Raw genomic sequence first — 144,179 nt, 5'->3', positions numbered from 1 at the left:
ACGTCCTAACCTTCAGCTAGTATACTAACTCTACCTCCTAACCTTCAGCTAGTATACTAGCTCTACTGCTCTACCTCCTCACCTTCAGCTAGTTTACTAACTCTGCTGCTCTACCTCCTCACCTTCAGCTAGTATACTAACTCTACCTCCTAACCTTCAGCTAGTATACTAACTCTACGTCCTAACCTTCAGCTAGTATACTAACTCTACCTCCTAACCTTCAGCTAGTATACTTGCTCTACCTCCTAACCTTCAGCTAGTATACTAGCTCTACCTCCTAACCTTCAGCTAGAATACAAACTCTACCTCCTAACCTTCAGCTAGTATACTAACTCTACCTCCTAACCTTCAGCTAGTATACTAACTCTACCTCCTAACCTTCAGCTAGTATACTAACTCTACCTCCTAACCTTCAGCTAGTATACTTGCTCTACCTCCTAAACTTCAGCTAGTATACTATCTCTACCTCCTAACCTTCAGCTAGTATACTAGCTCTACTGCTCTACCTCCTCACCTTCAGTTAGTATACTAGCTCTACCTCCTAACCTTCAGCTAGAATACAAACTCTACCTCCTAACCTTCAGCTAGAATACAAACTCTACCTCCTAACCTTCAGCTAGTATACTAACTCTACCTCCTAAACTTCAGCTAGTATACTAACTCTACCTCCTAACCTTCAGCTAGTATACTAACTCTACCTCCTAACCTTCAGCTAGTATGCTAGCTCTACCTCCTAACCTTCAGTTAGTATACTAGCTCTACTGCTCTACCTCCTCACCTTCAGCTAGTATTACAACTCTACCTCCTAACCTTCAGTTAGTATACTAACTCTATGTCCTAACCTTCAGCTAGTATACTAACTCTACCTCCTAACCTTCAGCTAGTATACTAGCTCTACTGCTCTACCTCCCCACCTTCAGCTAGTATACTAACTCTGCTGCTCTACCTCCTAACCTTCAGCTAGTATACAAACTCTACCTCCTAACCTTCAGCTAGTATACTAGCTCTACCTCCTAACCTTCAGCAAGTATACTAGCTCTACCTCCTAACCTTCAGCTAGTATACTAGCTCTACTGCTCTACCTCCTCACCTTCAGTTAGTATACTAGCTCTACCTCCTAATCTTCAGCTAGTATACTAACTCTACCTCCTAACCTTCAGCTAGTATACAAACTCTACCTCCTAACCTTCAGCTAGTATACTAGCTCTACCTCCTAACCTTCAGCTAGTATACTAACTCTACCTCCTAACCTTCAGCTAGTATACTAACTCTACCTCCTAACCTTCAGCTAGTATACTAACTCTACCTCCTAACCTTCAGCTAGTATACTAGCTCTAACTCCTAATCTTCAGCTAGTATACTAACTCTACCTCCTAACCTTCAGCTAGTATACTAGCTCTACCTCCTAACCTTCAGCTAGTATACTAGCTCTACTGCTCTGCTTCCTAACCTTCAGCTAGTATACTAACTCTACCTCTTAACCTTCAGCTAGTATACTAACTCAACCTCCTAACCTTCAGCTATTATACTAACTCTACCTCCTAACCTTCAGTTAGTATGCTAACTCTACCTCCTAAGCTTCAGCTAGTATACTAACTCTACCTCCTAACCTGCAGCTAGTATACAAACTCTACCTCCTAACCTTCAGCTAGTATACTAGCTCTACCTCCTAACCTTCAGCAAGTATACTAGCTCTACCTCCTAACCTTCAGCTAGTATACTAGCTCTACTGCTCTACCTCCTCACCTTCAGTTAGTATACTAGCTCTACCTCCTGATCTTCAGCTAGTATACTAACTCTACCTCCTAACCTTCAGCTAGTATACAAACTCTACCTCCTAACCTTCAGCTAGTATACTAGCTCTACCTCCCTAACCTTCAGCTAGTATACTAACTCTACCTCCTAACCTTCAGCTAGTATACTAGCTCTACTGCTCTACCTCCTCACCTTCAGTTAGTATACTAGCTCTACCTCCTAACCTTCAGCTAGTATACTAACTCTACCTCCTAACCTTCAGCTAGTATACTAGCTCTACCTCCTAACCTTCAGCTAGAATACAAACTCTACCTCCTAACCTTCAGTTAGTATACTTGCTCTACCTCCTAACCTTCAGCTAGTATACTAGTTCTACTGCTCTACCTCCTCACCTTCAGTTAGTATACTAAGCTCTACCTCCTAACCTTCAGCTAGTATACTAGCTCTACCTCCTAACCTTCAGCTAGAATACAAACTCTACCTCCTAACCTTCAGCTAGTATACTAACTCTACCTCCTAACCTTCAGCTAGTATACTAGCTCTTCTGCTCTACCTCCTCACCTTCAGTTAGTATACTAGCTCTACCTCCTAACCTTCAGCTAGTATACTAGCTCTACCTCCTAACCTTCAGCTAGAATACAAACTCTACCTCCTAACCTTCAGCTAGTATACTAACTCTACCTCCTAACCTTCAGCTAGTATACTAACTCTACCTCCTAACCTTCAGCTAGTATACCTGCTCTACCTCCTAACCTTCAGCTAGTATACTATCTCTACCTCCTAACCTTCAGCTAGTATACTAGCTCTACTGCTCTACCTCCTCACCTTCAGTTAGTATACTAGCTCTACCTCCTAACCTTCAGCTAGAATACAAACTCTACCTCCTAACCTTCAGCTAGAATACAAACTCTACCTCCTAACCTTCAGCTAGTATACTAACTCTACCTCCTAAACTTCAGCTAGTATACTAACTCTACCTCCTAACCTTCAGCTAGTATACTAACTCTACCTCCTAACCTTCAGCTAGTATGCTAGCTCTACCTCCTAACCTTCAGTTAGTATACTAGCTCTACTGCTCTACCTCCTCACCTTCAGCTAGTATTACAACTCTACCTCCTAACCTTCAGTTAGTATACTAACTCTATGTCCTAACCTTCAGCTAGTATACTAACTCTACCTCCTAACCTTCAGCTAGTATACTAACTCTGCTGCTCTACCTCCTAACCTTCAGCTAGTATACTAACTCTACCTCCTCACCTTCAGCTAGTATACTAACTCTACCTCCTAACCTTCAGCTAGTATACTAACTCTACCTCCTAACCTTCAGCTAGTATACTTGCTCTACCTCCTAACCTTCAGCTAGTATACTAACTCTACCTCCTAACCTTCAGCTAGTATACTAGCTCTACTGCTCTACCTCCTCACCTTCAGTTAGTATACTAGCTCTACCTCCTAACCTTCAGTTAGTATACTAACTCTACGTCCTAACCTTCAGCTAGTATACTAACTCTACCTCCTAACCTTCAGCTAGTATACTAGCTCTACCTACCTCCTAACCTTCAGCTAGTATACTAGCTCTGCTGCTCTACCTCCTCACCTTCAGCTAGTATACTAACTCTACCTCCTAACCTTCAGCTAGTATACTAACTCTACCTCCTAACCTTCAGCTAGTATACTAACTCTACCTCCTAACCTTCAGCTAGTATACTTGCTCTACCTCCTAACCTTCAGCTAGTATACTAGCTCTACCTCCTAACCTTCAGCTAGAATACAAACTCTACCTCCTAACCTTCAGCTAGTATACTAACTCTACCTCCTAACCTTCAGCTAGTATACTAACTCTACCTCCTAACCTTCAGCTAGTATACTAACTCTACCTCCTAACCTTCAGCTAGTATACTTGCTCTACCTCCTAACCTTCAGCTAGTATACTAACTCTACCTCCTAACCTTCAGCTAGTATACTAGCTCTACTGCTCTACCTCCTCACCTTCAGTTAGTATACTAGCTCTACCTCCTAACCTTCAGCTAGAATACAAACTCTACCTCTAACCTTCAGCTAGAATACAAACTCTACCTCCTAACCTTCAGCTAGTATACTAACTCTACCTCCTAAACTTCAGCTAGTATACTAACTCTACCTCCTAACCTTCAGCTAGTATACTAACTCTACCTCCTAACCTTCAGCTAGTATGCTAGCTCTACCTCCTAACCTTCAGTTAGTATACTAGCTCTACTGCTCTACCTCCTCACCTTCAGCTAGTATACAACTCTACCTCCTAACCTTCAGTTAGTATACTAACTCTATGTCCTAACCTTCAGCTAGTATACTAACTCTACCTCCTAACCTTCAGCTAGTATACTAGCTCTACTGCTCTACCTCCTAACCTTCAGCTAGTAACTTAGCTCTACTGCTCTACCTCCTAACTTCTTCAGCTAGCTCTATACTAGTACTACTAACTCTACCTCCTAACCTTCAGCTAGTATACTAACTCTACCTCCTAACCTTCAGCTAGTATACTAGCTCTACCTCCTCACCTTCAGCTAGTAGCTCTACTAACCTTCAGTTAGTATCTAACTCCTCCTAACCTTCAGCTAGTATACTAACTCTACCTCCTAACCTTCAGCTAGTATACTAGCTCTACTGCTCTAACCTTCAGTTAGTATACTAGCTCTACCTCCTAACCTTCAGCTAGTATACTAGGTCTCTGCTCTACCTCCTAACCTTCAGCTAGTATACTCTACCTCTACCTCTAGAATAATAACTCTACCCTAACCTTCAGCTAGTATACTAACTCTACCTCCTAACCTTCAGCTAGTATACTAGGTCTACTGCTCTACTAACCTTCAGCTGTTATACTAACTACCTCCTAACCTTCAGCTAGTATACTAGCTCTACCTCTAACCTTCAGCTAGAATACAAACTCTACCTCTAACCTTCAGCTAGTATACTAACTCTACCTCCTAACCTTCAGTTAGTATACTAACTCTACCTCCTAAACTTCAGCTAGTATACTAACTCTACCTCCTAACCTTCAGCTAGTATACTAACTCTACCTCCTAACCTTCAGCTAGTATACTAGCTCTACCTCCTAACCTTCAGCTAGTATATACTACTGCTCTACCTCCTAACCTTCAGCTAGTATACTACCTCCTAACCTTCACTCTACCTCCTAACCTTCAGCTAGTATACTAACTCTACCTCCTAACCTTCAGCTAGTATACTACTCTCCTAACCTTCAGCTAGTATATTGCTCTACCTCCTAACCTTCAGCTAGTATACTAACTCTACCTCCTAACCTTCAGCTAGTATACTAGCTCTACTGCTCTACCTCCTCACCTTCAGTTAGTATACTAGCTCTACCTCTAACCTTCAGCTAGAATACAAACTCTACCTCCTAACCTTCAGCTAGTATACTAACTCTACCTCCTAACCTTCAGCTAGTATACTAACTCTACCTCCTAACCTTCAGCTAGTATACTAACTCTACCTCCTAACCTTCAGCTAGTATGCTAGCTCTACCTCCTAACCTTCAGTTAGTATACTAGCTCTACTGCTCTACCTCCTCACCTTCAGCTAGTATTACAACTCTACCTCCTAACCTTCAGTTAGTATACTAACTCTATGTCCTAACCTTCAGCTAGTATACTACTACTGCTCTACCTCCTCACTTCAGCTAGTTTACTAACCTTCAGCTAGTATACTAACTCTACTGCTCTACCTCCTCACCTTCAGCTAGTATACTAACTCTACCTCCTAACCTTCAGCTAGTATACTAACTCTACCTCCTAACCTTCAGCTAGTATACTAACTCTACCTCCTAACCTTCAGCTAGTATACTTAGTATACTAGCTCTACTGCTCTACCTCCTCACCTTCAGTTAGTATACAGCTCTACCTCCTAACCTTCAGCTAGTATACTAGCTCTACCTCCTAACCTTCAGCTAGAATACAAACTCTACCTCCTAACCTTCAGCTAGTATAGGTCTACTGCTCTACCTCCTAACCTTCAGCTGGTATACTCAGCTAAGTAGAATACTAACTCTACCTCCTAACCTTCAGCTAGTATACTAGCTCTACTTCAGCTAGAATACAAACTCTACCTCCTAACCTTCAGCTAGTATACTAGCTCTACCTCCTAACCTTCAGTTAGTATACTAGCTCTACTGCTCTACCTCCTCACCTTCAGCTAGTATTACAACTCTACCTCCTCACCTTCAGCTAGTTTACTAACTCTACCTCCTAACCTTCAGCTAGTATACTAACTCTACCTCCTAACCTTCAGCTAGTATACTAACTCTACCTCCTAACCTTCAGCTGCTATACCTCCTAACCTTCCGCTAGATTACTAACTCTACCTCCTAACCTTCAGCTAGAATACTAACTCTACCTCCTAACCTTCAGCTAGTATACTAACTCTACCTCCTAACCTTCAGCTAGTATACTAACTCTGTCCTAACCTTCAGCTAGTATACTAACTCTCCTAACCTTCAGCTAGTATACTAGCTCTACTGCTCTACCTCCTCACCTTCAGCTAGCTCTACCTCCTAACCTTCAGCTAGTATACTAGCTCTACCTCCTAACCTTCAGCTATTATACTAACTCTACCTCCTAACCTTCAGCTAGTATACTAGCTCTACTGCTCTACCTCCTCACCTTCAGTTAGTATACTAGCTCTACCTCTAACATTCAGCTAGTATATAGGTCTAGCTCTACCTCCTAACCTTCAGCTAGTATACTAACTCTACCTCCTAACCTTCAGCTAGTATAACCTCAGCTACCTTCAGTTAGTATACTAGCTCTACTGCTCTACCTCCTAACCTTCAGCTAGTATTACAACACTACCTCTAACCTTCAGTTAGTATACTAACTCTGCCTCCTAACCTTCAGCTAGTATACTAGCTCTACTGCTCTACCTCTCACCTTCCTAACCTTCAGTTAGTATACTAACTCTACCTCCTAACCTTCAGCTATTATACTAACTCTACCTCCTAACCTTCAGCTAGTATACTACTAGCTCTACCTCCTAACCTTCAGTTAGTATACTAGCTCTACCTCCTAACCTTCAGCTAGTATACTAGGTCTAACTCTACCTCCTAACCTTCAGCTACCTCCTAACCTTGCTAACTCTACCTCCTAACCTTCAGCTAGTATACTAACTCTACCTCCTAACCTTCAGCTAGTATACTAGGTCTACTGCTCTACCTCCTAACCTTCAGCTGTTATACTAACAATACCTCCTAACCTTCAGCTAGTATACTAGCTCTACCTCTAACCTTCAGCTAGAATACAAACTCTACCTCCTAACCTTCAGCTAGTATACTAACTCTACCTCCTAACCTTCAGTTAGTATACTAACTCTACCTCCTAAACTTCAGCTAGTATACTAACTCTACCTCCTAACCTTCAGCTAGTATACTAACTCTACCTCCTAACCTTCAGCTAGTATACTAGCTCTACCTCCTAACCTTCAGTTAGTATACTAGCTCTACTGCTCTACCTCCTAACCTTCAGCTAGTATACTAACTCTACCTCCTAACCTTCAGCTAGTATACTAACTCTAGCTAGTATACTAACTCTACCTCCTAACCTTCAGCTAGTATACTAACTCTAACCTTCAGCTAACTCTTCACCTTCAGCTAGTATACTAGCTCTACTGCTCTACCTCCTCACCTTCAGTTAGTATACTAGCTCTACCTCCTAACCTTCAGCTAGAATACTAACTCTACCTCCTAACCTTCAGCTAGTATACTAACTCTACCTCCTAACCTTCAGCTAGTATACTAACTCTACCTCCTAACCTTCAGCTAGTATACTAACTCTACCTCTAACCTTCTACCTACCTCCTAACCTTCAGTTAGTATACTAGCTCTACCTCCTAACATTCAGCTAGTATACTAGGTCTACTGCTCTACCTCCTAACCTTCAGCTAGTATACTAACTCTACCTCCTAACCTTCAGCTAGTATGCTAGCTCTACCTCCTAACCTTCAGTTAGTATACTAGCTCTACTGCTCTACCTCCTCACCTTCAGCTAGTATACTAACCTTCTACTAACTCTATGTCCTAACCTTCAGCTAGTATACTAGCTCTACTGCTCTACCTCCTCACCTTCAGCTAGTATATTAGCTCTACCTCCTAACCTTCAGTTAGTATACTAACTCTACGTCCTAACCTTCAGCTATTATACTAACTCTACCTCCTAACCTTCAGCTAGTATACTAGCTCTACTGCTCTACTTCCTCACCTTCAGTTAGTATACTAGCTCTACCTAACATTCAGCTAGTATACTAGGTCTACTGCTCTACCTCCTAACCTTCAGCTAGTATACTAACTCTACCTCCTAACCTTCAGCTAGAATAATAACTCTACCTCCTAACCTTCAGCTAGTATACTAACTCTACCTCCTAACCTTCAGCTAGTATACTAGGTCTACTGCTCTACCTCCTAACCTTCAGCTGTTATACTAACAATACCTCCTAACCTTCAGCTAGTATACTAGCTCTACCTCCTAACCTTCAGCTAGAATACAAACTCTACCTCCTAACCTTCAGCTAGTATACTAACTCTACCTCCTAACCTTCAGTTAGTATACTAACTCTACCTCCTAAACTTCAGCTAGTATACTAACTCTACCTCCTAACCTTCCGCTAGTATACTAACTCTACCTCCTAACCTTCAGCTAGTATGCTAGCTCTACCTCCTAACCTTCAGTTAGTATACTAGCTCTACTGCTCTACCTCCTCACCTTCAGCTAGTATTACAACTCTACCTCCTAACCTTCAGCTAGAATACAAACTCTACCTCCTAACCTTCAGCTAGTATACTAACTCTACCTCCTAATCTTCAGCTAGTATACTAACTCTACCTCCTAACCTTCAGCTAGTATACTTGCTCTACCTCCTAACCTTCAGCTAGTATACTATCTCTACCTCCTAACCTTCAGCTAGTATACTAGCTCTACTGCTCTACCTCCTCACCTTCAGTTAGTATACTAGCTCTACCTCCTAACCTTCAGCTAGAATACAAACTCTACCTCCTAACCTTCAGCTAGTATACTAACTCTACCTCCTAAACTTCAGCTAGTATACTAACTCTACCTCCTAACCTTCAGCTAGTATACTAACTCTACCTCCTAACCTTCAGCTAGTATGCTAGCTCTACCTCCTAACCTTCAGTTAGTATACTAGCTCTACTGCTCTACCTCCTCACCTTCAGCTAGTATTACAACTCTACCTCCTAACCTTCAGTTAGTATACTAACTCTATGTCCTAAACTTCAGCTAGTATACTAGCTCTACTGCTCTACCTCCTCACCAGCAGTTTACTAACCCTTCAGCTAGTTTACTAACTCTGCTGCTCTACCTCCTCACCTTCAGCTAGTATACTAACTCTACCTCCTAACCTTCAGCTAGTATACTAACTCTACCTCCTAACCTTCAGCTAGTATACTAACTCTACCTCCTAACCTTCAGCTAGTATACTTGCTCTACCTCCTAACCTTCAGCTAGTATACTAGCTCTACTGCTCTACCTCCTCACCTTCAGTTAGTATACTAGCTCTACCTCCTAACCTTCAGCTAGTATACTAGCTCTACCTCCTAACCTTCAGCTAGAATACAAACTCTACCTCCTAACCTTCAGCTAGTATACTAGGTCTACTGCTCTACCTCCTAACCTTCAGCTGGTATACTAACAATACCTCCTAACCTTCCGCTAGAATACTAAACCTCCTAACCTTCAGCTAGTATACTAGCTCTACCTCCTAACCTTCAGCTAGAATACAAACTCTACCTCCTAACCTTCAGCTAGTATGCTAGCTCTACCTCCTAACCTTCAGTTAGTATACTAGCTCTACTGCTCACCTCCTCACCTTCAGCTAGTATTACAACTCTACCTCCTAACCTTCAGCTAGTTTACTAACTGCTCTCCTCCTAACCTTCAGCTAGTATACTAACTCTACCTCCTAATCTTCAGCTAGTATACTAACTCTACCTCCTAACCTTCAGCTAGTATACTTACTCTACCTCCTAACATTCAGCTAGTATACTAACTCTACCTCCTAACCTTCAGCTAGTATACTTGCTCTACCTCCTAACCTTCAGCTAGTATACTAGCTCTACTGCTCTACCTCCTAACCTTCAGTTAGTATACTAGCTCTACCTCCTAACCTTCAGCTAGTATACTAGCTCTACCTCCTAACATTCAGCTAGGATACTAACTCTACCTCCTAACCTTCAGCTAGTATACTAGCTCTACTGCTCTACCTCCTCACCTTCAGTTAGTATACTAGCTCTACCTCCTAACCTTCAGCTAGAATACAAACTCTACCTCCTAACCTTCAGCTAGTATACTAACTCTACCTCCTAACCTTCAGCTAGTATACTAACTCTACCTCCTAACCTTCAGCTAGTATACTAACTCTACCTCCTAACCTTCAGCTAGTATGCTAGCTCTACCTCCTAACCTTCAGTTAGTATACTAGCTCTACTGCTCTACCTCCTCACCTTCAGCTAGTATTACAACTCTACCTCCTAACCTTCAGTTAGTATACTAACTCTATGTCCTAACCTTCAGCTAGTATACTAGCTCTACTGCTCTACCTCCTCACCAGCTAGTAGTTTACTAACTCTGCTGCTCTACCTCCTCACCTTCAGCTAGTATACTAACTCTACCTCCTAACCTTCAGCTAGTATACTAACTCTACCTCCTAACCTTCAGCTAGTATACTAACTCTACCTCCTAACCTTCAGCTAGTATACTTGCTCTACCTCCTAACCTTCAGCTAGTATACTAGCTCTACTGCTCTACCTCCTCACCTTCAGTTAGTATACTAGCTCTACCTCCTAACCTTCAGCTAGTATACTAGCTCTACCTCCTAACCTTCAGCTAGAATACAAACTCTACCTCCTAACCTTCAGCTAGTATACTAGGTCTACTGCTCTACCTCCTCACCTTCAGTTAGTATACTAACAATACCTCCTAACCTTCAGCTAGAATACTAACTCTACCTCCTAACCTTCAGCTAGTATACTAGCTCTACCTCCTAACCTTCAGCTAGAATACAAACTCTAGTAACCTTCAGCTAGTATGCTAGCTCTACCTCCTAACCTTCAGTTAGTATACTAGCTCTACTGCTCTACCTCCTCACCTTCAGCTAGTATACAACTCTACCTCCTCACCTTCAGCTAGTTTACTAACTCTGCTGCTCTACCTCCTAACCTTCAGCTAGTATACTAACTCTACCTCCTCATCTTCAGCTAGTATACTAACTCTACCTCCTAACCTTCAGCTAGTATACTTACTCTACTAACATTCAGCTACTAACTCTACCTCCTAACCTTCAGCTAGTATACTTGCTCTACCTCCTAACCTTCAGCTAGTATACTAGCTCTACCTCTACCTCCTCACCTTCAGTTAGTATACTAGCTCTACCTCCTAACCTTCAGCTAGTATACTAGCTCTACCTCCTAACCTTCAGCTAGAATACAAACTCTACCTCCTAACCTTCAGCTAGTATACTAACTCTACCTCCTAACCTTCAGCTAGTATACTAACTCTACCTCCTAACCTTCAGCTAGTATACTAACTCTACCTCCTAACCTTCAGCTAGTATGCTAGCTCTACCTCCTAACCTTCAGTTAGTATACTAGCTCTACTGCTCTACCTCCTAACCTTCAGCTAGTATACAACTCTACCTCCTAACCTTCAGCTAGTATACTAACTCTATGTCCTAACCTTCAGCTAGTATACTAGCTCTACTGCTCTACCCTCACCAGCCTAACCTTCAGCTAGTTTACTAACTCTGCTGCTCTACCTCCTCACCTTCAGCTAGTATACTAACTCTACCTCCTAACCTTCAGCTAGTATACTAACTCTACCTCCTAACCTTCAGCTAGTATACTAACTCTCTCCTAACCTTCAGCTAGTATACTTGCTCTACCTCCTAACCTTCAGCTAGTATACTAGCTCTACTGCTCTACCTCCTCACCTTCAGTTAGTATACTAGCTCTACCTCCTAACCTTCAGCTAGTATACTAGCTCTACCTCCTAACCTTCAGCTAGAATACAAACTCTACCTCCTAACCTTCAGCTAGTATACTAGGTCTACTGCTCTACCTCCTAACCTTCAGCTGGTATACTAACAATACCTCCTAACCTTCAGCTAGAATACTAACTCTACCTCCTAACCTTCAGCTAGTATACTAGCTCTACCTCCTAACCTTCAGCTAGAATACAAACTCTACCGCCTAACCTTCAGCTAGTATGCTAGCTCTACCTCCTAACCTTCAGTTAGTATACTAGCTCTACTGCTCTACCTCCTCACCTTCAGCTAGTATTACAACTCTACCTCCTCACCTTCAGCTAGTTTACTTGCTCTACCTCCTAACCTTCAGCTAGTATACTAACTCTACCTCCTAACCTTCAGCTAGTATACTAACTCTACCTCCTAACCTTCAGCTAGTATACTTACTCTACCTCCTAACATTCAGCTAGTATACTAACTCTACCTCCTAACCTTCAGCTAGTATACTGCTCTACCTCCTAACCTTCAGCTAGTATACTAGCTCTACTGCTCTACCTCCTCACCTTCAGTTAGTATACTAGCTCTACCTCCTAACCTTCAGCTAGTATACTAGCTCTACCTCCTAACCTTCAGCTAGAATACAAACTCTACCTCCTAACCTTCAGCTAGTATACTAACTCTACCTCCTAACCTTCAGCTAGAATACAAACTCTACCTCCTAACCTTCAGCTAGTATACTAACTCTACCTCCTAACCTTCAGTTAGTATACTAACTCTACCTCCTAAACTTCAGCTAGTATACTAACTCTACCTCCTAACCTTCTGCTCGTATACTAACTCTACCTCCTAACCTTCAGCTAGTATACTAGCTCTACCTCCTAACCTTCAGTTAGTATACTAGCTCTACTGCTCTACCTCCTCACCTTCAGCTAGTATTACAACACTACCTCCTAACCTTCAGTTAGTATACTAACTCTATGTCCTAACCTTCAGCTAGTATACTAACTCTACCTCCTAACCTTCAGCTAGTGTACTAGCTCTACTGCTCTACCTCCTCACCTTCAGCTAGTATATTAGCTCTACCTCCTAACCTTCAGTTAGTATACTAACTCTACGTCCTAACCTTCAGCTATTATACTAACTCTACCTCCTAACCTTCAGCTAGTATACTAGCTCTACTGCTCTACTTCCTCACCTTCAGTTAGTATACTAGCTCTACCTCCTAACATTCAGCTAGTATACTAGGTCTACTGCTCTACCTCCTAACCTTCAGCTGGTATACTAACTCTACCTCCTAACCTTCCGCTAGAATAATAACTCTACCTCCTAACCTTCAGCTAGTATACTAACTCTACCTCCTAACCTTCAGCTAGTATACTAGGTCTACTGCTCTACCTCCTAACCTTCAGCTGTTATACTAACAATACCTCCTAACCTTCCGCTAGATTACTAACTCTACCTCCTAACCTTCAGCTAGAATACAAACTCTACCTCCTAACCTTCAGCTAGTATACTAACTCTACCTCTAACCTTCAGTTAGTATACTAACTCTACCTCCTAACCTTCAGTTAGTATACTAACTCTATGTCCTAACCTTCAGCTAGTATACTAACTCTACCTCCTAACCTTCAGCTAGTATACTAGCTCTACTGCTCTACCTCCTCACCTTCAGCTAGTATATTAGCTCTACCTCCTAACCTTCAGTTAGTATACTAACTCTACGTCCTAACCTTCAGCTATTATACTAACTCTACCTCCTAACCTTCAGCTAGTATACTAGCTCTACTGCTCTACCTCCTCACCTTCAGTTAGTATACTAGCTCTACCTCCTAACATTCAGCTAGTATACTAACTCTACCTCCTAACCTTCAGCTGGTATACTAACTCTACCTCCTAACCTTCCGCTAGACTAATAACTCTACCTCCTAACATTCAGCTAGTATACTAGGTCTACTGCTCTACCTCCTAACCTTCAGCTGGTATACTAACTCTACCTCCTAACCTTCCGCTAGAATAATAACTCTACCTCCTAACCTTCAGCTAGTATACTAACTCTACCTCCTAACCTTCAGCTAGTATACTAGGTCTACTGCTCTACCTCCTAATCTTCAGCTGGTATACTAACAATACCTCCTAACCTTCCGCTAGAATACTAACTCTACCTCCTTACCTTCAGCTAGTATACTAGCTCTACCTCCTAACCTTCAGCTAGAATACAAACTCTACCTCCTAACCTTCAGCTAGTATACTAACTCTACCTCCTAAACTTCAGCTATTATACTAACTCTACCTCCTAACCTTCAGCTAGTATACTAACTCTACCTCCTAACCTTCAGCTAGTATACTTGCTCTACCTCCTAACCTTCAGCTAGTATACTATCTCTACCTCCTAACCTTCAGCTAGTATACTAGCTCTACTGCTCTACCTCCTCACCTTCAGTTAGTATACTAGCTCTACCTCCTAACCTTCAGCTAGCATACTACCTCTACCTCCGAACCTTCAGCTAGTATACTAGCTCTACCTCCTAACCTTCAGCTAGAATACAAACTCTACCTCCTAACCTTCAGCTAGTATACTAACTCTACCTCCTAACCTTCAGCTAGTATACTAGCTCTACCTCCTAACCTTCAGCTAGAATACAAACTCTACCTCCTAACCTTCAGCTAGTATACTAACTCTACCTCCTAACCTTCAGTTAGTATACTAACTCTACCTCCTAAACTTCAGCTAGTACACTAACTCTACCTCCTAACCTTCCGCTAGTATACTAACTCTACCTCCTAACCTTCAGCTAGTATGCTAGCTCTACCTCCTAACCTTCAGTTAGTATACTAGCTCTACTGCTCTACCTCCTCACCTTCAGCTAGTATTACAACTCTACCTCCTAACCTTCAGTTAGTATACTAACTCTATGTCCTAACCTTCAGCTAGTATACTAACTCTACCTCCTAACCTTCAGCTAGTATACTAGCTCTACTGCTCTACCTCCTCACCTTCAGCTAGTATATTAGCTCTACCTCCTAACCTTCAGTTAGTATACTAACTCTACGTCCTAACCTTCAGCTATTATACTAACTCTACCTCCTAACCTTCAGCTAGTATACTAGCTCTACTGCTCTACCTCCTCACCTTCAGTTAGTATACTAGCTCTACCTCCTAACATTCAGCTAGTATACTAGGTCTACTGCTCTACCTCCTAACCTTCAGCTGGTATACTAACTCTACCTCCTAACCTTCCGCTAGACTAATAACTCTACCTCCTAACCTTCAGCTAGTATACTAGCTCTACTGCTCTACCTCCTCACCTTCAGTTAGTATACTAGCTCTACCTCCTAACATTCAGCTAGTATACTAGGTCTACTGCTCTACCTCCTAACCTTCAGCTGGTATACTAACTCTACCTCCTAACCTTCCGCTAGACTAATAACTCTACCTCCTAACCTTCAGCTAGTATACTAACTCTACCTCCTAACCTTCAGCTAGTATACTAGGTCTACTGCTCTACCTCCTAACCTTCAGCTGGTATACTAACAATACCTCCTAACCTTCAGCTAGAATACTAACTCTACCTCCTTACCTTCAGCTAGTATACTAGCTCTACCTCCTAACCTTCAGCTAGAATACAAACTCTACCTCCTAACCTTCAGCTAGTATACTAACTCTACCTCCTAAACTTCAGCTAGTATACTAACTCTACCTCCTAACCTTCAGCTAGTATACTAACTCTACCTCCTAACCTTCAGCTAGTATACTATCTCTACCTCCTAACCTTCAGCTAGTATACTAGCTCTACTGCTCTACCTCCTCACCTTCAGTTAGTATACTAGCTCTACCTCCTAACCTTCAGCTAGAATAAAAACTCTACCTCCTAACCTTCAGCTAGAATATACTCTACCTCCTAACCTTCAGCTAGCATACCTCCTAACCTCCAGCTAGTATACTAGCTCTACCTCCTAACCTTCAGCTAGAATACAAACTCTACCTCCTAACCTTCAGCTAGTATACTAACAATACCTCCTAACCTTCCGCTAGAATACTAACTCTACCTCCTAACCTTCAGCTGGTATACTAACAATACCTCCTAACCTTCCGCTAGAATACTAACTCTACCTCCTAACCTTCAGCTAGTATACTAGCTCTACCTCCTAACCTTCAGCTAGAATACAAACTCTACCGCCTAACCTTCAGCTAGTATGCTAGCTCTACCTCCTAACCTTCAGTTAGTATACTAGCTCTACTGCTCTACCTCCTCACCTTCAGCTAGTATTACAACTCTACCTCCTCACCTTCAGCTAGTTTACTAACTCTGCTGCTCTACCTCCTAACCTTCAGCTAGTATACTAACTCTACCTCCTAACCTTCAGCTAGTATACTAGGTCTACTGCTCTACCTCCTAACCTTCAGCTGTTATACTAACAATACCTCCTAACCTTCAGCTAGATACTAACTCTACCTCCTAACCTTCAGCTAGAATACTAACTCTACCTCCTAACCTTCAGTTAGTATACTAACTCTACCTCCTAACCTTCAGCTAGTATACTAACTCTATGTCCTAACCTTCAGCTAGTATACTAACTCTACCTCCTAACCTTCAGCTAGTATACTAGCTCTACTGCTCTACCTCCTCACCTTCAGCTAGTATATTAGCTCTACCTCCTAACCTTCAGTTAGTATACTAACTCTACGTCCTAACCTTCAGCTATTATACTAACTCTACCTCCTAACCTTCAGCTAGTATACTAGCTCTACTGCTCTACCTCCTCACCTTCAGTTAGTATACTAGCTCTACCTCCTAACATTCAGCTAGTATACTAGGTCTACTGCTCTACCTCCTAACCTTCAGCTGGTATACTAACTCTACCTCCTAACCTTCAGCTAGTATGCTAGCTCTACCTCCTAACCTTCAGTTAGTATACTAGCTCTACTGCTCTACCTCCTCACCTTCAGCTAGTATTACAACACTACCTCCTAACCTTCAGTTAGCTCTAACTCTATGTCCTAACCTTCAGCTAGTATACTAGCTCTACTGCTCTACCTCCTCACCTTCAGCTAGTATATTAGCTCTACCTCCTAACCTTCAGTTAGTATACTAACTCTACGTCCTAACCTTCAGCTATTATACTAACTCTACCTCCTAACCTTCAGCTAGTATACTAGCTCTACTGCTCTACTTCCTCACCTTCAGTTAGTATACTAGCTCTACCTCCTAACATTCAGCTAGTATACTAGGTCTACTGCTCTACCTCCTAACCTTCAGCTGGTATACTAACTCTACCTCCTAACCTTCCGCTAGAATAATAACTCTACCTCCTAACCTTCAGCTAGTATACTAACTCTACCTCCTAACCTTCAGCTAGTATACTAGGTCTACTGCTCTACCTCCTAACCTTCAGCTGTTATACTAACAATACCTCCTAACCTTCAGCTAGTATACTAGCTCTACCTCCTAACCTTCAGCTAGAATACAAACTCTACCTCCTAACCTTCAGCTAGTATACTAACTCTACCTCCTAACCTTCAGTTAGTATACTAACTCTACCTCCTAAACTTCAGCTAGTATACTAACTCTACCTCCTAACCTTCCGCTAGTATACTAACTCTACCTCCTAACCTTCAGCTAGTATGCTAGCTCTACCTCCTAACCTTCAGTTAGTATACTAGCTCTACTGCTCTACCTCCTCACCTTCAGCTAGTATTACAACTCTACCTCCTAACCTTCAGCTAGAATACAAACTCTACCTCCTCAACTTCAGCTAGTATACTAACTCTACCTCCTAACCTTCAGCTAGTATACTAACTCTACCTCCTAACCTTCAGCTAGTATACTTGCTCTACCTCCTAACCTTCAGCTAGTATACTATCTCTACCTCCTAACCTTCAGCTAGTATACTAGCTCTACTGCTCTACCTCCTCACCTTCAGTTAGTATACTAGCTCTACCTCCTAACCTTCAGCTAGAATACAAACTCTACCTCCTAACCTTCAGCTAGTATACTAACTCTACCTCCTAAACTTCAGCTAGTATACTAACTCTACCTCCTAACCTTCAGCTAGTATACTAACTCTACCTCCTAACCTTCAGCTAGTATGCTAGCTCTACCTCCTAACCTTCAGTTAGTATACTAGCTCTACTGCTCTACCTCCTCACCTTCAGCTAGTATTACAACTCTACCTCCTAACCTTCAGTTAGTATACTAACTCTATGTCCTAAACTTCAGCTAGTATACTAGCTCTACTGCTCTACCTCCTCACCAGCTAGTTTACTAACCCTTCAGCTAGTTTACTAACTCTGCTGCTCTACCTCCTCACCTTCAGCTAGTATACTAACTCTACCTCCTAACCTTCAGCTAGTATACTAACTCTACCTCCTAACCTTCAGCTAGTATACTAACTCTACCTCCTAACCTTCAGCTAGTATACTTGCTCTACCTCCTAACCTTCAGCTAGTATACTAGCTCTACTGCTCTACCTCCTCACCTTCAGTTAGTATACTAGCTCTACCTCCTAACCTTCAGCTAGTATACTAGCTCTACCTCCTAACCTTCAGCTAGAATACAAACTCTACCTCCTAACCTTCAGCTAGTATACTAGGTCTACTGCTCTACCTCCTAACCTTCAGCTGGTATACTAACAATACCTCCTAACCTTCCGCTAGAATACTAACTCTACCTCCTAACCTTCAGCTAGTATACTAGCTCTACCTCCTAACCTTCAGCTAGAATACAAACTCTACCGCCTAACCTTCAGCTAGTATGCTAGCTCTACCTCCTAACCTTCAGTTAGTATACTAGCTCTACTGCTCTACCTCCTCACCTTCAGCTAGTATTACAACTCTACCTCCTCACCTTCAGCTAGTTTACTAACTCTGCTGCTCTACCTCCTAACCTTCAGCTAGTATACTAACTCTACCTCCTCATCTTCAGCTAGTATACTAACTCTACCTCCTAACCTTCAGCTAGTATACTTACTCTACCTCCTAACATTCAGCTAGTATACTAACTCTACCTCCTAACCTTCAGCTAGTATACTTGCTCTACCTCCTAACCTTCAGCTAGTATACTAGCTCTACTGCTCTACCTCCTCACCTTCAGTTAGTATACTAGCTCTACCTCCTAACCTTCAGCTAGTATACTAGCTCTACCTCCTAACATTCAGCTAGGATACTAACTCTACCTCCTAACCTTCAGCTAGTATACTAGCTCTACTGCTCTACCTCCTCACCTTCAGTTAGTATACTAGCTCTACCTCCTAACCTTCAGCTAGTATACTAGCTCTACCTCCTAACCTTCAGCTAGAATACAAACTCTACCTCCTAACCTTCAGCTAGTATACTAGGTCTACTGCTCTACCTCCTAACCTTCAGCTGGTATAGTAACAATTCCGCTAGAATACTAACTCTACCTCCTAACCTTCAGCTAGTATACTAGCTCTACCTCCTAACCTTCAGCTAGAATACAAACTCTACCTCCTAACCTTCAGCTAGTATGCTAGCTCTACCTCCTAACCTTCAGTTAGTATACTAGCTCTACTGCTCTACCTCCTCACCTTCAGCTAGTATTACAACTCTACCTCCTCACCTTCAGCTAGTTTACTAACTCTGCTGCTCTACCTCCTAACCTTCAGCTAGTATACTAACTCTACCTCCTAACCTTCAGCTAGTATACTAGGTCTACTGCTCTACCTCCTAACCTTCAGCTGTTATACTAACAATACCTCCTAACCTTCCGCTAGATTACTAACTCTACCTCCTAACCTTCAGCTAGAATACTAACTCTACCTCCTAACCTTCAGTTAGTATACTAACTCTACCTCCTAACCTTCAGTTAGTATACTAACTCTATGTCCTAACCTTCAGCTAGTATACTAACTCTACCTCCTAACCTTCAGCTAGTATACTAGCTCTACTGCTCTACCTCCTCACCTTCAGCTAGTATATTAGCTCTACCTCCTAACCTTCAGTTAGTATACTAACTCTACGTCCTAACCTTCAGCTATTATACTAACTCTACCTCCTAACCTTCAGCTAGTATACTAGCTCTACTGCTCTACCTCCTCACCTTCAGTTAGTATACTAGCTCTACCTCCTAACATTCAGCTAGTATACTAGGTCTACTGCTCTACCTCCTAACCTTCAGCTGGTATACTAACTCTACCTCCTAACCTTCAGCTAGTATGCTAGCTCTACTAACTTCAGTTAGTATACTAGCTCTACTGCTCTAACCTTCAGCTATTACTACCTCCTAACCTCTACTCTATGTCCTAACCTTCAGCTAGTATACTAGCTCTACTGCTCTACCTCCTCACCTTCAGTTAGTATACTAGCTCTACCTCCTAACATTCAGCTAGTATACTAGGTCTACTGCTCTACCTCCTCAACTTCAGCTAGTATACGAACTCTACCTCCTAACCTTCAGCTAGTATACTAACTCTACCTCCTCACCTTCAGCTAGTATACTAACTCTACCTCCTAACCTTCAGCTAGTATACTAGGTCTACTGCTCTACCTCCTAACCTTCAGCTGTTATACTAACAATACCTCCTAACCTTCAGCTAGTATACTAGCTCTACCTCCTAACCTTCAGCTAGAATACAAACTCTACCTCCTAACCTTCAGCTAGTATACTAACTCTACCTCCTAACCTTCAGTTAGTATACTAACTCTACCTCCTAAACTTCAGCTAGTATACTAACTCTACCTCCTAACCTTCCGCTAGTATACTAACTCTACCTCCTAACCTTCAGCTAGTATGCTAGCTCTACCTCCTAACCTTCAGTTAGTATACTAGCTCTACTGCTCTACCTCCTCACCTTCAGCTAGTATTACAACTCTACCTCCTAACCTTCAGCTAGAATACAAACTCTACCTCCTCAACTTCAGCTAGTATACTAACTCTACCTCCTAACCTTCAGCTAGTATACTAACTCTACCTCCTAACCTTCAGCTAGTATACTTGCTCTACCTCCTAACCTTCAGCTAGTATACTATCTCTACCTCCTAACCTTCAGCTAGTATACTAGCTCTACTGCTCTACCTCCTCACCTTCAGTTAGTATACTAGCTCTACCTCCTAACCTTCAGCTAGAATACAAACTCTACCTCCTAACCTTCAGCTAGTATACTAACTCTACCTCCTAAACTTCAGCTAGTATACTAACTCTACCTCCTAACCTTCAGCTAGTATACTAACTCTACCTCCTAACCTTCAGCTAGTATGCTAGCTCTACCTCCTAACCTTCAGTTAGTATACTAGCTCTACTGCTCTACCTCCTCACCTTCAGCTAGTATTACAACTCTACCTCCTAACCTTCAGTTAGTATACTAACTCTATGTCCTAAACTTCAGCTAGTATACTAGCTCTACTGCTCTACCTCCTCACCAGCTAGTTTACTAACCCTTCAGCTAGTTTACTAACTCTGCTGCTCTACCTCCTCACCTTCAGCTAGTATACTAACTCTACCTCCTAACCTTCAGCTAGTATACTAACTCTACCTCCTAACCTTCAGCTAGTATACTAACTCTACCTCCTAACCTTCAGCTAGTATACTTGCTCTACCTCCTAACCTTCAGCTAGTATACTAGCTCTACTGCTCTACCTCCTCACCTTCAGTTAGTATACTAGCTCTACCTCCTAACCTTCAGCTAGTATACTAGCTCTACCTCCTAACCTTCAGCTAGAATACAAACTCTACCTCCTAACCTTCAGCTAGTATACTAGGTCTACTGCTCTACCTCCTAACCTTCAGCTGGTATACTAACAATACCTCCTAACCTTCCGCTAGAATACTAACTCTACCTCCTAACCTTCAGCTAGTATACTAGCTCTACCTCCTAACCTTCAGCTAGAATACAAACTCTACCGCCTAACCTTCAGCTAGTATGCTAGCTCTACCTCCTAACCTTCAGTTAGTATACTAGCTCTACTGCTCTACCTCCTCACCTTCAGCTAGTATTACAACTCTACCTCCTCACCTTCAGCTAGTTTACTAACTCTGCTGCTCTACCTCCTAACCTTCAGCTAGTATACTAACTCTACCTCCTCATCTTCAGCTAGTATACTAACTCTACCTCCTAACCTTCAGCTAGTATACTTACTCTACCTCCTAACATTCAGCTAGTATACTAACTCTACCTCCTAACCTTCAGCTAGTATACTTGCTCTACCTCCTAACCTTCAGCTAGTATACTAGCTCTACTGCTCTACCTCCTCACCTTCAGTTAGTATACTAGCTCTACCTCCTAACCTTCAGCTAGTATACTAGCTCTACCTCCTAACATTCAGCTAGGATACTAACTCTACCTCCTAACCTTCAGCTAGTATACTAGCTCTACTGCTCTACCTCCTCACCTTCAGTTAGTATACTAGCTCTACCTCCTAACCTTCAGCTAGTATACTAGCTCTACCTCCTAACCTTCAGCTAGAATACAAACTCTACCTCCTAACCTTCAGCTAGTATACTAGGTCTACTGCTCTACCTCCTAACCTTCAGCTGGTATACTAACAATACCTCCTAACCTTCCGCTAGAATACTAACTCTACCTCCTAACCTTCAGCTAGTATACTAGCTCTACCTCCTAACCTTCAGCTAGAATACAAACTCTACCGCCTAACCTTCAGCTAGTATGCTAGCTCTACCTCCTAACCTTCAGTTAGTATACTAGCTCTACTGCTCTACCTCCTCACCTTCAGCTAGTATTACAACTCTACCTCCTCACCTTCAGCTAGTTTACTAACTCTGCTGCTCTACCTCCTAACCTTCAGCTAGTATACTAACTCTACCTCCTAACCTTCAGCTAGTATACTAGGTCTACTGCTCTACCTCCTAACCTTCAGCTGTTATACTAACAATACCTCCTAACCTTCCGCTAGATTACTAACTCTACCTCCTAACCTTCAGCTAGAATACTAACTCTACCTCCTAACCTTCAGTTAGTATACTAACTCTACCTCCTAACCTTCAGTTAGTATACTAACTCTATGTCCTAACCTTCAGCTAGTATACTAACTCTACCTCCTAACCTTCAGCTAGTATACTAGCTCTACTGCTCTACCTCCTCACCTTCAGCTAGTATATTAGCTCTACCTCCTAACCTTCAGTTAGTATACTAACTCTACGTCCTAACCTTCAGCTATTATACTAACTCTACCTCCTAACCTTCAGCTAGTATACTAGCTCTACTGCTCTACCTCCTCACCTTCAGTTAGTATACTAGCTCTACCTCCTAACATTCAGCTAGTATACTAGGTCTACTGCTCTACCTCCTAACCTTCAGCTGGTATACTAACTCTACCTCCTAACCTTCAGCTAGTATGCTAGCTCTACCTCCTAACCTTCAGTTAGTATACTAGCTCTACTGCTCTACCTCCTCACCTTCAGCTAGTATTACAACACTACCTCCTAACCTTCAGTTAGTATACTAACTCTATGTCCTAACCTTCAGCTAGTATACTAGCTCTACTGCTCTACCTCCTCACCTTCAGCTAGTATATTAGCTCTACCTCCTAACCTTCAGTTAGTATACTAACTCTACGTCCTAACCTTCAGCTATTATACTAACTCTACCTCCTAACCTTCAGCTAGTATACTAGCTCTACTGCTCTACTTCCTCACCTTCAGTTAGTATACTAGCTCTACCTCCTAACATTCAGCTAGTATACTAGGTCTACTGCTCTACCTCCTAACCTTCAGCTGGTATACTAACTCTACCTCCTAACCTTCCGCTAGAATAATAACTCTACCTCCTAACCTTCAGCTAGTATACTAACTCTACCTCCTAACCTTCAGCTAGTATACTAGGTCTACTGCTCTACCTCCTAACCTTCAGCTGTTATACTAACAATACCTCCTAACCTTCAGCTAGTATACTAGCTCTACCTCCTAACCTTCAGCTAGAATACAAACTCTACCTCCTAACCTTCAGCTAGTATACTAACTCTACCTCCTAACCTTCAGTTAGTATACTAACTCTACCTCCTAAACTTCAGCTAGTATACTAACTCTACCTCCTAACCTTCAGCTAGTATACTAACTCTACCTCCTAACCTTCAGCTAGTATGCTAGCTCTACCTCCTAACCTTCAGTTAGTATACTAGCTCTACTGCTCTACCTCCTCACCTTCAGCTAGTATTACAACTCTACCTCCTAACCTTCAGCTAGAATACAAACTCTACCTCCTCAACTTCAGCTAGTATACTAACTCTACCTCCTAACCTTCAGCTAGTATACTAACTCTACCTCCTAACCTTCAGCTAGTATACTTGCTCTACCTCCTAACCTTCAGCTAGTATACTATCTCTACCTCCTAACCTTCAGCTAGTATACTAGCTCTACTGCTCTACCTCCTCACCTTCAGTTAGTATACTAGCTCTACCTCCTAACCTTCAGCTAGAATACAAACTCTACCTCCTAACCTTCAGCTAGTATACTAACTCTACCTCCTAAACTTCAGCTAGTATACTAACTCTACCTCCTAACCTTCAGCTAGTATACTAACTCTACCTCCTAACCTTCAGCTAGTATGCTAGCTCTACCTCCTAACCTTCAGTTAGTATACTAGCTCTACTGCTCTACCTCCTCACCTTCAGCTAGTATTACAACTCTACCTCCTAACCTTCAGTTAGTATACTAACTCTATGTCCTAACCTTCAGCTAGTATACTAGCTCTACTGCTCTACCTCCTCACCAGCTAGTTTACTAACCCTTCAGCTAGTTTACTAACTCTGCTGCTCTACCTCCTCACCTTCAGCTAGTATACTAACTCTACCTCCTAACCTTCAGCTAGTATACTAACTCTACCTCCTAACCTTCAGCTAGTATACTAACTCTACCTCCTAACCTTCAGCTAGTATACTTGCTCTACCTCCTAACCTTCAGCTAGTATACTAGCTCTACTGCTCTACCTCCTCACCTTCAGTTAGTATACTAGCTCTACCTCCTAACCTTCAGCTAGTATACTAGCTCTACCTCCTAACCTTCAGCTAGAATACAAACTCTACCTCCTAACCTTCAGCTAGTATACTAGGTCTACTGCTCTACCTCCTAACCTTCAGCTGGTATACTAACAATACCTCCTAACCTTCCGCTAGAATACTAACTCTACCTCCTAACCTTCAGCTAGTATACTAGCTCTACCTCCTAACCTTCAGCTAGAATACAAACTCTACCGCCTAACCTTCAGCTAGTATGCTAGCTCTACCTCCTAACCTTCAGTTAGTATACTAGCTCTACTGCTCTACCTCCTCACCTTCAGCTAGTATTACAACTCTACCTCCTCACCTTCAGCTAGTTTACTAACTCTGCTGCTCTACCTCCTAACCTTCAGCTAGTATACTAACTCTACCTCCTCATCTTCAGCTAGTATACTAACTCTACCTCCTAACCTTCAGCTAGTATACTTACTCTACCTCCTAACATTCAGCTAGTATACTAACTCTACCTCCTAACCTTCAGCTAGTATACTTGCTCTACCTCCTAACCTTCAGCTAGTATACTAGCTCTACTGCTCTACCTCCTCACCTTCAGTTAGTATACTAGCTCTACCTCCTAACCTTCAGCTAGTATACTAGCTCTACCTCCTAACATTCAGCTAGGATACTAACTCTACCTCCTAACCTTCAGCTAGTATACTAGCTCTACTGCTCTACCTCCTCACCTTCAGTTAGTATACTAGCTCTACCTCCTAACCTTCAGCTAGAATACAAACTCTACCTCCTAACCTTCAGCTAGTATACTAACTCTACCTCCTAAACTTCAGCTAGTATACTAACTCTACCTCCTAACCTTCAGCTAGTATACTAACTCTACCTCCTAACCTTCAGCTAGTATGCTAGCTCTACCTCCTAACCTTCAGTTAGTATACTAGCTCTACTGCTCTACCTCCTCACCTTCAGCTAGTATTACAACTCTACCTCCTAACCTTCAGTTAGTATACTAACTCTATGTCCTAACCTTCAGCTAGTATACTAGCTCTACTGCTCTACCTCCTCACCAGCTAGTTTACTAACCCTTCAGCTAGTTTACTAACTCTGCTGCTCTACCTCCTCACCTTCAGCTAGTATACTAACTCTACCTCCTAACCTTCAGCTAGTATACTAACTCTACCTCCTAACCTTCAGCTAGTATACTAACTCTACCTCCTAACCTTCAGCTAGTATACTTGCTCTACCTCCTAACCTTCAGCTAGTATACTAGCTCTACTGCTCTACCTCCTCACCTTCAGTTAGTATACTAGCTCTACCTCCTAACCTTCAGCTAGTATACTAGCTCTACCTCCTAACCTTCAGCTAGAATACAAACTCTACCTCCTAACCTTCAGCTAGTATACTAGGTCTACTGCTCTACCTCCTAACCTTCAGCTGGTATACTAACAATACCTCCTAACCTTCCGCTAGAATACTAACTCTACCTCCTAACCTTCAGCTAGTATACTAGCTCTACCTCCTAACCTTCAGCTAGAATACAAACTCTACCCTAACCTTCAGCTAGTATGCTAGCTCTACCTCCTAACCTTCAGTTAGTATACTAGCTCTACTGCTCTACCTCCTCACCTTCAGCTAGTATTACAACTCTACCTCCTCACCTTCAGCTAGTTTACTAACTCTGCTGCTCTACCTCCTAACCTTCAGCTAGTATACTAACTCTACCTCCTCATCTTCAGCTAGTATACTAACTCTACCTCCTAACCTTCAGCTAGTATACTTACTCTACCTCCTAACATTCAGCTAGTATACTAACTCTACCTCCTAACCTTCAGCTAGTATACTTGCTCTACCTCCTAACCTTCAGCTAGTATACTAGCTCTACTGCTCTACCTCCTCACCTTCAGTTAGTATACTAGCTCTACCTCCTAACCTTCAGCTAGTATACTAGCTCTACCTCCTAACCTTCAGCTAGAATACAAACTCTACCTCCTAACCTTCAGCTAGTATACTAACTCTACCTCCTAACCTTCAGCTAGAATACAAACTCTACCTCCTAACCTTCAGCTAGTATACTAACTCTACCTCCTAACCTTCAGTTAGTATACTAACTCTACCTCCTAAACTTCAGCTAGTATACTAACTCTACCTCCTAACCTTCTGCTAGTATACTAACTCTACCTCCTAACCTTCAGCTAGTATGCTAGCTCTACCTCCTAACCTTCAGTTAGTATACTAGCTCTACTGCTCTACCTCCTCACCTTCAGCTAGTATTACAACTCTACCTCCTAACCTTCAGTTAGTATACTAACTCTATGTCCTAACCTTCAGCTAGTATACTAACTCTACCTCCTAACCTTCAGCTAGTGTACTAGCTCTACTGCTCTACCTCCTCACCTTCAGCTAGTATATTAGCTCTACCTCCTAACCTTCAGTTAGTATACTAACTCTACGTCCTAACCTTCAGCTATTATACTAACTCTACCTCCTAACCTTCAGCTAGTATACTAGCTCTACTGCTCTACTTCCTCACCTTCAGTTAGTATACTAGCTCTACCTCCTAACATTCAGCTAGTATACTAGGTCTACTGCTCTACCTCCTAACCTTCAGCTGGTATACTAACTCTACCTCCTAACCTTCCGCTAGAATAATAACTCTACCTCCTAACCTTCAGCTAGTATACTAACTCTACCTCCTAACCTTCAGCTAGTATACTAGGTCTACTGCTCTACCTCCTAACCTTCAGCTGTTATACTAACAATACCTCCTAACCTTCCGCTAGATTACTAACTCTACCTCCTAACCTTCAGCTAGAATACAAACTCTACCTCCTAACCTTCAGCTAGTATACTAACTCTACCTCCTAACCTTCAGTTAGTATACTAACTCTACCTCCTAACCTTCAGTTAGTATACTAACTCTATGTCCTAACCTTCAGCTAGTATACTAACTCTACCTCCTAACCTTCAGCTAGTATACTAGCTCTACTGCTCTACCTCCTCACCTTCAGCTAGTATATTAGCTCTACCTCCTAACCTTCAGTTAGTATACTAACTCTACGTCCTAACCTTCAGCTATTATACTAACTCTACCTCCTAACCTTCAGCTAGTATACTAGCTCTACTGCTCTACCTCCTCACCTTCAGTTAGTATACTAGCTCTACCTCCTAACATTCAGCTAGTATACTAGGTCTACTGCTCTACCTCCTAACCTTCAGCTGGTATACTAACTCTACCTCCTAACCTTCCGCTAGACTAATAACTCTACCTCCTAACATTCAGCTAGTATACTAGGTCTACTGCTCTACCTCCTAACCTTCAGCTGGTATACTAACTCTACCTCCTAACCTTCCGCTAGAATAATAACTCTACCTCCTAACCTTCAGCTAGTATACTAACTCTACCTCCTAACCTTCAGCTAGTATACTAGGTCTACTGCTCTACCTCCTAATCTTCAGCTGGTATACTAACAATACCTCCTAACCTTCCGCTAGAATACTAACTCTACCTCCTTACCTTCAGCTAGTATACTAGCTCTACCTCCTAACCTTCAGCTAGAATACAAACTCTACCTCCTAACCTTCAGCTAGTATACTAACTCTACCTCCTAACTTCAGCTATTATACTAACTCTACCTCCTAACCTTCAGCTAGTATACTAACTCTACCTCCTAACCTTCAGCTAGTATACTTGCTCTACCTCCTAACCTTCAGCTAGTATACTATCTCTACCTCCTAACCTTCAGCTAGTATACTAGCTCTACTGCTCTACCTCCTCACCTTCAGTTAGTATACTAGCTCTACCTCCTAACCTTCAGCTAGCATACTACCTCTACCTCCGAACCTTCAGCTAGTATACTAGCTCTACCTCCTAACCTTCAGCTAGAATACAAACTCTACCTCCTAACCTTCAGCTAGTATACTAACTCTACCTCCTAACCTTCAGCTAGTATACTAGCTCTACCTCCTAACCTTCAGCTAGAATACAAACTCTACCTCCTAACCTTCAGCTAGTATACTAACTCTACCTCCTAACCTTCAGTTAGTATACTAACTCTACCTCCTAAACTTCAGCTAGTACACTAACTCTACCTCCTAACCTTCCGCTAGTATACTAACTCTACCTCCTAACCTTCAGCTAGTATGCTAGCTCTACCTCCTAACCTTCAGTTAGTATACTAGCTCTACTGCTCTACCTCCTCACCTTCAGCTAGTATTACAACTCTACCTCCTAACCTTCAGTTAGTATACTAACTCTATGTCCTAACCTTCAGCTAGTATACTAACTCTACCTCCTAACCTTCAGCTAGTATACTAGCTCTACTGCTCTACCTCCTCACCTTCAGCTAGTATATTAGCTCTACCTCCTAACCTTCAGTTAGTATACTAACTCTACGTCCTAACCTTCAGCTATTATACTAACTCTACCTCCTAACCTTCAGCTAGTATACTAGCTCTACTGCTCTACCTCCTCGCCTTCAGTTAGTATACTAGCTCTACCTCCTAACATTCAGCTAGTATACTAGGTCTACTGCTCTACCTCCTAACCTTCAGCTGGTATACTAACTCTACCTCCTAACCTTCCGCTAGACTAATAACTCTACCTCCTAACCTTCAGCTAGTATACTAGCTCTACTGCTCTACCTCCTCACCTTCAGTTAGTATACTAGCTCTACCTCTAACATTCAGCTAGTATACTAGGTCTACTGCTCTACCTCCTAACCTTCAGCTGGTATACTAACTCTACCTCCTAACCTTCCGCTAGACTAATAACTCTACCTCCTAACCTTCAGCTAGTATACTAACTCTACCTCCTAACCTTCAGCTAGTATACTAGGTCTACTGCTCTACCTCCTAACCTTCAGCTGGTATACTAACAATACCTCCTAACCTTCCGCTAGAATACTAACTCTACCTCCTTACCTTCAGCTAGTATACTAGCTCTACCTCCTAACCTTCAGCTAGAATACAAACTCTACCTCCTAACCTTCAGCTAGTATACTAACTCTACCTCCTAAACTTCAGCTAGTATACTAACTCTACCTCCTAACCTTCAGCTAGTATACTAACTCTACCTCCTAACCTTCAGCTAGTATACTATCTCTACCTCCTAACCTTCAGCTAGTATACTAGCTCTACTGCTCTACCTCCTCACCTTCAGTTAGTATACTAGCTCTACCTCCTAACCTTCAGCTAGAATACAAAAAACTCTACCTCCTAACCTTCAGCTAGAATACAAACTCTACCTCCTAACCTTCAGCTAGCATACTACCTCTACCTCCCAACCTTCCGCTAGTATACTAGCTCTACCTCCTAACCTTCAGCTAGAATACAAACTCTACCTCCTAACCTTCAGCTAGTATACTAACTCTACCTCCTAAACTTCAGCTAGTATACTAACTCTACCTCCTAACCTTCAGCTAGTATACTAACTCTACCTCCTAACCTTCAGCTAGTATGCTAACTCTACCTCCTAAACTTCAGTTAGTATACTAGCTCTACCTCCTAACCTTCAGCTAGAATACAAACTCTACCTCCTAACCTTCAGCTAGAATACAAACTCTACCTCCTAACCTTCAGTTAGTATACTAGCTCTACTGCTCTACCTCCTCACCTTCAGCTAGTATTACAACTCTACCTCCTCACCTTCAGCTAGTTTACTAACTCTGCTGCTCTACCTCCTAACCTTCAGCTAGTATACTAACTCTACCTCCTCATCTTCAGCTAGTATACTAACTCTACCTCCTAACCTTCAGCTAGTATACTTACTCTACCTCCTAACATTCAGCTAGTATACTAACTCTACCTCCTAACCTTCAGCTAGTATACTTGCTCTACCTCCTAACCTTCAGCTAGTATACTAGCTCTACTGCTCTACCTCCTCACCTTCAGTTAGTATACTAGCTCTACCTCCTAACCTTCAGCTGGTATACTAACTCTACCTCCTAACCTTCCGCTAGACTAATAACTCTACCTCCTAACATTCAGCTAGTATACTAGGTCTACTGCTCTACCTCCTAACCTTCAGCTGGTATACTAACTCTACCTCCTAACCTTCAGCTAGAATAATAACTCTACCTCCTAACCTTCAGCTAGTATACTAACTCTACCTCCTAACCTTCAGCTAGTATACTAGGTCTACTGCTCTACCTCCTAATCTTCAGCTGGTATACTAACAATACCTCCTAACCTTCCGCTAGAATACTAACTCTACCTCCTTACCTTCAGCTAGTATACTAGCTCTACCTCCTAACCTTCAGCTAGAATACAAACTCTACCTCCTAACCTTCAGCTAGTATACTAACTCTACCTCCTAAACTTCAGCTATTATACTAACTCTACCTCCTAACCTTCAGCTAGTATACTAACTCTACCTCCTAACCTTCAGCTAGTATACTTGCTCTACCTCCTAACCTTCAGCTAGTATACTATCTCTACCTCCTAACCTTCAGCTAGTATACTAGCTCTACTGCTCTACCTCCTCACCTTCAGTTAGTATACTAGCTCTACCTCCTAACCTTCAGCTAGCATACTACCTCTACCTCCGAACCTTCAGCTAGTATACTAGCTCTACCTCCTAACCTTCAGCTAGAATACAAACTCTACCTCCTAACCTTCAGCTAGTATACTAACTCTACCTCCTAACCTTCAGCTAGTATACTAGCTCTACCTCCTAACCTTCAGCTAGAATACAAACTCTACCTCCTAACCTTCAGCTAGTATACTAACTCTACCTCCTAACCTTCAGTTAGTATACTAACTCTACCTCCTAAACTTCAGCTAGTACACTAACTCTACCTCCTAACCTTCCGCTAGTATACTAACTCTACCTCCTAACCTTCAGCTAGTATGCTAGCTCTACCTCCTAACCTTCAGTTAGTATACTAGCTCTACTGCTCTACCTCCTCACCTTCAGCTAGTATTACAACTCTACCTCCTAACCTTCAGTTAGTATACTAACTCTATGTCCTAACCTTCAGCTAGTATACTAACTCTACCTCCTAACCTTCAGCTAGTATACTAGCTCTACTGCTCTACCTCCTCACCTTCAGCTAGTATATTAGCTCTACCTCCTAACCTTCAGTTAGTATACTAACTCTACGTCCTAACCTTCAGCTATTATACTAACTCTACCTCCTAACCTTCAGCTAGTATACTAGCTCTACTGCTCTACCTCCTCACCTTCAGTTAGTATACTAGCTCTACCTCCTAACATTCAGCTAGTATACTAGGTCTACTGCTCTACCTCCTAACCTTCAGCTGGTATACTAACTCTACCTCCTAACCTTCCGCTAGACTAATAACTCTACCTCCTAACCTTCAGCTAGTATACTAGCTCTACTGCTCTACCTCCTCACCTTCAGTTAGTATACTAGCTCTACCTCCTAACATTCAGCTAGTATACTAGGTCTACTGCTCTACCTCCTAACCTTCAGCTGGTATACTAACTCTACCTCCTAACCTTCCGCTAGACTAATAACTCTACCTCCTAACCTTCAGCTAGTATACTAACTCTACCTCCTAACCTTCAGCTAGTATACTAGGTCTACTGCTCTACCTCCTAACCTTCAGCTGGTATACTAACAATACCTCCTAACCTTCCGCTAGAATACTAACTCTACCTCCTTACCTTCAGCTAGTATACTAGCTCTACCTCCTAACCTTCAGCTAGAATACAAACTCTACCTCCTAACCTTCAGCTAGTATACTAACTCTACCTCCTAAACTTCAGCTAGTATACTAACTCTACCTCCTAACCTTCAGCTAGTATACTAACTCTACCTCCTAACCTTCAGCTAGTATACTATCTCTACCTCCTAACCTTCAGCTAGTATACTAGCTCTACTGCTCTACCTCCTCACCTTCAGTTAGTATACTAGCTCTACCTCCTAACCTTCAGCTAGAATACAAAAAACTCTACCTCCTAACCTTCAGCTAGAATACAAACTCTACCTCCTAACCTTCAGCTAGCATACTACCTCTACCTCCGAACCTTCCGCTAGTATACTAGCTCTACCTCCTAACCTTCAGCTAGAATACAAACTCTACCTCCTAACCTTCAGCTAGTATACTAACTCTACCTCCTAAACTTCAGCTAGTATACTAACTCTACCTCCTAACCTTCAGCTAGTATACTAACTCTACCTCCTAACCTTCAGCTAGTATGCTAACTCTACCTCCTAAACTTCAGTTAGTATACTAGCTCTACCTCCTAACCTTCAGCTAGAATACAAACTCTACCTCCTAACCTTCAGCTAGAATACAAACTCTACCTCCTAACCTTCAGCTAGCATACTACCTCTACCTCCGAACCTTCAGCTAGTATACTAGCTCGTCCTAACCTTCAGCTAGAATACAAACTCTACCTCCTAACCTTCAGCTAGTATACTAACTCTACCTCCTAAACTTCAGCTAGTATACTAACTCTACCTCCTAACCTTCAGCTAGTATACTAACTCTACCTCCTAACCTTCAGCTAGTATGGTAGCTCTACCTCCTAACCTTCAGTTAGTATACTAGCTCTACTGCTCTACCTCCTCACCTTCAGCTAGTATTACAACTCTACCTCCTAACCTTCAGTTAGTATACTAACTCTATGTCCTAACCTTCAGCTAGTATACTAACTCTACCTCCTAACCTTCAGCTAGTATACTAGCTCTACTGCTCTACCTCCTCACCTTCAGCTAGTATACTATCTCTGCTGCTCTACCTCCTAACCTTCAGCTAGTATACTAACTCTACCTCCTCACCTTCAGCTAGTATACTAACTCTACCTCCTAACCTTCAGCTAGTATACTAACTCTACCTCCTAACCTTCAGCTAGTATACTTGCTCTACCTCCTAACATTCAGCTAGGATACTAACTCTACCTCCTAACCTTCAGCTAGTATACTAGCTCTACTGCTCTACCTCCTCACCTTCAGTTAGTATACTAACTCTACGTCCTAACCTTCAGCTAGTATACTAACTCTACCTCCTAACCTTCAGCTAGTATACTAGCTCTACTGCTCTACCTCCTCACCTTCAGTTAGTATACTAACTCTACGTCCTAACCTTCAGCTAGTATACTAACTCTACCTCCTAACCTTCAGCTAGTATACTAACTCTACCTCCTAACCTTCCGCTAGTATACTAACTCTACCTCCTAACCTTCAGCTAGTATGCTAGCTCTACCTCCTAACCTTCAGTTAGTATACTAGCTCTACTGCTCTACCTCCTCACCTTCAGTTAGTATACTAACTCTACGTCCTAACCTTCAGCTAGTATACTAACTCTACCTCCTAACCTTCAGCTAGTATACTAACTCTATGTCCTAACCTTCAGGTAGTATACTAACTCTACCTCCTAACCTTCAGCTAGTATACTAGCTCTACTGCTCTACCTCCTAACCTTCAGCTAGTATATTAGCTCTACCTCCTAACCTTCAGTTAGTATACTAACTCTACGTCCTAACCTTCAGCTATTATACTAACTCTACCTCCTAACCTTCAGCTAGTATACTAGCTCTACTGCTCTACCTCCTCACCTTCAGTTAGTATACTAGCTCTACCTCCTAACATTCAGCTAGTATACTAGGTCTACTGCTCTACCTCCTAACCTTCAGCTGGTATACTAACTCTACCTCCTAACCTTCCGCTAGACTAATAACTCTACCTCCTAACCTTCAGCTAGTATACTAGCTCTACTGCTCTACCTCCTCACCTTCAGTTAGTATACTAGCTCTACCTCCTAACATTCAGCTAGTATACTAGGTCTACTGCTCTACCTCCTAACCTTCAGCTGGTATACTAACTCTACCTCCTAACCTTCCGCTAGACTAATAACTCTACCTCCTAACCTTCAGCTAGTATACTAACTCTACCTCCTAACCTTCAGCTAGTATACTAGGTCTACTGCTCTACCTCCTAACCTTCAGCTGGTATACTAACAATACCTCCTAACCTTCCGCTAGAATACTAACTCTACCTCCTTACCTTCAGCTAGTATACTAGCTCTACCTCCTAACCTTCAGCTAGAATACAAACTCTACCTCCTAACCTTCAGCTAGTATAATAACTCTACCTCCTAAACTTCAGCTAGTATACTAACTCTACCTCCTAACCTTCAGCTAGTATACTAGCTCTACCTCCTAACCTTCAGCTAGAATACAAACTCTACCTCCTAACCTTCAGCTAGTATGCTAGCTCTACCTCCTAACCTTCAGTTAGTATACTAGCTCTACTGCTCTACCTCCTCACCTTCAGCTAGTATTACAACTCTACCTCCTCACCTTCAGCTAGTATACTAACTCTGCTGCTCTACCTCCTAACCTGCAGCTAGTATACTAACTCTACCTCCTTACCTTCAGCTAGTATACTAACTCTACCTCCTAACCTTCAGCTAGTATACTAACTCTACCTCCTAACCTTCAGCTAGTATACTTGCTCTACCTCCTAACCTTCAGCTAGTATACTAACTCTACCTCCTAACCTTCAGCTAGTATACTAGCTCTACTGCTCTACCTCCTCACCTTCAGTTAGTTTACTAGCTCTACCTCCTAACCTTCAGTTAGTATACTAACTCTACGTCCTAACCTTCAGCTAGTATACTAACTCTACCTCCTAACCTTCAGCTAGTATACTAGCTCTACTGCTCTACCTCCTCACCTTCAGCTAGTTTACTAACTCTGCTGCTCTACCTCCTAACCTTCAGCTAGTATACTAACTCTACCTCCTCATCTTCAGCTAGTATACTAACTCTACCTCCTAACCTTCAGCTAGTATACTTACTCTACCTCCTAACATTCAGCTAGTATACTAACTCTACCTCCTAACCTTCAGCTAGTATACTTGCTCTACCTCCTAACCTTCAGCTAGTATACTAGCTCTACTGCTCTACCTCCTCACCTTCAGTTAGTATACTAGCTCTACCTCCTAACCTTCAGCTAGTATACTAGCTCTACCTCCTAACCTTCAGCTAGAATACAAACTCTACCTCCTAACCTTCAGCTAGTATACTAACTCTACCTCCTAACCTTCAGCTAGAATACAAACTCTACCTCCTAACCTTCAGCTAGTATACTAACTCTACCTCCTAACCTTCAGTTAGTATACTAACTCTACCTCCTAAACTTCAGCTAGTATACTAACTCTACCTCCTAACCTTCTGCTCGTATACTAACTCTACCTCCTAACCTTCAGCTAGTATGCTAGCTCTACCTCCTAACCTTCAGTTAGTATACTAGCTCTACTGCTCTACCTCCTCACCTTCAGCTAGTATTACAACACTACCTCCTAACCTTCAGTTAGTATACTAACTCTATGTCCTAACCTTCAGCTAGTATACTAACTCTACCTCCTAACCTTCAGCTAGTGTACTAGCTCTACTGCTCTACCTCCTCACCTTCAGCTAGTATATTAGCTCTACCTCCTAACCTTCAGTTAGTATACTAACTCTACGTCCTAACCTTCAGCTATTATACTAACTCTACCTCCTAACCTTCAGCTAGTATACTAGCTCTACTGCTCTACTTCCTCACCTTCAGTTAGTATACTAGCTCTACCTCCTAACATTCAGCTAGTATACTAGGTCTACTGCTCTACCTCCTAACCTTCAGCTGGTATACTACTCTACCTCCTAACCTTCCGCTAGAATAATAACTCTACCTCCTAACCTTCAGCTAGTATACTAACTCTACCTCCTAACCTTCAGCTAGTATACTAGGTCTACTGCTCTACCTCCTAACCTTCAGCTGTTATACTAACAATACCTCCTAACCTTCCGCTAGATTACTAACTCTACCTCCTAACCTTCAGCTAGAATACAAACTCTACCTCCTAACCTTCAGCTAGTATACTAACTCTACCTCCTAACCTTCAGTTAGTATACTAACTCTACCTCCTAACCTTCAGTTAGTATACTAACTCTATGTCCTAACCTTCAGCTAGTATACTAACTCTACCTCCTAACCTTCAGCTAGTATACTAGCTCTACTGCTCTACCTCCTCACCTTCAGCTAGTATATTAGCTCTACCTCCTAACCTTCAGTTAGTATACTAACTCTACGTCCTAACCTTCAGCTATTATACTAACTCTACCTCCTAACCTTCAGCTAGTATACTAGCTCTACTGCTCTACCTCCTCACCTTCAGTTAGTATACTAGCTCTACCTCCTAACATTCAGCTAGTATACTAGGTCTACTGCTCTACCTCCTAACCTTCAGCTGGTATACTAACTCTACCTCCTAACCTTCCGCTAGACTAATAACTCTACCTCCTAACATTCAGCTAGTATACTAGGTCTACTGCTCTACCTCCTAATCTTCAGCTGGTATACTAACAATACCTCCTAACCTTCCGCTAGAATACTAACTCTACCTCCTTACCTTCAGCTAGTATACTAGCTCTACCTCCTAACCTTCAGCTAGAATACAAACTCTACCTCCTAACCTTCAGCTAGTATACTAACTCTACCTCCTAAACTTCAGCTATTATACTAACTCTACCTCCTAACCTTCAGCTAGTATACTAACTCTACCTCCTAACCTTCAGCTAGTATACTTGCTCTACCTCCTAACCTTCAGCTAGTATACTATCTCTACCTCCTAACCTTCAGCTAGTATACTAGCTCTACTGCTCTACCTCCTCACCTTCAGTTAGTATACTAGCTCTACCTCCTAACCTTCAGCTAGAATACAAACTCTACCTCCTAACCTTCAGCTAGAATACAAACTCTACCTCCTAACCTTCAGCTAGCATACTACCTCTACCTCCGAACCTTCAGCTAGTATACTAGCTCTACCTCCTAACCTTCAGCTAGAATACAAACTCTACCAACTAACCTTCAGCTAGTATACTAACTCTACCTCCTAACCTTCAGCTAGTATACTAGCTCTACCTCCTAACCTTCAGCTAGAATACAAACTCTACCTCCTAACCTTCAGCTAGTATACTAACTCTACCTCCTAACCTTCAGTTAGTATACTAACTCTACCTCCTAAACTTCAGCTAGTACACTAACTCTACCTCCTAACCTTCCGCTAGTATACTAACTCTACCTCCTAACCTTCAGCTAGTATGCTAGCTCTACCTCCTAACCTTCAGTTAGTATACTAGCTCTACTGCTCTACCTCCTCACCTTCAGCTAGTATTACAACTCTACCTCCTAACCTTCAGTTAGTATACTAACTCTATGTCCTAACCTTCAGCTAGTATACTAACTCTACCTCCTAACCTTCAGCTAGTATACTAGCTCTACTGCTCTACCTCCTCACCTTCAGCTAGTATATTAGCTCTACCTCCTAACCTTCAGTTAGTATACTAACTCTACGTCCTAACCTTCAGCTATTATACTAACTCTACCTCCTAACCTTCAGCTAGTATACTAGCTCTACTGCTCTACCTCCTCGCCTTCAGTTAGTATACTAGCTCTACCTCCTAACATTCAGCTAGTATACTAGGTCTACTGCTCTACCTCCTAACCTTCAGCTGGTATACTAACTCTACCTCCTAACCTTCCGCTAGACTAATAACTCTACCTCCTAACCTTCAGCTAGTATACTAGCTCTACTGCTCTACCTCCTCACCTTCAGTTAGTATACTAGCTCTACCTCCTAACATTCAGCTAGTATACTAGGTCTACTGCTCTACCTCCTAACCTTCAGCTGGTATACTAACTCTACCTCCTAACCTTCCGCTAGACTAATAACTCTACCTCCTAACCTTCAGCTAGTATACTAACTCTACCTCCTAACCTTCAGCTAGTATACTAGGTCTACTGCTCTACCTCCTAACCTTCAGCTGGTATACTAACAATACCTCCTAACCTTCCGCTAGAATACTAACTCTACCTCCTTACCTTCAGCTAGTATACTAGCTCTACCTCCTAACCTTCAGCTAGAATACAAACTCTACCTCCTAACCTTCAGCTAGTATACTAACTCTACCTCCTAAACTTCAGCTAGTATACTAACTCTACCTCCTAACCTTCAGCTAGTATACTAACTCTACCTCCTAACCTTCAGCTAGTATACTATCTCTACCTCCTAACCTTCAGCTAGTATACTAGCTCTACTGCTCTACCTCCTCACCTTCAGTTAGTATACTAGCTCTACCTCCTAACCTTCAGCTAGAATACAAAAAACTCTACCTCCTAACCTTCAGCTAGAATACAAACTCTACCTCCTAACCTTCAGCTAGCATACTACCTCTACCTCCGAACCTTCCGCTAGTATACTAGCTCTACCTCCTAACCTTCAGCTAGAATACAAACTCTACCTCCTAACCTTCAGCTAGTATACTAACTCTACCTCCTAAACTTCAGCTAGTATACTAACTCTACCTCCTAACCTTCAGCTAGTATACTAACTCTACCTCCTAACCTTCAGCTAGTATGCTAACTCTACCTCCTAAACTTCAGTTAGTATACTAGCTCTACCTCCTAACCTTCAGCTAGAATACAAACTCTACCTCCTAACCTTCAGCTAGAATACAAACTCTACCTCCTAACCTTCAGCTAGCATACTACCTCTACCTCCGAACCTTCAGCTAGTATACTAGCTCTACGTCCTAACCTTCAGCTAGAATACAAACTCTACCTCCTAACCTTCAGCTAGTATACTAACTCTACCTCCTAAACTTCAGCTAGTATACTAACTCTACCTCCTAACCTTCAGCTAGTATACTAACTCTACCTCCTAACCTTCAGCTAGTATGGTAGCTCTACCTCCTAACCTTCAGTTAGTATACTAGCTCTACTGCTCTACCTCCTCACCTTCAGCTAGTATTACAACTCTACCTCCTAACCTTCAGTTAGTATACTAACTCTATGTCCTAACCTTCAGCTAGTATACTAACTCTACCTCCTAACCTTCAGCTAGTATACTAGCTCTACTGCTCTACCTCCTCACCTTCAGCTAGTATACTATCTCTGCTGCTCTACCTCCTAACCTTCAGCTAGTATACTAACTCTACCTCCTCACCTTCAGCTAGTATACTAACTCTACCTCCTAACCTTCAGCTAGTATACTAACTCTACCTCCTAACCTTCAGCTAGTATACTTGCTCTACCTCCTAACATTCAGCTAGGATACTAACTCTACCTCCTAACCTTCAGCTAGTATACTAGCTCTACTGCTCTACCTCCTCACCTTCAGTTAGTATACTAACTCTACGTCCTAACCTTCAGCTAGTATACTAACTCTACCTCCTAACCTTCAGCTAGTATACTAGCTCTACTGCTCTACCTCCTCACCTTCAGTTAGTATACTAACTCTACGTCCTAACCTTCAGCTAGTATACTAACTCTACCTCCTAACCTTCAGCTAGTATACTAACTCTACCTCCTAACCTTCCGCTAGTATACTAACTCTACCTCCTAACCTTCAGCTAGTATGCTAGCTCTACCTCCTAACCTTCAGTTAGTATACTAGCTCTACTGCTCTACCTCCTCACCTTCAGCTAGTATTACAACTCTACCTCCTAACCTTCAGTTAGTATACTAGCTCTACTGCTCTACCTCCTCACCTTCAGCTAGTATACTAACTCTACCTCCTAACCTTCAGCTAGTATACTAGCTCTACCTCCTAACCTTCAGCTAGTATACTAACTCTACCTCCTAAACTTCAGCTAGTATACTAGCTCTACTGCTCTACCTCCTCACCTTCAGTTAGTATACTAGCTCTACCTCCTAACCTTCAGTTAGTATACTAACTCTACGTCCTAACCTTCAGCTAGTATACTAACTCTACCTCCTAACATTCAGCTAGTATACTAGCTCTACTGCTCTACCTCCTCACCTTCAGCTAGTATACTAACTCTGCTGCTCTACCTCCTAACCTTCAGCTAGTATACTAACTCTACTGCTCTACCTCCTCACCTTCAGCTAGTATACTAACTCTGCTGCTCTACCTCCTAACCTTCAGCTAGTATACTAGCTCTACTGCTCTACCTCCTCACCTTCAGTTAGTATACTAGCTCTACCTCCTAACCTACAGCTAGTATACTAGCTCTACTGCTCTACCTCCTCACCTTCAGCTAGTATACTAACTCTGCTGCTCTACCTCCTAACCTTCAGCTAGTATACTAGCTCTACTGCTCTACCTCCTCACCTTCAGTTAGTATACTATCTCTACCTCCTAACCTTCAGCTAGTATACTAGCTCTACCTCCTAACCTTCAGCTAGAATACAAACTCTACCTCCGAACCTTCAGCTAGTATGCTAGCTCTACCTCCTAACCTTCAGTTAGTATACTAGCTCTACTGCTATACCTCCTCGCCTTCAGCTAGTATTACAACTCTACCTCCTAACCTTCAGTTAGTATACTAACTCTATGTCGTAACCTTCAGCTAGTATACTAGCTCTACCTCCTAACCTTCAGCTAGTATACTAACTCTGCTGCTCTACCTTCTAACCTTCAGCTATTATACTAACTCTATCTCCTCACCTTCAGCTAGTATACTAACTCTACCTCCTAACCTTCAGCTAGTATACTAGCCCTACTGTTCTACCTCCTCACCTTCAGTTAGTATACTAGCTCTACCTCCTAACCTTCAGCTAGTATACTAGCTCTACCTCCTAACCTTCAGCTAGAATACAAACTCTACCTCTGAACCTTCAGCTAGTTTGCTAGCTCTACCTCCTAACCTTCAGTTAGTATACTAGCTCTACTGCTATTCCTCCTCGCCTTCAGCTAGTATTACAAATCTACCTCCTAACCTTCAGTTAGTATACTAACTCTATGTCGTAACCTTTAGCTAGTATACTAGCTCTACCTCCTAACCTTCAGCTAGTATACTAGCTCTACCTCCTAACCTTCAGCTAGAATACAAACTCTACCCCCTAACCTTCAGCTAGTATACTAACTCTACCTCCTAACCTTCAATTAGTATACTAACTCTACCTCCTAAACTTCAGTTAGTATACTAACTCTACCTCCTAACCTTCAGCTAGTATACTAACTCTGCTGCTCTACCTCCTAACCTTCAGCTAGTATACTAACTGTATCTCCTAACCTTCAGCTAGTATACCAACTCTACCTCCTAACCTTCAGCTAGTATACTGACTCCTCCTAATCTTCAGCTAGTATACTAACTCTACCTCCTAACCTTCAGCTAGTATACTAACTCTACCTCCTAAACTTCAGCTAGTATACTAACTCTACTGCTCTACCTCCTAACCTTCAGCTAGAATACTAACTCTACCTCCTAACCTTCAGCTAGTATACTAACTCTACTGCTCTACCTCCTAACCTTCAGCTAGAATACTAACTCTACCTCCTAACCTTCAGCTAGTATACTAACTCGGCTGCTCTACCTCCTAACCTTCAGCTAGTATACTAACTCTACCTCCTAACCTTCAGCTAGTATACTAGCTCTACTGCTCTACCTCCTCACCTTCAGTTAGTATACTAGCTCTACCTCCTAAACTTCCGCTAGAATACTAACTCTACCTCCTAACCTTCAGCTAGTATACTAACTCTACCTCCTAACCTTCAGCTAGTATACTGACTCTACCTCCTAATCTTCAGCTAGTATACTAACTCTACCTCCTAACCTTCAGCTAGTATACTAACTCTACCTCCTAAACTTCAGCTAGTATACTAACTCTACTGCTCTACCTCCTAACCTTCAGCTAGAATACTAACTCTACCTCCTAACCTTCAGCTAGTATACTAACTCTGCTGCTCTACCTCTTAACCTTCAGCTAGTATACTAACTCTACCTCCTAACCTTCAGCTAGTATACTAACTCTACCTCCTAACCTTCAGCTAGTATACTAACTCTATGTCCGAACCTTTAGCTAGTATACTAACTCTACCTCCTAACCTTCAGCTAGTATACTAACTCTACCTCTTAACCTTCAGCTAGTATACTAACTCTACCTCCTAACCTTCAGCTAGTATACTAACTCTACCTCCTAACCTTTAGCTAGTATACTAACTCTACCTCCTAACCTTCAGTTAGTATACTAACTCTACCTCCTAAACTTCAGCTAGTACACTAACTCTACCTCCTAACCTTCCGCTAGTATACTAACTCTACCTCCTAACCTTCAGCTAGTATGCTAGCTCTACCTCCTAACCTTCAGTTAGTATACTAGCTCTACTGCTCTACCTCCTCACCTTCAGCTAGTATTACAACTCTACCTCCTAACCTTCAGTTAGTATACTAACTCTATGTCCTAACCTTCAGCTAGTATACTAACTCTACCTCCTAACCTTCAGCTAGTATACTAGCTCTACTGCTCTACCTCCTCACCTTCAGCTAGTATATTAGCTCTACCTCCTAACCTTCAGTTAGTATACTAACTCTACGTCCTAACCTTCAGCTATTATACTAACTCTACCTCCTAACCTTCAGCTAGTATACTAGCTCTACTGCTCTACCTCCTCGCCTTCAGTTAGTATACTAGCTCTACCTCCTAACATTCAGCTAGTATACTAGGTCTACTGCTCTACCTCCTAACCTTCAGCTGGTATACTAACTCTACCTCCTAACCTTCCGCTAGACTAATAACTCTACCTCCTAACCTTCAGCTAGTATACTAGCTCTACTGCTCTACCTCCTCACCTTCAGTTAGTATACTAGCTCTACCTCCTAACATTCAGCTAGTATACTAGGTCTACTGCTCTACCTCCTAACCTTCAGCTGGTATACTAACTCTACCTCCTAACCTTCCGCTAGACTAATAACTCTACCTCCTAACCTTCAGCTAGTATACTAACTCTACCTCCTAACCTTCAGCTAGTATACTAGGTCTACTGCTCTACCTCCTAACCTTCAGCTGGTATACTAACAATACCTCCTAACCTTCCGCTAGAATACTAACTCTACCTCCTTACCTTCAGCTAGTATACTAGCTCTACCTCCTAACCTTCAGCTAGAATACAAACTCTACCTCCTAACCTTCAGCTAGTATACTAACTCTACCTCCTAAACTTCAGCTAGTATACTAACTCTACCTCCTAACCTTCAGCTAGTATACTAACTCTACCTCCTAACCTTCAGCTAGTATACTATCTCTACCTCCTAACCTTCAGCTAGTATACTAGCTCTACTGCTCTACCTCCTCACCTTCAGTTAGTATACTAGCTCTACCTCCTAACCTTCAGCTAGAATACAAAAAACTCTACCTCCTAACCTTCAGCTAGAATACAAACTCTACCTCCTAACCTTCAGCTAGCATACTACCTCTACCTCCGAACCTTCCGCTAGTATACTAGCTCTACCTCCTAACCTTCAGCTAGAATACAAACTCTACCTCCTAACCTTCAGCTAGTATACTAACTCTACCTCCTAAACTTCAGCTAGTATACTAACTCTACCTCCTAACCTTCAGCTAGTATACTAACTCTACCTCCTAACCTTCAGCTAGTATGCTAACTCTACCTCCTAAACTTCAGTTAGTATACTAGCTCTACCTCCTAACCTTCAGCTAGAATACAAACTCTACCTCCTAACCTTCAGCTAGAATACAAACTCTACCTCCTAACCTTCAGCTAGCATACTACCTCTACCTCCGAACCTTCAGCTAGTATACTAGCTCTACGTCCTAACCTTCAGCTAGAATACAAACTCTACCTCCTAACCTTCAGCTAGTATACTAACTCTACCTCCTAAACTTCAGCTAGTATACTAACTCTACCTCCTAACCTTCAGCTAGTATACTAACTCTACCTCCTAACCTTCAGCTAGTATGGTAGCTCTACCTCCTAACCTTCAGTTAGTATACTAGCTCTACTGCTCTACCTCCTCACCTTCAGCTAGTATTACAACTCTACCTCCTAACCTTCAGTTAGTATACTAACTCTATGTCCTAACCTTCAGCTAGTATACTAACTCTACCTCCTAACCTTCAGCTAGTATACTAGCTCTACTGCTCTACCTCCTCACCTTCAGCTAGTATACTATCTCTGCTGCTCTACCTCCTAACCTTCAGCTAGTATACTAACTCTACCTCCTCACCTTCAGCTAGTATACTAACTCTACCTCCTAACCTTCAGCTAGTATACTAACTCTACCTCCTAACCTTCAGCTAGTATACTTGCTCTACCTCCTAACATTCAGCTAGGATACTAACTCTACCTCCTAACCTTCAGCTAGTATACTAGCTCTACTGCTCTACCTCCTCACCTTCAGTTAGTATACTAACTCTACGTCCTAACCTTCAGCTAGTATACTAACTCTACCTCCTAACCTTCAGCTAGTATACTAGCTCTACTGCTCTACCTCCTCACCTTCAGTTAGTATACTAACTCTACGTCCTAACCTTCAGCTAGTATACTAACTCTACCTCCTAACCTTCAGCTAGTATACTAACTCTACCTCCTAACCTTCCGCTAGTATACTAACTCTACCTCCTAACCTTCAGCTAGTATGCTAGCTCTACCTCCTAACCTTCAGTTAGTATACTAGCTCTACTGCTCTACCTCCTCACCTTCAGCTAGTATTACAACTCTACCTCCTAACCTTCAGTTAGTATACTAGCTCTACTGCTCTACCTCCTCACCTTCAGCTAGTATACTAACTCTACCTCCTAACCTTCAGCTAGTATACTAGCTCTACCTCCTAACCTTCAGCTAGTATACTAACTCTACCTCCTAAACTTCAGCTAGTATACTAGCTCTACTGCTCTACCTCCTCACCTTCAGTTAGTATACTAGCTCTACCTCCTAACCTTCAGTTAGTATACTAACTCTACGTCCTAACCTTCAGCTAGTATACTAACTCTACCTCCTAACATTCAGCTAGTATACTAGCTCTACTGCTCTACCTCCTCACCTTCAGCTAGTATACTAACTCTGCTGCTCTACCTCCTAACCTTCAGCTAGTATACTAACTCTACTGCTCTACCTCCTCACCTTCAGCTAGTATACTAACTCTGCTGCTCTACCTCCTAACCTTCAGCTAGTATACTAGCTCTACTGCTCTACCTCCTCACCTTCAGTTAGTATACTAGCTCTACCTCCTAACCTACAGCTAGTATACTAGCTCTACTGCTCTACCTCCTCACCTTCAGCTAGTATACTAACTCTGCTGCTCTACCTCCTAACCTTCAGCTAGTATACTAGCTCTACTGCTCTACCTCCTCACCTTCAGTTAGTATACTATCTCTACCTCCTAACCTTCAGCTAGTATACTAGCTCTACCTCCTAACCTTCAGCTAGAATACAAACTCTACCTCCGAACCTTCAGCTAGTATGCTAGCTCTACCTCCTAACCTTCAGTTAGTATACTAGCTCTACTGCTATACCTCCTCGCCTTCAGCTAGTATTACAACTCTACCTCCTAACCTTCAGTTAGTATACTAACTCTATGTCGTAACCTTCAGCTAGTATACTAGCTCTACCTCCTAACCTTCAGCTAGTATACTAACTCTGCTGCTCTACCTTCTAACCTTCAGCTATTATACTAACTCTATCTCCTCACCTTCAGCTAGTATACTAACTCTACCTCCTAACCTTCAGCTAGTATACTAGCCCTACTGTTCTACCTCCTCACCTTCAGTTAGTATACTAGCTCTACCTCCTAACCTTCAGCTAGTATACTAGCTCTACCTCCTAACCTTCAGCTAGAATACAAACTCTACCTCTGAACCTTCAGCTAGTTTGCTAGCTCTACCTCCTAACCTTCAGTTAGTATACTAGCTCTACTGCTATTCCTCCTCGCCTTCAGCTAGTATTACAAATCTACCTCCTAACCTTCAGTTAGTATACTAACTCTATGTCAGTAACCTTTAGCTAGTATACTAGCTCTACCTCCTAACCTTCAGCTAGTATACTAGCTCTACCTCCTAACCTTCAGCTAGAATACAAACTCTACCCCTAACCTTCAGCTAGTATACTAACTCTACCTCCTAACCTTCAATTAGTATACTAACTCTACCTCCTAAACTTCAGTTAGTATACTAACTCTACCTCCTAACCTTCAGCTAGTATACTAACTCTGCTGCTCTACCTCCTAACCTTCAGCTAGTATACTAACTGTATCTCCTAACCTTCAGCTAGTATACCAACTCTACCTCCTAACCTTCAGCTAGTATACTGACTCCTCCTAATCTTCAGCTAGTATACTAACTCTACCTCCTAACCTTCAGCTAGTATACTAACTCTACCTCCTAAACTTCAGCTAGTATACTAACTCTACTGCTCTACCTCCTAACCTTCAGCTAGAATACTAACTCTACCTCCTAACCTTCAGCTAGTATACTAACTCTACTGCTCTACCTCCTAACCTTCAGCTAGAATACTAACTCTACCTCCTAACCTTCAGCTAGTATACTAACTCGGCTGCTCTACCTCCTAACCTTCAGCTAGTATACTAGCTCTACCTCCTAACCTTCAGCTAGTATACTAGCTCTACTGCTCTACCTCCTCACCTTCAGTTAGTATACTAGCTCTACCTCCTAAACTTCCGCTAGAATACTAACTCTACCTCCTAACCTTCAGCTAGTATACTAACTCTACCTCCTAACCTTCAGCTAGTATACTGACTCTACCTCCTAATCTTCAGCTAGTATACTAACTCTACCTCCTAACCTTCAGCTAGTATACTAACTCTACCTCCTAAACTTCAGCTAGTATACTAACTCTACTGCTCTACCTCCTAACCTTCAGCTAGAATACTAACTCTACCTCCTAACCTTCAGCTAGTATACTAACTCTGCTGCTCTACCTCTTAACCTTCAGCTAGTATACTAACTCTACCTCCTAACCTTCAGCTAGTATACTAACTCTACCTCCTAACCTTCAGCTAGTATACTAACTCTATGTCCGAACCTTTAGCTAGTATACTAACTCTACCTCCTAACCTTCAGCTAGTATACTAACTCTACCTCTTAACCTTCAGCTAGTATACTAACTCTACCTCCTAACCTTCAGCTAGTATACTAACTCTACCTCCTAACCTTTAGCTAGTATACTAACTCTACCTCCTAACCTTCAGTTAGTATACTAACTCTACCTCCTAAACTTCAGCTAGTACACTAACTCTACCTCCTAACCTTCCGCTAGTATACTAACTCTACCTCCTAACCTTCAGCTAGTATGCTAGCTCTACCTCCTAACCTTCAGTTAGTATACTAGCTCTACTGCTCTACCTCCTCACCTTCAGCTAGTATTACAACTCTACCTCCTAACCTTCAGTTAGTATACTAACTCTATGTCCTAACCTTCAGCTAGTATACTAACTCTACCTCCTAACCTTCAGCTAGTATACTAGCTCTACTGCTCTACCTCCTCACCTTCAGCTAGTATATTAGCTCTACCTCCTAACCTTCAGTTAGTATACTAACTCTACGTCCTAACCTTCAGCTATTATACTAACTCTACCTCTAACCTTCAGCTAGTATACTAGCTCTACTGCTCTACCTCCTCGCCTTCAGTTAGTATACTAGCTCTACCTCCTAACATTCAGCTAGTATACTAGGTCTACTGCTCTACCTCCTAACCTTCAGCTGGTATACTAACTCTACCTCCTAACCTTCCGCTAGACTAATAACTCTACCTCCTAACCTTCAGCTAGTATACTAGCTCTACTGCTCTACCTCCTCACCTTCAGTTAGTATACTAGCTCTACCTCCTAACATTCAGCTAGTATACTAGGTCTACTGCTCTACCTCCTAACCTTCAGCTGGTATACTAACTCTACCTCCTAACCTTCCGCTAGACTAATAACTCTACCTCCTAACCTTCAGCTAGTATACTAACTCTACCTCCTAACCTTCAGCTAGTATACTAGGTCTACTGCTCTACCTCCTAACCTTCAGCTGGTATACTAACAATACCTCCTAACCTTCCGCTAGAATACTAACTCTACCTCCTTACCTTCAGCTAGTATACTAGCTCTACCTCCTAACCTTCAGCTAGAATACAAACTCTACCTCCTAACCTTCAGCTAGTATACTAACTCTACCTCCTAAACTTCAGCTAGTATACTAACTCTACCTCCTAACCTTCAGCTAGTATACTAACTCTACCTCCTAACCTTCAGCTAGTATACTATCTCTACCTCCTAACCTTCAGCTAGTATACTAGCTCTACTGCTCTACCTCCTCACCTTCAGTTAGTATACTAGCTCTACCTCCTAACCTTCAGCTAGAATACAAAAAACTCTACCTCCTAACCTTCAGCTAGAATACAAACTCTACCTCCTAACCTTCAGCTAGCATACTACCTCTACCTCCGAACCTTCCGCTAGTATACTAGCTCTACCTCCTAACCTTCAGCTAGAATACAAACTCTACCTCCTAACCTTCAGCTAGTATACTAACTCTACCTCCTAAACTTCAGCTAGTATACTAACTCTACCTCCTAACCTTCAGCTAGTATACTAACTCTACCTCCTAACCTTCAGCTAGTATGCTAACTCTACCTCCTAAACTTCAGTTAGTATACTAGCTCTACCTCCTAACCTTCAGCTAGAATACAAACTCTACCTCCTAACCTTCAGCTAGAATACAAACTCTACCTCCTAACCTTCAGCTAGCATACTACCTCTACCTCCGAACCTTCAGCTAGTATACTAGCTCTACGTCCTAACCTTCAGCTAGAATACAAACTCTACCTCCTAACCTTCAGCTAGTATACTAACTCTACCTCCTAAACTTCAGCTAGTATACTAACTCTACCTCCTAACCTTCAGCTAGTATACTAACTCTACCTCCTAACCTTCAGCTAGTATGGTAGCTCTACCTCCTAACCTTCAGTTAGTATACTAGCTCTACTGCTCTACCTCCTCACCTTCAGCTAGTATTACAACTCTACCTCCTAACCTTCAGTTAGTATACTAACTCTATGTCCTAACCTTCAGCTAGTATACTAACTCTACCTCCTAACCTTCAGCTAGTATACTAGCTCTACTGCTCTACCTCCTCACCTTCAGCTAGTATACTATCTCTGCTGCTCTACCTCCTAACCTTCAGCTAGTATACTAACTCTACCTCCTCACCTTCAGCTAGTATACTAACTCTACCTCCTAACCTTCAGCTAGTATACTAACTCTACCTCCTAACCTTCAGCTAGTATACTTGCTCTACCTCCTAACATTCAGCTAGGATACTAACTCTACCTCCTAACCTTCAGCTAGTATACTAGCTCTACTGCTCTACCTCCTCACCTTCAGTTAGTATACTAACTCTACGTCCTAACCTTCAGCTAGTATACTAACTCTACCTCCTAACCTTCAGCTAGTATACTAGCTCTACTGCTCTACCTCCTCACCTTCAGTTAGTATACTAACTCTACGTCCTAACCTTCAGCTAGTATACTAACTCTACCTCCTAACCTTCAGCTAGTATACTAACTCTACCTCCTAACCTTCCGCTAGTATACTAACTCTACCTCCTAACCTTCAGCTAGTATGCTAGCTCTACCTCCTAACCTTCAGTTAGTATACTAGCTCTACTGCTCTACCTCCTCACCTTCAGCTAGTATTACAACTCTACCTCCTAACCTTCAGTTAGTATACTAGCTCTACTGCTCTACCTCCTCACCTTCAGCTAGTATACTAACTCTACCTCCTAACCTTCAGCTAGTATACTAGCTCTACCTCCTAACCTTCAGCTAGTATACTAACTCTACCTCCTAAACTTCAGCTAGTATACTAGCTCTACTGCTCTACCTCCTCACCTTCAGTTAGTATACTAGCTCTACCTCCTAACCTTCAGTTAGTATACTAACTCTACGTCCTAACCTTCAGCTAGTATACTAACTCTACCTCCTAACATTCAGCTAGTATACTAGCTCTACTGCTCTACCTCCTCACCTTCAGCTAGTATACTAACTCTGCTGCTCTACCTCCTAACCTTCAGCTAGTATACTAACTCTACTGCTCTACCTCCTCACCTTCAGCTAGTATACTAACTCTGCTGCTCTACCTCCTAACCTTCAGCTAGTATACTAGCTCTACTGCTCTACCTCCTCACCTTCAGTTAGTATACTAGCTCTACCTCCTAACCTACAGCTAGTATACTAGCTCTACTGCTCTACCTCCTCACCTTCAGCTAGTATACTAACTCTGCTGCTCTACCTCCTAACCTTCAGCTAGTATACTAGCTCTACTGCTCTACCTCCTCACCTTCAGTTAGTATACTATCTCTACCTCCTAACCTTCAGCTAGTATACTAGCTCTACCTCCTAACCTTCAGCTAGAATACAAACTCTACCTCCGAACCTTCAGCTAGTATGCTAGCTCTACCTCCTAACCTTCAGTTAGTATACTAGCTCTACTGCTATACCTCCTCGCCTTCAGCTAGTATTACAACTCTACCTCCTAACCTTCAGTTAGTATACTAACTCTATGTCGTAACCTTCAGCTAGTATACTAGCTCTACCTCCTAACCTTCAGCTAGTATACTAACTCTGCTGCTCTACCTTCTAACCTTCAGCTATTATACTAACTCTATCTCCTCACCTTCAGCTAGTATACTAACTCTACCTCCTAACCTTCAGCTAGTATACTAGCCCTACTGTTCTACCTCCTCACCTTCAGTTAGTATACTAGCTCTACCTCCTAACCTTCAGCTAGTATACTAGCTCTACCTCCTAACCTTCAGCTAGAATACAAACTCTACCTCTGAACCTTCAGCTAGTTTGCTAGCTCTACCTCCTAACCTTCAGTTAGTATACTAGCTCTACTGCTATTCCTCCTCGCCTTCAGCTAGTATTACAAATCTACCTCCTAACCTTCAGTTAGTATACTAACTCTATGTCGTAACCTTTAGCTAGTATACTAGCTCTACCTCCTAACCTTCAGCTAGTATACTAGCTCTACCTCCTAACCTTCAGCTAGAATACAAACTCTACCCCCTAACCTTCAGCTAGTATACTAACTCTACCTCCTAACCTTCAATTAGTATACTAACTCTACCTCCTAAACTTCAGTTAGTATACTAACTCTACCTCCTAACCTTCAGCTAGTATACTAACTCTGCTGCTCTACCTCCTAACCTTCAGCTAGTATACTAACTGTATCTCCTAACCTTCAGCTAGTATACCAACTCTACCTCCTAACCTTCAGCTAGTATACTGACTCCTCCTAATCTTCAGCTAGTATACTAACTCTACCTCCTAACCTTCAGCTAGTATACTAACTCTACCTCCTAAACTTCAGCTAGTATACTAACTCTACTGCTCTACCTCCTAACCTTCAGCTAGAATACTAACTCTACCTCCTAACCTTCAGCTAGTATACTAACTCGGCTGCTCTACCTCCTAACCTTCAGCTAGTATACTAACTCTACCTCCTAACCTTCAGCTAGTATACTAGCTCTACTGCTCTACCTCCTCACCTTCAGTTAGTATACTAGCTCTACCTCCTAACCTTCAGCTAGTATACTAGCTCTACCTCCTAACCTTCAGCTAGAATACAAACTCTACCTCTGAACCTTCAGCTAGTTTGCTAGCTCTACCTCCTAACCTTCAGTTAGTATACTAGCTCTACTGCTATTCCTCCTCGCCTTCAGCTAGTATTACAAATCTACCTCCTAACCTTCAGTTAGTATACTAACTCTATGTCGTAACCTTTAGCTAGTATACTAGCTCTACCTCCTAACCTTCAGCTAGTATACTAGCTCTACCTCCTAACCTTCAGCTAGAATACAAACTCTACCCCCTAACCTTCAGCTAGTATACTAACTCTACCTCCTAACCTTCAATTAGTATACTAACTCTACCTCCTAAACTTCAGTTAGTATACTAACTCTACCTCCTAACCTTCAGCTAGTATACTAACTCTGCTGCTCTACCTCCTAACCTTCAGCTAGTATACTAACTGTATCTCCTAACCTTCAGCTAGTATACCAACTCTACCTCCTAACCTTCAGCTAGTATACTGACTCCTCCTAATCTTCAGCTAGTATACTAACTCTACCTCCTAACCTTCAGCTAGTATACTAACTCTACCTCCTAAACTTCAGCTAGTATACTAACTCTACTGCTCTACCTCCTAACCTTCAGCTAGAATACTAACTCTACCTCCTAACCTTCAGCTAGTATACTAACTCGGCTGCTCTACCTCCTAACCTTCAGCTAGTATACTAACTCTACCTCCTAACCTTCAGCTAGTATACTAGCTCTACTGCTCTACCTCCTCACCTTCAGTTAGTATACTAGCTCTACCTCCTAAACTTCCGCTAGAATACTAACTCTACCTCCTAACCTTCAGCTAGTATACTAACTCTACCTCCTAACCTTCAGCTAGTATACTGACTCTACCTCCTAATCTTCAGCTAGTATACTAACTCTACCTCCTAACCTTCAGCTAGTATACTAACTCTACCTCCTAAACTTCAGCTAGTATACTAACTCTACTGCTCTACCTCCTAACCTTCAGCTAGAATACTAACTCTACCTCCTAACCTTCAGCTAGTATACTAACTCTGCTGCTCTACCTCTTAACCTTCAGCTAGTATACTAACTCTACCTCCTAACCTTCAGCTAGTATACTAACTCTACCTCCTAACCTTCAGCTAGTATACTAACTCTATGTCCGAACCTTTAGCTAGTATACTAACTCTACCTCCTAACCTTCAGCTAGTATACTAACTCTACCTCTTAACCTTCATACTAACTCTACCTCCTAACCTTCAGCTAGTATACTAACTCTACCTCCTAACCTTCAGCTAGTATACTAACTCTACCTCCTAACCTTCAGCTAGTATACTAACTCTACCTCCTAACCTTCAGCTAGTATACTAACTCTACCTCCTAACCTTCAGCTAGTATACTAACTCTACCTCCTAACCTTCAGCTAGAATACTAACTCTGCCCTTACTACTGCTCTACTCCGTTCATTTATTCATGAGAAATGACGGTTCTCTCCAATAGTATATGATCCTCACGACACGGCAGGCCAACACACAATATGAGTGCAGAATAAATTAAGCTAGGAAACCACAGCCCCATAGTTGTATTGATCTTTCACACAGGCCTGTGGTCTTTTTAGGGAATTGATGAGAATCATTTCAAGAGAGAAGTTTGACGATTATGATCGGGAGGTATTAGTATTGATCGTCTCTCTCCGGAACCTTCCATTGTGTGCTAAATAAAGGATCATTTCATTTAATAGTAGGAACGGTACAGTGGCCCCTCTCTCTCTCTCTCTCTCTCTCTCTCTCTCTCTCTCTCTCTCTGTCTCTCTGAGACAGAGAGAGAGACTGTCGTTCTCTCTCTCTCCCTATCTCTCATTCTCTATTACAATGTCGTTCTCCATCTATCACATTCTCTCTCATTCTCTATCTCTCTCTCACATGTTCTCTCTAACTGTGCCGTTCTCTATCTCTCTCTCTTTCTCACTCTCTTGTTCACTGCAACACTCTGTTGTTCTCTATCTCTCTCATTCTCTCTAACAATCTGTATTTCTCTGTCTCTCTCCCACCTCTCGTTCTCTCTCTTTCTCTCTCGCAGACTTTAATTCACTTTTACTCATTACAGAGTTCATGCTGCTAAGACATTTCCTCAGAGAGCTATGTTGTTGACAACAGTGTGTGTCTGTGTATGCGTCCGTGTGTGCGTCTGCGTGTGTGATTCTGTATGCCTGTGTGTGTCTGTGTGTGTGTGTGTGTGTGTGTGCGTCTGTGTGTGCATTTGTATTAGTATTTATTATGGGGCCCAGCAAAATTAAGGCAGTTTATACCATTTTAAAAACATTACAATTCATTCATAATAGATTTCACAACACACTGTGTGCCCTCAGACCCCTACTCCACCACTACCACATATCTACAGTACAAAAACCATGTGTACGTGTGTGTGTGATGGCGCCGGAGGGTAGGGCCGTCTTAGCGGGTGTTAACCAACCATGATATCTTGTTTGTCTTTTCGTAACTTGTTTTCTACATAATGTTGCTGCTACCGTCTCATATGACCGAAAAGAGCTTCAGACATCAGAACTGCGATTACTCAGATTAGACGGACGGACGGACGGACGGGGGATATACTACTACAGACACCGGACCAGGACCAGATCCCCATCATTCGCGGAAAAAGATCAGGGTGTCTTGTGAGGATCAGGCGACGAATGGTTAATCTGCCTTTGTCTTCCCTCCTGCTTGCTAACATTCATTCTAACATTCATTCTAACATTCATTCTAACATTCATTCTAACATTCATTCTGACATTCAATCTGACATTCAATCTGACATTCAATCTGACATTCAATCTAACATTCATTCTAACATTCATTCTGACATTCATTCTAACATTCATTCTAACATTCATTCTAACATTCAATCTGACATTAAATCTGACATTAAATCATTGGAAAGTAAATGGGACGAACTGAAAGCACGTATATCCTATCAACTAAAGACTGTAATATCTTATGTTTCACCGAGTCGTGGCTGAACAACGACATTAAGAACATACAGCTGGCGGTTTATACACTCTATCGACAGGATAGAACAGCAGCCTCTGGTAAGACACGGGGCGGGGGCCCATGCATTTATGTAAACAACAGCTGGTGCACAATATCTAAGGAAGTCTCAAGGTTTTGCTCGCCTGAGGTAAAGTATCTCATGATAATCTATAGACCACAATATCTACCTAGAGAGTTTTCATCTGTATTTTCATACCTGTCTAGATACCACCACAGACCGATGCTGGCACTAAAACCATACTCAATAAGCTGTCTACCACAGGACAGGAAAACGCTCATCCAGAGGCTGTGCTCCTAGTGGCCGGGGACTTTAATGCAAGGAAACTTTAATCAGTTTTACCTCATTTTTATCAGGATGTTAAATGTGCAATCAGAGGGAGAAAAAAAACATTCTAGACCACCTTTACTACACACACAAAGATCAAATCAAATCAAAAGTATTTATATAACCCTTCGTACATCAGCTCATATCTCAAAGTGCTGTACAGAAACCCAGCCTAAAACCCCAAACAGCAAGCAATGCAGGTGTAGAAGCACGGTGGCTAGGAAAAACTACCTAAAAAGGCCCGAACCTAAGAAGAAACCTAGAGAGGAACCAGGCTATGAGGGGTGGCCACTCCTCTTCTGGCTGTGCCGGGTGGAGATTATAACAGAACACGGCCAAGATGTTCAAATGTTCATAAATGACCAGCAGGGTCAGATAATAATAATCACAGTAGCTGTCGAGGGTGCAAGATGCGTACAACGCTCTCCCTAGCCCATTTGGCAAATCTGACCAAAATTATATCCTCCTGATTCCTGCTTACAACCACAAATTAAAGCAGAAAGCACCAGTGACTCAGTCAATAAAAAAAAGTGGTCAGATGAAGCAGATGCTAAACTACAGGACTGTTGTGCTATCACAGACTGGAATATGTTTTGGGATTCTTCCGATGGCTTTGAGGAGTACATCACATCAGTCACTGGCTTTATCAATAAGTGCATCGATGATGTCACCCCCACAGTAACTGTACGTACACAGGCAACATTCACACTGAGCTAAAGGCTGCAGCTTTCAAGGAGCGGGACTCTAACTGTGTACAAATCATTTAAACAGACAGCTCGGTGCATTCAACATGTCAATACATCCATGTAGTCATGACTCTATGTAGTCTGTTCTGGACTTGGGGACTGTGAAGAGACCCCTGGTGGCATGTCTTGTGGGGTTTGTATGGGTGTCTGAGCTGTGTGCCAGTAGTTTAAACAGACAGCTCGGTGCATTCAACATGTCAATACCTCTCATAAATACAAGCAGTGATGAAATCAATCTCTCCTCCACTTTGAGCCAGGAGAGATTGACATACATATTACTAATATTAGCTCTTTGTGTACATCTAAGGGCCAGCCATGTTGCCCTGTGCTGAGCCAATTGCAAATGTTTTTATTTTTGTGGCACCTGACCACACGACTGAACAGTAGTCAAGGTGCGACAAAACTAGGGCCTGTTGGACCTGCCTTGTTGATAGTGTTGTTAAGAAGGTAGAAACTAGGGCCTGTAGGACCAGCCTTGTTGATAGTGTTGTTAAGAAGGTAGAAACTACGACCTGTAGGACCTGCCTTGTTGATAGTGCTGTTAAGAAGGTAGAAACTAGGGCCTGTTGGACCTGCCTTGTTGATAGTGCTGTTAAGAAGGTAGAAACTAGGGCCTGTAGGACCTGCCTTGTTGATAGTGTTGTTAAGAAGGTAGAAACTAGGGCCTGTAGGACCTGCCTTGTTGATAGTGTTGTTAAGAAGGTAGAAACTAGGGCCTGTAGGACCTGCCTTGTTGATAGTGTTGTTAAGAAGGTAGAAACTAGGGCCTGTAGGACCTGCCTTGTTGATAGTGTTGTTAAGAATGTAGAAACTAGGGCCTGTAGCACCATCCTTGTTGATAGTGTTGTTAAGAAGGCAGAGCAATGCTTTATTATGGACAGACTTCTCCCCATCTTACTCTAAAATAGTATTGTACCTGGTCAAACACATTTTTTTTCTAAAAGTTTACTAAGGGTTGTTAGAAGCATGTGTTTCAGACATAAGGAAGTGGATGGGCTCGGACAAAACAGAGATGCTTGTTCTAGGTCCCAAGAAACAAAGAGATCTTCTGTTGAATCTGACAATTAATCTTAATGGTTGTCAGTCTCAAATAAAACTGTGAAGGACCTCGGCGTTACTCTGGACCCTGATTCTTTTGAAGAACATATCAAGACCATTTAGGACAGCTTTTTTCCATCTGTAACATTGCAAAAATCAGAAACTTTCTGTCCAAAAATGATGCAGAAAAATTAATCCATGCTTTTGTCACTTCTAGGTTAGACTACTGCAATGCTCTATTTTCCGGCTACCCGGGCACTAAATAAACTTCAGTTAGTGCTCTACGGCTGCTAGAATCCTGACTAGAACCAAAAAATTTGATCATATTACTCCAGTGCTAGCCTCTCTACACTGGCTTCCTGTCAAAGGAGGTTTTACTGCTAACCTACAAAGCATTACATGGGCTTGCTCCTACCTACCTCTCTGATTTGGTCGTACCTACACGTACGCTACGGTCACAAGACGCAGGCCTCCTAATTGTCCTCAGTAATTTTCCATCCACGTTGTCAGAGCTCCTGGCTTGTCATTGTTGACAGATAACAATAATTTGTTCTGAAGACCATCTTCCACACTCATTTTAGTCGGAATTAAAAATTACAATGCTTGTCTTTCATAATTTGGTCAGATATCACTGGCTTGGATGTGTAGTGCCAGTTGATTTGTTGTGCTGGCATGTCATGTTCCCCCCCCCCCTAAGTTTGCCAATTAAAAATTATTTTAAGTATTTGGCAATTTCAATTAGTTTTGTGATGAATGAACCATCCTGTTTTCAATGAATGTTGGAGGGGAGTTTGAGCCTTTTTTCCTACAATGTCATGCTCCTAAGCTTTATACTATCATTCTTTATGTCATTTATCTTTGTTTCATTGTGTAGTTTCTTCTTCTTTTTATTCAGTTTAGACTCACATTATTTCTCAATTTGTAGTACGTTTTTGCCAATCTGTTGTGTAGCCAGACTTATTTGCCATTCCTTTTGCCTCATCCATCTCAATGACACATTTTTTCAATTCCTCATCAACGCTTAGGGATTTAATAGTTTTTACAGTCATTTTATTAATAGGTGCATGGTTATTAGTAACTATAATAAGTAATTTAATAAATGTGTCAAGCTCCAGTTTCAACTGTTCTAAAGATTCTTTACATCAACAACATTGGAATCACTACAAAACAATTTTTAAGGTTTCTTCCTCATCAATCCTTTCAGGGATTTAACAGTTTTTACAGTCATTTTGTTAATAGGTGCACGCTTTATTAGTAACTGGGATAAATAAATTTGAAAATTTGTTAATGGGCTGATTGGTCCTATTTGAGTTAAAGGGGCTCCTCATTACACACCACGGACCAACAAATATTATTTACATCAACAACATAGGAATCACAACAAAACTTCTGCAATGACCTTTTCTACACTATATTAGGTCCAGTCTTTGGAACTTTGGTTTTCCTAGATATGGCTACGATATTGTGATCACTACATCTTATTGATCTGCATACTGCTTTAGAGCACATTTCTGCAGCATTAGTAACGATGTGATCAATACATGTTGATGATTTTCATTCCTGTGCTGTTTCTAACTACCCTGGTAGGTTGACTGATAACCTGAACCAGGTTGAAGGCACTGGTTACAGTTTGAAGCTTTTTCTTGAGTAGGCAGCTTGATGAAAGCCAGTCAATATTTAAATAACCCAGAAAATCTTTCTGTTGATATCACATACATTATCAAGCATTTCACACATATTATCCAGATACTGACTGTTAGTACTTGGTTGTCTATAACAGCTTCCCACCAGAATGGACTTTAGGAGAGGCAGATGAACCTGTAGCCATATTACTTCAACAGTATTTAACATGAGATCCTCTCTAATCTTTACAGGAATGTGGTTCTGAATATAAACAGCAACACCTCCACCACTGGCATTTCTGTCTTTTCTGTAGATGTTATAACCCTATAATGATACCACTGTATCATCAAATGTATTGTCTAAGTGTGTTTCAGAGATAGTCAGAATATGAATATAATTTATATTGCTACCACTCTATCATCAAATGTATTGTCTGACTGTTAGTGTTGTTTCAGAGATAGTCAGAATATGAATGTAATTTATATTGCTACCACTGTATCATCAAATGTATTGTCTAAGTGAGTTTCAGAGATAGTCAGAATATGAATGTAATTTATATTGCTACCACTGTATCATCAAATGTATTGTCTAAGTGAGTTTCAGAGATAGTCAGAATATGAATATAATTTATATTGCTACCACTCTATCATCAAATGTATTGTCTAAGTGTGTTTCAGAGATAGTCAGAATATGAATGTAATTTATATTGCTACCACTGTATCATCAAATGTATTGTCTAAGTGAGTTTCAGAGATAGTCAGAATATGAATGTCATTTGTTACTAATAAATTATTAATTTCATGAACCTTGTTTCTTAAGTGCTGTATGTTAACGTGGGCTTTTTTTGAGCATTTTTCTTCTGGGATGCTTTCTTGTTCTCATTGCTTTACTGGGAAGCCTAGCAGCAGTAGATATTCTCATGTTATTCATGTTAGTGCAGGGTGAGCTGCACACAGTGGTCTTCCTCCTAGGGCGCACCGCCTCAGTGCTAACAGTGTAAATCTAATTAATGATTAGAGCGTATAATAGCTGTAGGATCAGCAGAGGCATTCAGGGCAGTTAGAGGGGACATACGTTAGGTTTCTTACATTGTGTCTTCCAACTCCCCTGGTGTGCTGTACATTTGCTGAAGCATTATGACAACTCTGCGTCACAACGGGTAGGGATTAGCTGAGCTGTGTTTGGGTCATTGATACGTTATTGTCTCAACGTAGCCTTATAGTGCTGTGAAAGGATCCAGGATCCCACCCTCCTTTTTTAAACCTGATTTTGTTTCCAAAAGGTATCGAAATTGTCAATAAATGTTACACTCAGAGCTAAGAATAATACGTGCAATAATCACGTAGCCAGTTGTGAAGAGAAAGAATACTGCTAAAGCGTTGTCAATGACACGATTCAGAGAGGGCACAGGACCAGATATGATGGCTCTTTAGTTAGTGTCCGGCAGAGAGTCAATCAGCTCTTTAAAAACCCAGTTTCAACTGTTCAGAGTTGCCCTTAATAATGTCAATTTTAAAACCTCACATGGACTTCGATGGAAATCGATTCTATGTCCTGACGTAGTCCATTCGGGAGCAGCTTAGTAATGTCATTTACTCAAGCTACGGGATAGGACCACGAAAAGCTGGGCAAAATCACTGCTGGCGAGAAGGATGAGGAAATCTGCTACCGCTGCAACGCTTCACAGGATTTGGTTTGATTTCCCTTTATGGATGGGCGGGAGAGCAGGTTAACTTGAGCCCGTTGCGTCTGTGTGTGTGCTTGACTTCATCCTCTTCTGATTTCTACCATCTTGAGATAATCAAATCTATATTTCTTATCATCTTTTCTGAATTGATACATTTCCAGATGCCATTGTGTCCGTAAAGTAATACCCAGCATAATAACCTCCTGCCCCAATACTAGAATAAACTTCCTTTAATGTCATTGTGATCACTCTCATATGAGATTAGTCCAGGCCTAACATTGTCTTGCATCCTGACTGTTCTGTATTAGTTCTCTTATATTTCCTCTACAGTGGCCCCAAAGCACACTTACTGTCAATTAGGTCCCGTAGGAAGGAGATGGATGGCAGACACTGTTGTCTTGATGTCCCTGCCGGGTCACAACACTAAAATGACATCCTCGTTTGCCATCTTTTGGTTCATAGTCATGTTTTCAACCACTGGTTCCCATTCTGAGATAGTCAGATTTTATTTTTCTTGTTTTGTGTTTTTTGTTGTTGTTGTAAAGGAACACTTTTGGTAACACATTGTAGGTTACGTCAGTGTAGAAAACAAATATCTTGCCTGCCTTGTGTTTGTATAGTCAGTACATTTTCTCTCTTGGTTCCCTGGTGCTTGCCTGATTTGTTTGTTTTCCACTTTTCTTGTTTGTGTAAAAGAAATGTGTTTTAAAGAACATCTCGCAAACAAAATCAACTGAAATGCAGTAGTCTGGTTGATGGGCTAAGTAATACATTCTCCCTCGGAAATGTGTTAAGCCATTGGGGGAGTTTAAAATAACCCACATTGGGCAGTGGGTGCCTATTCCGTAATATATATTATTAATCATTTAAGACTGAGTTGTGTGAAAGTTAAACATTCTTAGACTTGAGCACTTAAACAAATAAAATAATAATACACACATCAGGAAAACCTTATCTGTGGTCACTCATAGGACAGCATGTCCAAGCAAACAAAGACTGAAAATAAATCTAGAATGCAATATGGATGGATATGAATGTATTCATTCTAAAATCACAGGCTTGGAGCCTAGCCTCTACTTCTTCAATCCAATATGTCCTTACATTGAGAGTGAACTGAAATTTAAATGAGTAGGCTAAATACAGTGTAGGCTAAATACAAAAGAGTAGGCTAAATACAGTAGGTTAAATTTAAATGAGTAGGCTAAATACAGTGTAGGCTAAATTTAAAGAGTAGGCTAAATTTAAATGAGTAGGCTAAATACAGTGTAGGCTAAATTTAAAGAGTAGGCTAAATAGTGTATGCTAAATTTAAAAGAGTAGGCTAAATACAGTGTATGCTACATTTAAAGAGTAGGCTAAATAGAGTAGGTTAAATAGTGTAGGCTAAATAGTGTAGGCTAAATTTAAATGAGTAGGCTAAATACAGTGTAGGCTAAATTTAAATGAGTAGGCTAAATACAGTGTAGGCTAAATTTAAATAGTAGGCTAAATAGTGTAGGCTAAATACAGTGTAGGCTAAATTTAAATGAGTAGGCTAAATATAGTGTAGGCTAAATTTAAATGAGTAGGCTAAATACAGTGTAGGCTAAATAAAGTGTAGGCTAAATACAGTGTAGGCTAAATTTAAATGAGTAGACTAAATTTAAAGAGTAGGCTAAATATAGGCTATATCCACATCAGGTAGAACTGGTCTTGTTGATATTAAAGCTGTAGTTGCAGAGGTAATTGTTTCGCTCCAGCCACAGACCCCATGCTCCATCTAGTGAGCACTTGTAGATGACATCACAGTAATCTACGGTCCGACAGCACCATCTAGTCGTGGCCTAGAAGCATTTTACTCAGGGTTTTGTTGGTTGACCTTGACATTTGCATATATGTGAATGTCAGAGATCCTGTGTGTCAGCCAGTAGAATACATTCAGTCCCATTTGAGGTCAGCAGAGACGACCAGATCACAGCAACAGTAACCATGACTTCTTACACACTATTATATTCTTTGTAGATTCTGCGAGATGACTTTAATTCTTTGAACTTTCACCTATTTTACACTGTGCTTTTTATTCTATTGTACCTCGAGACGTCACACGTGATGAAAATCACACAAAAACGTCACCAATACCTGCTTATTACAAAGTCTGCATGCTTCATGGAAATTATTAGTGGCTAGTTTCCCTTGAATCATGAGTCAGGCGGTATGACATCTAGCCTACCATCAGCCCCAGGAGGGAAGGGTAGAATACAAGGCAGCTGATCAGGATGAATTCTCTCTACGACATCCATCCCTTCAAGGTACTGTACCTTGCACCCCTAAAACAACTCACCAGGACAGGGACCTGACACTCTGAATCAGTCTCCAGGGGGTGGAGGGAGGGAGAGGAGAGAGAGGGGGTGGAGGGAGGGAGGGAGAGGAGAGAGAGGGGGTGGAGGGAGGGAGGGGAGAGAGGGGGGTGGAGGGAGGGAGGGAGGGAGGGAGAGGGGAGGGAGGAGAGAGGGAGGGAGAGGAGAGAGGGAGGGGGAGGAGAGAGGGAGGGAGAGGAGAGAGGGAGGGGAGAGAGAGGGAGGGAGAGAGAGGAGGGAGAGGAGGAGAGAGGGGTGGGAGAGGAGAGGGGGGTGGAGGGAGGGAGAGGAGAGAGAGGGGGTAGAGGGAGGGAGAGAGGGAGGGAGAGGAGAGAGGGGGGGGTAGAGGGAGGGAGAGAGGGAGGGAGAGGAGAGAGAGGGGGTAGAGGGAGGGAGAGGAGAGAGAGGGGGTAGAGGGAGGGAGAGAGGGAGGGAGAGGAGAGAGAGGGGGTAGAGGGAGGGAGAGGAGAGAGAGGGGGTGGAGGGAGGGAGAGGGAGAGAGGGGGTGGAGGGAGGGAGGGAGAGAGGGGGTGGAGGGAGGGAGAGGAGAGAGGGGGTGGAGGGAGGGAGAGGGGGGTGGAGGGAGGGAGAGGGGGTGGAGGGAGGGAGAGGAGAGAGGGGGTGGAGGGAGGGGAGGAGAGAGGGGGAGAGGGAGGGAGAGGAGAGAGGGGGTAGAGGGAGGGAGAGGAGAGAGGGGGTGGAGGGAGGGAGAGGAGAGAGGGGGTAGAGGGAGGGAGAGAGGAGGGGGGGGGGAGGGAGGGAGAGAGAGGGGGGTGGAGGGAGGGAGAGGAGAGAGGGGGGGAGGGAGGGAGGGAGAGGGGGTGGAGGGAGGGAGAGGAGAGAGGGGGTGGAGGGAGGGAGAGGAGAGAGGGGGTGGAGGGAGGGAGAGGAGAGAGGGGGTGGAGGGAGGGAGAGGAGAGAGGGGGTGGAGGGAGGGAGAGGAGAGAGGGGGTGGAGGGAGGGAGAGGAGAGAGGGGGTGGAGGAGGGGAGGGAGGGGGTGGAGGGAGGGAGAGGAGAGAGGGGGTGGAGGGAGGGAGAGGAGAGAGGGGGTGGAGGGAGGGAGAGGAGAGAGGGGGGTGGAGGGAGGGAGAGGAGAGAGGGGGTGGAGGGAGGGAGAGGAGAGAGGGGGTGGAGGGAGGGGTAAAAAAAGGTAGGATGAATCAGTCTCAGAGGTAGAAAAGCAGGGATGTTAGGGTGAGCCAGTGCCTCCAGAGAGCAACAGATCAGTGTCACCTTCAACACCTGTGTCAGTTCCAGCATCTCAGATTGAAAACAGAAAAACACAACACGCCTCCGGACTCACCTGCATGACCTTCCAACACAGACTTTAGAACCAAAACAAGTGGAAACTTTACACACATATCATGGCTTCACCCCCAAATGGTACCCTACTCCCAACGAAGAGCACTACTTTTGACCAGAGCCCTATAGATCCTGGTCAAAATTAGTGCACTAAAACAGGGAATACTGTGCCATTTGGGACTCAGGAACTACGTTGTAAAAATGAAGGTGGTGGTGGGTGTTGTAATAACTTCAGTTGCTGTGAATTTGTAGTTCAGATGAAGTCTAAGGAACCTAGTGGGTTGGAAGGAAATGAGCAATAGCCACCAGCTGGTGTCTACAATATGAAGCAATGTTTTCTTTAAAATGGTCCGACTGGAATACGAACTAGAACATGACATGAGCGTTTACAGACAGACACGCAAACCTGGGAGAAAAGTAAACAAAACAAAGTCAGAAGTCTTCAAGGTAAAAACTAAAATGACAAAGTAAAAACGGTCATCATTCAGGACTATGAAAACTCCGGCTGGATGGGGAAGGGAGGAAAGGAAGAAAGGTGGAGGGAGGGACAAAAGGAAGAAAGGAGGAGGGAGGGACAATAGGAAGAAGGAGGAGAAAAGGAGAAAATGAGGGAGGGAGAAAAGGAAGAAAGGAGGGAGAAAAGGAAGAAAGGAGGGAGAAAAGGAAGAAAGGAGGGAGGGAGAAAAGGAAGAAAGGAGGGAGAAAGGAAGAAAGGAGGGAGAAAAGGAAGAAAGGAGGGAGAAAAGGAAGAAAGGAGGGAGAAAAGGAAGAAAGGAGGGAGAAAAGGAAGAAAGGAGGGAGAAAAGGAAGAAAGGAGGGAGAAAAGGAAGAAAGGAGGGAGAAAAGGAAGAAAGGAGGGAGAAAAGGAAGAAAGGAGGGAGAAAAGGAAGAAAGGAGGGAGAAAAGGAAGAAAGGAGGAAGAGATGATCAAATGGATGCACCATTTATTTAAAAACAGTAAGTGTCGGCTGAGATACAGTAGAAACAGTCAACAGCTCATTGTAAATAGCTAGACAAAATAAAACAAGACTTTAAAAAAATAATAAGTTTGAAAGCATACAAAAAAAAGAAAAATCATAATAAAAATTCTGCTAAGTATGAGCCTTTCATAATTAACATTCTCTAGCGAACCACTCAGCAGAACTACACAAAAAGAGAACCAGACAATCTCGCACCATTTCAACATAATGGTGTAAGACGCTGACGTACAACCTTGACCTCTAACAGGCAAAGCAGCTCTTTACTTCAGATACTGTAAAATATCCCCCAAATGGAAGCCAATAAACCTAAAAAAAGAAGTACACTAATTTTGACCAGACCACTATGGGCCCTTGTCAAAAGTAATGCACTGCATAGGGAATAGGGTGCCATTTGGTACAAACACAAGTATTCATTATGCATGATTAATTTCATATCGAATCAGACCAATAAAAAAATAAAAAAGATTGACTTTGTTTAAGTCTGTGTTGTTGGTCAATTTAGCAACGTGACTTTGGCACAAAAATAAAATAAAATCACTTCAAAGCTAACATAAAATATCTGGTTGATTTAAAATCCCGTCCACCACATAAAGTGCATAGAAGTCACAGGGTTAAGTATATCAGTTACACAATGGATGTATCCCAAATAGCACCCTAATCCCTGGGGCCCTGGTAAAACGCAATGCAGTACGTAGCGAATAGAGTGCTATTAGGGATACATCCAACTGACTCCGTAATGACATTCCTTCTTGAGTTCTAATTAGGAAGCGTTCAGCCATTGGAGGAGACCATCTCACCAGCCAAACATGTACTCCATTGCTTTGGAAACCAAACTGTCATCTTTCCTTGGAGTCTGTCTGTCAGCTACCACCTGAAATCAAAACACGTAACATGGTCGGTGAATTACAAAAACAGTCACTATCCCTAGAAACACAAAGCGTCACTTCATATCACATTTTTAAGACAGAAATGTATTGTTATATTTTAAAAAAGGTAATCGATCCACGCAGTCACATACTTTCTTCACCACGTTACATACTACACGATGGGAAAACAATGTATGACTATTGTACTGATTGAGGTTTCTATACATTTGTATCCTGAGCTGTCCCTTCGCTGCACTCTAGTGGACATAGTGCTGGCTGTAGTCCTCTACGGTCTATACTACATGACCAAAAGTATGTGGACACCTGCTCGACAAAAATCACATTCCCAAATCATGGGCATTAATATGGAGTTGCTGCTATAACAGCCTCCACTCTTCTGGGAAGGCTTTCCACTAGATGTTGGAACATTGCTGCTATAACAGCCTCCACTCTTCTGGGAAGGATTTCCACTAGATGTTGGAACTAACAGCCTCCACTCTTCTGGGAAGGCTTTCCACTAGATGTTGGAACATTGCTGCTATAACAGCCTCCACTCTTCTGGGAAGGCTTTCCACTCCACTCTTCTGGGAAGGATTTCCACTAGAGATGTTATAACAGCCTCCACTCTTCTGGGAAGGCTTTCCACTAGATGTTGGAACATTGCTGCAATAACAGCCTCTGCGAGTGACCAATTGAAACTCACCATAGCTCAACATTAACACGTGTCCTCTTTCCCAGGGGCAAGTAAAAATAAGTCGGACAAGATTTAAGTTGTCAGAATGGACAAGTAAAAAAACAAAACAAATTTGGCAATCAAACAATTGGCTCCGATCAAAGCCTCTGGATACAATAAGTTGCACACTGTCCTCTATTGTAGGCCTGCAATGACAGGCACGAGCCGTCTTTCAATCACGCAGTCATGATTGAAAGACTAAACTGCTAGAAGTAAAGATTGTAAACTGTCATGGGCAAAACACATATTGACGCAGGAGTTGCTAAGATGGAGAGAAGTCTGTCTATAATAAAGCACTGCTCTACCTTCTTAACAACACTATCAACAAGGCAGGTCCTACATGCTCTAGTTTCTACCTTCTTAACAACACTATCATCAAGGCAGGTCCTACAGGCTCTAGTTTCTACCTTCTTAACAACACTATCATCAAGGCAGGTCCTACAGGCCCTAGTTTCTACCTTCTTAACTTCTTGGACTTAGTCCCCAAGTCCAAAACAAGGAGGCACACAGTACTCTAGAGTAATGACTACATGGATCTCTATTCAACATCAGGTAACTGATCAAGGCAGTAGAATTAGATTTAAAATACAGATAAAAATACACCTTATGGAACAACGGGGACTGTAAACAAGCACACTGTGTTATAGATGTGGGTAGTAATTTGAGGGCACACTGTCTTAACAACACTATCAACAAGGCAGGTTCTACAGGCCCTAGTTTCTAGATTTACATTTAAGGGCACATTTAGCAGACGCTCTTATCCAGAGCACACACTGTGTTACAGATGTGGTAGTGCATTCACCTTATGATGTTGTTCTTAACAACACAGTGTGTTATAGATGTTGTGGTAGTGCAGGTCCTACAGGGCACACACTGGTTATAGAGTTTCTACACTGTGTTATAGATTCTGTGGTAGTTAGTCCCCAAGTCCAAAACAGACTGTTGGAGGCACACAGTACTGTTATAGAGTAATGACTGAGGGCACACTGTGGAACTGGTATTCCACAGGGCACACAGTGTGTTATAGATGTGTGGTACATGGAACTCTATTCCACACTGTGTTATAGATGTTGTGGTAGTGGAGTACGATGGAACACTATTCCATAGATGTTGTGGTAGTGGAGTAATGACTAGGGCACACATGTGAACTCTATTCCACAGTACTGTGTTATAGAGTAGTGGAGTACATGGAACACTGTGTTATAGATGTGTGGTAGTACATAGAGCCAGGGCACACATGTGTTATAGACTGTATAGTCCACAGTACTACATAGTGTTATAGATGTTGTGGAAGTGGAGTATTCGAGGGCACATCACTGTGTAACTGAGTGCAGGCAGTAGAATATAGATTTAAAATACAGATACAAATACACCTTATGGAGCAACGGGGACTGTAAACATACGCACACTGTGTTATAGATGTTGTGGTAGTGGAGTAGAGGCCCGAGGGCACACACTGTGTTATAGATGTTGTGGTAGTGGAGTAGAGGCCCGAGGGCACACAGTGTGTTATAGATGTTGTGGTAGTGGAGTAGAGGCCCGAGGGCACACACTGTGTTATAGATGTTGTGGTAGTGGAGTAGAGGCCCGAGGGCACACACTGTGTTATAGATGTTGTGGTAGTGGAGTAGAGGCCCGAGGGCACACAGTGTGTTATAGATGTTGTGGTAGTGGAGTAGAGGCCCGAGGGCACACAGTGTGTTATAGATGTTGTGGTAGTGGAGTAGAGGCCCGAGGGCACACACTGTGTTATAGATGTTGTGGTAGTGGAGTAGAGGCCCGAGGGCACACACTGTGTTATAGATGTTGTGGTAGTGGAGTAGAGGCCCGAGGGCACACACTGTGTTATAGATGTTGTGGTAGTGGAGTAGAGGCCCGAGGGCACACACTGTGTTATAGATGTTGTGGTAGTGGAGTAGAGGCCCGAGGGCACACAGTGTGTTATAGATGTTGTGGTAGTGGAGTAGAGGCCCGAGGGCACACAGTGTGTTATAGATGTTGTGGTAGTGGAGTAGAGGCCCGAGGGCACACAGTGTGTTATAGATGTTGTGGTAGTGGAGTAGAGGCCCGAGGGCACACACTGTGTTATAGATGTGTGGTAATGGAGTAGAGGCCCGAGGGCACACACTGTGTTATAGATGTTGTGGTAGTGGAGTAGAGGCCCGAGGGCACACAGTGTGTTATAGATGTTGTGGTAGTGGAGTAGAGGCCCGAGGGCACACACTGTGTTATAGATGTTGTGGTAATGGAGTAGAGGCCCGAGGGCACACACTGTGTTATAGATGTTGTGGTAGTGGAGTAGAGGCCCGAGGGCACACACTGTGTTATAGATGTGTGGTAATGGTGGAGTAGAGGCCCGAGGGCACACACTGTGTTATAGATGTTGTGGTAGTGGAGTAGAGGCCCGAGGGCACACACTGTGTTATAGATGTTGTGGTAGTGGAGTAGAGGCCCGAGGGCACACACTGTGTTATAGATGTTGTGGTAGTGGAGTAGAGGCCCGAGGGCACACACTGTGTTATAGATGTTGTGGTAGTGGAGTAGAGGCCCGAGGGCACACAGTGTGTTATAGATGTTGTGGTAGTGGAGTAGAGGCCCGAGGGCACACAGTGTGTTATAGATGTGTGGTAATGGTGGAGTAGAGGCCCGAGGGCACACACTGTGTTATAGATGTTGTGGTAGTGGAGTAGAGGCCCGAGGGCACACACTGTGTTATAGACTATACATACACATGGATTTAGTACTGTAGATATGTGGTAGTGGTGGAGTAGGAGTCTGAGGGCACACAGTGTGTTGTGAAATCTGTTATGAATGAATTGTAAATGTTTTTTGACAGACCCCAGGGAGTCTGCTACTGCCAGGGATCCATAACAAACACACAAGGTGCACATTCATTGCTAGTTAGTGAGTTATTTGCTCACTTTTGGACAGCAATGAAAATCCTGGAACAGTAATGGTGTGCATCACCCGTGTGTGTGTGTGTCAGTGGGCCGACAGACATTACGCAGCAGGTAAAATAATGATCTACAGAGGAAACAGATAACCAGCCAAACTACACTGTTTTCAATTCACGCTAGTTAACTATCAGCATGTATTAAAAAAAGATGTCGTCAGTCGACTCATGTTTTATTTATTTAACTAGTTTAACTATTAGCATGTATTAAATGGCACTCATGTCCTAATATACTTTATTTATTTAATATTTATTGAACAAGGCAAGTCAGTTAAGGGGAACAGTGGGTTAACTGCCTTGTTCGGTGGCAAAAAAACATTTAGTTTTTTTTTTTACCTTGTCAGCCAAGGGACACAATCCAGCAACCTTTCGGTTACCGGCCCAACACTCTAAACCACTAGGCCGCCCCTACGCTCTAACCACTAGGCCGCCCCTACGCACACACTGTGTTATAGATGTTGTGCCGCCCCTAGACGCTCTAACCACTAGGCCGCCCCTACGCTCTAGACGAGGGCACACAGTGTGTTATAGACCACTAGGCCGCCCCTACACTCTAACCACTAGGCCGAGGGCCACCTAGATGTTGTCTAACCACTAGGGCCGCCCACACTCTAACCACTAGGTAGTGCCCCTACACTCTAACCACTAGATGCCGCCCCTACGTCTAACCACTAGGCCGCCCCTACGTTCTAACCACTAGGCCGCACACCCTAGACGCTCTAACCACTAGGCCGCCCACTGTGTTATAGACGTTGTCTAACCACTAGGCCGCCCCTAGATGTTGTCTAACCACTAGGCCGCCCCTACGCTCTAACCACTAGGCCGCCCCTACGCTCTAACCACTAGGTTGCCCCTACGCTCTAACCACTAGGGGCCCCTACGCTCTAACCACTAGGCCGCACCCCTACGCTCTAACCACTAGTAGCCGCCCCTACGCTCTAACCACTAGGCCGCCCCTACGTCTAACCACTAGGCCGCCCCTACGCTCTAACCACTAGGCCGCACACCTCTAACCACTAGGCCGCCCCTACGCTCTAACCACTAGGCCGCCCCTACGCTCTAACCACTAGGCCGCCCCTACGCTCTAACCACTAGGCTCTAACCACTACTACTAACCACTAGGCACCGTGTGTTATACGCTCTAACCACTAGGCCGCCCCTACGCTCTAACCACTAGGCCGCCCCTACGCTCTAACCACTAGGCCTGCCCCTACGCTCTAACCACTAGGCCGCCCCTACGCTCTAACCAATAGGCCGCCAGTACGTTATCTAACCACTAGGCCGCCCCTACGCTCTAACCACTAGGCCGCCCCTACGCTCTAACACACTAGGCCGCCCCTACGCTCTAACCACTAGGCCGCCCCTACGCTCTAACCACTAGGCCGCCATTCTATTGCTCTAACCACTAGGCCGCCCCTACGCTCTAACCACTAGGCCGTGCCCCTACGCTCTAACCACTAGACCCTACGCTAAAATAACCACTAGGCCGCCCCTACGCTCTAACCACTAGGCCGCCCCTACGCTCTAACCACTAGGCCGCCCCACGCTCTAACCACTAGGCCGCCCCCTACGCTCTAACCACTAGGCCGCCCCTACGCTCTAACCACTAGGCCAAGGCCCCTACGCTCTAACCACTAGGCCGCCCTACGCTCTAACCACTAGGCCGCCCCTAACTCTAACCACTAGGCCGCCCCTACGCTCTAACCACTAGGCCGCCCCTACGCTCTAACCACTAGGCCGCCCCCTACGCTCTAACCACTAGGCCGCCCTACGCTCTAACCACTAGGCCGCCCCTACGCTCTAACCACTAGGCCGCCCCTACGCTCTAACCACTAGGCCGCCCCTACGCTCTAACCACTAGGCCGCCCCTACGCTCTAACCACTAGGCCGCCCCTACGCTCTAACCACTAGGCCGCCCCTACGCTCTAACCACTAGGCCGCCCCCCTTAACCACTACGCTCTACGCTCTAACCACTAGGCCGCCCCTACGCTCTAACCACTAGGCCGCCCCTACGCTCTAACCACTAGGCCGCCCCTACGCTCTAACCACTAGGCCGCCCCTACGCTCTAACCACTAGGCCGCCCTACGCTCTAACCACTAGGCCGCCTGCCGCCCCTACGCTCTAACCACTAGGCCGCCTGCCGCCCCTACGCTCTAACCACTAGGCCGCCTGCCGCCCCTACGCTCTAACCACTAGGCCGCCCCTACGCTCTAACCACTAGGCCGCCCCTACGCTCTAACCACTAGGCCGCCCCTACGCTCTAACCACTAGGCCGCCCCTACGCTCTAACCACTAGGCCGCCCCCTACACTCTAACCACTAGGCCGCCTGCTAGGCCGCCCCCTACGCTCTAACCACTAGGCCGCCCCTACACTCTAACCACTAGGCCGCCTGCCGCCCCTACGCTCTAACCACTAGGCCGCCCCTACGCTCTAACCACTAGGCCGCCCCTACGCTCTAACCACTAGGCCGCCCCTACGCTCTAACCACTAGGCCGCCCCTACGCTCTAACCACTAGGCCGCCCCTACGCTCTAACCACTAGGCCGCCCCTACGCTCTAACCACTAGGCCGCCCCGCTCTACTAGGCCGCTCTAACCACTACCACTAGGCCGCCCTACGCTCTAACCACTAGGCCGCCCCTACGCTCTAACCACTAGGCCGCCCCTACGCTCTAACCACTAGGCCGCCCCTACGCTCTAACCACTAGGCCGCCCCTACGCTCTAACCACTAGGCCGCCCCTACGCTCTAACCACTAGGCCGCCCCCTACGCTCTAACCACTAGGCCGCCCCTACGCTCTAACCACTAGGCCGCCCCTACGCTCTAACCACTAGGCCGCCCCTACGCTCTAACCACTAGGCCGCCCCTACGCTCTAACCACTAGGCCGCCCCTACGCTCTAACCACTAGGCCGCCCCTACGCTCTAACCACTAGGCCGCCCCTACGCTCTAACCACTAGGCCGCCCCTACGCTCTAACCACTAGGCCGCCCCTACGCTCTAACCACTAGGCCGCCCCTACGCTCTAACCACTAGGCCGCCCCTACGCTCTAACCACTAGGCCGCCCCTACGCTCTAACCACTAGGCCGCCCCTACGCTCTAACCACTAGGCCGCCCCTACGCTCTAACCACTAGGCCGCCCCTACGCTCTAACCACTAGGCCGCCCCTACGCTCTAACCACTAGGCCGCCCCTACGCTCTAACCACTAGGCCGCCCCTACACTCTAACCACTAGGCCGCCCCTACGCTCTAACCACTAGGCCGGCCCCTACACTCTAACCACTAGGCCGCCTGCCGCCCCTACGCTCTAACCACTAGGCCGCCCCTACACTCTAACCACTAGGCCGCCTGCCGCCCCTACTCTCTAACCACTGGGCCGCCCCTACGCTCTAACCACTAGGCCGCCCCTACGCTCTAACCACTAGGCCGCCCCTACGCTCTAACCACTAGGCCGCCCCTACGCTCTAACCACTAGGCCGCCCCTACGCTCTAACCACTAGGCCGCCCCTACGCTCTAACCACTAGGCCGCCCCTACGCTCTAACCACTAGGCCGCCCCCTACGCTCTAACCACTAGGCCGCCCCTACGCTCTAACCACTAGGCCGCCCCTACGCTCTAACCACTAGGCCGCCCCTACACTCTAACCACTAGGCCGCCCCTACACTCTAACCACTAGGCCGCCTGCCGCCCCTACGCTCTAACCACTAGGCCGCCCCTACACTCTAACCACTGGGCCGCCCCTACGCTCTAACCACTAGGCCGCCCCTACGCTCTAACCACTAGGCCGCCCCTACGCTCTAACCACTAGGCCGCCCCTACGCTCTAACCACTAGGCCGCCCCTACGCTCTAACCACTAGGCCGCCCCTACGCTCTAACCACTAGGCCGCCCCTACGCTCTAACCACTAGGCCGCCCCTACGCTCTAACCACTAGGCCGCCCCTACGCTCTAACCACTAGGCCGCCCCTACGCTCTAACCACTAGGCCGCCCCTACGCTCTAACCACTAGGCCGCCCCTACGTCTCTAACCACTAGGCCGCCCCTACGTCTCAACCACTAGGCCGCCCCTACGCTCTAACCACTAGGCCGCCCCTACGCTCTAACCACTAGGCCGCCCCTACGCTCTAACCACTAGGCCGCCCCTACGCTCTAACCACTAGGCCGCCCCTACGATCTAACCACTAGGCCGCCCCTACGCTCTAACCACTAGGCCGCCTGCCGCCCCACTTTCCACCGGCACTTGTGTATAACCGCAAATGGTGGTTGCAGTTGATAAGCGAGCACAGTTGAAACCCAATGCCGCATACTCCGGTTGTAAAATAGTCTGAAGAACTCAAATCTGGCTAGGAATCTTCTCTAGTCAATACTGACAATGTAATTCTGACAGTTCAAATAGATTCTTAGAATAGCCTAATTGACAAGTAACTCCTATGCTGTCAAGAACTCCCCTGAAAACGGAATATTTTAACCTTACAAATAGATCAACATCTTAGGTCGCTACCTCACCCACCTTAGCAATTTGATTAAAAAGGTTCAATTGAAAAGGGGAAATTATTTTATAAAAATGACAGAAGCATTTGGTTGTAATTGTAGTGTTGCAGGGTGGATAACCATCCTCCAGGAGAGCTACTGGGTGAGGTCAACCATCCTCCAGGAGAGCTACTGGGTGAGGCCAACCATCCTCCAGGAGAGCTACTGGGTGAGGCCAACCATCCTCCAGGAGAGCTACTGGGTGAGGCCAACCATCCTCCAGGAGAGCTACTGGGTGAGGCCAACCATCCTCCAGGAGAGCTACTGGGTGAGGCCAACCATCCTCCAGGAGAGCTACTGGGTGAGGCCAACCATCCTCCAGGAGAGCTACTGGGTGAGGTCAACCATCCTCCAGGAGAGATACTGGGTGAGGTCAACCATCCTCCAGGAGAGATACTGGGTGAGGTCAACCATCCTCCAGGAGAGATACTGGGTGAGGTCAACCATCCTCCAGGAGAGATACTGGGTGAGGTCAACCATCCTCCAGGAGAGATACTGGGTGAGGTCAACCATCCTCCAGGAGAGATACTGGGTGAGGTCAACCATCCTCCAGGAGAGATACTGGGTGAGGTCAACCATCCTCCAGGAGAGATACTGGGTGAGGTCAACCATCCTCCAGGAGAGATACTGGGTGAGGTCAACCATCCTCCAGGAGAGATACTGGGTGAGCGGGGAGGCCAACCATCCTCCAGGAGAGCTACTGGGGGAGCGGGGAGGTCAACCATCCTCCAGGAGAGCTACTGGGGGAGCGGAGAGGTCAACCATCCTCCAGGAGAGCTACTGGGGGAGCGGAGAGATCAACCATCCTCCAGGAGAGTTACTGGGTGAGCGGGGAGGTCAACCATCCTCTAGGAGAGCTACTGGGTGAGGCCAACCATCCTCCAGGAGAGATACTGGGTGAGCTAGGAGGCCAACCTCCAGGAGAGATCAACCATCCTCCAGGAGAGATACTGGGTGAGCGAGGAGGCCAACCATCCTCCAGGAGAGTTACTGGGTGAGCGAGGAGGCCAACCATCTCCAGGAGTTACTGGGTGAGCGGGGAGGTCAACCATCCTCCAGGAGAGCTACTGGGGAGTGGGGAGGTCAACCATCCTCCAGGAGAGCTACTGGGTGAGCGGGGAGGTCAACCATCCTCCAGGAGAGTTACTGGGTGAGCGGGGAGGTCAACCATCCTCCAGGAGAGCTACTGGGTGAGGTCAACCATCCTCCAGGAGAGCTACTGGGTGAGGTCAACCATCCTCCAGGAGAGCTACTGGGTGAACGGGGAGGCCAACCATCCTCCAGGAGAGATACTGGGTGAGCGGGGAGGTCAACCATCCTCTAGGAGAGCTACTGGGTGAGGTCAACCATCCTCTAGGAGAGATACTGGGTGAGGTCAACCATCCTCCAGGAGAGTTACTGGGTGAGCGGGGAGGTCAACCATCCTCCAGGAGAGTTACTGGGTGAGCGGGGAGGTCAACCATCCTCCAGGAGAGTTACTGGGTGAGCGGGGAGGTCAACCATCCTCCAGGAGAGATACTGGGTGAGCGGGGAGGTCAACCATCCTCCAGGAGAGATACTGGGTGAGGTCAACCATCCTCTAGGAGAGATACTGGGTGAGGTCAACCATCCTCTAGGAGAGCTACTGGGTGAGGTCAACCATCCTCCAGGAGAGCTACTGGGTGAGGTCAACCATCCTCCAGGAGAGCTACTGGGTGAGGTCAACCATCCTCCAGGAGAGCTACTGGGTGAGGTCAACCATCCTCCAGGAGAGCTACTGGGTGAGGTCAACCATCCTCCAGGAGAGTTACTGGGTGAACGGGGAGGTCAACCATCCTCTAGGAGAGCTACTGGGTGAGATCAACCATCCTCCAGGAGAGCTACTGGGTGAGCAGGGAGGCCAACCATCCTCTAGGAGAGCTACTGGGTGAGGTCAACCATCCTCCAGGAGAGCTACTGGGTGAGGTCAACCATCCTCCAGGAGAGCTACTGGGTGAGGTCAACCATCCTCTAGGAGAGCTACTGGGTGAGCAGGGAGGCCAACCATCCTCCAGGAGAGCTACTGGGTGAGCAGGGAGGCCAACCATCCTCCAGGAGAGCTACTGGGTGAGCAGGGAGGTCAACCATCCTCTAGGAGAGCTACTGGGTGAGATCAACCATCCTCCAGGAGAGATACTGGGTGAGCAGGCTTTTATTCCAGCCCTGCTCTCACAACCCACATTGTAAAAAAAAAAAAAAAAGCAACTTCTCAACAGGACCTTGATAAGCGGACTCCGGTGTGTTTAAGCATGGTTGGACCAAAGCCTTCACACCCAGTAACTCTCCAGGTGGAGGGTTGACGGGCCACATGTGTTTTCCACAGCAGCCTATCAGTGCAGTGTGTTACTTTGTGGGGTGTTAAGTGCCTTGCTTAAGGCTACAACGGCAGGAAATGGTGTCTTATACATGGGATCAGAGACCAGCGGCCTTCCTGTGTCAATACCAGTGATATATAAAAAATAAAATTGAAATTGAACCTTTATTTAACTTGGCAAGTCAGTTAAGAATGTGTTCTCATTTACAATGACGGGCCAAACCCTACAATTGTGAGCTGCCGGGCCAAACCCGGGCCAATTGTGAGCTGCTATCATCCCGAGGGACTCTCAATCATCTCAAGGCCATCAGATGTGATGCCAACACAGCCAGACCCAACTCCAGATTAATTAAGGTTATTTTGGTTAAGTTGTTCCTTGCAACATGGAAAAATGTAGTCAATTGTTGTTCTGATGCTGCAACATGGAAAAATGTAGTCAATTGTTGTTCTGACAAGTAAGAAATAAGGTATAGCGCTGGCTTCCAACCCCTACTGAATTGGCTGACAATAGCTGCTGATACGTAGCACTACCTAGCTGCATTGTCGGAACTAGAAGCACAAGGCTAGCACCACATGACAAATAAAATTTGATTTGATTTGATTTGGCAAGGCTGCACTACCTGTTCTGAGGCTAGCACCACATGAGGGCAAGGCTAGCACAACCTAGCTTGTGAGGCTAGCACCACATGAGGGCAAGGCTAGCACTACCTAGCTTGTGAGGCTAGCACCACATGAGGGCAAGGCTAGCACTTCCTAGCTTGTGAGGCTAGCACCACATGAGGGCAAGGCTAGCACTTCCTAGCTTGTGAGGCTAGCACCACATGAGGGCAAGGCTAGCACTTCCTAGCTTGTGAGGCTAGCACCACATGAGGGCAAGGCTAGCACTACCAGCATTCCAGTGTTTAATTGCTATATTGTAATTACTTTGCCACCATGGCCTATTTATTTCCTTACCTCTCTGATAAAAATAAATAAATAAAAAATGAAAAGTGCCATGGTCCTCGTCTTTTTTCTTGTGACAAACAAACTTCCATTGGTTTGGCAATTAAGTATTGAATGGTTAAACTCCCTGATCCTACCTGATAGTCACTGCTGCAGGCCTTATAGGCTGCACTGAGGGGCCTCATAGAGGAGCGAGGTGTAGTGACATGGTGGCTGGGGGTTCCATTTCTGACTGGAGGAGTAAACACTGAGCCAGAGGACGTAGAGCCTCGGTCTGAGCTCTCCATCACATTCTGAGAGAGAGAGAGAGAGAGACCCGAGACAAAAAAAAAGAAATAAGTATTTATTTAAATGTTGACTTTTCAGTTGAATTATTCTTACAGGGTAAATTCCAATTATCACAAAATGAAAGTTTTCCTAATTTAAAAATGTACCCAGAGTGATTTACCTTATCGATGCATGGTTTAACACCAATCATTATAGCCTCGCCAAAAATCTTCCCGTCTTTACTAAGAGCTTTTCTTGCTTGTAGTTTTGACTGATATTGAAAGTGCATCCAGTTACCGGTGTTGGACATCTAGTAGAACAAGAGAACAGAACGGTGTGACAGGACAGAACACCTGCGTGCGCAGACACAAATATAAGCGCACACAACAACAAAAAATACACGCGCACTCACACACACTTGGAACATTATTTTCAAAAGGATGCAAATATCGTTACCACGTGTTTCGTTATGTTTCCATACTGGGCGAACTGCAACAGAATATAAGACGCGGAGGCCGGAGGGAACCTGTTTTAACGAAATGCTTTAGTCATTCAGGAAGCTGTTTATTTTTCACCTCGATAATCCCATTCTATGGGTGCTGCATTGTGGGCCACAGATCAAAACACACTCGGTGCATCTGTTTAAGGTCTCGCTTAAAAGTGAACGGAGAGGATTTGATTGGTCCTACAGTGAAAACTCTGTCCACCTGGTTAACCAGGTGACCTATAAAAGAGTGTACCCAATCATTTCAACAGTTAAAAGTTAGATATTAGGAGGGGGGGGGGGTGCAATACAAGGAACATACCCAAATACAGTGATCCAAGTATCATCTAGATGGTCTTCAGAAGACAGTGCGTCTCCCTGAGTGAAGAAAGGGTCTACTTGGGCCGGAGACATTGTTGACTTGGCCTGCTGACCGGTACTAGCAGGACTAAATAGACTGGACGCTGTCAGAGAAAATTAGGACATAACTGACTGATCACTCTCCTAGTAAAAAAGAAAATTGGTACAAATAAGTTAGAATGTTTTTATTTGTTATTCATTCTCGCTCACCTGTTCCTGGTGTGACCGCCATATAACCAGACAGTGGGGTTTGCATCATTGAGAAGGGCTAAGAGAAGATAACATCTACAATTATTACATGTCGTCTTAACTCAAAATCAAAAGCTTCCGGTGAGATGCTAATATAGCAGGTGTAGAATCACTAGCGTTTGGTTAGAACACTTGCCTGGCTAAAGCAACAGACCCCAGAGTGACTGAAGAGTCTGAGGGCTCCGATGTGATCTGCATGATGCATCCATAACGAAAGGAGCTGTGCTTTTACATTGTTGTTTGTGCCGTCGCTCACACACACAACACCTGCGCACCAAACCCTTGCTTTTCAAATCCAAACAGCGAGAGATCTCAATCGCTTCAAAGCCAAAAGCAGCGTTACCCGGCCAGAGGGACCACAGCATTCCTGCTCACTGGCCAAACCAGTGGACAGCCAGGCTATTAGAACACTGTCTGTGAGTGTAAAGTGACCAGGCTATTAGAACACTGTATGTGAGTGTAAAGTGTCCAGGCCAGTGACCAGGCTATTAGAACACTGTCTGTGAATGTAAAGTGTCCAGGCTATTAGAACACTGTCTGTGAGTGTAAAGTGACCAGGCTATTAGAACACTGTATCTGAGTGTAAAGTGTCCAGGCCAGTGACCAGGCTATTAGAACACTGTCTGTGAATGTAAAGTGTCCAGGCTATTAGAACACTGTCTGTGAGTGTAAAGTGACCAGGCTATTAGAACACTGTATGTGAGTGTAAAGTGACCAGGCTATTAGAACACTGTCTGTGAGTGTAAAGTGTCCAGACCAGTGACCAGGCTATTAGAACACTGTCTGTGAGTGTAAAGTGTCCAGACTAGTGACCAGGCTATTAGAACACTGTCTGTGAGTGTAAAGTGTCCAGACTAGTGACCAGGCTATTAGAACACTGTCTGTGAGTGTAAAGTGTCCAGACTAGTGACCAGGCTATTAGAACACTGTCTGTGAGTGTAAAGTGTCCAGACTAGTGACCAGGCTATTAGAACACTGTCTGTGAGTGTAAAGTGTCCAGACTAGTGACCAGGCTATTAGAACCAGTGGTCAGCCAGGCTATTAGAACACTGTGAGTGTAAAGTGTTGTTACACATAAGGAGAGGGATGGAACCTACTGTGTTAAATCGTACCTGTTTATGTGCACCCATAGGGGACATCCCGATGGCAGGACTGGAGAGATCATCATAGATACTCCTGACTGGAGGGGCCCCACTCTTGTCTTTAGATGTAGGAACTACAGGTTGGGGGGAGAGCCACCTAACAGAGCGAGGGTTAGAGAAACAGTCAGGGATCAATCGGAAATAGCGCAGAGGACCGACTGCCTTTGTCAGAACATGACCAAGTGAAAGTAACAGATCTGATAGTAACAAATAAGGTGTTTTAAAGCAAGTTAGGCCGATCAAGCTGGAGGAGTTAGCTAGCCTAATTTGTCTATGAATGGGATGTTAGATAATGACATATGACAGATTGGAAAGTCAGCTAGCTAGCTATTTGTTTTAACTAGTAAATGACAAAATGACCCCCGAAAGCAAACTCTCCCTCACCTGCTTGAAATGGTGACCTCATTTCCATGACCCCAAATGACCGAGGCTGGGGTGTGACAGGTGCTGGTAGATCCCCCATCAAAAACCCAGGAAGGAACTGGGCACCCAGGCCGGGTTTATGCGATGTTGGGGAACCCAGAGTCATTGGTTCTGTGCCCAGGGGGACACATGGCAGGTAACATTAGTTAGCAAAGCTATTACGTTAACTACACTCAATTAAAATATAAAACGCAACAATTGAGTTAGAGTTCATATAAGGAAATCAGTCCATTTTAAATTCATTAGGCCCTAAATCTATGGCTTCCATATGACTGGGAATACAGATATGCATCTGTTAGTCAGATACCTTAAAAAAAAATATATATTTTCTTTTAAAGTAGGGACGTGGATCAGAAAACCAGTCAGTATCTGGTTGAGACCATCATTTTCCTCATGCAGCGTAACATCTCCTTTGTGTGGCCGATGTGAAATGGCTAGCTAGTTAGCGGTGGTGCGCGCTAATAGTGTTTCAGTCGGTGACTGAGTCCTAAAAGTAGTTGTTCCCCTTGCTCTGCAAGGGCCACGGCTTCTGTGGAGCGATGGGTAACGATGCTTCGTGAGTGACTGGTTGATGTGTGCAGAGGGTCCCTGGTTCGGGGCGAGGACAGGGACGGAGTTGATCAGGCTGTTGATTGGTGGCCTGTGGAATGTTGTCCCGCTCCTCTTCAATGGCGGTGCGAAGTTATCAGTGGGAACTGGAACATGCGGTCATACACGTCTATCCAGAGCATACCAAATACGGACAATGGGTGAAATGTCTGGCACATTATGGTGCCCCCCAAAAAAACAATGCAACAAAGTGCATAAATTAAAGGTGAAACAGTGTTTTTCATTCATGCACTCTGATTATTACTTTTTTTTTTTTTTTTTGGGGGACCATGATCTTTCAAGCCTCTGTTTTGGATTAATGACAGTGTGCGGCTCTCCATCGGTCAGTATTCTGATTTTCACTCCTACGCATCTGGAACAGGTGCAGCAATTCTTCAGTTGTGCAAACCCAGTTTCGTCAGTTGTCTGGTCTCAGACGATCCCGCAGGTGAAGAGGTGGCTTATGGTAGAAAAATTAGTATTAAATTATCTGGTAACAGCTCTGGTGGACATTCCTGCAGTCATTATGCCAATTGAACACTCCCTCAAAACTTGAGACATCTGTGGCATTGTGTTGTAAAAAAAAAAAGCACATTTTAGAGTGGTTTTATTGTCCCTACAAGATGCACGTGTGTAAAACACGTGCTGTTTAATCAGCTTCTTGATATGCCACAATTTTTGGGATCTATTATTTCAGCTCATGAAACATGTTGCATTTAGATTTTCGTTCAGTATAGTTGTTAGCACAATGGTACCTAGCTATTGCCTCTTCCACATTGTTAGCCAATTAAGTTACCTAAGTTAGTTGGCGAGTAACTAGGTAACTAACATCAGCTACAATATTTATTTAATCAGGCAAGTTGTTTAATGAAGAACAATTATTTACAATAACGGCCTACACGGGCCAAACTCAGACGACGATGGGCCAATTATGCGCCGCCCTATGGGACTCCCGACCACGGTCGGTTGTGATTACAGCCTGGAATCGAACCAGGGTCTGTAGTTTCACCTCCAGCACTGAGATGCAGTGCCTTAGACCGCTGCACCACTCGGGAGCTCCTATACACATTCCAACGTATTGTCATAACTAGCTAATGCTACTTACCAGTCACCATGCATAGTTTGATAACTACAATAACTAGCTACTATAGTTTGTTGGTTGGCAAGCCAACTGTACCCACCAGAGATTTATTTTGTTGACATTCTCTGAATGTTACTTTAGTAGCTTGTAAGAAGCTCAAAACGTAGTTTAAAAAAATAAAAACGGGTTAATCTAGTTGTATAGTCTAGTTTCCCAGCAAGCCACTAACATTACATCAAACTGTCTAAAGAAGCCAACTCATGTGACAATGTGTTGGCTTAGCTAGCTAACGTTAGCTAGTTTATTTGCTAGCTAGCATTAGCAGTACTGTAAGATGAAAAAAGGGTTAAGCTACCCACCTTGGAAATCCATCCTAAGGGACCACCGATTGTACCAAACCTAGGAACCAAATTATATAATAACAATAATATATATATATATTTTTTTAAATATATATATATATTGAATGACAAATTCACGCGATTGAAGCAACAAAACACACCAACGGACACGCACGTTAAATTTTCAAATTCTGTCGGAAATCTCGCGTTATTTCGGCACCGGTATTCACGCAGCTAGCACGCTGGGCTGCGCGATGGTTCTGTGTTCAGGCAAATGTGATGATGGAACGTTTCATTGAAGCCAGTGAAAACAACATTTATGTATTAGCTAGAAGCTAGACAATATTGGGGAAAAAAACTGTAAAGTTATATCTTACCCCAAAGAGGAAAAACGTAGCGCGCGTCTAAATCAACACGGAGAAAAAAAATAATGGCGAGGCTGTCGGAAGTTGCAAAATTATTGCGGAAGTTATCATAAATAAGCAAGTTTGTTGTGATTTACTACATTGAATGATAGATACTGTAAATGCAAAATGTATAGAAATGAGCACACACGGAGGAAAGTACCAGTTAACATAAATGACCAGTTATGTTCTGCAGAACATGCTGAATGTATTGGCTTGAATACAACATTTCTGCATCAATTAGGCTACATCCGCTGCAGTTCATTGCATAACACCCAGCACACAATACAGCGTTAGCAAATCATGATAATCAAACACATGTATACCTTTATGTGAAGGAGGGGGATCACCTGTACTGTAGGACTATACAGTTTACATCGAACAATCAGGAAGTTTGATAGTAACTCCATACAGTTTAAATAGGCCAGTCTTCTCTCCCCTGACTCTAGTGACTGCCGTCAGCTGACTACTTGACTGGCATGCCGGTATACTCTTAACCCAAGTTGGGACACCTTTAAAAGGAGTCTGATACTGTAATATTTATAGGCAGGTCTACATGAATAGCACTACATATGCCATAAACAGCATAAATGTGCACTGTGCCGTGCCTTGGATCCATCAGTCCCTCTGGCAAAAAAAAAATGATATATTGTCTGCTTTATAGTCATAATTCTGATAATTACAAATAAGGTAAATCACGTGATTCATGTCAAGCGAACGAGAATTAACTGCAGGCCTTATTGTGACTCAAACAAACCATAAAGTAGGGCTACGACTTTAATGGAGGAATTCGTTGCTTGATGCGCTTCAGGCCTACATTATAGGCGTATATTTGTTTTGTCTGTGTAGCCTTCCTTGTAATCGGGAGAGAATAACCGTGACTATAGCTAATACTATTGAGAACAACACGCAGATTACTTGTATTGATTTAGTTCTGAACCAGACAGTTATCAATGCTGCCAGATGCCATCATGAACATGCCTTTTCTTTTGTGTGTACTGTAGGCCTAGTGTAGTGTGGGCCTATACACTGCAGTGCATAATACTCTAAATAAAGCCTATGTTCAGTGTTCTCTAGTCGACATGTTTTTTGAAAAGTATACAAATTGAGAACTAATGCAAATGCACATGGTAGAAATAAAATTATTCGATAATGCGAGGATATTTTTCTTCGTCTCTCGGCCGTCGGGCGTAGAACTCGACATTGTGCTCCTTGAATAAATACATCCTCCACCACCTTTTGCTTCAAAAAACCAACGCTACAACCAATGTTAAAATCTTAGAATAAAAAAGACGGTGCCAAACCTCAATTACATTTATTTTGAGTACCGTAATATATATATGTTGTAATATGCTTCTCAGTGAGATCCGCATGCGCTTCCCGACTTGCTTTTTCTTTGCATTCCTTTCTTGTCACGCATGCGCAGACGGCTCTTATTGCTATTACCTTATTTGGATATGGTAATTTTCAACTTCAAACAGCCTATCAGTGACCGAATGCGTTATCACGTGACGCTCAAAGATCGCTTGGGAGGCGGTGTCAAGTGTGGAGCTGACTTTAAAAGCAGTGGGCAAGACACAGAGCTCTCAGTGTAGGGAGAAACAGGGAAGAGATGTAGTAGGAAACTTGATTTCTATGAAATTTAGTAATTATTTACAAGAAAATAATAATAATAACATAAAGAATAATCAAAAATCCCTCTTTAACTTAATATCCTGCCCATAGGATTTTTACATTTTGTTCAGGTTATTCAAGGGCATTTACACTCACCATTCTGACACTTTTGTAAAGATGTGTGAGGCAGTTAGTTAGCAAGCTAGCTAGCTAAGGCGGCAGGAGGAGAACAAAAGATTTTTTTTTTTTTTCAGTTTTGACCGGTTGCACTGACACCAAGTCCATGCAGAACGTGTCATCACCAACACAATGCCCGTGTTACTTTTTCTGATAGACACGTCCGCGTCAATGAACCAGCGCACCCATCTGGGCACTACCTATCTGGACATTGCAAAAGGCGCTGTTGAGACTTTCATGAAGGTACTGTAACAACGAGACAACAGCCCTGGAAGACCCCCACGCGGGATCGCCGTTTTGACCATCTTTGTGTTAAAAGTTACTAACTAACCCTGGCAACAAATAATAATCGCTCGATAACCGTTTTTTTTTTTTTCGTTTATTCTTTCCACAGCTTAGAGGCAGAGATCCGGCGAGCCGAGGGGACCGGTATATGTTGATAAATTTTGAGGACGTTCCCCTCGGAATCAAGGTAGAGTTTTTATTTTCGGTCATGTCCTACTTTAGATTACGCAAACTAGACAGTTTTTTTTTTTGTCTTCTCACATTTCGATCACCATATCAATTGTGTGAGAACACAAAAATCTTCAGACGGAGCGTTCATAACCCCCTCTTTTTAAAACATGGCCGACATTTTGTTTCAATGTTGAGCACGGAGCAGAGAGGGTAAGAGGCGACGCGAGAGGTTTCACTCTCTCCGAAATCTGTCCAAAATAAACCCAATGCGTTTCTATGGCGTTTATTTTGGACTTAAAACTTGTCACCTGCCCTTTCCCCGCATTTTTGGGACGACAACTTTGATTTTGTGAGGGGGGACAGACACGACCATCTCGTCGTTTATATAGATCTCTGGCAGCATGGAACTCTGGGTGATTTATTTTTTTAAGGCTATAGGACTAGATAGTGGGGAGGGTGGTGTCAGGGTTAACTTATACCACTTTTGAACAACTGTCACAACTTTACAACGTTATTTAGTTTACACACTTTTTTTTTCTCAGGATTTTTTTTTTTTTGTGGTTCAGTTGATACAATAGCATAGAATAAGCAGTCTATTTGTTAACTATTTCTTAAGGCAATTAAAGAGAAAAAAGTAAATTTACATACATTGTTTATCAAGTTAATTACACTGTAAAAAGTGTAATTAATTCACCTGATCTTAGAAATCATCAATGTTGTCAGACAAAATATATATATATATTTAAGGCCCACTTTGTTCTGTGTATGTTGTTGATGACTTGTATACCTCTTACCCTATTTCAAAAGGCTGGATGGAAAGAGAGCCATGCCACATTCATGACAGAGCTGAGGAACCTTCAAGCAGCAGGACTCACAACTATTGGCCAGTCTTTGAGGACCGCTTTTGATTTGCTCAATCTCAATAGATTAGTGTCTGGGATAGACAACTATGGACAGGTATGTTGTACTCTGAGATAGAGGAGAGAATTGGTCAACTTTTATTTTTTTTTTTGCCCCTACCCCCAAGCCCCCCCCCCCCTTCCCTCTAGGGTCCCCCATCTTTTGTCCCTACCCTGCCAATCTCACAGTCTTACAAGCATCATACTCCTGCACATTGTCCCCACACACTCTCCTTGAGTGACAAGTAATGACATGAACCAACAGTGTGGTACGAGTTCCAACAACATATTTTTTTAGCTAATATTCATGTACTGGTTTTCACTTTATTTTTTAAAGACATTTTTTGATGTGACTGCTGGTTTTCTCCTGTACCCAATGGTAAGGCATTTCATCCAGAGCAACACTTCACAATGAACTTCCTTTATCTCTCCTATTTGTATAGAAGAGAAATGGATAGGCAATAGTTTTAACGTTAGTATGTTATTTAGAACTGGGTTCTCTCTAAACTGAAACCTGAAGGGGGGAGGAGAGAGAGAATCTAGAGCGTTTAAATTTGACCCTATGAGGTCCGGACTAATGCTGGTTTTCTGCTCTACCTGATGATGAATTACACACACATGGTATCCCAGGTTTACATCAGTCCCTGATTAGAATGGGAGAGAGAAAAAGCAATGGAACCTGCTTTGAAGTCCAAATTTGATTTTGATGTATCTACAGTCCATCAATGCATCAGGTGCCGTATACAGACAAAGGAGACGGCGTAAGACGTAGTTATATCCTGGCCTTAGACTAGTATCAGTCGATCGGATAGTCCGATCGACCTCTCCCGATCTAGCCTCTAAGGATTGGTTTCTGCTATGTTAGCCACTGGTCTTTTTGTTCCTCCCTCTGATAAACCTTGTTCGTGATGGAGATGGGAATGTCCCACCCACTGGCTGGGACTCTATTGGTTTCCTCCTCTGGTTTCCTCTGGCTGTCTACCTGCTAGATGCATAGTAAACAGTGGGCAAGTCTCTGCTTTCACGTTCATTCCAATGTAGGGCAATGTTGACTATTGCATCATTCCGTATCTATGGGAACAAACGGGTACATTTAAAAAAAAAAAACATAATAATCTCCCTATTATTACAATACTATAGTGTACACCGGGTCAGGATCATTGTTTGCTAGTTAAGAGATAATGGTATTGAGGTAAGTTGTCAGTTGTATAAATGTTTAACCAGCGTCTCCTGAGACAGGAAAGATGTCCGCCCGTACCTTCCAAGGGTAATGCATACTTACTACATACATAATGCATGTAGATGTCTGTCTCTGTCTATGTGTGTCTGTCTCTGTGTGTGTCTGTCTCTGTGTGTGTCTGTCTCTGTGTGTGTCTGTCTCTGTGTGTGTGTCTGTCTCTGTGTGTGTGTCTGTCTCTGTGTGTGTGTCTGTCTCTGTGTGTGTGTCTGTCTCTGTGTGTGTGTCTGTCTGTGTGTGTGTCTGTCTCTGTGTGTGTGTGTGTCTGTCTCTGTGTGTGTGTGTGTCTGTCTCTGTGTGTGTGTGTGTCTGTCTCTGTGTGTGTGTGTGTCTGTCTGTGTGTGTGTCTGTCTCTGTGTGTGTGTGTGTCTGTCTCTGTGTGTGTGTCTGTCTCTGTGTGTGTGTCTGTCTCTGTGTGTGTCTCTGTGTGTGTCTCTGTGTGTGTCTCTGTGTGTGTGTGTGTGTCTCTGTGTGTGTGTGTGTGTCTCTGTGTGTGTGTGTGTGTCTCTGTGTGTGTGTGTGTGTCTCTGTGTGTGTGTGTGTGTCTCTGTGTGTGTGTGTGTGTCTCTGTGTGTGTGTGTGTGTCTCTGTGTGTGTGTGTGTCTCTGTGTGTGTGTGTGTCTGTCTCTGTGTGTGTGTGTGTGTGTGTGTGTGTGTGTGTGTCTGTCTCTGTGTGTGTGTGTGTCTGTCTCTGTGTGTGTGTGTCTGTCTCTGTGTGTGTGTGTGTGTGTCTGTCTCTGTGTGTGTGTCTGTCTCTGTGTGTGTGTGTGTCTGTCTCTGTGTGTGTGTGTCTGTCTCTGTGTGTGTGTGTCTGTCTCTGTGTGTGTGTGTCTGTCTCTGTGTGTGTGTGTGTCTCTGTGTGTGTGTGTGTGTGTCTCTGTGTGTGTGTGTGTGTGTGTGTGTGTGTGTGTCTGTCTCTGTGTGTGTGTGTGTCTGTCTCTGTGTGTGTGTGTGTCTGTCTCTGTGTGTGTGTGTGTCTGTCTCTGTGTGTGTGTGTCTGTCTCTGTGTGTGTGTGTCTGTCTCTGTGTGTGTGTGTCTGTGTGTGTGTGTGTGTGTGTGTGTGTCTGTCTCTGTGTGTGTGTGTGTCTGTCTCTGTGTGTGTGTGTCTGTCTCTGTGTGTGTGTGTGTGTGTCTGTCTCTGTGTGTGTGTGTGTGTGTGTCTGTCTCTGTGTGTGTGTGTGTGTGTCTGTCTCTGTGTGTGTGTCTGTCTCTGTGTGTGTGTGTGTGTGTCTGTCTCTGTGTGTGTGTGTGTGTGTCTGTCTCTGTGTGTGTGTGTGTGTGTCTGTCTGTGTGTGTGTGTGTGTGTCTGTCTCTGTGTGTGTGTGTGTGTGTCTGTCTCTGTGTGTGTGTGTGTGTCTGTCTCTGTGTGTGTGTGTGTGTCTGTCTCTGTGTGTGTGTGTGTGTCTGTCTCTGTGTGTGTGTGTGTGTCTGTCTCTGTGTGTGTGTGTGTGTCTGTCTCTGTGTGTGTGTGTGTGTCTGTCTCTGTGTGTGTGTGTGTGTCTGTCTCTGTGTGTGTGTGTGTGTCTGTCTCTGTGTGTGTGTGTGTGTCTGTCTCTGTGTGTGTGTGTGTCTGTCTCTGTGTGTGTGTGTGTCTGTCTCTGTGTGTGTGCGTGCGTCTCTGTGCGTGCGTCTCTGTGCGTGCGTCTCTGTGCGTGCGTCTCTGTGCGTGCGTCTCTGTGCGTGCGTCTCTGTGCGTGCGTCTCTGTGCGTGCGTCTCTGTGCGTGCGTCTCTGTGCGTGCGTCTCTGTCTGCTGTGTGTGTGTCTGTCTCTGTGTGTGTGTGCGTCTCTGTGTGTGTGTGTCTGTCTCTGTGTGTGTGTGTGTCTGCGTCTGTCTCTGCGCGTGCGTCTCTGCGCGCGTGCGTCTCTGCGCGCGTGCGTCTCTGCGCGCGTGCGTCTCTGTGCGCGTGCGTCTCTGTGCGCGTGTCTCTCTGTGTGTGTCTCTCTCTGCGTGCGTCTGTCTCTGCGCGTGCGTGCGTGCGTCTGTCTCTGCGCGTGCGTGCGTCACCCCAGCAGAAAGGCACATGTAGGTACAGCATGTACACAATCATCCACACACATCATGCACATACAAACACATGAGTACAATCTTATTTTGGTGATTCAGTCTTTCCTCTTGGTCAGTTGAGGTAGGATTCCATTTGAGAATTGCGTCACAGCCTTGGGTCTTGTCTGGCCACACCCTGCTTCGTCTCCGTCCTCTCACCATGCCTTTTGTTAGAATCATCAGACGTTGGGTCTCATTCGCATCTCCTTTCCCTCATAGTAGAGCTGGACTGGTGAAAGCATTGTCCCCGTCAGGGATCCACCCCCATTGCTTTCACCTATCCTGTCAATTCAAATGAGTGTAAATGAGGTAGAGGAGAGGATGTCCGTGCTAGACTATCGAGATGCATCCCCTTGTATCTGGTCTGAGCACATGGGCTGCTACAACAAAGACCTCAATGTTGTTGTTGTATTTTTGCCTGGAGGAAGAACACTGTGACAGGAACCCTTTTTTTCCCCAGGATCCAACCCTTTTTCCTGGAGAGCCCAGTAGTTTTTGTTGTTGCTCCAATCCCAATTGTAACTTATGCTGTGTCCATAACCATTTGGGAAGGTGTTATTTAACAACTGGGGGGGGGGGGATAAACATTGTAATTACTAGTGGATAACTCCTCTTATCATCCCTGAGCTCCTACTTCTCCCACACGCCTACCTCCTAAGAACAAATTCTAATTTACAATGATGTCCTACCACGGCCAATGTCACCTAAGGAAATGACCTGCGTAACAGTATTTTTTTCCGCAGTTCAATGGAACGACGAAACGTTATTCCTAAAAAAAAAAATATAACTCATTTGTTCACAAGCATGATAGTTGTACTTTTAGTTTCTGGTTGACTCAACTGGTTGGCCAATAGTCAACTGGCATTTCTCAACCAGTTCAACACATCCAACTGGAAGTCACTCCTTCACAACTAGTAAATTACTACCTTCCCACAAACAGAATTACCTCACACAGCTTATCTACCAGCAATGTTTTGGAATCGGGTGTGCTATTTAAAAAAAAATATGTGTTTTTTAAATTTAACTAGGTAAATCAGTTAAGAACAAATTCTTATTTGTAATGACGGCCTAGGAACAGTGGGTTAACTGCCTTGTTCAGGGGCAGAACGACAGATGTTTACCTCGTCGGCTCTGGGATTCGATCTCAAAACCTATCGGTTACTGGCCCACCGCTCTAACCACTACAAAACCCTACAGGACAGTAGCTCTCCGGGAGCAGGGTTGGAGCAAAAACCTACAGGACAGTAGCTCTCCAGGAACAGGGTTGGAGCAAAAACCTACAGGACAGTAGCTCTCCGGCAGCAGGTTTGGAGCAAAAACCTACAGGACAGTAGCTCTCCGGCAGCAGGGTTGGAGCAAAAACCTACAGGACAGTAGCTCTCCGGCAGCAGGGTTGGAGCAAAAACCTACAGGACAGTAGCTCTCCGGCAGCAGGGTTGGAGCAAAAACCTACAGGACAGTAGCTCTCCAGGAACAGGGTTGGAGCAAAAACCTACAGGACAGTAGCTCTCCGGGAGCAGGGTTGGAACAAAAACCTACAGGACAGTAGCTCTCCGGCAGCAGGGTTGGAGCAAAAACCTACAGGACAGTAGCTCTCCGGGAACAGGGTTGGAGCAAAAACCTACAGGACAGTAGCTCTCCGGGAACAGGGTTGGAGCAAAAACCTACAGGACAGTAGCTCTCCGGGAACAGGGTTGGAGCAAAAACCTACAGGACAGTAGCTCTCCGGGAACAGGGTTGGAGCAAAAACCTACAGGACAGTAGCTCTCCGGGAACAGGGTTGGAGCAAAAACCTACAGGACAGTAGCTCTCCGGCAGCAGGGTTGGAGCAAAAACCTACAGAACAGTAGCTCTCCGGCAGCAGGGTTGGAGCAAAAACCTACAGGACAGTAGCTCTCCGGCAGCAGGGTTGGAGCAAAAACCTACAGGACAGTAGCTCTCCAGGAACAGGGTTGGAGCAAAAACCTACAGGACAGTAGCTCTCCAGGAACAGGGTTGGAGCAAAAATCTACAGGACAGTAGCTCTCCAGGAACAGGGTTGGAGAGCCCTGCTGCAGGGAGAATAACATATCTGCTAGTTTACCTACATGTCTACAGCATGAAGTCTTTATTTTTATTTTTTTAAGCTCTTTAGCCAGTGAGGTTTTTAATGTAATGTCTCATAGTGCCCTATAATACAGCCGAGTGAAATGCCAGTTAGTCACTAGTAGTTAACAATGTATCCTAAATGGTGACCTATGCACTATATAGTGCCCTACCTTTTGACCAGAGCCCATAGGGCTGATTTGACTGACTGGTTTGATGGACCGCACAACATGGCAACCCGGCTAATAGAGATCTAATTACCCGTCCGTCTGAATTTTAACAGACCTGGCAACGTGCCACAGACTCACTCCCAGCCTACTGATCCTAGACCAACGGATCCACGGGATACACTATACCACCCACACCTGACTCTGTGAGGCCAGTGGATCAGATCAGTCACACTGACGTGACACGCCGATAACCGTTTCTATGTTGTGTGAAGCAATAATGAAACTTAGCGACTCAAATGAGGATCTGAGTAAATATGTAGCTTAGTTCTGTTTTTTAATGTTTTGTGTTTTCTAATGTTTATAATCGATATAAGCCGATGTCGTCCTCCCCTCGCAGGGGGTTTTCTCTGGCTAGGAGTTCATTTTGAGAAACATTAGCATGCTAAGTGGGTGTTGAATGGGATGTCATTAGTACCATTCTGTAAGGGAACTCCAGGTTGTCATGGATACCATAGTCGGTCTGTAAATGGTGGTACGTTTCCTTTTACTCCCGTTTATGGAAGTCTCAATTTATTACTCGGCACAAACAACAACAACAAAAAACACACTCTGGTGTCACGATGAACATTTGGAAGGGAAAAAGATCTTTGTCCATTTTGATTAGGAACATTCACCAGTGGGGAAATTACTGTAAACCTCAAGAGGAGACTAAATTCCTGGACATATGTAGCTCCTTTTGAGAGAGAGAGAGAGAGAGAGAGAGAGAGTGTATCAGGATAGCAGTGAGTTGTTGTTGTTATGGCTTGGTAGAGACCATCTTGACCATAGTGCATCATGTTGTCCTCGGGCTAGTGTTTACCTTAGTGTACACTAAGAGGAGGATAGAACTGCTAGGGTGTCGTCGTCCCCCACTGGTCTCTGGAGCCAGCAGGATTATACAGGACATATGCTGAAGGCTATAGGCCTATGCAGTTTGCTATGAGGAAGAAGAGGGTTTTTCTTAAGTGCATCAACTTAATGTGCAAACTCAGTGTTACGAGTGTGCAAGGTAGAGTGGTTTATATATATATAATGTGTAGGTTTGACTGGAGAGTATAGAGACACACACACACACAGATGAGTCTTTGTTTTTGTCAAGTGTTGGTGCTGTCTCCGCTGCACTGTCCCTACAGACTGTCTATTCATACTGTCACTGTTTCTCCTCCCCTGGCGCTCATTAACCCCCACCCACCCCTATCAAACCATCCCCTGTTAGATGTTGTTGTCGCTCTCTGTTTTCTTCGTTCTCTCCCTTGACCCTCCTAACACACATCTCCTGTAGGTTCACTATAATGGACTGTGTCTTGACCCTCCTAACACACACCTCCTGTAGGTTCACTATAATGGACTGTGTCTTGACCCTCCTAACACACATCTCCTGTAGGTTCACTATAATGATGGACTGTCTGTATCTTGACCCCCATAACACACATCTCCTGTAGGTTCACTATAATGATGGACTGTATCTTGACCCTCCTCTGTAGGGTGCAGCCGTACTCTATGTACTCCTGTTACTGCTCCAGACCTCAAGTACCCTTCTTCGCCACTCCGGAAGCTCATTACAACTTTACATTTTGGCTCAGCTCCTCTTTCTTTCACATGTCCTTTTGAGTTGGATGTATTTATTTATTTGTGCACATTTTTAACCTCTTTCTTTTTACTCTCTCCTCTCTTCTCTCTCTTTCTCCTCTCTCTCTCTCCTCCTCTCTTTCTCCTCCTCCTCTCTTTCTCCTCCTCCTCTCTTTCTCCTCCTCCTCTCTTTCTCCTCCTCCTCTCTTTCTCCTCCTCTCTTTCTCCTCCTCCTCTCTTCACAGGGCAGGAATCCCTTTTTCCTGGAGCCGTCCATCATAGTGGCCATCACCGACGGCAACAAGCTGACCAGCAGTGGCGGAGTCCAGGATGAGGTCAGTCATCATGGTTTCCGTGGAGACCAGGGTCACAGCCAATCGGGAGTACTTCCTGTTGGTCAGCTGAACAGACAACTCTCTGTCTCTGTATGTGAAGAGCCACCGCAAGGCGTTATAATTTTTACAGCGGATGCTGCAGAAGTGAACTCTTTCATAAACTACTCGATTGTCCGCCCACACACACACACACACACACACACACACACGACTGGCTGGTTAAACCTGTCTTGAGAACAGCTTATACTATATCTTTGTCTATAAATTTTTTTTTTATCTGAGCTGCAGGACATTGAACAAGTCACAGGAGGCTTCTGTTGTTCCTAGTTGACAGAATTAAAAACGGGGTGACATGTCCTAGCCCGATCCATAAGCCTACTAATGCATTTAGTAATACATCTAGAAAAAACAATTGATTTAAATTCCTTTTTTAGTTTAACCAGTTAATAATTTAATTATCAAGAATACAACTAAGCCTCGTGTATTTCCTTTTAAATTAGACCCGAACAGTATTTGTTGAATAGCAATAGCCTTTATTAGAGATTCTGCACAGCCCTTTATTCTGGCCAATCATCTCCAACTTGTAAGCAGCACATCAAATTTCAGCATTGATTGGAGGAGCATTGGACTGCTAAAGATTGGCACCAATATGTGATGCCTGACTGTAGCCTATTAATAGGTAACCAGTAGCATTTTGTCCATTATGAAAAGAACACTGAATATGACTGACCTGCACAGAAAGGAGAGTGTTGATTGGCCAGTAGGCTAACCAGTATAACCAATCAATCTGAATACTGAGAGCCTCCATCGACGCCTGATAGGCCATGCAGCAGGACAATTTGTCTTGCTGACTACACCGGCAAAGTGAGTGTTGATTTTTGTCCATCCACACCGGACGATCATGACACACAGGTTGAAATATCCCAACCAACTATATTGATTTTGGGGCAGGTTGAAACACACATGAAAGATTCATGGTCATTTAGCCAGCTAGCTGTTGCTAGCTAGTTTGTCCTGGGAGTTGAACGTTGGGTTGTTAGTGTACCTGACAGGCATATAGTGCTCTTTTCAGCTGGTTCCTTGGAAATCTTTTCTCCAACGTTTAATCCACAGTTAGAACAGGAAACCTAAATTAGTTTTTATGCTCGTTATCTTCAATTAACCTCTCCTCATTTGACTTTTTAAGTGTGGGTTTGTATCTTCCTGGTATCCAATAAGGAGGGGACATGCCGGAGCATCTCAAATAGATGCAAGTTATATTTTAGTGCTGGGATACACAGATGCCCGGGTCATTTATTTTGCGGTGGCCTGGTGAGGTTTGCATAAAGCCCATTTATGTTTGGTCTGCCAATGCAGTCCGGAGGCTCTGTATGAAGGAGGCGACGATGTGCATCACCCAACCAATATTTGTAACAATTCTGAGGGTTCTGTATTAACGCACTCACTTCCTTGACAACTTCCTTCATAACAGCTTTGCTCAGCTACAACTAGAAGTATAAATGCCCTGAATTCCGCAGCGGCTGTAGATGCTGTACGGCCAATGCAGGAACCAGATTGACTATAAATCTGCTACGCAACATATCCATCATGCTTTGTTTGCCTAACGAAACTCCCTACATACTTTTTAAAGTGTATGTGGACACCTGCTCGTCAAACATCTCATTCCAAAATCATGGGCATTCATGTGGTTGCCCCCCCCACTTTCTGCTATAACAGCCTCCACTCTTCTGGGAAGGCTTTCCACTAGATGTTGGAACATTGCTGCTATATCAGCCTCCACTCTTCTGGGAAGGCTTTCCACTAGATGTTGGAACATTGCTGCTATAACAGCCTCCACTCTTCTGGGAAGGCTTTCCACTAGATGTTGGAACATTGCTGCTATAACAGCCTCCACTCTTCTGGGAAGGCTTTCCACTAGATGATGGAACATTGCTGCTATAACAGCCTCCACTCTTCGGGGAAGGCTTTCCACTAGATGATGGAACATTGCTGTGAGGATTTGCTTCCATTCAACAAAAAGAGTATTAGTGAGGGCACTGATGTTGTTACTTCATCCCTACCTATATGTTCATACACTACACGACCAACAGTTTGTGGACACCTGCTCGTCAAACATCTCATTCCAGATTCATGGGCATTAATATGGAGTTGCCCCCCCCCCCCCCTCCTTTGCTGCTATAACAGACTCTACTCTTCTGGGAAGACTTTTCACTAGATGTTGGAACATCTGCAGGGGACTTGCTTCCATTCAGCCAGGAGCATTAGTAAGGTTGAGTACTGCTGTTGGACCATAAGGCCTGGCTTGCAGTCGGTGTTCCAATTCATCCTAATGGTTCTCGATGGAGTTGAGGTGCAGGCCAGTCAAGTTCTTCCGTACCGATCTCCACAAACCATATCTGTATGGACCTCGCTTTGTGCACAGGGGAATTGTCATGCTAAAACAGGGCATGGCCTTTTCCAAACTGTTGCCACAAAGTTGGAAGTGCAGAATCGTCAAGAATGCTGTAGCGTTAAGATTTCCCTAGCCCGAACCATGAAAAACAGCCCCAAGCCTTTATCCCCTTTCCACCAAACTTTACATTTGGCACTATGCATTGGGGCAGGTAGCATTCTCCTGGCATCCACCAAAAACCAGAGTAGTCCGTCGGACTGCCAGATGGTGAAGCGTGATTCATCCCTCCAGAAGATGTTTCCACTGCTCCAGAGTCCAATGACGGTGAGCTTTACGCCACTCCCGCTGAGGCTTGGCATTGCGCGTGGTGATCTTAGACTCGTGTGCGTCTGCTCGACCATGGAAACATATTTCATGAAGCTATTATTAAGTTATTAATTACACTTGGGTGGTTTATCAATACACCCGTTACTACTAACTCAGTTGCTGGAGAGGAAGGAAACTGCTCCGGGACTTCACCGTGAGGCCAATGGTGACTTTGAAACTGTTTTTGAAACTGTTACGGATTTTAATGGGTGTGGCAGAAGAAGACTGAGGATGGATCAACGACACTGTAGTTTCTCTACAAAACTAATCTAAATGACATATTGAAAAGAAGGAAGTCTAGAGAATACAAATATTCCAAAACATGCATCCTGTTTGCAACAAGTCCCTAAAGTAATACTGCATAAAATGTGGAAAAGCACAATTACCATGTTGTGTTTAGGACAAAAAGTTATGTTTGGGACAAATCCAATAAAACACATTACTAAGTACCACTCTCCATATCAAGCATAGTGATGGCTGCATCATGTTATGGGTATGCTTGTACTCATTAAGGACTGGAGTTTTTCAGGATAAAAAAAAACAGTGATGGAGCTAAGAACATGCAAAATCCTAGGTGGAAACCTGGTTCAAATTGCTTTCCACCAGACGCTGGGAGATGAATTCACATGTTTTGCAAGACTTAAATGGTTATCTAGTAATGATCAACAACCAAATTGACAGCTTGAATCATTTTTAAAACAATCACTCTCAAACATTGTACAATCCAGGTGTGATAAAGACTCATCACTTTAATCGCTGAGGTGTGTGAATACTTATGTAAATTCAACATTTCTTAAAACGTTTTCACTTTTCCATTATGGGATATTGTGTGTAGATGCTGAGAAAATAAATAAATGTTATCAATTTTGAATTCGGGCTTTAACACAATGTGTAATAAGATGAGGGGTGTGAATACTTTCTGAAGGTACTGTATCAATATGTCCTTGCATTTAACAATACTAGGCAGGGTAGCCTAGTGGTTAGAGCGTTGAACTAGTAACCGGAAGGTCGCAAGTTCAAATCCCCGAGCTGACAAGGTACAAATCTGTCGTTCTGCCCCTGAACAGGCAGTTAACCCTCTTCCTAGGCGTCATTGAAAATATGAATTTTTTTCTTAACTTACTTGCCTAGTTAAATAAAGGTACAATTTAAATTTATTTTAGGCAATAAACCTGCCATACATGATTTAATGAAAAGCAGCAAATATACATTGTTTCACATTTCTTTAATAACAGACTCATTAACATGAACACGCAATAGAGCCCCACAGTAGACATAATACCCATAAAACCTAACTGTCAAACACTGAAATGGTTCCAATAATTGTTGTCCCCCTACATTTTTCCCATAGTGGATTTTATAACCACTTCAAGGTGTGTTTCATCTTGTCTTTCCCTGGCGTTCTCTGGCGTGACGTTGTTGGTAACCATCTAAATCTTTCTCAGACAAGGTGACGTTTATCAATATATTTGGCTCTATTTACAACTGATTGTAAAATGCTAATTAGCATGAAAGTAGACATCATGCAAGACTACGAATCCCTGCGAGGTCTTGCACGTCATCTCTGGCTGACACATTTGCGGTCAGCTAGCTAGCTACTAGCGACCTTGATTCAAAGTGAAAGATTATATTAAACATTTTTAATTTACTGTTCTATATTTTTAGCTAATATTTGTCTTGTGTATTTGGTCTTGTACATAATTCTATCCTAGTAGCAGTCTGTGAGTCTGAAACTATGTGCCATGAATACTAGGGTCGTTTTTAGTAAAGAAGCTGTATACAATGGGGGGGGGGGGGGATTTGATCCCCTGCTGATATTGTACGTTTGCCCACTGACAAAGAAATGATCCGTCTATAATTTTAATGGAAGGTTTATTTGAACAGTGAGCGACAATAACAAAAAGAGTCTGGAAAAAAAACGCATGTCAAAAATGTTAACTTGATTTGCATTTTAATGAGGGAAATAAATATTTGGCCCCTCTGCAAAACGTGACTTAGTACTTGTTGGCAAAACCCTTGTTGGCAATCAGAGGTCAGATGTTTCTTGGAGTTGGCCACCAGGTTTGCACACATCTCAGGAGGGATTTTTGTCCCACTCTTTGCAGATCTTCTCCAAGTCATTAAGGTTTCGTGGCTGACGTTTGGCAACTCTAACCTTCAGATCCCTCCACAGATTGTCTATGGGATTAAGGTCTGGAGACTGGCTAGGCCACTCCAGGACCTTAATGTGCTTCTTCTTGAGCCACTCCTTTGTTGCCTTGGCCGTGTGTTTTGGGTCATTGTCATGCTGGAATACCCATCCACGACCCATTTTCAATGCCCTGGCAGAGGGAAGGAGGTTCTCACCCAAGATTTGACGGTACATGGCCCCTTCCATCGTCCCTTTGATGCGATGACGTTGTCCTGTCTCCTTAGCAGAAAAACACCCCCAAAGCATAATGTTACCACCTCCATTTTTGACGGTGGGGATGGTGTTCTTGGGGTCATAGGCAGCATTCCTCCTCCTCCAAACACGTTGAGTTGATGCCAAAGAGCTCCATTTTGGTGTCATCTGACCACAACACTTTCACCCAGTTGTCATCTGAATCATTCAGATGTTCATTGGCAAACTTCAGACGGGCATGTATATGTGCTTTCTTGAGCAAGGGGGACCTTGCAGGCACTGCAGGATTTCAGTCCTTCACGGTGTAGTGTGTTACCAATTGTTTTCTTGGTGACTAAGGTCCCAGCTGCCTTGAGATCATTTACAAGATCCTCCTGTGTAGTTCTGGGCTGATTCCTCACCATTCTCATGATCATTGCAACTCCACGAGGTGAGATCTTGCATGGAGCCCCAGGCCGAGGGAGATTGACAGTTCTTTTGTGTTTCTTCCATTTGCAAATAATCGCACCAACTGTTGTCACCTTCTCACCAAGCTGCTTGGCGATGGTCTTGTAGCCCATTCCAGCATTGTGTAGGACTATAATCTTGTCCCTGACATCCTTGGAGAGCTCTTTGGTCTTGGCCATGGTGGAGAGTTTAGAATATGATTGATTGCTTCTGTGGACAGGTGTCTTTTAAATGTAACAAACTGAGATTAGGAGAACTCCCTTTAAGAGTGTGCTTCTAATCTCAGCTTGTTACCTGTATAAAAGACACTTGGGAGCCAGAAATCTTTCTGACTGGGAGTGGGTCAAATTCTTATTTCCCTCAAAATGCAAATCAATTTCTAACATTTTTGACCAGCGTTTTAATGGATTATTTTGTTATTCTGTCGCTCACTGTTCAAATAAACCATTTAAAATGTATAGACTGATCATTTCTTTATCAGTGGGCAAACGTACAAAATCAGCAGGGGATCAAATACTTTTTTTTTCCCACCTCACTGAGCTAGCTAGATGATATTAGTACCAGACCTGTATTATACCAGCTCTTCTTCTCCTTCAGCTGGTGGATGTCCTTTATTTAATCCCTTATTTCTGACCCACTTCGTGAGTGAGGTGAAATCTCATTCAGAAAGCACTGCTGTATTAGTTCTGTATTGATTTAACTAACTTGACATGTTCTGTTGCAGATTGTGATTAACTCGTTGCAGAATGTATCCATAAGCATATTCATTTGACGAATGCACCTAGTAACCCATCAAACGCCTGAACCCCCAACAATGACATTTGTTTTAAAGAAATGTCAATCGTAAACCATGCACACATAACGTATAAACATCTGACTTGAAGTAAAGATTCGGAAAAATGTATTAATCAACGCCATAAACCTGGGACATCAAAGAGCATCATATGAAATATGATTACTATCTGAGAGTGCACAGATTCTTCTGTAGGAATTAGACGTCGGCACTAAGAAACTGAAATACCCTACTTTCTAATTGGTTGAACGGGACACCTGTATAATGACAACCAGTTAGCAAGTCGGACATTTCAGAGTTCTGACGAGCATGTGAACTTGGCATGATTTACAAATGGAGAAATTGGATTTATAAGTTAAATTTAAAATACTAGGTCAGCTCCTGGAGAATGAGACACTTAACAGACTTAAAACAAGGATACCATGTCTATACACAGCTATGTCAACACCCTATATTAACACGGGTCCATGTAGCCGTGTCTAACCACAGCCACGTCGACACGGGTCCATGTAGCCGTGTCTAACCACAGCCACGTCGACACGGGTCCGTGTAGCCGTGTCTAACCCCAGCCACGTCGACACGGGTCTGTGTAGCCGGGTCTAACCCCAGCCACGTCCACACGGGTCCGTGTAGCCGGGTCTAACCCCAGCCACGTCCACACGGGTCTGTGTAGCCGGGTCTAACCCCAGCCACGTCCACACGGGTCTGTGTAGCCGGGTCTAACCCCAGCCACGTCCACACGGGTCCGTGTAGCCGTGTCTAACCCCAGCCACGTCCACACGGGTCCGTGTAGCCGTGTCTAACCCCAGCCACGTCCACACGGGTCTGTGTAGCCGGGTCTAACACCAGCCACGTCCACATGGGTCCGTGTTTTGAGAAGCACATGTACCACTACATCCAGCCTGAACCCCAGAATAAGCAGCAACAGGAGGAGGACAGACACCATTACACGGGTGGAAATAGGTTTAAAATGAAGAAATGGTATACCACAACCCTATTTAAAGGTATTACTGAGTCTAGATGTTATCACGTCAGGAGAAGAACACGTGAAGGAAGCAGCATAGGGAAAATGGAGGTAGGCTGGGTTTAAAGAGATAAGATGGAGAGTTAAGAAGTTGAGAGACCACAGGGCAATAAAAGGCAGTGTGGAATAAAGGGGCGCTAGACTCTGCTACAGGGATGGTTGGCCGTGGAATAAACACACAATGGGTTGCTGGTGTGTTTCTGCACCCCGTTTTAGGTTGTTGTCGGGGTGTGTCCCTCGACGTCATTCCATCTGTTGCAGTTTTCAAATCGTGGACATCGTGTGTCTGTGAATCACAACCATTAAAGACGATGAGTGATCACAGTGTTGAGCCATACTCATAACAATGTCAGCATTTTGTTGCCAGGGTGGTGGTTTCCACTCTCTACTGTTTGTGAAAGGCTGAGGAAATCTCACCCCAGCTGTTGGTCCATTTTGAGTGTGTGTGGTCACTTAGGCCACAATATCAACCAGTACTGGGACCATTTTAGACTGTGTGGTCACTTAGGCCACAATATCAACCAGTACTGGGACTATTTTAGACTGTGTGGTCACTTAGGCCACAATATCAACCAGTACTGGGACCATTTTAGACTGTGTGGTCACTTAGGCCAGCACATCCATCAACCAGTACTGGGACCATTTTAGACTGTGGTCACTTAGGCCTGTACATCGACCAGTACTGGGACCATTGGAGACTGTGTGGTCACTTACTGGGACCATTGGAGACTGTGTGGTCACTTAGGCCTGTACATCGACCAGTACTGGGACCATTGGAGACTGTGTGGTCACTTAGGCCAGCACATCCATCAACCAGTACTGGGACCATTGGAGACTGTGTGGTCACTTAGGCCAGCACATCCATCAACCAGTACTGGGACCATTGGACACTGTGTGGTCACTTCACTCTGCACATCAAACAGTACTGGGATCATTGGAGACTTGGGATACCAGCCCTTAAAAAGCTGCTTGAATGTCTTCGGGTTTGCGTAATATAAAGGTTTAAATCGAAATGGAGGAAGTTAAATCTGTGGCTTAGATTGAATTCAAATTTGACACCACTGATAAAGTAAAGAATGCAACAAACTACTACACATATGAAAGGCTGTACCACACAGGCCAGAATAATAGTGGCAGCGTTGCTCCCTCGGTGGGGCTGGCAGCGTTGCGCCCTCGGTGGGGCTGGCAGCGTTGCTCCCTCGGTGGGGCTGGCAGCGTTGCGCCCTCGGTGGGGCTGGCAGCGTTGCGCCCTCGGTGGGGCTGGCAGCGTTGCGCCCTCGGTGGGGCTGGCAGCGTTGCGCCTCGGTGGGGCTGGCAGCGTTGCTCCCTCGGTGGGGCTGGCAGCGTTGCGCGACATAAAGTAGTGTGACATGCTGACGACACTTGCCACGCGTGCGTCCACCATCATGCACATGTTGATTAAAAAAAAAAATAATTCTTCCATACACACGCCATCATGACATTACAGGATAAAATATTAAAAGCAACTATTAACTTACGGGGCATGTTAAACACACAAACATTCATGGCCATTTCTCTAGCTTGCTATTGCTAGCTAATTTGACCTGGGAGATGAACATTGGGTTATTTATTTTACCTAAAATATTTTTTGTTTGCCAAATTGTTGTTGAATTTGGACCCAGATTCATACCCGGATTGTTGTGTTTTCTACTCTGACTATAAACACCTGCAAAAGCTGGATATCTAGCTTGGGGTGTGACACGTCCTCCTAGAACTGCTTATAACACAATCTCTGTTTTGCGATATCGAAATTCTAACAACGACAGTGTATTGTATAGACTTATTTCAAGGATGGGTGAACATGACATTGAAAATGGTAATTACAATGTTAAATTCTTATGACTTCAAATTATGTTCTCTGACTTAGTTAGTTATATATATATGAATAATCTCCCCTCGTTCATCTGTCAAATACCCACGTGGGGTTGTATGCTCCTGAAAACTGAGTAGATGGGGGGGTGAAGGTGTGTCAAGTAGGACCAAGTTCTATTTTAGAGCTTGGCTTTGCTGACGTGAGTCAGCGCTGTGAGTAAAATAATTTGAATAACATGTACAGGTATGTGTAAAATGTATTTGTTATACCAAGTGTCCGGTGAGGTTTGCATGTTATAAACGTCTCTCGCTCTCAAAAACTCTTCTTGTGTAATTCAAATGGTTTCTCCCTTTCTCCTCCAGCTCCACCTTCCCCTGACCACTCCTCTGCCGGGCAGTGAGCTGACCAAGGAGCCGTTCCGTTGGGACCAGCGTTTGTTCTCCCTGGTGCTGAGGATCCCTGGACACGCCACTGTAGAGCCTGAACCACTGGGAGGGGTCCCCCCCGACGACTCGGCCATCACCCCCATGTGCGAGGTCACCGGAGGTGAGGCGCTGTTCGTGTGTAGTATGTAACTGCCGCAGTGTCTATGTAAGGCCATATGACAGTAGTGTATGTCAAATCAACGTTTATTTGTCACATGCACACGATACAGCGGGTGTAAACGGCACTTTGAAATGCTTACTTGCAAGCTCTTTCCTCAATAATGCCTGATCAATATTCAACAATAAGTAGCTAAGGAGCTGAGCATGTCAGGTGTAGCTGTCTAGAGAACGCCGGGTGTAGCTGTCTAGAGAACGCCGGGTGTAGCTGTCTAGAGAACGCCGGGTGTAGCTGTCTAGAGAACGCCGGGTGTAGCTGTCTAGAGAACGCCGGGTGTAGCTGTCTAGAGAACGTCGGGTGTAGCTGTCTAGAGAACTAACGTCGGGTGTAGCTGTCTAGAGAACGCCGGGTGTAGCTGTCTAGAGAACGCCGGGTGTAGCTGTCTAGAGAACGCCGGGTGTAGCTGTCTAGAGAACGCCGGGTGTAGCTGTCTAGAGAACGCCGGGTGTAGCTGTCTAGAGAACGCCGGGTGTAGCTGTCTAGAGAACGCCGGGTGTAGCTGTCTAGAGAACGCCGGGTGTAGCTGTCTAGAGAACGCCGGGTGTAGCTGTCTAGAGAACTAACGTCGGGTGTAGCTGTCTAGAGAACGTCGGGGTGGAGCTTCCTGGAGAACGCCGGGTGTAGCTGTCTAGAGAACGCCGGGTGTAGCTGTCTAGAGAACGCCGGGTGTAGCTGTCTAGAGAACGCCGGGTGTAGCTGTCTAGAGAACGCCGGGTGTAGCTGTCTAGAGAACGCCGGGTGTAGCTGTCTAGAGAACGCCGGGTGTAGCTGTCTAGAGAACGCCGGGGTGTAGCTGTCTAGAGAACGCCGGGGTGTAGCTGTCTAGAGAACGCCGGGGTGTAGCTGTCTAGAGAACGGGTGTAGCTGTCTAGAGAACGTCGGGTGTAGCTGTCTAGAGAACTAACGTCGGGTGTAGCTGTCTAGAGAACTAACGTCGGGTGTAGCTGTCTAGAGAACGCCGGGTGTAGCTGTCTAGAGAACGCCGGGTGTAGCTGTCTAGAGAACGCCGGGTGTAGCTGTCTAGAGAACGCCGGGTGTAGCTGTCTAGAGAACGCCGGGTGTAGCTGTCTAGAGAACGCCGGGTGTAGCTGTCTAGAGAACGCCGGGTGTAGCTGTCTAGAGAACGCCGGGTGTAGCTGTCTAGAGAACGCCGGGTGTAGCTGTCTAGAGAACGCCGGGTGTAGCTGTCTAGAGAACTAACGTCGGGTGTAGCTGTCTAGAGAACGTCGGGGTGGAGCTTCCTGGAGAACGTCGGGTGTAGCTGTCTAGAGAACGTCGGGGTGGAGCTTCCTGGAGAACGTCGGGTGTAGCTGTCTAGAGAACGCCGGGTGTAGCTTCCAAGAGAACGCCAGCATGTGTCCAACACAACATACAAGTACAGTATGAGCATACAGTGTGTAAGCCTCAACCTAAAAGCATAATACTAGAATGAGCCAGCACCGCCTAACCTGAGCCTACTGTGACCTACAGTGGAGCGGAGATGGGCCAATAGCCAGGGGTGGTGTGGGCATGTGAGTTCTAATCATAGTGCAGCTTGGTGAATAGGACACAGTGAGTGAAAAGTGCTGATGGGGGTCAAGATTATGAAGTCAGGCTTTCTGCTCAATGCCACATGGGTCAGATGGGCAATGGCTTCAACTGCTGCTACTGGGACTACCACTGGGACTCTACATACTGCTACCACTGGGACTCTACATACTGCTACTTGGACTCTACATACTGCTACAACTGGGACTCTACAGACTACTACTACTGCTGCTACTGGAACTCTACATACTGCTGCTACTGGGACTCTACAGACTACTACTACTGCTGCTACTGGGACTCTACATACTGCTACTACTGGGACTCTACATACTACTACCACTGGGACTCTACATACTGCTACCACTGGGACTCTACATACTGCTACCACTGGGACTCTACATACTGCTACCACTGGGACTCTACATACTACTACCACTGGGACTCTACATACTACTACCACTGGGACTCTACATACTGCTACCACTGGGACTCTACATACTGCTACTACTGGGACTCTACATACTACTACTACTGGGACTCTACATACTGCTACTACTGGGACTCTACATACTACTACCACTGGGACTCTACATACTGCTACTACTGGGACTCTACATACTACTACCACTGGGACTCTACATACTACTACCACTGGGACTCTACATACTACTACCACTGGGACTCTACATACTACTACCACTGGGACTCTACATACTACTACCACTGGGACTCTACTACTGCTACCACTGGGACTCTACATACTGCTACTACTGGGACTCTACATACTACTACCACTGGGACTCTACATACTGCTACTACTGGGACTCTACATACTACTACCACTGGGACTCTACATACTACTACCACTGGGACTCTACTACTGCTACCACTGGGACTCTACATACTGCTACCACTGGGACTCTACATACTACTACCACTGGGACTCTACATACTACTACCACTGGGACTCTACATACTACTACCACTGGGACTCTACATACTGCTACCACTGGGACTCTACATACTACTACCACTGGGACTCTACATACTGCTACCACTGGGACTCTACATACTGCTACTACTGGGACTCTACATACTACTACCACTGGGACTCTACATACTGCTACTACTGGGACTCTACATACTGCTACTACTGGGACTCTACATACTGCTGCTACTGGGACTCTACATACTGCTAGCACTGGGACTCTACATACTGCTGCTACTTGGACTCTACATTCTGCTGCTACTGGGACTCTACATACTGCTGCTACTGGGACTCTACATACTGCTGCTACTGGGACTCTACATACTGCTGCTACTGCTGCTACTGGGACTCTACATACTGCTACTACTGCTGCAGTATGTAGAGACTACACAAAATGGCTCTGGCTATTGAGGGGTGTGTGTTTGTGTGTCTTGGTGAACAGTGGGTGAGTGTGGTGTGGTCTAATGCCAGAGTGTGTGTCTCCTAGGTCGCTCCTACAGTGTGTTCTCCCAGCGCATGTTGAATCAGTGTCTGGAGTCTCTACTGCAGAAGATCCAGAGTGGAGTGGTCATCAACTTTGAGAAGACTGGCCCGGACCCCCCTCCTGGAGAGGGTGAGAGACTGTCCTTTAATGGTCCCTTAGGTCCCCTGGCCTCTACTGCCTCCCTACACACGGTCCCCTGGCCTCTACTGCCTCCCTACACACGGTCCCCTGGCCTCTACTGCCTCCCTCTACTGCCTCCCTACACACAGTCCCCTGAGCCTCTACTGCCTCCCTACACACGGTCCCCTGGCCTCTACTGCCTCTTTATACACGGTCCCCTGGCCTCTACTGCCTCTCTACACGGTCCCCTGGTCTCTACTGCCTCCCTACACAGGGTCCCCTGGCCTCTACTGTCTCCCTACACACGGTCCCCTGGCCTCTACTGCCTCCCTACACACGGTCCCCTGGCATCTACTGCCTCCCTACACATGGTCCCCTAGCCTCTACTGCCTCCCTATACACGGTACCCTGGACTCTACAGCCTCCCTATACACGGTACCCTGGCCTCTACAGCCTCCCTACACACGGTCCCCTAGCCTCTACTGCCTCCCTACACACGGTCCCCTAGCCTCTACTGCCTCCCTACACACAGTCCCCTGGCCTCTACTGCCTCCCTACACACGGTCCCCTAGCCTCTACTGCCTCCCTACACATGGTCCCCTGGCCTCTACTGCCTCCCTACACACGGTCCCCTAGCCTCTATACGGTCCCCTTAGCCTCTATACGGTCCCCTTAGCCTCCTATATGGTCCCCTTAGCCTCTATACGGTCCCCTGGCGGTCCTCTGGCCTCTATACGGTCCCCTAGACTCTATACGGTCCCCTTAGCCTCTACCACCTCCCTGTGGCGGGCCTGGCGCAGTGCACGCTGACACGGTCACCAGGTGTGCTGTGTTTCCTCAGACACATGGGTGCGGCTGGCTTCCGGGTTAAGCGAGCAGTGTGTCAAGAAGCAGTCGGCTGGGTCGTGTTTCGTAGGACGCACGGTTCTCGACCCTCGCCTCTCCCGAGTCCGTGCGGGAGTTGCAGCGAAGGGACCAGACTATAACTATATATATTTTTTTGTAAATGTCTTGTGGGCTGGGTTGAAGTGCCCGGCGGGCCGGATGTGCCCCCCTACCCCCCTTCCTCTAGCCCCTCCCTCTATTTCACACTTTATTTTGTCTGTCCAGATGAGACCCTGAAGCCCGGCCCCCAGTCGTGGCACTGCTGCCACAAGCTGATCTACGTACGACCCAACCCCAAGACTGGTGTGCCCATCGGACACTGGCCCATTCCTGAAGGCTTCTGGCCCGACACGAACTCCCCCACCTTGGTAAGAGAGTGTCTCTGTCTGACACGCGTGGCTCGTGTCTGTGCATGCTGGTGTTTTATCTCTGATGTTCCTGTCCCCCCCCCCTCTCTCTCCCAGCCCCCTCGCTCGGCCCACCCCCACGTGCGTTTCTCCTGTCTGGACTCAGAGCCCATGGTGATTGACAAGGTTCCCTTCGACAAGTACGAGCTGGAGGCTTCACCTCTCACACAGTACATCCTGGAGAGGAAGTCCCCTCATACCTGCTGGCAGGTACACAACATGATACACTACACACCCAGTACTACACCCAGGACTACACACAGTACTACACACAGTACTACACTACACACCCAGTACTACACCCAGTACTACACACAGTACTACACTACACACACAGTACTACACCCAGTACTACACTACACACCCAGTACTACACACAGTACTACACTACACACACAGTACTACACACCTGGTACTACACTACACACACAGTACTACACACAGTACTACATACAGTACTACACACAGTACTACACTACACACCCAGTACTACACTACACACCCAGTACTACACTACATGCCCAGTACTACACCCAGTACTACACCCAGTACTACACACAGTACTACACTACACACACAGTACTACACACCTGGTACTACACTACACACCCAGTACTACACACCTGGTACTACACTACACACACAGTACTACACACAGTACTACACCCAGTACTACACTACACACCCGGTACTACACTACACACCCAGTACTACACCCAGTACTACACACAATACTACACCCGGTACGACACACAATACTACACTACACACCCAGTACTACACTACACACCCAGTACTACACCCAGGAATACACACAGTACTACACTACACACCCAGTACTACACCCAGTACTACACTACACACCCAGTACTACACCCAGGAATGCACACAGTACTACACTACACACCCAGTACTACACCCAATACTACACTACACACCCAGTACTACACCCAATACTACACTACACACCCAGTACTACACCCAGGAATGCACACATACTACACTACACACCCAGTACTACACCCAATACTACACTACACACCCAGTACTACACCCAATACTACACTACACACCCAGTACTACACCCAGTACTACACTACACACCCAATACTACACACAGTACTACACCCAGTACTACACTACACGCCCAGTACTACACACAGTACTACACACAGTACTACACACAGTACTACACACAGTACATCCTGGAGAGGAAGTCGCCTCATACCTGCTGGCAGGTACACAACATGATACACTACACACACAGTACTACACACAGTACTACACCCAGGACTACACACAGGACTACACACAGTACTACACTACACACCCAGTACTACACACAGTACTACACTACACACACAGTACTACACTACACACCCAGTACTACACCCAGGAATACACACAGTACTACACCCGGTACGACACACAATACTACACCCGGTACGACACACAGTACAACACTACACACCCAGTACTACACACAGTACTACACTACACACCTAGTACTACACTACACACCCGGTACTACACTACACACCCGGTACTACACACAGTACTACACTACACACCCAGTACTACACACAGTACTGTACTACACACAGTACTACACTACACACCCAGTACTACACACAGTACTACACTACACACCCAGTACTACACACAGTACTACACTACACACCCAGTACTACACACAGTACTACACTACACACCCGGTACTACACACAATACTACACTACACACAGTACTACACTACACACCCGGTACTACACAATGTAACACAGTACTACACTACACACCTGGTACTAAACAACATAACCCAGTACTACACTAAACTGCACACCCAGTACTACACAGCATAACACAGTACTACACTAAACTACACACCCAGTACTGCACTACACTACACTACACACCCAGTACTACACAGCATAACACAGTACTACACTAAACTACACACCCAGTACTGCACTACACTACACACCCAGTACTACACAACATAACACAGTACTACACTAAACTACACACCCAGTACTGCACTACACTACACTACACACCCAGTACTACACCACATAACACAGTACTACACTACACACCCAGTACTACACAGCATAACACAGTACTACACTAAACTACACACCCAGTACTACACTACACACCCAGTACTACACAGCATAACACAGGACTACACTACACACCCAGTACTACACAGCATAACACAGTACTACACTAAACTACACACCCAGTACTGCACTACACTACACACCCAGTACTACACAACATAACACAGTACTACACTAAACTACACACCCAGTACTACACAGCATAACACAGTACTACACTAAACTACACACCCAGTACTACACTACACACCCAGTACTACACAGCATAACACAGTACTACATTAAACTACACCCCCAGTACTGCACTACACTACACACCCAGTACTACACAGCATAACACAGTACTACACTAAACTACACACCCAGTACTACACTACACACCCAGTACTACACAGCATAACACAGTACTACATTAAACTACACACCCAGTACTGCACTACACTACACACCCAGTACTACACAACATAACACAGTATTACACTAAACTACACACCCAGTACTACACAACATAACACAGTACTACACTAAACTACACACCCAGTACTACACTACACTACACACCCAGTACTACACCACATAACACAGTACTACACTACACACCCAGTACTACACAGCATAACACAGTACTACACTAAAATACACACCCAGTACTACACTACACACCCAGTACTACACAGCATAACACAGTACTACACTAAACTACACACCCAGTACTGCACTACACTACACACCCAGTACTACACAACATAACACAGTATTACACACGGCACGCCATACACAACACCAATGCAACACAAGGTGGGCTTGTTTGTTTGTGCTCTCACTCAGTTCCCCTCTCCCTCCCTCATCCTCTAGGTGTTTGTAAGTAACAGTGCCAAATACAGTGACCTGGGCCAGCCCTTTGGCTACCTGAAGGCCAGCACGGCACTCAACTGTGTCAACCTCTTCGTCATGCCCTACAACTACCCTGTTGTACTGCCTCTACTGGGTAAGCCCTGGGCCTCGTCCTAATGCTCTAACTACCCTGTTGTACTGCCTCTACTGGGTAAGCCCTGTCCTATTGCTCTAACTACCCTGTTGTACTGCCTCTACTGGGTAAGCCCTGTCCTATTGCTCTAACTACCCTGTTGTACTGCCTCTACTGGGTAAGCCCTGTCCTATTGCTCTAACTACCCTGTTGTACTGCCTCTACTGGGTAAGCCCTGGGCCTCGTCCTCATGCTCTAACTACCCTGTTGTACTGCCTCTACTGGGTAAGCCCTGGGCCTCGTCCTCATGCTCTAACTACCCTGTTGTACTGCCTCTACTGGGTAAGCCCCGGGCCTCGTCCTATTGCTCTAACTACCCTGTTGTACTGCCTCTACTGGGTAAGCCCTGGGCCCTGTCCTATTGCTCTAACTACCCTGTTGTACTGCCTCTACTGGGTAAGCCCTGGGCCTCATCCTAATGCTCTAACTACCCTGTTGTACTGCCTCTACTGGGTACGCCCTGGGCCCTGTCCTATTGCTCTAACTACCCTGTTGTACTGCCTCTACTGGGTAAGCCCTGGGCCTCGTCCTATTGCTCTAACTACCCTGTTGTACTGCCTCTACTAGGTAAGCCCTGGGTCCTGTCCTAATGCTCTAACTACCCTGTTGTACTGCCTCTACTGGGTAAGCCCTGGGCCCTGTCCTATTGCTCTAACGACCCTGTTGTACTGCCTCTACTGGGTAAGCCCTGGGCCTCGTCCTATTGCTCTAACTACCCTGTTGTACTGCCTCTACTGGGTCCTGTCCTAATTCGCTAACTACCCAGTTGTACTGCCTCTACTGGGTAAGCCCTGGGTCATGTCCTAATTCTCTAACTACCTTGTTGTACTGCCTCTACTGGGTAAGCCCTGGGCCCTGTCCTATTGCTCTAACTACCCTGTTGTACTGCCTCTACTGGGTAAGCCCTGGGCCTCATCCTAATGCTCTAACTACCCTGTTGTACTGCCTCTACTGGGTAAGCCCTGGGTCATGTCCTCATGCTCTAACTATGCGGTTCTGCTGCCTCTGATCTACTTGGTATGACCCATCCAAATTCTTTAGAGAACAGTTCCCCCAATGCGAGAGATGCTGTCCTGTAGGTTTTTCACTCCAACCCTAATCTACAGCGCCTGATTCTAATAAATATCTGGTTGATAAAGACGGATCAGGTTAATTACAACTGTGGGTTGGAGTGAAAACCTACAGGAAGGTGTATCTCCAAGAACAGGGTTGGAAAGCCCAGGGCCCAGTTTCCCATTAGCGATCGATCTTAGGCTTACGGCGGTTTTAACGATGCACCGTTCCTTCAACAGCCGATCCAACGTGCATTTTCCCAAAACGTAACGCCCAGAGTGTGGTCGCTAAGTGCATCGTTGAGGCGTGTGTCGATACTGATAGGATTGAAATGAAGGCAGCGTTGCTCGTTGGATCCACTTCCTCTGTTCAAATCTGACCTCAACATCAGTCCACAATACAGACGACGGATCAGCTCCTAGAGAGAGATTGTCACCAATGGCTGAAAATCTTGAGGCTTGCTTGTTCTAATGCTCTATAATAATGCATTGACTCATGATTTGCGACATTATTACGCATGATTTTACACATTAAATATATTGAGGTAAACATTTCTGACAGTAGCCTAACAATTGGCAAAATAAAACTAAATGTTAAGTGACTGTCCCACTGGATGTCATAAGGTGAATGCACCAATGTGTAAGTCGCTCTGGATAAGAGCGTCTGCTAAATGACTTAAATGTAAATGTTAAATGAACATGAAACTGATTTCAATGCGATTTTAAATATATAGTTCTATGTAGGCTATACTAAATATATAGTTCTATGTAGGCTATACTAAATATATAGTTCTATGTAGGCTATACTAAATATATAGTTCTATGTAGGCTATACTAAATATATAGTTCTATGTAGGCTATACTAAATATATAGTTCTATGTAGGCTATACTAAATATATAGTTCTATGTAGGCTATACTAAATATATAGTTCTATGTAGGCTATACTAAATATATAGTTCTATGTAGGCTATACTAAAATATAGTTCTATGTAGGTTCTAGGCTATACTAAATATATAGTTCTATGTAGGCTATACTAAATATATAGTTCTATGTAGGCTATACTAAATATATAGTTCTATGTAGGCTATACTAAATATATAGTTCTATGTAGGCTATACTAAATATATAGTTCTATGTAGGCTATACTAAATATATAGTTCTATGTAGGCTATACTAAATATATAGTTCTATGTAGGCTATACTAAATATATAGTTCTATGTAGGCTATACTAAATATATAGTTCTATGTAGGCTATACTAAATATATAGTTCTATGTAGGCTATACTAAATATATAGTTCTATGTAGGCTATACTAAATATATAAATATATAGTTCTATGTAGGCTATACTAAATATATAGTTCTATGTAGGCTATACTAAATATATAGTTCTATGTAGGCTATACTAAATATATAGTTCTATGTAGGCTATACTAAAATATATAGTTCTATGTAGGCTATACTAAATATATAGTTCTATGTAGGCTATACTAAATATATAGTTCTATGTAGGCTATACTAAATATATAGTTCTATGTAGGCTATACTAAATATATAGTTCTATGTAGGCTATACTAAATATATAGTTCTATGTAGGCTATACTAAATATATAGTTCTATGTAGGTTCTATACTAAATATATAGTTCTATGTAGGTTCTATGTAGGCTATACTAAATATATAGTTCTATGTAGGCTATACTAAATATATAGTTCTATGTAGGCTATACTAAATATATAGTTCTATGTAGGCTATACTAAATATAGTTCTAAATATATAGTTCTATGTAGGCTATACTAAATATATAGTTCTATGTAGGTTCTATACTAAATATATAGTTCTATGTAGGCTATACTAAATATATAGTTCTATGTAGGCTATACTAAATATATAGTTCTATGTAGGCTATACTAAATATATAGTTCTATGTAGGCTATACTAAATATATAGTTCTATGTAGGCTATACTAAATATATAGTTCTATGTAGGCTATACTAAATATATAGTTCTATGTAGGCTATACTAAATATATAGTTCTATGTAGGCTATACTAAATATATAGTTCTATGTAGGCTATACTAAATATATAGTTCTATGTAGGCTATACTAAATATATAGTTCTATGTAGGCTATACTAAATATATAGTTCTATGTAGGCTATACTAAATATATAGTTCTATGTAGGCTATACTAAATATATAGTTCTATGTAGGCTATACTAAATAATATATAGTTCTATGTAGGCTATACTAAATATATAGTTCTATGTAGGCTATACTAAATATATAGTTCTATGTAGGCTATACTAAATATATAGTTCTATGTAGGCTATACTAAATATATAGTTCTATGTAGGCTATACTAAATATATAGTTCTATGTAGGCTATACTAAATATATAGTTCTATGTAGGCTATACTAAATATATAGTTCTATGTAGGCTATACTAAATATATAGTTCTATGTAGGCTATACTAAATATATAGTTCTATGTAGGCTATACTAGGCTATACTAAATATATAGTTCTATGTAGGCTATACTAAATATATAGTTCTATGTAGGCTATACTAAATATATAGTTCTATGTAGGCTATACTAAATATATAGTTCTATGTAGGCTATACTAAATATATAGTTCTATGTAGGCTATACTAAATATATAGTTCTATGTAGGCTATACTAAATATATAGTTCTATGTAGGCTATACTAAATATATAGTTCTATGTAGGCTATACTAAATATATAGTTCTATGTAGGCTATACTAAATATATAGTTCTATGTAGGCTATACTAAATATATAGTTCTATGTAGGCTATACTAAATATATAGTTCTATGTAGGCTATACTAAATATATATAGTTCTATAGTTCTAGGCTATACTAAATATATAGTTCTATGTAGGCTATACTAAATATATAGTTCTATGTAGGCTATACTAAATATATAGTTCTATGTAGGCTATACTAAATATATAGTTCTATGTAGGCTATACTAAATATATAGTTCTATGTAGGCTATACTAAATATATAGTTCTATGTAGGCTATACTAAATATATAGTTCTATGTAGGCTATACTAAATATATAGTTCTATGTAGGCTATACTAAATATATAGTTCTATGTAGGCTATACTAAATATATAGTTCTATGTAGGCTATACTAAATATATAGTTCTATGTAGGCTATACTAAATATATAGTTCTATGTAGGCTATACTAAATATATAGTTCTATGTAGGCTATACTAAATATATAGTTCTATGTAGGCTATACTAAATATATAGTTCTATGTAGGCTATACTAAATATATAGTTCTATGTAGGCTATACTAAATATATAGTTCTATGTAGGCTATACTAAATATATAGTTCTATGTAGGCTATACTAAATATATAGTTCTATGTAGGCTATACTAAATATATAGTTCTATGTAGGCTATACTAAATATATAGTTCTATGTAGGCTATACTAAATATATAGTTCTATGTAGGCTATACTAAATATATAGTTCTATGTAGGCTATACTAAATATATAGTTCTATGTAGGCTATACTAAATATATAGTTCTATGTAGGCTATACTAAATATATACTATAGTTCTATGTAGGCTATACTAAATATATAGTTCTATGTAGGCTATACTAAATATATAGTTCTATGTAGGCTATACTAAATATATAGTTCTATGTAGGCTATACTAAAATATAGTTCTATAGGCTATACTAAATATATAGTTAGGCTATACTAAATATATAGTTCTATGTAGGCTATACTAAATATATAGTTCTATGTAGGCTATACTAAATATATAGTTCTATGTAGGCTATACTAAATATATAGTTCTATGTAGGCTATACTAAATATATAGTTCTATGTAGGCTATACTAAATATATAGTTCTATGTAGGCTATACTAAATATATAGTTCTATGTAGGCTATACTAAATATATAGTTCTATGTAGGCTATACTAAATATATAGTTCTATGTAGGCTATACTAAATATATAGTTCTATGTAGGCTATACTAAATATATAGTTCTATGTAGGCTATACTAAATATATATAGTTCTAAATATGTAGGCTATACTAAATATATAGTTCTATGTAGGCTATACTAAATATATAGTTCTATGTAGGCTATACTAAATATATAGTTCTATGTAGGCTATACTAAATATATAGTTCTATGTAGGCTATACTAAATATATAGTTCTATGTAGGCTATACTAAATATATAGTTCTATGTAGGCTATACTAAATATATAGTTCTATGTAGGCTATACTAAATATATAGTTCTATGTAGGCTATACTAAATATATAGTTCTATGTAGGCTATACTAAATATATAGTTCTATGTAGGCTATACTAAATATATAGTTCTATGTAGGCTATACTAAATATATAGTTCTATGTAGGCTATACTAAATATATAGTTCTATGTAGGCTATACTAAATATATAGTTCTATGTAGGCTATACTAAATATATAGTTCTATGTAGGCTATACTAAATATATAGTTCTATGTAGGCTATACTAAATATATAGTTCTATGTAGGCTATACTAAATATATAGTTCTATGTAGGCTATATGTAGGCTATACTAAATATATAGTTCTATGTAGGCTATACTAAATATATAGTTTCTATACTAAATAGTTCTATGTAGTTCTAACTAAATATATAGTTCTATGTAGGCTATACTAAATATATAGTTCTATGTAGGCTATACTAAATATATAGTTCTATGTAGGCTATACTAAATATATAGTTCTATGTAGGCTATACTGTGTTTGTTTTTAATGCAGTCCTCTCTGTTTTTTTTTCTTCTCCATTTTCATCATCTTTTAATCCTTCACTTGTTTGTAACAATTTGCCAAAAAAAATGTTAACTTTTGTATTTTTATTGAACTTCGTTCTGAAGTTATCGATGGTCACAGAGAGACTCCGATAAACATCTTTAGTTTTAGAGAAGAACTCATTCATATAAAGGGCAAAAAAAGAACCATCTTAACAACGCCGTTCTCAGAGTGGTCTGAGGCAATCAGTAAATAACGAGTGTTTTTTCAAGTGTTTTCAAGTTATTAACAATCGTTTTGGGTAACAGCTCAGAGATTCCAACAACTCTACTTCGAAGGTTCTCACAATGAACTTAGCGTTTTAGATGGTTCAGGGAAACTGGGCCCTGCCCTTGTGTCTAGAAAAGGCATCCCTGTCCTCATGAGCCCTAATGTAGTGCACCACGTTGCCTCACCAAGCCAGCAGAGGGCAGTAGTGGTTATGATACAATATACTTTATTGTCCATTTTTACATGGAAATTCATTTTGTGAAGATACACACACTTTTATTTATATATTTTAATTCACCTTTTATTTAACCAGGTAGGCCAGGTGAGAACACCTTTTATTTAACCAGGTAGGCCAGTTGAGAACACCTTTATTTAACCAGGTAGGCCAGTTGAGAACACCTTTTATTTAACCAGGTAGGCCAGGTGAGAACACCTTTATTTAACCAGGTAGGCCAGGTGAGAACACCTTTATTTAACCAGGTAGGCCAGGTGAGAACACCTTTATTTAACCAGGTAGGCCAGTTGAGAACACCTTTTATTTAACCAGGTAGGCCAGGTGAGAACACTTTTATTTAACCAGGTAGGCCAGGTGAGAACACCTTTATTTAACCAGGTAGGCCAGGTGAGAACACCTTTTATTTAACCAGGTAGGCCAGGTGAGAACACCTTTTATTTAACCAGGTAGGCCAGGTGAGAACACCTTTATTTAACCAGGTAGGCCAGTTGAGAACACCTTTATTTAACCAGGTAGGCCAGGTGAGAACCCCTTTATTTAACCAGGTAGGCCAGTTGAGAACACCTTTATTTAACCAGGTAGGCCAGTTGAGAACACCTTTTATTTAACCAGGTAGGCCAGTTGAGAACACATTCTCATTTACAACTGCAACCTGGCCAAGATAAAGCAAAGCAAATACTCTGCAATACATTCTATATGGAAAACATCTAGTAATGTGATAATTAATGTCTGTGACCATAGTGGTCACACTCTATACCTCTCCTAAAGCCTGCTCTGTATGTGTTGCAGATGACTTGATCCGTGTGCACAAGTTCAAGCCCACCATTAAATGGCGTCAGTCATTTGAGAACTACCTGAAGACCATGCCTCTTTATTACATTGGGGTAAGTCAACGGCTGAATGTCAAACCCTCGGCACCCCCAGTTACGTGATCACGTTCAACCTACGCCATAGGCACAAGTCTCCCAAAGCTGAGGGAGTGAAAATCATAGATGGTGTCGGGGCTAATTCAGAGGTTCCCAAAAAAGGTCACGAGAGAATTTCGAAAATCCAGAGAAAAATATAAATATTTACATTCATACACTAACGTTCAAAAGTTTGGGGTCACTTAGAAATGTACTTGTTTTTGAAAGAAAAGCAAAAAAAAAGTGTTGTCTATTAAAAGAACATAAAATTGATCAGAAATGATGGCGTAGCAGTGAAGAAGTGTTTTGTTCGTCCTCTCGTGTACTTTTGCATTTTCCGTATTTCAATCTCTTTTCGATTTTTAATTTGATTATACCTTCTGGTAACCTGCCTCACACAATGTGATACGGTATCGCTATTATTTCTCACTTTAGAACACACTCAAGAACCTCTAGAAGCTAACCAGCTAACTAGCTACAAGCTATTTAGTTATTGTTAGCCACTGCTAGAGGCTTTTACCTTCTACACAGATACCAGCCCTGTTCTTAACCTGGATATTACTCGCCAATCTACCAGTATCGGACTGTCTCTCCACAACAACGCCGGATTCCTGCCGTAATCCCTGGGGCCACTACTTCTGATCTTTACAGCTAGCTTGCACCCTCCGTGGCACCCAGTACCGACGCTATCCCTGAGGCCCACCTCCCGGCCTACTCCGCTGTTCACCCGAACCCCACTCATACATGGCTAGAGCCCAATACTCCACCGGATCCTTGCTGTAAACTCTGGACCTTGGCACCGGATCACTGCTGCTACCGATTGGCTATAGTGGCTAACGCCACTGCCACGAAGCTAGCACCAGTTAGCCGTGAGCCAGACACATCTCGCCGCACCACCACGCCTGATCTGCCGACGAATGCTCCATCCGCTGTGCCTTCAACCGGCCTCCGTCTGAGCAGACCCCCCTACCATCCTCGGGCTACTACCTTTAAACGCCGTGTCGCCCGCGTGCTAGCGTAGTGGTGGCTTCCCTGTTCCATCTACTGCTGTCCCCTGGACACTATGATCACTTGTCTACATAGCTGATGCCTGCTTGACTCTCCATTAATCACAGTACTCCATTCTGTTTATTTATGTTTTATCTGTCGGGCCCCAGAGCGAACTCAGGCTCTGTGTGTAGTTAATCCGACCCTCTCTGCCGAGTCATCACCATTTTACCTGCTGTTGTTGTGTTAACTGATTAGCTGTTGTTGTCTCACCTGTTGTTTTAGCTAGCTCTCCCAATCAACAGCTGCGATTACTTTATGCCTTGCCGTATTTCTCTCTTAAATGTCAATATGTCTTGTATGCTGTTGTTCAGGTTAGTTATCATTGTTTTAGTTTACAATGGAGCCCCTAGTTCCACTCCTCACACCTCTGATACCTCCTTTGTCCCACCTCCCACACATGCGGTTACCTCACCCATTACAACCAGCATGTCCAGAGATACAACGTCTCTTATCATCACCCAGTGCCTGGGCTTACCTCCGCTGTACCCGCACCCCACCATACCCCTGTCTGCACATTATGCCCTGAATATATTCTACCACGCCCAGAAATCTGCTCCTTTTATTCCTTGTCCCCAACGCTCTAGGCGACCAGTTTTGATAGCCTTTAGCCGCATCCTCATCCTACTCCTCCTCCTCTGTTCCTCGGGTGATGTGGAGGTAAACCCAGGCCCTGCATGTCCCCAGGCACCCTCATTTGTTGACTTCTGTGATCGAAAAAGCCTTGGTTTCATGCATGTTAACATCAGAAGCCTCCTCCCTAAGTTTGTTTTACTCACTGCTTTAGCACACTCTGCTAACCCTGATGTCCTTGCCGTATCTGAATCCTGGCTTAGGAAGGCCACCAAAAATTCTGAGATTGTCATACCCAACTATAACACTTTCCGTCAAGATAGAACTGCCAAAGGGGGAGGAGTTGCAATCTACTGCAGAGATAGCCTGCAAAGTTCTGTCATACTTTCCAGGTCTATACCCAAACAGTTTGAACTTCTAATTTAAAAAATTAATCTTTCCAGAAATAAGTCGCTCACTGTTGTCGTCTATTATAGACCCCCCTCAGCTCCCAACTGTGCCCTGGACACCATCTGTGATTTGATCGCCCCCCCATCTAGCTTCAGAGTTTGTTCTGTTAGGTGACCTAAACTGGGATATGCTTAACACCCCGGCAGTCCTACAATCTAAGCTAGATGCCCCCAATCTCACACAAATCATCAAGGAACCCACCAGGTACAACCCTAAATCCGTAAACATGGGCACCCTAATAGACATTAGCCTGACCAACTTGCCCTCCAAATACACCTCTGCTGTCTTCAATCAGGATCTCAGTGATCACTGCCTCATTGCCTGTATCCGCTATGGGTCCGCGGTCAAACGACCACCCCTCATCACTGTCAAACGCTCCCTAAAACACTTCTGCGAGCAGGCCTTTCTAATCGACCTGGCCCGGGTATCCTGGAAGGATATTGACCTCATCCCGTCAGTTGAGGATGCCTGGTCATTCTTTAAAAGTAACTTCCTCACCATCTTAGACATGCATGCTCCGTTCCAAAAATGCAGAACTAAGAACAGATACAGCCCTTGGTTCACTCCAGACCTGACTGCCCTCGACCAGCACAAAAACATCCTGAGGCGGACTGCAATAGCATCATATAGTCCCCGCGATATGCAACTGGTCAGGGAAGTCAGGAACCAATACACGCAGTCAGTCAGGAAAGCAAAGGCCAGCTTTTTCATGCAGAAATTTGCATCCGGTAGCTCTAACTCCAAAAAGTTCTGGGAATGTAAAGTTCATGGAGAACAAGAGCACCTCCTCCCAGCTGCCCACTGCACTGAGGCTAGGTAACACAGTCACCACTGATAAATCGGTGATAATTGAAAACTTCAACAAGCATTTCTCAACGGCTGGCCATGCCTTCCTCCTGGCCACTCCAACCTCGGCCAACAAAAGCTGCAAAACCTGGACCCATACAAATCAGCTGGGCTTGACAATCTGGACCCTCTATTTCTGAAACTGTCCGCCGCCATTGTCACAACCCCTATTACCAGCCTGTTCAACCTTCGTATCATCTGAGATCCCCAAGGATTGGAAAGCTGCCGCGGTCATCCCCCTCTTCAAAGGGGGAGACACCCTGGACCCAAACTGTTACAGACGTATATCCATCCTGCCCTGCCTCTCTAAGGTCTTCGAAAGCCAAGTCAACAAACAGATGACTGACCATCTCGAGTTCGACCATACCTTCTCCGCTGTGCAATCCGGTTTCCGAGCCGGTCACGGGTGCACCTCAGCCACGCTCAAGGTACTAAACGATGTCATAACCGCCATCAATAAAAGACAGTACTGTGCAGCCGTCTTCATCGACCTTGCCAAGGCTTTCGAGTCTGTCAATCACCATGTTCTTATCGGCAGACTCAGTAGCCTCGCCTTTTCTAATGACTGCCTTGCCTGGTTCACCAACTACTTTGCAGACAGAGTTCAGTGTTTCAAATCGGAGGGCATGTTGTCCGGTCCTCTGGCAGTCTCTATGGAGGTACCACAGGGTTCAATTCTCGGGCCGACTCTTTTCTCTGTATATATCAATGATGTTGCTCTTGCTGCGGGCGATTCCCTGATCCACCTCTACGCAGACAACACCATTCTGTATACTTCTGGCCCTTCCTTGGACACTGTGCTATCTAACCTCCAAATGAGCTTCAATGTCATACAACACTCCTTCCGTGGCCTCCAACTGCTCTTAAATGCTAGTAAAAACCAAATGCATGCTTTTCAACCGATCGCTGCCTGCACCCGCACGCCCGACTAACATCACCACCCTGGATGGTTCCGACCCAGAATATGTGGACATCTATAAGTACCTAGGTGTCTGGCTAGACTGTAAACTCTCCTTCCAGAATCCTATGAAACATCTTCAATCTAAAATCAAATCTAGAGTCGGCTTTGTATTTCGCAACAAAGCCTCCTTCACTCACGCCGCCAAACTTACCCTAGTAAAACTGACTATCCTACCGATCCTCGACTTCGGCGATGTCATCTACAAAATAGCTTCCAATACTCTACTCAGCAAACTGGATGCAGTTTATCACAGTGCCATCCGTTTTGTCACTAAAGCACCTTATACTACCCACCACTGCGACCTGTATGCTCTAGTCGCCTGGCCCTCGCTACATATTCGTCGCCAGACCCACTGGCTCCAGGTCATCTACAAGTCTATGCTAGGTAAAGCTCCGCCTTATCTCAGTTCACTGGTCACGATGGCAACACCCACCCGTAGCACGCGCTCCAGCAGGTGTATCTCACTGATCATCCCTAAAGCCAAAACCTCATTTGGCCGCCTTTCGTTCCAGTTCTCTGCTGCCTGTGACTGGAACGAATTGCAAAAATCTCTGAAGTTGGAGACTTTTATCTCCCTCACCAACTTTAAACATCTGCTATCTGAGCAGCTAACCGATCGCTGCAGCTGTACATAGTCCATCGGTATATAGCCCACCCAATTTACCTACATCATCCCCATACTGTTTTTATTTAATTTACTTTTCTGCTCTTTTACCTACCAGTATCTCTACCTGCACATGTTCATCTGATTATGTATCACTCCAGTGTTAATCTGCTAAATTGTAATTATTTGCCTACCTCCTCATGCCTTTTGCACACATTGTATATAGACTCCCCTTTTTTTCTATGTTATTGACTTGTTTATTGTTTACTCCATGTGTAACTCTGTGTTGTCTGTTCACACTGCTATGCTTTATCTTGGCCAGGTCGCGGTTGCAAATGAGAACTTGTTCTCAACTAGCCTACCTCGTTAAATAAAGGTGAAATAAAATGTCTTTAAAAAAAATACAGTATAGTACTAATGTATTACTAATGTAGCTGGAAATGGCAGATTTTTTTTGGAGCATGGAGCATCTACATAGGCGTACAGAGGCCCATTATCAGCAACCATCACTCCTGTGTTCCAATGGCATGTTGTGTTAGTCGCATTTTAAAAGGCTAGTTGACCATTAGAAAACCCTTTTGCAATTATGTTAGCTCAGCTGAAAACTGTTGTCTTGATTAAAGAAGGCAATAAAACTGGCCTTGGACTATTTGAGTATCTGGAGCGTCAGCATTTGTGGGTTCGATTAACAGGCTCAAAATGGCCAGAAACAAAGACCAATGCTGATGCTAAACTAGTCTAAGGCCAGTTTTATTGCTTCTTTAACCAGGACAACCGTTATCAGCTGTGCTAACATACTTGCAAACATTAACAATTACAACATTAAACATGTCTACACTGTGTTTTCTGATCAATTTTATGTTTTATTGGACATAAATATGCTTTTTCAAAAACAAGGACATTTCTAAGTGACCCCAAACTTAAACGGTAGTGTTATCCACCGCTAGGGGCTAACGTGGTGGAGTTATATCCTCCGCTAGGGGCTAACGTGGTGGAGTTATATCCTCCGCTAGGGGCTAACGTGGTGGAGTTATCCTCCGCTAGGGGCTAACGTGGTGGAGTTATATCCTCCGCTAGGGGCTAACGTGGTGGAGGGGCTAACGTGGTGGAGTTATATCCTCCGCTATGGGCTAAACGTGGTGGAGTTATATCCACCGCTAGGGGCTAATGTGGTGGAGTTATATCCTCCGCTAGGGGCTGACGTGGTGGAGTTATATCCACCGCTAGGGGCTAATGTGGTGGAGTTATATCCTCCGCTAGGGGCTAATGTGGTGGAGTTATATCCTCCGCTAGGGGCTAACGTGGTGGAGTTATATCCTCCGCTAGGGGCTAAACGTGGTGGAGTTATATCCACCGCTAGGGGCTAATGTGGTGGAGTTATATCCTCCGCTAGGGGCTGACGTGGTGGAGTTATATCCACCGCTAGGGGCTAATGTGGTGGAGTTATATCCACCGCTAGAGGCTAACGTGGTGGAGTTATATCCACCGCTAGGGGCTAACGTGGTGGAGTTATATCCACCGCTAGGCGCTAACGTGGTGGAGTTATATCCACCGCTAGGGGCTAACGTGGCTGCCGCGGAGGAGTTATATCCACCGTTAGGGGCTAACGTGGTGGAGTTATATCCACCGCTAGGGGCTAACGTGGCTGCCGCGGTGGAGTAATATCCACCGCTAGGGGCTAACGTGGCTGCCGCGGAGGAGTTATATCCACCGCCAGGGGCTAACGTGGCTGCCGCGGAGGAGTTATATCCACCGCCAGGGGCTAACGTGGCTGCCGCGGTGGAGTTATATCCACCGCCAGGGGCTAACGTGGTGGAATTATATCCACCGCCAGGGGCTAACGTGGCTGCCAAGGTGGAGTTATATCCACCACTAGGGGCTAACGTGGCTGCCGCGGTGGAATTAGGTGACATCGTTATGTATTTTGTTTGTAATGAGTGGTCTTGATGATGCCTTCTCTACTCTTCTGCAGTCCCTCCGGAAGGCGCTAAGGATCATGGGAGCTCCTAACCTCCTGGCCGACAACATGGAGTATGGTCTGAGTTACAGTGTGGTGTCCTACCTCAAGAAGCTCAGCCAGCAGGTAGTGTGTCTGTGCGTCTCTGTCCCGTCTGTCCGTCCGTGTGTGTGTGTTGGTGAGTGCGAACTGTCTGGGTTTCCATTCACTCTTCCTTCCATAACCATCCATGCATCTTCTCCCCAGACCAAGATAGAGTACGAGCGACTGATAGCATCTGTAGCTAAGAAGGTGGTGGCGGAGGGTGGCATCAAGGTGCGTGACCGCGGTGGGGACATCTCTCTGGCCCAGCGCAGAGACTTCACTCAGCTTCTGGCCAGCATCACGGGAGAGACGGCCGCCCTGCCCCTGGAGCTGAACTCTAAAGAGTTCTCTGGCTTTCAGCTGGCTCCTCTCAACAAGGTCAGCAGCACCGAACGGCCCTGAACTGTGATGCTTGACGATGAAGACTTCATGTTATCTCTAGAGATGCTCACGTAGAGATACTGTGTAGATCAGCCATGATTCTCCGTATGGTATAAAGTATACATTTCTATAACATATTTGTACGTGTGTAATTATGTTCCGCTGGACACCGGTAGCACGGTAGTACGACAGCACCAAATCGTTATGATACCAACATTTTAGAAAACGGTAGTACCGTTTCATATGATACTCCCCCCCCTGACTTACTGTAGTACCGTTTCATGTGATACTCCCCCCTGACTTACTGTAGTACCGTTTCTCATGATACCCCCCTGACTTACTGTAGTACCGTTTCACATGATACCACCCCCTGACTTACTGTAGTACCGTTTCACATGATACTACCCCCTGACTTCACATCATACTCCCCCATCGTGTTGCTTTTCTGATCTACTGTGACAATACTAGCTCTTCCTCGCTGTTCCCTGTGTAGAGTCTGAAACCTCAGGGTTTCCGGAACGCCTACGACATTCCCAGAATGCACCTCCTGGATCAGCTGAGCCGCATGAGGAGGAACCTGCTCAGCACCACCTGTCTGCTCCGAGGACAGGACACAGGTGTGTGTGTGTCTCTCTCTGTGTGTGTGTGTCTCTCTCTGTGTGTGTGTGTCTCTCTCTGTGTGTGTGTGTGTCTCTCTGTGTGTGTGTGTCTCTCTCTGTGTGTGTGTCTCTGTGTGTGTGTGTGTGTGTGTGTGTGTGTGTGTGTGTGTGTGTGTGTGTGTGTGTGTGTGTGTGTGTGTGTGTGTGTGTGTGTGTGTGTGTGTGTGTCTGTGTGTGTGTGTGTGTGTGTGTGTGTGTGTGTGTGTGTGTGTGTGTGTGTCTGTGTGTGTGTGTGTCTCTGTGTGTGTGTGTGTGTGTCTCTGTGTGTGTGTGTGTGTGTCTCTCTGTGTGTGTGTGTGTCTCTCTGTGTGTGTGTGTGTCTCTCTGTGTGTGTGTGTGTCTCTCTGTGTGTGTGTGTGTCTCTCTGTGTGTGTGTGTGTCTCTCTGTGTGTGTGTGTGTGTGTGTCTCTCTGTGTGTGTGTGTGTCTCTCTGTGTGTGTGTGTGTGTGTCTCTCTGTGTGTGTGTGTGTGTGTCTCTCTGTGTGTGTGTGTGTGTCTCTCTGTGTGTGTGTGTGTGTCTCTCTGTGTGTGTGTGTCTCTCTGTGTGTGTGTGTGTGTGTCTCTGTGTGTGTGTGTGTGTGTCTCTCTGTGTGTGTGTGTGTGTGTGTGTGTGTGTGTGTGTGTGTGTGTGTGTGTGTGTGTGTGTCTCTCTGTGTGTGTGTGTGTGTGTGTCTCTCTGTGTGTGTGTGTGTGTGTCTCTCTGTGTGTGTGTGTGTCTCTCTCTCTGTGTGTGTGTGTGTGTGTCTCTCTCTCTCTGTGTGTGTGTCTCTCTCTCTGTGTGTGTGTCTCTCTCTCTGTGTGTGTGTCTCTCTCTCTCTCTGTGTGTGTGTGTCTCTCTCTGTGTGTGTGTCTGTCTCTCTCTGTGTGTGTCTCTCTCTCTCTGTGTGTGTGTGTGTCTCTCTCTGTGTTTTTATTTTTATTTCACCTTTATTTAACCAGGTAGGCTAGTTGAGAACAACTTCTCATTTGCAACTGCGACTTGGCCAAGATAAAGCATTGCAGTGTGAACAGACAACACAGAGTTACACATGGAATAAACAATTAACAAGTCAATAACACAGTAGAAAAAAATGGGCAGTCTATATACAATGTGTGCAAAAGGCATGAGGAGGTAGGCGAATAATACAATATTGCAGATTAACACTGGAGTGATAAATGATCAGATGGTCATGTACAGGTAGAGATATTGGTGTGCAAAAGAGCAGAAAAATAAATAAAAACAGTATAAAAACAGTATGGGAATGAGGTAGGTGAAAATGGGTGGGCTATTTTCCTATAGACTATGTACAGCTGCAGCGATCGGTTAGCTGCTCGGATAGCAGATGTTTAAAGTTGGTGAGGGAGATAAAAGTCTCCAACTTCAGAGATTTTTGCAATTCGTTCCAGTCACAGGCAGCAGAGTACTGGAACGAAAGGCGGCCAAATGATGTGTTGGCTTTAGGGATGATCAGTGAGATACACCTGCTGGAGCGCGTGCTACGGATGGGTGTTGCCATCGTGACCAGTGAACTGAGATAAGGCGGAGCTTTACCTAGCATGGACTTGTAGATGACCTGGAGCCAGTGGGTCTGGCGACGAATATGTAGTGAGGGCCAGCCGACTAGAGCATACAAGTCGCATTGGTGGGTGGTATAAGGTGCTTTAGTGACAAAACGGATGGCACTGTGATAGACTGCATCCAGTTTGCTGAGTAGAGTGTTGGAAGCCATTTTGTAGATGACATCGCCGAAGTCGAGGATCGGTAGGATAGTCAGTTTTACTAGGGTAAGCTTGGCAGCGTGAGTGAAGGAGGCTTTGTTGCGGAATAGAAAGCCGACTCTTGATTTGATTTTCGATTGGAGATGTTTGATGTGGGTCTGGAAGGAGAGTTTGCAGTCTAGCCAGACACCTAGGTACTTATAGATGTCCACATATTCAAGGTCGGAACCATCCAGGGTGGTGATGCTAGTCGGGCATGCGGGTGCAGGCAGCGATCGGTTGAAAAGCATGCATTTGGTTTTACCCTGTTTAAGAGCAGTTGGAGGTGTGGAAGGAGTGCTGTATGGCATTGTGTGTGTGTGTTTGGAGGTTAGATATCACAGTGTCCAATGTGTGGGTGTGAAAGTATATAGAATGGTGTCGTCTGTGTGTGAGGTGGATGTGTGTCTGTGTGGTGTCTCTCTCTGTGTGTGTCAAGTGCTCATCATGTGTGTATACACAGAGAAAAGTGTCTGTGTGTGTGTGTGTCCTCTCTGTGTGTGTCCCTGTGGCACCCCCATAGAGACTGTGTGTGTGTGTGTCTGTGTGTGTGTGTGTGTGTGTGTGTGTGTGTGTGTGTGTGTCTGTGTGTGTGTGTGTGTGTGTGTGTGTGTGTGTGTGTGTGTGTGTGTGTGTGTGTGTGTGTGTGTGTGTGTGTGTGTGTGTGTGTGTGTGTGTGTGTGTGTGTGTCTCTGTGTCTCTGTGTCTCTGTGTCTCTGTGTCTCTGTGTCTCTCTGTCTCTCTGTGTCTCTCTCTGTGTCTCTCTGTGTCTGTGTGTGTGTCTCTCTGTGTCTCTCTCTGTGTGTGTCTCTCTCTCTGTGTCTCTGTCTCTGTGTCTCTCTCTGTGTGTCTCTGTGTGTGTGTGTGTGTGTGTGTCTCTGTCTCTGTGTCTCTCTCTGTGTGTGTCTCTCTGTGTGTGTGTGTGTGTGTCTCTGTGTGTGTGTGTGTGTGTGTGTCTCTGTGTGTGTGTGTCTCTGTGTGTGTGTCTCTGTGTGTGTGTCTCTCTGTGTGTGTGTGTCTCTGTGTGTGTGTCTCTCTGTGTGTGTGTCTCTCTGTGTGTGTGTCTCTCTGTGTGTGTGTCTCTCTCTGTGTGTGTGTCTCTCTGTGTGTGTCTCTCTGTGTGTGTGTGTGTGTCTCTCTGTGTGTGTCTCTCTGTGTGTGTGTGTGTGTCTCTCTCTCTGTGTGTGTGTGTGTGTGTGTCTCTCTCTCTCTGTGTCTCTCTCTGTGTGTGTGTCTCTCTGTGTGTGTCTCTCTCTCTGTCTCTCTGTCTCTCTGTCTGTCTCTCTCTGTGTGTGTCTCTCTCTGTCTCTCTCTCTGTCTCTCTCTCTGTCTCTCTCTCTGTCTCTCTCTGTCTCTCTCTCTGTCTCTCTCTCTCTCTGTCTCTCTCTGTGTGTGTCTCTCTCTCTCTGTGTGTGTGTGTGTGTGTGTGTGTCTCTCTCTGTGTGTGTGTGTGTGTGTGTGATTCAGTTCCAGAATTAACTGTAATTCCCGTTTAATTATTCTCGCTACCAGTTTTGTTAAGGACGAGGCGAAGACTGAACTTTGAGCCCAAGTCTTCCTGTGTCCTCTTGTCTCTCCAGACCAGCTGCACAGTGTGCCCATCGCCCAGATGGGGAACTACCAGGACTTCCTCAAAGCCCTTCCCCAACCCCTCAGAGACGCAGACCCTGAGCAGCCCAAACGCCTGCACACCTTCGGAAATCCTTTCAAACTGGACAAGAAGGTAGGACTATGGCTGTCTCCGGAAATCAGCTGGTCAAAACCTCACACTACCATTCCCTTCCGCTTAGGAGTATCTGAAATCAGCTGGTCAAAACCTCTCTCTACAATTCCCTTCCACTTAGGAGTATCTGAAATCAGCTGGTCAAAACCTCTCTCTACCATTCCCTTCCACTTAGGAGTATCTGAAATCAGCTGGTCAAAACCTCACAAACTCTTATTTGTTTTTTTGAAAACATCTCTAATTGATTGCTATTATGAGTCAAACACATTTTTCTGGACAAATGTCAGTTGTTTGCCTTTGTGACGGATGTGAAACGGCTAGCTTAGTTAGCGGTGGTGTGCGCTAAATAGCGTTTCAATCGGTGACGTCACTTGCTCTGAGACCTTGAACTAGTTGTTCCCCTTGCTCTGCAAGAGCCGCGGCTTTTGTGGAGCAATGGTTAACGATGCTTCGTGGGTGACTGTTGTTGATGTGTGCAGAGGGTCCCTGGTTCGAGCCCGGGTACGGGCGAGGGGACGGTTTAAAGTTATACTGTTACACTTTAACAATTATAACAGTGATGTTGTAATAGTACGTTTTTGTTTATCCTGTATTTTCTGTTGCTGTTTCTCTAGGGGATGATGATTGACGAGGCCGATGAGTTTGTGACGGGTCCCCAGAACAAGGGCAAGCGTCCGGGGAGTGACTCCAACATGCACGGGGTCGGGGGTGGGGGTCCCAAGAGACGACGGTGCATGTCCCCTCTACTGCGCCCCGGCAGAGCCTATTCGCCCCCCGTCAGCCCTGCAGCCAGCCCCTTCAGACCCCCCCTCGCCGGTGAGACACTCACTCACACAAGCTCTGCGCCATTGTTGCCAGTGCACCTGTGTGTTAAAACACAAATATTTGAAGTGCGGAGTCTGTAAAAGGAAGTGACAGTATTTTAGTTCCGTACATGTTAGTTCTGAACGACTGTCCCTGAACCCCTCTCCCTCCCTCTCACAGAGTGCGACCAGAGTGAGTCAGACTCGGAGGCTGTGTTTGGAAACCTCTACAACCCTGAGACGTATGAGACCGGGACAACGGTCCAACCAGAAGAGATCCTCTCTGGACCCCTTCTAGACGGCCCCGACACAGGGAACCGCATGGAGGCTGACGGGGACACTGAGGAGGAGAACGGGCTTCCCAGGGAGGTGGAGCTCTCAGAGGGCAGTGAGGATGCAGGAGAGACTGGGGGTGTGGTGGAGGAGCAGTGCCCGGCCCGGTACCCCTCCCCCGCGGAACTGAAGAAGGTGATGAACAGCGAGAGTCTGGAGGTCAACACCGAACTACGAGCCCTCATCACCAAGGAGATACGGAAACCCGGGAGACGTACGTAACCAGGGGCCGCCACGCCCACACTCTGCCACGGCAACCAGAGAAAGTTGCCTCACTTTTCCCCAACGACTTAATTTAGATGTAATTGTTATTTTATGGTCAAGCTGTTGGTCCAGATGTTTCCAAAGACTGGCTGTGTAATCTGGGGCCTGTATGTCTGGACAAGCACATCTGATTCAATTTGTCAACTAATCATCAAGCCCTCAATGAGCTGAATGAGGTGTTTGTTCAGTTCTACAACGAAACATGTTGAGGGGACTGGAGGACCAGGGTTGGTGAGGTGACTGGAGGACCAGGGTTGGTGAGGGGACTGGAGGACCAGGGTTGGTGAGGGGACTGGAGGACCAGGGTTGGTGAGGGAACTGGAGGACCAGGGTTGGTGAGGGAACTGGAGGACCAGGGTTGGTGAGGGAACTGGAGGACCAGGGTTGGTGAGGGAACTGGAGGACCAGGGTTGGTGAGGGAACTGGAGGACCAGGGTTGGTGAGGGAACTGGAGGACCAGGGTTGGTGAGGGAACTGGAGGACCAGGGTTGGTGAGGGAACTGGAGGACCAGGGTTGGTGAGGGGACTGGAGGACCAGGGTTGGTGAGGGGACTGGAGGACCAGGGTTGGTGAGGGGACTGGAGGACCAGGGTTGGTGAGGGGACTGGAGGACCAGGGTTGGTGAGGGGACTGGAGGACCAGGGTTGGTGAGGGGACTGGAGGACCAGGGTTGGTGAGGGGACTGGAGGACCAGGGTTGGTGAGGGGACTGGAGGACCAGGGTTGGTGAGGGGACTGGAGGACCAGGGTTGGTGAGGGGACTGGAGGACCAGGGTTGGTGAGGGGACTGGAGGACCAGGGTTGGTGAGGGGACTGGAGGACCAGGGTTGGTGAGGGGACTGGAGGACCAGGGTTGGTGAGGGGACTGGAGGACCAGGGTTGGTGAGGGGACTGGAGGACCAGGGTTGGTGAGGGGACTGGAGGACCAGGGTTGGTGAGGGGACTGGAGGACCAGGGTTGGTGAGGGGACTGGAGGACCAGGGTTGGTGAGGGGACTGGAGGACCAGGGTTGGTGAGGGGACTGGAGGACCAGGGTTGGTGAGGGGACTGGAGGACCAGGGTTGGTGAGGGGACTGGAGGACCAGGGTTGGTGAGGGGACTGGAGGACCAGGGTTGGTGAGGGAACTGGAGGACCAGGGTTGGTGAGGGAACTGGAGGACCAGGGTTGGTGAGGGAACTGGAGGACCAGGGTTGGTTTGGGAACTGGAGGACCAGGGTTGGTTTGGGAACTGGAGGACCAGGGTTGGTGAGGGGACTGGAGGACCAGGGTTGGTGAGGGGACTGGAGGACCAGGGTTGGTGAGGGAACTGGAGGACCAGGGTTGGTGAGGGAACTGGAGGACCAGGGTTGGTGAGGGAACTGGAGGACCAGGGTTGGTGAGGGGACTGGAGGACCAGGGTTGGAAAACACTGGTCTTGAGGGCTGTGTGATAGTCATTAATCTGTGGCCTGTATGTCTGTAGACTGGCTGTGTGTCACTTCACTGACTCCGTGTCCAATCATAACCCCTTAGACCTTGTCTCATAGCCTACAGTAGATGTCTGGTCTGAAATCCCTGAATGGAAAGTTCTCTAGTTTCATCAGCAGCTCTCACTGTGCTTGACTCTTCCCTTCTCTCTCTCTCTCTCTCTCTCTCTCTTTTTATTGTTTTTATAGACTATGAAAAAATCTTCTACTTCCTGAAGCAGATCCAAGGAAGCTTTGACACACGGTTGATATTTCTCCAGAACATTATAAAAGAAGCTGCAAGGTGAGGAACACAAGCTTCTCAACAGACCTGAGTCAAACTAGAACATGATCAGCAACTCTTTATATTCCTGTTTGTATCCTGTTAGTGTCTACGGTGGGGCTGGTCTACTAAACTATATGGAATTGTTTTTTAGAAGGTCCTACCAATGATCATTTAGCTATTTGATTTTGACATTTTTAAGACCCCTTGAAGTATCAGTATATATACTGCTCAAAAAAATAAAGGGAACACTTAAACAACACAATGTAACTCCAAGTCAAGTCACACTTATGTGAAATCAAACTGTCCACTTAGGAAGCAACACTGATTGACAATACATTTAACATGCTGTTGTGCAAATGGAATAGACAACAGGTGGAAATTATAGGCAATTAGCAAGACACCCCCAATAAAGGAGTGGTTCTGCAGGTGCTGACCACAGACCACTTCTCAGTTCCTATGCTTCCTGGCTGATGTTTTGGTCACTTTTGAATGCTGGCGGTGCTTTCACTCTAGTGGTAGCATGAGACGGAGTCTACAACCCACATAAGTGGCTCAGGTAGTGCAGCTCATCCAGGATGGCACATCAATGCGAGCTGTGGCAAGAAGGTTTGCTGTGTCTGTCAGCGTAGTGTCCAGAGCATGGAGGCGCTACCAGGAGACAGGCCAGTACATCAGGAGATGTGGAGGAGGGGTTGATAAATTTGATTTCCATTGATCATTTTTGTGTGATTTTGTTGTCAGCACATTCAACTATGTAGAGAAAAAAGTATTTAATAAGAATATTTCATTCATTCAGATCTAGGATGTGTTATTTTAGTGTTCCCTTTATTTTTTTGAGCAGTGTGTACATATATATATAAAGCCCAAACATATTTTTAAAATACTTTTTTGATTATATATAGTATTTGAAAAATGCTTTTTATAAAAAAAAATATAACAAGTAGTTAAAAAATCATTTTTGGCCTTACTGCTATTAGCCAATAGAAACACATTGAATAACAGATAGTCCTTACTGCTATTAGCCCATAGAAACACATTGAATAACAGATAGTCCTTACTGCTATTAGCCCATAGAAACACATTGAATAACAGATAGTCCTTACTACTATTAGCCAATAGAAACACATTGAATAACAGATAGTCCTTACTGCTATTAGCCAATAGAAACACATTGAATAACAGATAGTCCTTACTGATCTATTAGTTATTTTAGAAACACATTGAATAACAGATAGTCCTTACTACTATTAGCCAATAGAAACACATTGAATAACAGATAGTCCTTACTGCTATTAGCCAATAGAAACACATTGAATAACAGATAGTCCTTACTACTATTAGCCCATAGAAACACATTGAATAACAGATAGTCCTTACTACTATTAGCCCATAGAACCACATTGAATAACAGATAGTCCTTACTACTATTAGCCCATAGAAACACATTGAATAACAGATAGTCCTTACTGCTATTAGCCAATAGAAACACATTGAATAACAGATAGTCCTTACTACTATTAGCCCATAGAAACACATTGAATAGCAGATAGTCCTTACTACTATTAGCCCATAGAAACACATTGAATAACAGATAGTCCTTACTACTATTAGCCCATAGAAACACATTGAATAACAGATAGTCCTTACTACTATTAGCCCATAGAAACACATTGAATAACAGATAGTCCTTACTACTATTAGCCCATAGAAACACATTGAATAACAGATAGTCCTTACTGCTATTAGCCCATAGAAACACATTGAATAACAGATAGTCCTTACTACTATTAGCCAATAGAAACACATTGAATAACAGATAGTCCTTACTACTATTAGCCCATAGAAACACATTGAATAACAGATAGTCCTTACTACTATTAGCCAATAGAAACACATTGAATAACAGATAGTCCTTACTACTATTAGCCAATAGAAACACATTGAATAACAGATAGTCCTTACTACTATTAGCCAATAGAAACACATTGAATAACAGATAGTCCTTACTACTATTAGCCAATAGAAACACATTGAATAACAGATAGTCCTTACTACTATTAGCCCATAGAAACACATTGAATAACAGATAGTCCTTACTGCTATTAGCCAATAGAAACACATTGAATAACAGATAGTCCTTACTACTATTAGCCAATAGAAACACATTGAATAACAGATAGTCCTTACTACTATTAGCCCATAGAAACACATTGAATAACAGATAGTCCTTACTACTATTAGCCAATAGAAACACATTGAATAACAGATAGTCCTTACTACTATTAGCCAATAGAAACACATTGAATAACAGATAGTCCTTACTACTATTAGCCAATAGAAACACATTGAATAACAGATAGTCCTTACTACTATTAGCCAATAGAAACACATTGAATAACAGATAGTCCTTACTGCTATTAGCCAATAGAAACACATTGAATAACAGATAGTCCTTACTGCTATTAGCCCATAGAAACACATTGAATAACAGATAGTCCTTACTACTATTAGCCCATAGAAACACATTGAATAACAGATAGTCCTTACTACTATTAGCCCATAGAAACACATTGAATAACAGAGTCCTTACTACTATTAGCCCATAGAAACACATTGAATAAGAGATTCACTGCATGGAACAACAGCCCCTGAACAATCTAAAGGAAGTTTGTTCTGAAGGCTCTGTCCTGTATCTGAGAGATCCATAAGAAAGATCAGGAATGATGTTCAACTAGACTCTCCGTCCTGTATATCTGTCTTCTATTTCTCTACCAGCGACCATGTTCTATTATGTTCTACTTCTCTACCAGCGACCATGTTCTATTCTGTTCTATTTCTATACCAGCGACCATGTTCTATTTCTCTACCAGCGACCATGTTCTATTTCTCTACCAGCGACCATGTTCTATTTCTCTACCAGCGACCATGTTCTATTCTGTTCTATTTCTCTACCAGCGACCATGTTCTATTCTGTTCTATTTCTCTACCAGCGACCATGTTCTATTCTGTTCTATTTCTCTACCAGCGACCATGTTCTATTCTGTTCTACTTCTCTACCGGGGACCATGTTCTATTCTGTTCTACTTCTATACCAGCGACCATGTTCTATTCTGTTCTACTTCTCTACCAGCGACCATGTTCTATTCTGTTCTACTTCTATACCAGCGACCATGTTCTATTCTGTTCTTCTTCTATACCAGCGACCATGTTCTATTCTGTTCTACTTCTATACCAGCGACCATGTTCTATTCTGTTCTACTTCTCTACCAGCGACCATGTTCTATTCTGTTCTATTTCTATACCAGCGACCATGTTCTATTCTGTTCTATTTCTATACCAGCGACCATGTTCTATTCTGTTCTATTTCTATACCAGCGACCATGTTCTATTCTGTTCTACTTCTCTACCAGCGACCATGTTCTATTCTGTTCTATTTCTATACCGGGGACCATGTTCTATTTTACCGTGTTCTGTTCTGTGTCAGTGACCTTGTTCTGTTTTACCGTGTTCTGTATCAGTGACAATGTTCTATTCTCTTCTATTCAGGTTCAAGAAGCGGGTGCTGATAGAACAGCTGGAGAACTTTCTAGAAGAGATCCATAACAGAGCCAACAATATGAACCACCTGGACGGGTTCTAATGGACAACTCTTCACTCCCCGGACCCTCAGACCTGACCCCTCCTCCCCACCCTCAGCCCTCAACCTGCAGCCCTTACCCAGGCTGAAATACTCCTATAGAAAAGGGGCATATACAGTGTATGAACTAACCCAAGCAATGAAATGAGTGCTGTTGGCCTGTCTGTCTCTGTCCGTGTATACTGTGTGACGCGTGTCTCATCAGTGATGGTATGGGGAACTGATATTGCTAAGGGAGGGGGTTAAATTCGATTGTAAAAAGTTTCCAACAACCTCAGGGCCAAAAGAGGAACACTGATGTTTTAGGTTTCAAATGAATCTTTAGGTGGCTTCATGTTTTTTATTTTATTTCATTTTCTCTTTCTAGTCATCTCCCTCCCTCTCTCTCTCTCTCTAGTCATCTACCTCTCTCTCTCTAGTCATCTACCTCTCTCTCTCTAGTCATCTCCTCTCTCTCTCTCTCTAGTCATCTCCCCCTCTCTCTCTCTCTAGTCATCTACCTCTCTCTCTCTAGTCATCTCCCTCTCTCTCTCTCTAGTCATCTCCCTCTCTCTCTCTCTAGTCATCTCCCTCTCTCTCTCTCTAGTCATCTCCCTCTCTCTCTCTCTAGTCATCTCCCCCTCTCTCTCTAGTCATCTCCCCATCTCTCTCTCTCTAGTCATCTCCCTCTCTCTCTCTCTAGTCATCTCCTCTCTCTCTCTCTAGTCATCTCTCTCTCTAGTCATCTCCCTCTCTCTCTCTCTAGTCATCTCCCCTCTCTCTCTCTAGTCATCTCCCTCTCTCTCTCTCTAGTCATCTCCCTCTCTCTCTCTCTAGTCATCTCCCTCTCTCTCTCTAGTCATCTCCTCTCTCTCTCTCTAGTCATCTCCTCTCTCTCTCTCTAGTCATCTCTAGTCCTCTCTCTCTCTAGTCATCTCCTCTCTCTCTCTCTAGTCATCTCCCTCTCTCTCTCTCTAGTCATCTCCCTCTCTCTCTCTCTAGTCATCTCCCTCTCTCTCTCTCTAGTCATCTCCCTCTCTCTCTCTCTAGTCATCTCTCTCTCTAGTCTCTCTCTCTCTCTCTAGTCATCTCCCTCCTCTCTCTCTCTCTAGTCATCTCCTCTCTCTCTCTCTCTAGTCATCTCCCTCTCTCTCTCTCTCTAGTCATCTCCCTCTCTCTCTCTCTCTAGTCATCTCCCTCTCTCTCTCTCTCTAGTCATCTCCCTCTCTCTCTCTCTAGTCATCTCCCTCTCTCTCTTCTAGTCATCTCCCTCTCTCTCTCTCTAGTCATCTCCCTCTCTCTCTCTCTAGTCATCTCCTCTCTCTCTCTCTAGTCATCTCCCTCTCTCTCTCTAGTCATCTCCCTCTCTCTCTCTAGTCATCTCCCTCTCTCTCTCTAGTCATCTCCCTCTCTCTCTCTCTAGTCATCTCCTCTCTCTCTCTCTAGTCATCTCCCTCTCTCTCTCTCTAGTCATCTCCCTCTCTCTCTCTAGTCATCTCTCTCTCTCTCTAGTCATCTCCCTCTCTCTCTCTCTAGTCATCTCCCTCTCTCTCTCTAGTCATCTCCCTCTCTCTCTCTAGTCATCTCCCTCTCTCTCTCTCTAGTCATCTCCCTCTCTCTCTCTAGTCATCTCTAGTCATCTCTCTCTCTCTCTAGTCATCTCCCTCTCTCTCTCTCTAGTCATCTCCCTCTCTCTCTCTCTAGTCATCTCCCTCTCTCTCTCTCTAGTCATCTCCCTCTCTCTCTCTCTAGTCATCTCCCTCTCTCTCTTTCTAGTCATCTCCCTCTCTCTCTCTCTAGTCATCTCCCTCTCTCTCTCTCTCTAGTCATCTCCCTCTCTCTCTTTCTAGTCATCTCCCTCTCTCTCTCTCTAGTCATCTCTCTCTCTCTAGTCATCTCCCTCTCTCTCTCTAGTCATCTCCCCTCTCTCTCTCTCTCTAGTCATCTCCCTCTCTCTCTCTCTAGTCATCTCCCTCTCTCTCTCTCTAGTCATCTCTCTCTCTCTAGTCATCTCTCTCTCTCTCTAGTCATCTCCCCTCTCTCTCTCTAGTCATCTCCCTCTCTCTCTCTCTAGTCATCTCCCTCTCTCTCTCTCTAGTCATCTCCTCTCTCTCTCTAGTCATCTCTCTCTCTCTCTCTAGTCATCTCCCTCTCTCTCTCTAGTCATCTCCCTCTCTCTCTCTAGTCATCTCCCTCTCTCTCTCTAGTCATCTCCTCTCTCTCTCTCTAGTCATCTCCCTCTCTCTCTCTCTAGTCATCTCCCTCTCTCTCTCTCTAGTCATCTCCCTCTCTCTCTCTCTAGTCATCTCCCTCTCTCTCTCTCTAGTCATCTCCTCTCTCTCTCTCTAGTCATCTCCCTCTCTCTCTCTCTAGTCATCTCCCTCTCTCTCTCTCTAGTCATCTCCTCTCTCTCTCTAGTCATCTCCCTCTCTCTCTCTCTAGTCATCTCTCTCTAGTCATCTCTCTCTCTCTCTCTAGTCATCTCCCTCTCTCTCTCTCTAGTCATCTCTCTCTCTAGTCATCTCTCTCTCTCTAGTCATCTAGTCATCTCTCCTCTCTCTCTCTAGTCATCTCCCTCTCTCTCTCTCTAGTCATCTCCCTCTCTCTCTCTCTAGTCATCTCCCTCTCTCTCTCTAGTCATCTCCCTCTCTCTAGTCATCTCTCTCTCTCTCTAGTCATCTCCTCTCTCTCTCTCTAGTCATCTCCCTCTCTCTCTCTAGTCATCTCCCTCTCTCTCTCTCTAGTCATCTCCCTCTCTCTCTCTCTAGTCATCTCCCTCTCTCTCTCTAGTCATCTCCCTCTCTCTAGTCTAGTCATCCTCTCTCTCTCTCTAGTCATCTCCTCTCTCTCTCTAGTCATCTCCCTCTCTCTCTCTAGTCATCTCCCTCTCTCTCTCTCTAGTCATCTCCCTCTCTCTCTCTCTAGTCATCTCCTCTCTCTCTCTCTAGTCATCTCCCTCTCTCTCTCTCTAGTCATCTCCCTCTCTCTCTCTCTAGTCATCTCCCTCTCTCTCTCTCTAGTCATCTCCCTCTCTCTCTCTAGTCATCTCCCTCTCTCTCTCTAGTCATCTCCCCCTCTCTCTCTCTAGTCATCTCCCTCTCTCTCTCTCTAGTCATCTCCCCTCTCTCTCTCTCTAGTCATCTCCTCTCTCTCTAGTCTCTAGTCATCTCCCTCTCTCTCTCTAGTCATCTCCCTCTCTCTCTCTAGTCATCTCTCTCTCTCTCTCTAGTCATCTCTCTCTCTCTAGTCATCTCCCCTCTCTCTCTCTAGTCATCTCCCTCTCTCTCTCTAGTCATCTCCCTCTCTCTCTCTAGTCATCTCCCTCTCTCTCTCTAGTCATCTCCCTCTCTCTTTCTAGTCATCTCCCTCTCTCTTCTAGTCATCTCTCTCTCTCTAGTCATCTCCCTCTCTCTCTCTAGTCATCTCCCTCTCTCTCTCTAGTCATCTCCTCTCTCTCTCTAGTCATCTCCCTCTCTCTCTCTAGTCATCTCCCCTCTCTCTCTAGTCATCTCCCTCTCTCTCTAGTCATCTCCTCTCTCTCTCTAGTCATCTCCCTCTCTCTTTCTAGTCATCTCCCTCTCTCTCTCTAGTCATCTCCTAGTCTCTCTCTCTAGTCATCTCCCTCTCTCTCTAGTCATCTCCCTCTCTCTTTCTAGTCATCTCCCTCTCTCTTCTAGTCATCTCCTCTCTTTCTAGTCATCTCCCTCTCTCTCTAGTCATCTCCTCTCTCTCTTTCTAGTCATCTCCCCTCTCTTTCTAGTCATCTCCCTCTCTCCTAGTCATCTCCCTCTCTCTTTCTAGTCATCTCCTCTCTTTCTAGTCATCTCTCTCTCTCTCTTTCTAGTCATCTCCCTCTCTCTCTCTAGTCATCTAGTCATCTCTCTCTCTAGTCTCTCTCTAGTCATCTCCCTCTCTCTCTCTAGTCATCTCATCTCTCTCTCTCTCTAGTCATCTCCCTCTCTCTCTCTAGTCATCTCCCTCTCTCTCTCTCTAGTCATCTCCCTCTCTCTCTCTAGTCATCTCCCTCTCTCTCTCTAGTCATCTCCCTCTCTCTCTCTCTAGTCATCTCCCTCTCTCTCTCTAGTCATCTCCCTCTCTCTCTCTAGTCATCTCCCTCCTCTAGTCATCTCCCTCTCTCTCTCTAGTCATCTCTCTCTCTAGTCATCTCTCTAGTCATCTCCCTCTCTCTCTCTAGTCATCTCCCCTCTCTCTCTCTAGTCATCTCTCTCTCTCTCTAGTCATCTCCCTCTCTCTCTCTCTAGTCATCTCTCCTCTAGTCATCTCTCTCTCTAGTCATCTCCCTCTCTCTCTCTAGTCATCTCTCTCTCTAGTCATCTCCCTCTCTCTCTCTAGTCATCTCCCTCTCTCTCTCTAGTCATCTCCCTCTCTCTCTCTAGTCATCTCCCTCTCTCTCTAGTCATCTCCCTCTCTCTCTCTAGTCATCTCCTCTCTAGTCATCTCTCTCTCTCTAGTCATCTCTCTCTAGTCATCTCCCTCTCTCTCTCTAGTCATCTCCCTCTCTCTCTAGTCATCTCCTCTCTCTCTAGTCATCTCCCTCTCTTTCTAGTCATCTCTCCTCTCTCTAGTCATCTCCTCTCTCTTTCTAGTCATCTCCCTCTCTCTTTCTAGTCATCTCCCTCTCTCTTTCTAGTCATCTCCCTCTCTCTTTCTAGTCATCTCCCTCTCTCTCTAGTCATCTCCTCTCTCTCTCTAGTCATCTCCCTCTCTCTCTAGTCATCTCCCTCTCTCTCTCTAGTCATCTCCCTCTCTCTAGTCATCTCCCTCTCTCTTTCTAGTCATCTCCCTCTCTCTTTCTAGTCATCTCCCCTCTCTCTCTAGTCATCTCCCTCTCTCTCTAGTCATCTCCCTCTCTCTCTCTAGTCATCTCCTCTCTCTCTCTAGTCATCTCCCCCTCTCTCTCTAGTCATCTCCCTCTCTCTCTCTAGTCATCTCCCTCTCTCTCTAGTCATCTCCCTCTCTCACTCTAGTCATCTCCCTCTCTCACTCTAGTCATCTCACTCTAGTCATCTCCCTCTCTCACTCTAGTCATCTCCCTCTCTCACTCTAGTCATCTCCCTCTCTCTCTAGTCATCTCCCTCTCTCTCTCTAGTCATCTCCCTCTCTCTTTCTAGTCATCTCCCTCTCTCTTTCTAGTCATCTCCCTCTCTCTCTAGTCATCTCCCTCTCTCTCTCTAGTCATCTCCCTCTCTCTCTCTAGTCATCTCCTCTCTCTTTCTAGTCATCTCTCACTCTAGTCATCTCTCACTCTAGTCATCTCCCTCTCTCTCTAGTCATCTCCCTCTCTCTCTAGTCATCTCCCTCTCTCACTCTAGTCATCTCCCTCTCTCTTTCTAGTCATCTCCCTCTCTCTCTCTAGTCATCTCCCTCTCTCTCTAGTCATCTCCCTCTCTCTCTAGTCATCTCCCTCTCTCTCTCTAGTCATCTCCCTCTCTCTCTCTAGTCATCTCCCTCTCTCTCTAGTCATCTCCCTCTCTCTTTCTAGTCATCTCCCTCTCTCTTTCTAGTCATCTCCCTCTCTCTTTCTAGTCATCTCCCTCTCTCTCTAGTCATCTCCCTCTCTCTCTCTAGTCATCTCCTCTCTTTCTAGTCATCTCCCTCTAGTCTCTCTTTCTAGTCATCTCCCTCTCTCTCTAGTCATCTCTCTCTCTAGTCATCTCCCTCTCTCTCTAGTCATCTCCCTCTCTCTCTCTAGTCATCTCCCTCTCTCTCTCTAGTCATCTCCCTCTCTCTCTCTCTAGTCTCTCTCTCTCTAGTCATCTCTCTCTCTCTCTAGTCATCTCCTCTCTCTCTCTAGTCATCTCCTCTCTCTCTAGTCATCTCCTCTCTCTCTCTAGTCATCTCCTCTCTCTCTCTAGTCATCTCCTCTCTCTCTCTCTAGTCATCTCTCTCTCTCTAGTCATCTCTCCTCTAGTCATCTCTCTCTCTAGTCATCTCCCTCTCTCTCTCTAGTCATCTCCCTCTCTCTCTAGTCATCTCCTCTCTCTCTCTCTAGTCATCTCCCCTCTAGTCATCTCCCTCTCTCTCTAGTCATCTCCCTCTCTCTCTCTAGTCATCTCCCTCTCTCTCTAGTCATCTCCCTCTCTCTCTCTAGTCATCTCCCTCTCTCTCTAGTCATCTCCTCTAGTCATCTCTCTAGTCATCTCCTCTCTCTCTCTAGTCATCTCCATCTCTCTCTCTCTAGTCATCTCCCTCTCTCTCTCTAGTCATCTCCCTCTCTCTCTCTAGTCATCTCCCTCTCTCTCTCTAGTCATCTCCCTCTCTCTCTAGTCATCTCCCTCTCTCTCTAGTCATCTCCCTCTCTCTCTCTAGTCATCTCCCTCTCTCTCTCTAGTCATCTCCTCTCTCTCTCTAGTCATCTCCCTCTCTCTCTCTAGTCATCTCTCTCTCTCTCTCTAGTCATCTCCCTCTCACTCTAGTCATCTCCTCTCTCTCTCTAGTCATCTCCCTCTCTCTCTAGTCATCTCCCTCTCTCTCTCTAGTCATCTCCTCTCTCTCTCTAGTCATCTCCCTCTCTCTCTAGTCATCTCCCTCTCTCTCTAGTCATCTCCCCTCTCTCTCTAGTCATCTCCTCTCTCACTCTAGTCATCTCCCTCTCTCTCTCTAGTCATCTCCCTCTCTCTCTCTAGTCATCTCCCTCTCTCTAGTCATCTCTCACTCTAGTCATCTCCCTCTCTCTCTAGTCATCTCCCTCTCTCTCTAGTCATCTCCCTCTCTCTCTCTAGTCATCTCCCTCTCTCACTCTAGTCATCTCCCCTCTCTCTCTAGTCATCTCCCTCTCTCTCTAGTCATCTCTCTCTCTCTCTAGTCATCTCCCTCTCTCTCTCTAGTCATCTCCCTCTCTCTCTCTAGTCATCTCCCTCTCTCTCTCTAGTCATCTCCCTCTCTCTCTAGTCATCTCCCTCTCTCTCTCTAGTCATCTCCCTCTCTCACTCTAGTCATCGCCCTCTCTCTTTCTGTGGTATTTTTGTTGTGGGTTTGTCCCCGTTTGGTTATTCACTTAATCCTGATAGACACTCCACTCCACCAATAGAAACACTCCTTTTACTCTATTCACCAACAGAAAGGGTTGGCCACTCCCCCTCCCTCATGACTTCCTAATCTTGCCATGAAAAGGTTAATCTAAAATCGGCTGCACCTACACAACCTACACCGAAGCCCACATATCACTCTCATGGAACTCCATATTTATAGGCAAGAGGAACGTCACGAGTCAGTCATCTTAGCAGTTCTGGATTATAGCTAGAAGGATAAACCAAACTCCCAACAACAATAATAATAATGATAGCGTACCATCTGAATGCTGTTATCAAAGTGCCACAGACAAGAACCCTCTGTGATGGGTAGTAGACGAGCCTCAGGAAATAGACAATAATTGAATGGTTAGCAATAGCATCCGTGCCACTAGCAATTACCCCGTACAACCACTTAGTTACCCTTTACTGCAATCCTAAACTAAATCTCTTTGTAGTGTACCAGTTAAGTGTCGTTGGACATTCAATTGTGTAGAATTGAGGCCCTAGATGTCTGGCTGGCAGTTTACACCACAACATTTGCAATCCTCCCTGCCCCTATTCCCCTTTATCTCCCATCTCCTTTCCAATCCCTCCCCCTACCCTCCTATACAGGGACCAAATAGTTGCCAAACTTGTCTTTGTTTATAAAGAGGACGCTACCAAAAGAGAGTATTTTGAATACGCTGTATAGATGTAAATACCTTTAGAGAATTATTTAAAGAGAATGTTCAGAGGACGGCCTTTTTTTTTTTTTTTTTTTTTTTGTATTTCCATGAATAAAGTTTCTATTTTAACCTGTGACTTGGCCATGTAAATAAAGTCAAAACACACAATCAGCATAATTGTTTTATGTCACTGTACTTTCAAGAAAAGTTTGAGACTTTTGATGTTAGTGTCATGATTCATTGGCTTTAGAAGCTTCTGATAGGCTAATTGACATCACTTGAGTCAATTGGAGGTGCACCTGTGGATGTATTTCAAGGCCGACCTTCAAACTCAGTGCCCCTTTGCTTGACATCATGGGAAAATCAAAAGAAATCAGCCAAGACCTCATGAAAAAGATTTGTCTGGTTCATCCTTGGGAGCAATTTCCAAACACCCGAAGGTACCACGTTCATCTGTACAAACAATAGCACGCAAGTATAAACACCATGGGACCACGCAGCCGTCATACCGCTCAGGAGACGCGTTCTGTCTCCTAGAGATGAACGTACTTTGGTGCGAAAAGTGCAAATCAATCCCGGAACAACAGCAAAGGACCTTGTGAAGATGCTGGAGGAAACAGGTACAAAAGTATCTATATC

The 144,179-nt window shown here is 44.3% G+C and overlaps 2 protein-coding genes across 6 annotated transcripts; one reads left to right on the top strand and one right to left on the bottom strand.

The window, feature by feature from the left end:
• Positions 1–65,034: 65,034 nt before the first annotated feature.
• On the bottom strand, positions 65,035–83,405 carry LOC124031633 (nucleoporin NUP35-like). Of its 5 annotated transcripts, XM_046343244.1 has the most exons (10): positions 82,755–82,773; positions 82,396–82,435; positions 80,329–80,478; positions 79,915–80,041; positions 78,764–78,821; positions 78,516–78,657; positions 78,166–78,235; positions 77,891–78,019; positions 77,580–77,735; positions 65,035–65,958 (listed from the first exon to the last, which is right to left on the bottom strand). In XM_046343244.1, the coding sequence occupies exons 4-10, from the start codon at positions 79,939–79,941 to the stop codon at positions 65,881–65,883; spliced, it is 660 nt and encodes a 219-aa protein (XP_046199200.1). In that variant the 5' UTR covers positions 79,942–80,041; positions 80,329–80,478; positions 82,396–82,435; positions 82,755–82,773; the 3' UTR covers positions 65,035–65,880. The 5 variants fall into 5 exon arrangements, with proteins under 5 accessions (XP_046199200.1, XP_046199284.1, XP_046199371.1 ...); XM_046343328.1 differs by lacking the exons at positions 82,396–82,435; positions 82,755–82,773 and adding an exon at positions 83,108–83,405; XM_046343415.1 differs by lacking the exon at positions 82,396–82,435 and having other exon boundaries at positions 82,755–82,877.
• Positions 83,406–84,350: 945 nt separating this feature from the next.
• ints6 (integrator complex subunit 6) lies at positions 84,351–136,328 on the top strand. Its single transcript, XM_046343031.1, has 18 exons — positions 84,351–84,815; positions 84,967–85,044; positions 85,836–85,985; positions 93,319–93,408; positions 103,010–103,193; positions 106,253–106,378; positions 107,480–107,622; positions 107,719–107,871; positions 110,640–110,772; positions 117,958–118,052; positions 124,527–124,637; positions 124,758–124,973; positions 125,470–125,593; positions 128,953–129,095; positions 129,710–129,911; positions 130,080–130,445; positions 132,150–132,243; positions 135,772–136,328. The coding sequence occupies exons 1-18, from the start codon at positions 84,705–84,707 to the stop codon at positions 135,863–135,865; spliced, it is 2,613 nt and encodes an 870-aa protein (XP_046198987.1). The 5' UTR covers positions 84,351–84,704; the 3' UTR covers positions 135,866–136,328.
• The last annotated feature ends 7,851 nt before the right edge of the window (positions 136,329–144,179 follow it).

This window comes from Oncorhynchus gorbuscha, linkage group LG01 (genome assembly GCF_021184085.1).
Source record: "Oncorhynchus gorbuscha isolate QuinsamMale2020 ecotype Even-year linkage group LG01, OgorEven_v1.0, whole genome shotgun sequence".
Taxonomy (NCBI): domain Eukaryota; kingdom Metazoa; phylum Chordata; class Actinopteri; order Salmoniformes; family Salmonidae; genus Oncorhynchus; species Oncorhynchus gorbuscha.
Note: the sequence above shows the minus strand (reverse complement) of the source record. Positions and strands in the feature narration are given on the sequence as shown.

Excerpts from the sequence above, each read along its gene's own strand:
- LOC124031633 (XM_046343500.1), bottom strand. Across the intron at positions 78,822-79,914 it reads CTATGGGTGCACATAAACAG|CCCTTCTCAATGATGCAAAC; the intron begins GTACGATTTAAC and ends ATCTTCTCTTAG. Across the intron at positions 78,020-78,165 it reads GAAACATAACGAAACACGTG|ATGTCCAACACCGGTAACTG; the intron begins GTAACGATATTT and ends TTGTTCTACTAG.
- ints6 (XM_046343031.1), top strand. The coding sequence starts at position 84,705 with ATGCCCGTGTTACTTTTTCTGATAGACACGTCCGCGTCAATGAACCAG. Across the intron at positions 103,194-106,252 it reads CATGTGCGAGGTCACCGGAG|GTCGCTCCTACAGTGTGTTC; the intron begins GTGAGGCGCTGT and ends TGTGTCTCCTAG. Across the intron at positions 124,974-125,469 it reads AGCTGGCTCCTCTCAACAAG|AGTCTGAAACCTCAGGGTTT; the intron begins GTCAGCAGCACC and ends TTCCCTGTGTAG.